Source organism: Manis pentadactyla, chromosome 12 (genome assembly GCF_030020395.1).
Source record: "Manis pentadactyla isolate mManPen7 chromosome 12, mManPen7.hap1, whole genome shotgun sequence".
Lineage (NCBI taxonomy): Eukaryota > Metazoa > Chordata > Mammalia > Pholidota > Manidae > Manis > Manis pentadactyla.
This window is the reverse complement of record NC_080030.1, coordinates 15,880,592-16,024,770: the sequence shown is the minus strand read 5'-3', so window position 1 is coordinate 16,024,770 and position 144,179 is coordinate 15,880,592. Positions and strand designations below refer to the sequence as shown.

General features: G+C 40.8%; 2 protein-coding genes and 9 pseudogenes across 2 annotated transcripts; 7 read left to right on the top strand and 4 right to left on the bottom strand.

Moving 5' to 3' along the window:
- Window positions 1-14,708: 14,708 nt before the first annotated feature.
- On the top strand, window positions 14,709-15,636 carry LOC118920801 (olfactory receptor 7E24-like; annotated as a pseudogene).
- A 7,604-nt stretch (window positions 15,637-23,240) lies between these two features.
- Window positions 23,241-33,002, top strand: LOC118921048 (zinc finger protein 699-like; annotated as a pseudogene).
- Window positions 33,003-39,311: 6,309 nt separating this feature from the next.
- Window positions 39,312-40,253, top strand: LOC130679744 (olfactory receptor 7E24-like). The gene has a single exon (XM_057489181.1). It carries the CDS (start codon window positions 39,321-39,323, stop codon window positions 40,251-40,253), a length of 933 nt encoding a protein of 310 aa, XP_057345164.1. The 5' UTR covers window positions 39,312-39,320.
- A 10,244-nt stretch (window positions 40,254-50,497) lies between these two features.
- Window positions 50,498-53,592, top strand: LOC130679915 (olfactory receptor 18-like; annotated as a pseudogene).
- A 20,097-nt stretch (window positions 53,593-73,689) lies between these two features.
- On the top strand, window positions 73,690-81,560 carry LOC130679743 (olfactory receptor 18-like; annotated as a pseudogene).
- Window positions 81,561-88,119: 6,559 nt separating this feature from the next.
- On the top strand, window positions 88,120-89,045 carry LOC130679917 (olfactory receptor 18-like; annotated as a pseudogene).
- A 7,287-nt stretch (window positions 89,046-96,332) lies between these two features.
- Window positions 96,333-97,130, bottom strand: LOC118921080 (olfactory receptor 7D4-like; annotated as a pseudogene).
- Window positions 97,131-112,174: 15,044 nt separating this feature from the next.
- On the bottom strand, window positions 112,175-116,423 carry LOC118920995 (olfactory receptor 7E24-like; annotated as a pseudogene).
- Window positions 116,424-117,097: 674 nt separating this feature from the next.
- Window positions 117,098-118,105, top strand: LOC118921002 (olfactory receptor 7D2-like). The gene has a single exon (XM_036902581.2). The coding sequence runs from the start codon at window positions 117,098-117,100 to the stop codon at window positions 118,103-118,105; it is 1,008 nt and encodes a 335-aa protein (XP_036758476.2).
- A 7,100-nt stretch (window positions 118,106-125,205) lies between these two features.
- LOC118921136 (olfactory receptor 7D4-like) lies at window positions 125,206-131,893 on the bottom strand (annotated as a pseudogene).
- A 1,859-nt stretch (window positions 131,894-133,752) lies between these two features.
- On the bottom strand, window positions 133,753-134,738 carry LOC118921843 (olfactory receptor 7E24-like; annotated as a pseudogene).
- Window positions 134,739-144,179: the final 9,441 nt, after the last annotated feature.

Genomic DNA, 144,179 nt, shown 5'->3' with positions numbered 1-144,179 from the left:
AACCTGAGAAGGAGACAGATCTAACCAGTCTTCCTGAAAAAGAATTCAAAATAAAAATCATAAACATGCTGACGGACATGCAGAGAAATATACAAGAGCTCAGTAATGAAGTCTACAGGGAGATTACAGATGTCCGGAGGTAGATTACAGAAGTGAAACAAACTCTGGAAGGATTTATAAGCAGAATGGATAAGATGCAAGAGGCCATTGATGGAATAGAAACCAGAGAACAGGAACGCATAGAAGCTGACACAGAGAGAGATAAAAGAATATCCAGGAATGAGACAATATTAAGAGAAATGTGTGACCAATCCAAAAGAAACAATATCCACACTATAGGGGTACCAGAAGAAGAAGAGAGATAAAAAGGGATGGGAAGTGTCTTTGAAGAAATAATTACTGAAAACTTCCCCAAACTGGGGCAGGAAATAATCGATCAGACCATGGAAGTACACAGAACTCCGAACAGAAAGGACCCAAGGAGGACAACACCAAGACACATAATAATTGAAATGACAAAGATCAAGGACAAGGAAAGAATTTTAAGGGCAGCTAGAGAGAAGAAAAAGGTCACCTATAAAGGAAAACCCATCAAGCTGTCATTAGACTTCTCAACAGAAACCTTACAGGCTAGAAGAGAATGGCATGATATATTTAATGCAATGAAACAGAAGGGCCTTGAACCAAGAATACTATATCCAGCACGATCATTATTTAAATATGAAGGAGAGATTTAACAATTCCCAGGCAAGCAAAAGTTGAGGGAATTTGCCTCCCACAAACCACCTATACATGGTATTCTAGAGGGTCTATTCTAGACAGGAGCACTCCTAAGACTAAACAGATGTCACCAGAGAAAATAAAACCACAGCAAAGAAAAGAGACCAACCAAATACTAACTAAAAGTAAAAAATAAAATCAACTATGCACTAAAAGCAGTTAAAGGAAACACAAAAGAGCACAGAATAAAACAACCAACATATAAAGAATGGAGGAGGAAGAATAAGAAGGGAGAGAAGAAAAGAATCTCCAGACAGTGTATATAATAGCTCAATAAGCGAACTAAGTTAGGTAGTAAGATACTAAAGAGGCTAACCTTGAACTTTTGGTAACCACGAATCTAAAGCCTGCAATTACAATAAGTACATATTTTTCAATAGTCACCCTAAATGTAAATGTACTGAATGCACCAATCAAAAGACAGAGAGTAACATAATGGATAAAAAAGCAAGACCCATCTAAATGCTGCTTACAAGAAACTCACCTCAAACCCAAAGACATGCACAGAATAATAGTCAAGGGGTGGAAAAACATATTTCATGCAAACACAATAGAGAAGAAAGCAGGGGTTAAAGTACTAGAATCAGACAAAATAGACTTCAAAACAAAGAAAGTAACAAGAGATAAAGAAGAACATTACATAATGATAAAGGGCGCAGTCTAACAAGAGGATATAACCATTATAAATATATATGCGCCAAACACAGGAACACCAACATATCTGAAACAAATACTAACAGAACTAAAGGGGGAAATAGAATACAATACATTCATTTTAGGAGACTTCAACACACCACTCACCCCAAAGGATAGATCCACTGGACAGAAAATAAGTAAGGAAACAGAGGCACTGAACAACACACTAGAACAGATGGACCTAATAGACATCTATAGAACTCTACATCCAAAAGCAACAGGATACACATTCTTCTCAAGTGCGCATGGAACATTCCCAAGAATAGACCACACACTAGGCCACAAAAAGAGCCTCAGTAAATTCCAAAAGATTTACATTCTACCAACCAACTTTTCAGACGACAAAGGTATAAAACTAGAAATAAATTCTACAAAGAAAACAAAAAAGCTCACAGACACATGGAGGCTTAACAACATGCTCCTAAATAATCAATGGATCAACGAAAAAATTAAAATAGAGATCAAGGAATATATGAAAACAAATTACAACAACACAAAGCCCCAACTTCTGTGGGACGCAGCAGAAGCAGTCTTAAGAGGAAAGAATATAGCAATCCAGGCACACTTAAAGAAGGAAGAACAATCCAAAATGAATAGTCTAACATCACAAGAATCGAAACTGGAAAAAGAAGAAAAAATGAGGCCTAAAGTCAGCAGAATGAGGGACATAATAAAGATCAGAGAGGAAATAAACAAAATTGAGAAGAATAAAACAATGGAAAAAATCAATGAAACCAAGCGCTGGTTCTTTGAGAAAATAAACAAAATAGATAAGCCCCTAGCCAGACTTATTAAGAGAAAAAGAGAATCAACACACATCAACAGAATCAGAAATGAGAAAGGAAAAATCACGACAGACTCCACAGAAATACAAAGAATTATTAAAGACTACTATGAAAACCTAAAAGCTAACAAGCTGGAAAACCTAGAAGAAATGGGAAACGTCCTAGAAAAATACAATCTTACAAGACTGACCGAGGAAGAAACACAAAAGTTAAACCAATTACGAGCAAAGAAATTGAAGCAGTAATCAAAAAACTACCCAAGAACAAAACACCTGGGCCAGACGGATTTACCTCAGAATTTTATCAGACATACAGAGAAGATATAATACCTATTTTCCTTAAAGTTTTCCAAAAAATAGAAGAGGAGGGAATACTCCCAAACTCATTCTATGAAGCCAACATCACCCTAATAACAAAACCAGGCAAAGACCCCAACAAAAAAGAAAATTACAGACCAATATCCCTGATGAATGTAGATGCAAAAATACTCAATGAAAAACTAGCAAACCGAATTCAAAAATATATCAAAAGGATCATACACTATGACCAAGTGGGATTCATCCCAGGGATGCAAGGATGGCACAATATTCGAAAGTCCATCAACATCATCCACCACATCAACAAAAAGAAGGACAAAAACCACAGGATCATCTCCATAGATGCTGAAAAAGCATTTGACAAAATTCAACATCCATTCATGATAAAAACTCTCAGCAAAATGGGTATAGAGTGCAAGTACCTCAACATAATAAAGGCCATATATAATAAACCCACAGCTAAAATCATACTGAACAGCGAAAAGCTGAAAGATTTTCCTCTGAGATCGGGAACAAGACAGGGATGCCCACTCTCCCCACTGTTATTCAACATAGTACTGGAGGTCCTACCAATGGCAACTAGACAAAACAAAGAAATATAAGGAATCCAGATTGGTAAAGAAGAAGTTAAACTGTTACTATTTGCCGAAGACATGATATTGTACATAATAAAACCCTAAAGAATGCACTCTAAAACTACTAGAAATGATATCGGAATACAGCAAAGTTGCAGGATACAAAATTAACACACAGAAATCTGTGGCTTTCCTATACACTAACAAAGAACTAATAGAAAGAGAAATCAGGAATACAATTCCATTTCCAATAGTATCATAAAGAATAAAATACCTAGGTATAAACCTAATCAAAGAAGTGAAAGACCTATACCCTGAAAAGTACAAGACACTCTTAAGAGAAATTAAGGAGGACTCTAACAAATGGAAACTTATCCCATGCTCTTGGCTAGGAAGAATTAATATAGTCAAAATGGCCTTCCTGCCCAAAGCAATATACATATTTGATGCAATCCCTATCAAATTACCAGCAACATTCTTCAACAAACTGGAACAAATAGTTCAAAAATTCATATGGAAACACCATAGACCCTGAATAGCCAAAGCAGTCCTGAGAAAGAAGAATAAAGTGGGGGGGGGGGATCTCATTCCCCAACTTCAAGCTCTACTACAAAGCCATAGTAATCAAGATGATTTCGTATTGGCACAAGAACAGAGCCACAGACCAGTGAAACAGATTAGAGACTCCAGACATTAACCCAAACATGTATGGTCAATTCATATTCAGTAAAGGAGCCAAGGATATACAATGGGGAAATGACTGTCTCTTCAACAGATGGTGCTGGCCAAACTGGACAGCTACATGTAAGAGAATGAAACTGGATCACTATCTAACCCCATATGCAAAAGTAAATTCTAAATGGATCAAAGACTTGAATCTAAGTCATGAAACCATAAAACTCTTAGAAAAAAACGTAGGCAAAAATCTCTTTTACATAAGCATTAGCGACTTCTTCATGAACATATTTCCCCGTTCAAGGGATACAAAAGCAAGAATAAAGGAAAAACTGAAGGAACAAAACAGCAGCAGAATCACAGAACCCAAGAAGGCACTAACAGTTACCAAAGGAAAGAGACTGGGGAGAATGGGAGGGTAGGGTGGGGTAAGGGCAGGGAAGAAGAAAGGAGGTATTATGATTAGCATGTATAATGTGGGAGGTGGGGGAAAGGGGAGGGCTTTGCAACACAGAGAAGACAAGTAGTGATTCTACAACATTTTGCTATGCTGATGGACCGTGACTGTAATGGGGTTTGTGGGGGGGACTTGGTGCAGGGGAGAGCCTAATAAACATAATATTCTTCATGTAATTGTAGATTAACGATAACAAAAACAAAACAGGGGGATTACTCCCTGATAGGATAAAATTAACTGCAAATCAATGATTAATGCATGCTTTACATATCCTTAATTTTGAACTTTTAAAGGGTGTCAGATGATCAGCTATGGAAGTACATTTTTCTGATAATATTTCATTCTCTTTTAAAAAAAAAACAGTTCCAGTGTGGTGGTCTCTAATAGGTTCTTCACAATGGTATAAAGCTCATATCAAAGTGTGGGCAAAGGGTTTGTTTGTGTTTATAAAGAGGATCAAAGCCTAATTTGGCTACACAGAAAACGAATTAAGATACGATATGAAGAAGAACTTCCAACATCAACATCCTCTGGAAGAGTCATTCCAGAAGATGAACATCAAAAAACTTCAACAAAGATCCTGGCAATGCTGCAGTTGTAGCTGAAGTCATCCCACCGGTTCCTGGACTTGCCATTGGAATGAAGAAGGAGATATCTAAGCTGGCCTGTGCATACAGTGAAACTAGAAATTTGACTGGATCTATACATTCAGAACACAACCAAGAATTAGGAGGAGTGCAAGTTTCAGTGCTCTAAAATCGTGCAACTATAGACTATCTACTGTTAAAAGAACACAAGGGATGTGAACAGTTCCTAGGAATGTGTTCTTTTAATTTGTCTGATTTTTCTCAAACTATTCAAATTCAGTTAGACAATATCCATCATATCATTGATAAGTTTTCACAAATGTCTAGGGTACTTAAATGGTTTTCTTGGTTTCACTGGATATGGCTGGTAATTGTAGGTCTGCTTTGGTTATGTATCTGTATTCTTATTCTGTTAATATGTGTACACAATTTAATCAGTTGTTTGTTAAAACATATACATGCTTATGTTACTCTACAAGAAGTTATGTCAAAGAAATAATCAATCTTCCCATGTTTTCTTCCGTCTGCTACTTCTATAGCTTTTCTTCTTCCTTCCTAATTACAACCCTTTAGTAGAATTCGTACCTCAAATTGAAAATTACCAAGTATCATAATTCTTCCAAGTGGTAAAGATACCTCAAGACAAATTCCGGGCATGGAAGCCACAGGGCATATATCTGCAAAGAAGTAAAAAGCTAACCTTTCCAAAGAATATTGCTTCTCTCTCACTTACCAACTTTACATTTCCCTGTATGGCCCCGGAAGATGACTGGTTAACCAGAGACGGGTAAGATCCCTCAAGGGAGGAACAACCTAAGACAGGCACAGTCGCAGTGGGGCCATCAGGAGAGAAATTGGGGACCAACAGAGGGGAGGCTTAGAACCTCACCCTCCCTGTTTTGAGAGAAATCTTCTGCATCGGTGGATGTTTTGTTGCCCTTGTCTAGCTTGAATTAATACTTAGTCTATAGGCACAGACCTGATCATCTACATTTGCCCTCTTACAGCACTAAATTATGTTTTCTACCTTTATCTTGCATCTACATAACACTTCAGCATTTTATTAATTAACAATAATAATAATAAGGGAGAAATGAGGAATTCACATATAAATCAAGTATAAAAATCAAATGAATATTCGTATCCAACTTGATTGTTTATAGTTCATGATGCGTGATCAAAACCAAAAGTTTCTATGATATGACATCCCTTGCACTGTTCACCATGTAAGAACTTGTTCACCATGTAAGAACTTGCTCATTATGCATCAGAAGATTGGAGACTTGAGAATCAGGATTGGGGTTGATTAATGATTGTGCATTGAGTCCCCCTTACAGAATTTTATTGTTGTTAACAACCATTTGATCAATAAATATGAGAGATTCCCTCTCAAAAACAAAAGGGATCATAATGATATGTTTTGGTCAAGGGTATAGCACAGACATTTAGAGGACTGGTGCATATTTCCAATGGCATTGTAGTTCTAATTATGTCTGGACTGTTGTCATCCATGTCATTATGATTAGGTTAAACTCTGTCTTCATTTTTGTTAGTCAAGGATAGCAACAGACCACGTCCTCAGCAAAGGGAGCATCTTTCCTGTCATTGTCACTGCCTCGTTAGGATTCCAGTTTGTACCTGCTTCCTTTTCTGCTATTGTGGTCAGTCAATCTTCGGGCTCCTTCTGTCTTTTGCTACATACCCAGGCACCCATGTCCATATCAACCTTTCCTTTAAAGATGCTGCACATAGTTTCTGAGGTAGCAATCTAGGCCTTCTGAAAAGATGTCACATGATTGGTACTTCATGATTGGTACTTTCATAGTACTTTGATTTTACTATGAAATTCAATTGTCTACAATTGCCCTAACTATGAATTTAGTATCTGATTGTCTCCTCTCATTAAAAAATGACTTCAGTTTAATATAACAATTTAATGTTAGATTTTTTCTGCCTACCTATGCATTGTAGAATGTCTCAACACTCACACCTCTTTCTCTAATTCTTTTGTGTTATCCTGATGTGCGGTCATTTGAGCTCCCTAAAATTTCTTTTGCCAGTTGGCATACTTTCTCCAATATGCAAGTGTATTGGGTAAATATTCAAGTTTTCTTCCTATCAGCTGAAAATAAATCCATTGCTGAGCTCCCCAAACAGAGATATCTGAGCCGGGAGAACTTCAAAGAAAAGGTAAGATAGATAAGAGAAACCATGATACCCACATATCACTTTTATATCACTAGATGAAACAAAATCACACTTTAAAAAAGATCTTGAGAGTTGAAATACAATGGTCCTAAAGCAAATATATTTGGAGAGATATGAGCCCTCACTCATTGAGAAGAAATCAGAAGCCTCTAGAAATGCTTATGGAATTGGTCCTGAAATGGCTCTGGCTTCTCCTGGCAAAGATGGAAGGACCATGTTTGTGTAAGAAATACCAGGGAGACTTCCTATGGCAGGGCCAGGAGCCCCACAGCAGGGGCTGCAGAAATACCAACAGAGTAAGTTCTTCTCTAGGAGAGTTTGTTGAGAAGATGGTGACATGAATGGTGGGGACTATGTTAGAAGGAGAGAGACATTCTGGAGTCTTGTGCTTAGAGCTGAAATTCCTGATAGTGGGTCAGGACTTGTTGGTGCAGAGCATCTCAGATACACCCCATGAGTGCTAGTATCCATCTTCAAGCCCATGTGGGCACCCAGTGATTGGACTGTTGGCCAGAGCTACTGACTTGCATCCAATGAATAATATTTAGGAAAATACTGGGGTGTCACTCCAACCTTAATGAGTGAAGATACTCAGATGTTCAACTTGCCAGCCTCTTCTACCCAGTCATCAACTCCCTCTGATGGGAGACAGCCACCATATTCTCAGCTGCCTAGTGAAGAAGCCTTTGTCACAAAAAAATTGAGCGAATCTTATGGCCAACTGCCCTTGAAAGCAGAATCCTGCCATTGTCACATGGGCAGGCTTGGGACTGGGTATTCTTCTAGTCGAGACTTGAGGTGACTACAGCCCAAGCCTACATTTTGACTGTAGACATCTGTGAGACCCCCTTAAGAACTTAACATGCCAAATTCCTGAGACGTACGTCAACATGATACTTGTCTAATATACCAAAATTCATCAATTTGCAAGAAAAGTGAAAACTGGGCTGTTCTCCAATATGCACAGTTTCAGCCAAGAGGCCAAAATATTCAAAATAGAGAAAAGAAAATCCATCTCCGATGCTAACATATACACTGGAACCCAGGGCTATGCAGAGAAAGATAAGAGAAGTTCCCCTTGGAGGCATAAATCTCAGCTGCAGAAATGGAAATATATTATATTCTTAGTATAAGAGACCAAATGCTCTCTAAATCTCATGATTAATTCAATGGAGTTGTACATTCAGGTCACATATGGTTTACTTTAATTGGGAAAAAAAGCATGATATTTATAAGAACGCTTTGGCTTGGAAGTCAGAAGAGCAGAGGACAGGTGAGCTTTCTCCTGGGAGAAGGGTCCAGACTCTCCCAAGCACACTCACTTTTCTCCATTTCTCTTCCATTAATACCTGCAAGTCCTTGGAGACCGAGAGAACAGGGACCCATCGGGGTGGTTATGAGCTCTGTGCACTGAGCCCCCGAGGTCACAAAATGGTAGATGATAACCCTTGTCTTCCTGCACCTCGGGTTGCTGGTCCCAGTCCAGTGGGCCTCACAGCCGTGTTTTCTCCGCCCAGAATCGTTTTCTACTTGAGTGGGTCCGCGCCTGGGTTGTTCTCCCTGACTGTCCTGAGGGCAAAGCCTGCGTTTCCATTGCCTTCCAGGCAGGAGAGGGATTGTTGTCTCATCAGCCCTTGGTCATGCCCAAGCAGAGACACAGAGCAGCCCAGTGAGTACTTGGGGGCGCTGGATGGAGGAGTGGCTAGAGGAGCTTCTTTTTCTTTATCAGGACAAGCATTTGGAACAGCCTTAAGGAAGGGCACCAATATGCTACATTTCAGCTCACAAGCCAGTGAGCTTCAAATCCCTGGTTCTGTTGGGGGTACAAGAACTCATGCATGCTTTTGCTTTTCTCACACACTGGTTATAGCTCTGGCAGACTTCGCCACAACCCAGAGCAGGAAATATATCTTCCTATACTGTCCCCTAAGCATGAAAATGCTTGTGAAAGTAGGAATCATGTTGGTGGAAATGATGATATTGACCACACTCTTCTGTATCTTTTACCAGGTGTTCCAAGTGTTACGCTCTGAGCTTGGTTTTTGAAATGTAGCTTGTTAAATATAATCTGCATAACCACCTCCAAAGAGACAGACATCGTATTATTATCATTTTACAGTGAAGGACAGCAATGTAACTGTGTGTCTTGGCTAGAAAGGGTTGAAGTCAGGTTAGAATCCAAAAGTCAGACTCCATTCACAGAACATTTGGATAATGTTCCGCTATCAGCTTGACACGGCATTTTTCTTTTCAGTCTCTGTAGGCTGAGATCCACCCCTTGTTGTGCACTTTCCTCCGAGGTCACTGTTAGACCCCATCAGAGAGCTGTGTGTGGTACCTGATGTTATCAACCAAGGAAGGTTACCCGAGACCATTGGCGGAGTTCACAGGAAGAGTTGGAACATGATAACTCGGGTAAGCTCTTTATCACCCCTGTTCCCTGATTTTGCTTCAGCTGTCTGCTTCCTACTGTATTCTTGTAGTTTAACACCTTTCAATCTCTATGTGAGACATAAAGCCAGAGTGATGGATTATATTCTTAGCAAACAGTGAAAAGGCAAACCGGGAAATTTAGCGCTCTGGGCCTCTGCTTAAACTCTGATGTACAGGGAGACACAGAGTGATCAAGGTCTGTACATGGGCCTCAGAGATCCATGTAATTTTAATTCTGTCTGATCTATTCAGTACTTATTGTGACACGGGGAAAGTTTTTAGTGTCTCTGAGCCTCAACGTAGTCTTCTGAATTGATCTTCTGGAACACACCTGCACTGATTGACAATTAAGTAATAGGGAATAGTGAGGGTGTAAGTATGTGGTGCTTGCGTGCAGTAAAGGCAAAGTATATTTTACACATTATTATTATTCTTACTAAGTCCCATATAATCAAGTAAAATATGCTGCCATATGCAGGTATGCTTTTCTCCGGATCCCTGAGGAAACATTTTCGTTTTGTGAGCCTTACACAGGTGTATTCTGAGTACTGGAGGGAAACAACTGAATGTCATTCATTACTGCTTCTGTGGATTCTACACATGCTTGGCATAGCGCACGCTACGAGAAAAGCAATCTCTATTAAATATTTAGTGGATGCATCCCTGGTTTGCAGGAACAAAGCCTCAATGCAGCTTCTACACACTGTGTGTCTTCCTTCCCTCCAGTGATGGTCCCACAGCAATAGACAAAGGATAACACCCTGCTGCGTGTATCTCTGTCACAGATGTCCTAGGAGCCCTGTCACTTTCCATTAATAGAATCAACAGTATTCCATTTAAAAATGTGGCTATTTTCTTAAAAATGAAAGTGTCAAAAAAGAGTGAGAGAGCAAGGAAATAAACCTTATTGCTGGGCTTAGATACATTTTAGGACTTCTGGTCAATCCATGAATGAATTCCCTGGACTGTAATAGACTTCTACTTCTGTGCCTTAAACTTTGAATAAAAGGCCATTAAACCTTTCTTGGGATTGTGTTTTGTGATAAGCCTACTTCTCCAATAACGATTCAAATTGTGATTTGAAAACCATGACTGAATTTTTGCCAAGTGCTAACCTCTGCTAGGTGCTGCCAATGTCCCAGAGCTGGGAGTCAGCCTCCAGGTGTCCGGGTAAGGGACACCAGCACAGGGAGCTGGAGAGAGTTACCCACACTCCGCATTTAGTATGTGAAAGATGTGGGACTCCGGGAAAGGCCTCCTGATTCCCACCTGAGGGCTCTGTGCCCCTCACCAAAGCAGAGTGATTATGTTCTTTTCAAACCTGCCTTACTTGTAAATGAGCAAATGCAATCAGAACCATTCATTCCTTCCCTTGGGATTTGGTGAGCTCATCTGTAGGGGAATGGGCTGAGGGTTCATGGGGACCTTTATTGCACAACTGCTGTAGATCACAGAATTTCTATGCACAGCCATGCATCTTGTAAACCATTTTTGAAAATCTGTGGTGCAGGAATATTATTCACTGTACAATATGTGCATTTTCATGAAGACCTGTCATGGAAAGATTGATTCATTGCTGGACAGATCTTTCTGTTTCTATACATTGACAGCAACAGCATATGGTGGAATTTGTCTGACTTTTCTATTGGAAAAACACATGTAGGGAACTCATGGTGAAGTTGCATATTACCAGTTTTTACAAATCCTTTCTCCTTCATGCATGTATCTTGCGGAAGTTCTCACTGTGTGAGACAGAAGGAGGCACAAGAATTTTATTAGGTGTGTCATAATAAGGAATTCACAAATGAAATTTATTTTTCAAGTAATTTTAGGTATCACTCAAAGTGTTTGAAATACATATATGTACTTCACAGAGTCTCAAAATACAATATTGTGGCAAATCAGAGCTCAGGAAAACTCTGTACAATGAAAATATTTAGGTAGTTCAAGACAACTGTTGATGGACACATAAGTGAATGTTACTGTCTAGCAGTATTGACAAGGAAATATATCCACCAAATGCATGAAAAGTGTTTGTTTTTTGAGCAATTGAAAGGCAGAGAAGTGGAACCATTTAGGGATGGATATTGTGTGTGTTTACATATATATGCAATGGAATATTATTCAGCATTTCATTTTATACATGATCTTGGAGGATATTATGCTAAGTGAAATTAGCCAGACATGGAAAGACAACACTGCTTCGTTTTACTTATATATAGAATCTGAACAATTTGAACTCATAAAAGGAGAGATCAAATGATGGTTACCAGGTGGTTGGATGTTGGGGAAATGAGGAGATATTGGACAAAGAACACCAAGTTTAAGTTATGCAGAATGAATAAACTCTGGAGCTAAAATTTACTGTTTGGTGACTATATTTATACAGAATAGTGTGTTACATACTTTAAATTTGCTCAGACAGTTGGGCTTCAGGGCTCTCAACACACATGCACACACACACACACACACACACACACACACACACAATAACATCCATGTGCGGTGATGGTTATTTAATCTTCTTGATCATGCTAATCATTTTACAGTGTATACATATATCAAAACATCACATTGTACACCTTAAGTATGTTTAATTTTTACTTGTCAATTATACCTCAGTTGAGCTGGAAAAATGAATTCTTAAGGAAGTATTACATATTTATATTTTCGGTATTGTTAGAGGGTAGTAATGGCAATGATAATAATAGGTAATGTTATTGGAGGATTTGCTACTGTGTGGTAGTGGTTCTCTACCTAGGCCTTATATATGTGTATATACACCCAAAGGAGTTAAGTGTAGATTTTACTGGTTCTGGGTGTGATCAGTGGAGCAGAACTTTTCAAAGGTCAGTAAGCAATGATAATGATCCACTAAAACCTTGTCTAAGCACTTTATAGTTATCACTTAATTTCTTACAGCAACCCTGTAAGGTCATTTGAATTAATATACTTTTAACAGATGAGCAAGCAACACACGTGTTTGTAAAGTATTTTTTATTCCATTTCTTTTCCTTTTTTTTTCATTTCCCTCAAATGAAATCGTACTTTCTTTCCCTCAAATGAAATTGTATTTTGACCTGCCAGGAGAAATGAACACTTTTGAGTAGCCTTCAGTGAGCTGAATTGCAATTCCGCATAAGAGAGGGTAGACTTAAAAACGCCCAAGCTGGCATAAGAAGTCAAATATAATGTTTCAGTCTTGGCCTTAGTCTTAAATTTCTTAACTGTGCATTAGAGGATTGGAAAAGAGAGATGAACCCTTCACAAATGTGTACAACTAAAGATGTATTTAAGGAGTTTTAACCAGGCACTGCAAATAAAAACAGCAAAAAGTAATCAACCTCAGAGCTTTCCCTGAGATGCTATAACATTGATAGAAAATAACCTGTCTAAAAGCATTACATAATGTATATGATTGTCCAGTCACTATTATACATCTAGAAGCAATTCTGTATTGTATATCAACTATGTTGCAATAAAAACAAACATCCATCAAACAGCAACAAAAAAGATACAGCACATTCACAGAAAGTTGTTGTTTAACCATTTAATCACTAATACCATCTTCAGGATTAGGGATGCCAAATGCTTCTGTGCACATAACAAAAACATATTTGTCCAAATATGAACTCTACCATGACCAAATATTTATATATTTGAGTTATATTTGAGAAGCCTCTGACCAGAAGACCCACCCATGTGAGTAAGCTCTCAGCTCCATGAGAAAATGGGTGTCATAGCAAATTACCATAAAAGTTCATGAAAAAATTGGCATATAAAAATACTTTCAGTTTATGCATATTCAATTATAATTTAGAAACCTTAACTTCCATAACGTTATATTCCAAATCAGGACAGTTTCTTCTGTTTCCTTTGGATAAGATAAAGTACATGTGAGGGCTTGTTAATGTACTTTAATTGGAGTCAGTTTTTTTGTTAAAGAGAGAGACATTTATTACTCTATATTTTTTTTTTAGAATCAGGGGCTGATATTTTACTGTGTTAATTTCAGAAACAGATAAACAACACAGATATCAAGAAGCAATGAGTTTTAAAAAGAGCTTGCAAATGATAAATATTGCTGAAGGTACCTGGGTGTGTTGTCCTCAAGTGTGAATATTTTACTTGTGAATTTCTTGAATCTAATATATACACACTGATGATTAGTGATGTTGAGCATGCTTTCACATGCCTGCTTGCCAGTTGCATATCCACTTTGGAAAAATGTCTCTTCAGGTCCTCTGACCATTTTTCAATCAGATATTTTTTGGTATTGAGGTGTGTGAGTTCTTTATATATTTTGGACATTAACCCCTTATCAGATGTGTCATTTGCAAGTATATTCTCCATTGAGTAGATTGCTTTTTTGTTTTGTTGATGTTTTCCGTTGTTGGAAAACATCTTTTTAGTCTGATGGAATACTGTTTGTTTATTCTTGTATTTTTCCCCCATATCCAGACAAAAAATTGGTAATGCTAATATTCCCGTTTACTGCCTATATATACACAATGAGATATTATTCAGCCATAGAAAGAGTGAAAACTTGCCTTTTGCAACAGCATGGATTGACCTAGAGTGTTGTGCTACGTGAAATAAGTGATTGTGCTATGTGAAATGATACCACTTAAATGTAGAATGTAAAATGTAAGCAGAACAGAAATAGAGTCATAAAAACAGAGAACAAACTAGTGGGGCTGAAGAGGGGAGACAGGCGAAAGAGGTGTGGGAGAAAATGAGGGACAAACTTCCAATTATAAACTAAATTAGTCACAAGGATAAATGTACTGCATACAGTATATAGGCGATAATATCATAATATCTTTGTATGTTGACAGATGGTGATCACGCTTACGATGGTATGCATCTAGTATAGAATTGTCTAATCACTATGTTGTCCACCTGAAACCAATATAGTATTTTGTATCAACTATCTTTCAATTAAAAAAAGAAAATTCAAAAAACTAAATTCCTTTCACCAATTAAAAATATTTATTACACATTTTTTCACATAATACACAATGTATGTTAATATTAATATCTATTACAATATATATTTATAAATATATATTGCAAACTTTAAGTAATATATATATTTTATACAAAATATAAACAATATAAAATTAGCTCGGTGCATGTATTCCTGTTTTGTTTATTCAAACTATATTTTCTTTTTCAACAGGTGCCCCACCTACATGGAACCTCAGAATCTAACAGGTGTCTCAGAATTCCTCCTCCTGGGCCTCTCAGAGGATCCAGAGCTGCAGCCCCTCCTCTTCGGGCTGTTCCTGTCCCTGTACCATTTCACCGTCCTGGGGAACCTGCTCATCATCCTGGCTGTCAGCTCTGACCCCCACCTCCACACACCCATGTACTTCTTCTTCTCTAGTCTGTCCCTGGCTGACACTGGTTTCAGCACTGCCACCATCCCCAAGATGCTGGTGAACATCCAGACCCACAGCGAGTCCATCTCCTATGAAGGCTGCCTCACTCAGGTGTCCTTTTTTTTTCTTTTTGCGTGTATGGACAACCTACTCCTGGCTGTGATGGCTTACGACCAGTTCGTGGCCATCTGCCACCCCCTGCACTACCCGGGCATCATGAGGCTCTGCCTCTGTGGCCTGCTGATCATGGTGTCATTTGTCATCAGCCTTTCAGACTCCCTGAATCATGGCTTGATGGTGTCCCAACTTACCTTCTGCACACATGTGGAAATCCCTCATTTCTTCTGTATGCTCCTCAGCTTATCTGCCTCGCCTGCTCTGACACACCCAGTGGTAACATATTAAACTATTCTGTTAGTGCTGTCTTTGGTGGCATCCCAGTCTCGGGGATCCTTTACTCTTATACTCGAATTGTCTCCTCCATTCTGAGAGTCCCCTCGGCAGGGGGAAGTCCAAATCCCTCTCCACCTGCGGCTCTCAACTGGCCATGGTTTGCCTGTTTTATGGCACAGGCCTTGGGGTCTACCTCAGCTCATCTGTGTCCCCCTCCCCCAGGAAGGGTGTGGCAGCCTCGGTCATGTACACGGTGGTCACCCACATGCTGAACCCCTTCATCTACAGCCTGAGGAACAGGGACATCAAGAGGGTGCTGCAGAGGATTATGAGCAGAGCAGCCTGATCTCAATATGTTTTATCCTTTTAGGTTCATAGGACTGGAAAATGCAGCAAAATCCAACATACACAACAAGAAATTCTGAGTCTCCAGGCACATAGTCTATATGTAGTCATCTAGGTATCTGCCTTTTGTTCAAAAAATTATTCCTCTTAGTGTAACCGATGGAATTGGGAGATGGTTCCGGATTTACCACTGAAATCACAGCCACTCCAGGATGACGTGCAGTCGTCCATCAGTCCACCCTTCTCACTGTCCTCATGCATCACCCAGGTGTCTGGGCAGGAGCTGTTTCCCTTCTATCATTGCAAAATAAACAGAGCTCCCTCTTTCTTGGTACATATTGCTTCTTTATTCTTCTATTAAATTTTTTCTGTTTGTTCAATCTCAATCCTTGTTTGAGATGAGGATATATTTGAAATTTTGCCCCTTAATGTTCTTGAGAACATCATGATAAGATAGGGAGAATATTTACATTCCTGTTGAAACTGGGCTATTTTGAAACTGAAAGGTATGTGCACTGGAGCCTTTCAGCAGATGGTAAAGTTAATTCAGAACCTATGTTGTGGAGATGGAAAAGCCAATAGGATCCTTTTACATTAATTTTTGTACAAACCTTTTAGTGAAGTTTGGAGATCTGATTGGGTCAAATGTGGACTTCTGCTGCAGCTTCTTGTTTCCTCTGCTACAGCCTGGTTTCTTTTCCCCTTTCATTCCAACTTCTCTCCCTCCTTTTCCTTGGTTTCTCCCTCACTGTGTCTCTCTTCCTTCTCTCTATTCCACTGGATATACTTCAAGGCAGGTCTTCTCTATCCTGTCCATATTTATTAATTTCTTCCCCCAGTCAGTGTCTTCACAGTCAGGGGCCTCCTCCTTGCTGGCAGTAGCATTATCCAGTTTATGGGCCCAGGCTTAAGACAGATTCACCTTAATGCCTTCAGAGGTACTGTATCTGTCCATGGATATTTGTTGTGAAAGAGCAACAGCAGAGGTAAACAGGGGTCTGGGCAGCCGCCCATTCTTATAGACGCAGACCTCAAGATGGCGCACAATGGCTGATTCCTCTTCTCACCAAAGTTCTCTAACCCACCCTTTCCCCTATAACTCTTAGCTTTCGTTGTGATCACTATTTCCTGGAGCTGGGTCTTTATTGTGTCTGTGTGTGGTTTAAATTTTGGCTCTGTGTGAATTTCCTCTTTTGTATCACTGAGATATAATTGACACAGAACATTCATTTCTGGTGTACAGCAACATGATTCTATACTTGTGTATATCACAAAATGATCATGATGATGCCTGTTATTTGCCTATGGTGTACAACATAGTGATTCATTATTTGTGTATTTCAAGAAATGATCACCACAGCCTCTAGTGGATTTCCAAAGTAATTGATTATATATTCAAGTTTTCCTCATGATCAGTAAATAAGAAATCAATCTCTGAGTTCCTCATCACAAGAACTCTGGCACAGTCAGGCTGCAGAGCTGAGATTAAGAAAGATGCACCAGGTCCTCAATCCCATACATCCCACTCTAGTCTACTGTTGAAGCCCAAAGCACATTTCATTCAAGTGTTCCAGAACAGTGGTTCTAAAGACAATGCATTTGGAGAGAGATGTGCCCTTTCTAGTTGAGCAGAAATCAGAAGCCTCTAAGCATATTTGCTGAATGACCTTCAACATGGAACGACTGCAGTTCACCTTTACATCAGTGGAAGGCTCCTGCTGGTGTAGGAGAAGCCAGAGAGACTTCTGACCACATGGCCAAGAGAAACAGGGTGGGATCTTCAGAAACAATCAAAACAGTGTAAGTTCTTCCATGTGCCAGTTCTTCCACAGCAAAGTTTTGCTGAGAAGATGCTGATATAAAGAGTTGGAGACTATGGTAGCCAGAGAGACATCTCCAGTCTTGGGCATAGAGCCCGAATCCTGGATAGGGGGAGATTTTGAGAGTGGGCAGCTTTCAAACTGCTCCTGACATCCCCTGCCTTCTGTATTCATGACTTGTGCATACCATCTCTCAATGAGCTGGATCTTGTGATTTGCACGCTATGAGTAAAATGCCAAAAATATCTGGGTCATGCTCCAACATTAATGTGTACATGGACTCAAACTCCCAACTTGCCAGCCTCTTCTCCTCTGCCACCTGCTCACTCTGCTAGAAGACAGCCACCACATTTTCAGCGACCAGTGGGGAAGCCCACATGGCAGGGAACTAAAAGATGCTCAAAGCCAACTACCCAAGTAGCACTGAATCCTGGCCTTGCCAGAGGACTGAGTTTGGCATCAGATCCCCTGTTAGTCATGCCCTGAAAGGACAGCAGCCTCCATTGAGACTTCAGACATCTGTGGAACCCACTATAATATTTAAGCAAATATTTCATTTGGAAATACAATGAAGTAGACTATTATTTCATGTAAAACATGCATGCAGAAAGATTAAAACTTTGGTTTTCATTCAAGATAGCAAAAAACATACCATCCATAACCCAAAAGCAGGACTACAGAGAGAAAAATGGGAGGTTCTCCTTAGAGACATAAATCTTAACAGGGAAAGTGGAAACTGTATGAGATTCTTGGTATAAGAGACATAATTCTCCCCAGATAGCATGATCAATTCAATGAATTTGCAGACATATAAGTCGGCCATTGCTTCTTCTAACTGACAAAGAAAAGTTGTATAAATTAAAAATGTCTGTGAGGTGGACGCCAGTAGTAGCACAGGGGAGCTTGCTTCTGAAAACAGGAGAGTCCGCACTTCCGAATACATTCCCTTTTCCTCCTCCTCTAATAATACCAAGTCATCAGAGACGGGGGAACATGGACCCGTCTGGCTAACTAGGAGCTCTGTGCACTGAATTCCCGATTCTGTATAAGAGTAAGTAATCTGCCTGTGCCTCCAGCCCTTTCCCGTTTTAGCCCAGGTTCAGGGGCTTTGCAGCTCTGTCCTCTCCCAGAACCGCTGTCGGCATCAGGAGGCCCACGGCTGACTCTGCCTTCCTGCCGGTCCCGAGGACAGAGCCTGAACCATCAGCCCGTGCCAGGCAGGACAGGGGCAGGGGATGGTCATTCCTTGGTGACACCCCTGCAAAGACACAGGACAGTCCGGTGGGTCCCATGGAGACAGTGGAGGGAGGAGGGAACGTCAGGAGTATTGGTTTTACACCAAGAAGATAAGCAGGATATTCAGGACAAATAGATGGGAGGCACCCATATGCAGAGCTCAGCTCACGTTCTTGGCTAACATTCTAGTTCATGTTCTTGGTTCTGGGGGACCCGAAAGCTATTATTCACAGCTTTGCCACTCGCCCTTCTGGTCCTGCCATCACAGGAATTCCCCAGTCCCACCCGTCATAGCAGGAAGGAGACCATCCATTCACAGGGCGCCTAGACACGTCTCTCCTCCCAGCCCATGCTGGCACTTCTCTCCATGGCATTCCAGTCAGAGACCCACTGGTCACTGCGCTCTATCCGTTGGCTCCTGACGAACCACAGTGCAGAGTAGGGAGTTGCCTCTGCCGAGCCAGCGGCAGCAGTTACAGCTGAGGGTACAGGCAGAATCCCAGAGTGCTGCCCTAAGAATGCAGGCCAGACCTCTCTCCTGTCCCTGCTCTTTGATTTTGCTGCCAAGGCCACTCCTGCCTGCATTCTGTGCCTTATCCCCTGTCGCTCTGAGGGAGACCTAAAGGCCGAGGGTTTGGCCCCCTTCCCACCAGGACACGGCTCCCCAGTAACCTCAGGGAGCTCACAGACTCTGGGTGTCTGCTTAGACTCTCATTGCTAAATAGTGAACAGTTTCAGTGTATGGGTCAGAGACCCAGTGTTTAATTCTGAATCTATCCTGTCCTATTTGTTACCTGTGTGACGCCGGGGAAGATTTTAGTATCTCTGACCCTCAGTGTTCTCATTTGCTGTCTAGTGGACACAACTCCTTGGAATAAGATTTCAACATAATGGATCCTGGGTCTGGGATAATATACATGATGGATGAGTAGAGTAAGAGAAAATTAAATTAGACACTTTTATTATTATCAAGGCTATGCACCGGATACCCAGCTCAGTTATCCTGTCATCTCTAGACCTGGTTTCTCTTGATTCTGAGAGTACATTTTTTTTTTTAAATAATTATTTTTTATTGAAGGGTAGTTGACGCACAGTATTACATTACATTAGTTTCAAGTGTACAACACAGTGGTAGAACATTTATATACATAATTCTAGGTTCCAGCTATCACCCTACCAAGCTGTTACAATATCTTGACTATATTCCTTATGCTATACATTACATCCCGCTTACTTATTTATTTTACCATTGGAAGTCTGTCCTTTTTTTTTTTTTTTTTTTTGTGAGGGCATCTCTCATATTTATTGATCAAATGGTTGTTAACGACAATAAAATTCTGTATAGGGGAGTCAATGCTCAATGCACAATCATTAATCCACCCCAAGCCTAATTTTTGTCAGTCTCCAATCTTCTGAGGCATAACAAACAAGTTCTTACATGTAGAACAAATTCTTACATAATGAATAAGTTACATAGTGAACAGTACAAGGGCAGTCATCACAGAAACTTTCGGTTTTGCTCATGCATTATGAACTCTAAACAGTCAGTTCAAATATGAATACTCATTTGGTTTTTATACTTGATTTATATGTGGATACCACATTTCTCTCTTTATTATTATTATTTTTAATAAAATGCTGAAGTGGTAGGTAGATACTAGATAAAGGTAGAAAACATAGTTTAGTGTTGTAAGAGAGCAAATGTAGATGATCAGGTGTGTGCCTGTAGATTATGTGTTAATCCCAGCTAGACCAGGGCAATAAAACATCCACGTATGCAGAAGATTTCCTGAGAGTACATTTTATTTTTGTCCTTATGCAAGTCGATTCTGAGCACCTGGTGGGAAACAAGTGAATCTCATTCATTCCTGACTCCTCAGAGCCTGCACTTTGCTTGGCACAATGTAGGCTCTGAGAACAACAATTTCTGTTAAATATTCAATAGATTATTCCATGGTTCTCAGAAACAGAGCACATGCCCTATGTTTTCTGCACACTGGATACCTTCTGCATTTAATCTCCTTCCTTCCAGTGTCGTTCTGCAGTGCAAGATAAACGACAAAACAGTGTTTGTATCCAGGCCCCAAATTTTCCAAGGGCCCATTGTTTTCCATTTAGTAGAGTCTTAACTGTAAAAAACTGTGGAGAAAAATCTCCATGAAATTGAATAAAAGACAAAGGAAAGATAAAGACAAATAAATATTTTTGTATAGGTTGAGGTACATTTTATGATTTCTGCTAATACCAGGAAGAAATTCCCCGGGACATGATAGACTTGTAATTCTCTAGCACATAACAGAATAAAAGGCCATGAAACCTTTCTTGGGATTGCACGTCATCCACTAAGTCCACTGTCCTAACGATGATCCAAATTATGATTTAAAAATGATGAGTGAATATTGATCAAGTGCTAACCTCAGTTGTGTGTTGCCCATGTCCTAGAGCTGGGACTTAGCTTCCCTGATTCTCAGGAAAGGACACCAATCAGATCAGGGAGGCTGAGAGTTAAACACACTTCGTATTTAGTATATGAAAGATCAAGGACTCTGCCAAACGTCTCCTGATTCCCATCTGGGGGATCTGTGCCCTCCACCAAAGCTGAATTACGTTCTTTTGAAACCTGCTTTACTCCTAGATGAGCAGATGGAGGTAAAACCATTCATTCCTTCTCAGGATTTGGGGAGTTCATATGTGAATTAAAGGAATGGGCCACATGGCTCACAGAGGTCTTTATCACCTGAATGTTGTGAGCCATATGGTTTCCTATGAATACTAATGTACTTTGTAGACCGTTTTGTAAATCTGAGCTATTGAAATAATATTCCCTGTAAAAGATGGGAATTTTCAAGTGGTTCTATCGTGGGAAGTCCATAGCTAGACAGACTTCAGGGATTTTTCTGGTGTATATCTTGACATTAAAATAATTATTTGATTATTTCTGTTTTTTCCTTTGAGAAAAAAATGTAGGCAATTAGTAGTAAAATTTAATGTAACTGGTTTTTCAACTGAAACATCTATCCTGAATGTATCTTATAGAAATTCTTACTTGTGTTACCGAGATAGGCACAAACATTGTATTAAGAGAGTTGTTAGAGATGGAAAATGAAAATGAGGTCCAGCCCTCAGGTAAGAGCAGGCATCATTTACAATGTTTGAAGTATGTGTGCTTGGCAGAGACAATATCAAACCACGATACTGTGGTAAATAGGACCATCTCAGGAAACCACATGTGTAGTATGATAATATTTTGGTAAACTTTCAGGAAAACCATGGGTCCATGAGTTAATATTTGGAACTTCATGGAATATGTTGTGTAATAATATATGTGTATATATAATGGAATACATATATACATATATGGAATACATTATAGAATATTTGGAATATCTAGTAATATTATGGAATGCCAAATGGAAATCAAATCCATCAAATTCATGATAGTGTCTGCTTTTTGGCCATTGAAGTACAGAGAAATAGGATCATGAAGGTATAGCAAGAAAAACTCAGGTTTTATTGGTAAAAAAATATGAGATCTGAAGCTAGTGTTATTAAACATGAATTTAGTATGACATGGTTATAATGATCATAATTATAATAGGTAATATTAATGGAGCATTTATTAAGTTCCTAGAGATATTCAGGGCAATGGTTTTCTATTCTGACCTTGTTAAATGATAGAATATGATGTGTGGAGATTCTGATTTGATTGGTTCTAGATTGTGGCCAACACATCTGTAAACTGTTAAAGACCAACAGCTAATTATAATGATCCACCAGCATTGAGAACTACTGTCCAACCCCTTCATATTTGTTATTTAATTTGATTTCGTACAGCAACTTCATAACACAATGCATGGGAGGAAAATAGCTATTTCCTTTACCCATCTTAGTTTCTCTGGCTGGGGCTCTGAAAACTTCATACACAAAAGAAGTCACAAGAAAAAGCAAACAGAACTTTATTAGTTTGTTCATGGCTATTGGTTGTTATTTATTCCCACACTTTTTTTCTTTTCCTAAAGGTATTTCAGCTACATGGAACTCCTGTATCTATTATCAGAACAATCCTGTAAGTCAAAAACTCAAGATAACATTGGATATTGTACAGACTTCTTTGAGAGCTTTGATTTTATATCTTGACAGGGCAGACAATGTATGTAATCAGTGAAAATGGTAAAAATTTATTACTCATAATATGCTTTTCATTTTTAAAACAAGTCATGAGGAGGAGAACATCTATGAATGTAATGAAGAAAATCAATGTGGACAAACCTTCAGCCAAATTTCACATCTTAATATACTGAAGAGAACCATTGATGTAAAATCCTATGAATTCTGTGAATGTAAAAAGGCTTTCACAGATTGTCTATCCCTTTAAGAATCACATCAAGTCTCACACAGGAACAAAACCTATCAGTGAAAGGAATGCGGGAAAGCATTCCACTTTCTCGCTTATTTTAAGAAGCATGTGAAAACTGCCACTGAAGAGAAACCGTATGAATGTAAGGAACATACAAAAGTCTTCAGTTGTTCTTCATTCTTTAGGGCGCATATGAAGATTCACTCTGGAAAGACAAAATATGAAAGTAAGGAATGTGGGACAACCTTCAGCTATTCTTCGTCCCTCACAGAACACAAAATAATTCATAGTGGAGATAAGCCTTATGAATGTAAGGAGTGTGGGAAGGGCTTCAGTTGTTCCTCTTCACTCTCAAAACACAGAAGAATTCATATTGGAGATAATCCATATGAATGTACGGAGTGTGGGAAAGCCTTCAGTTCTTCCTCTAAACTTATAATACATATACGAAGTCATAATAGAGAGAAGCCTTACAAATGCAAAGAGTGTGGGAAGGCCTTCAGTGAGTCCTCAAAACTCACCATCCATGTCAGAACACATACGGGAGAGAAACCCTATAAATGTAAGGAATGTGGGAAAGCCTACAACTGTCCCTCCTCCTTAAGTATACATATGAGGAAACATACTGGAGAGAAGCCATATGAATGTCTGGAATGTGGAAAAGCCTTCTATCTTCCCACCCCTTTAATTCGCATGTGAAAAATCAAAGTAGGGAGAAACCCTATGAATGTAAAGAATGCAGAAAAGCCTTCAGTTGTCCTTTGTCCTTCAGTGTACACATGAGAGATCACACTGGAAAGATACAGTATGAATGTAAGGAATGCGGGAAGGCCTTCAGTTTCTCCTCCTCCCTCACTGAACACCTAAGAACTCAGAGTGGAGAGAAGCCTTATGAATGTAAGGAATGTGGCAAAGCCTTTATTAGTTCCTCCCACCTTAGTGTACATGTAAGTCCACCCTTAAAGTGGGCTGCTGGCTCATTGATTTTCAGTGCTTTTTTTCTAATATATTTAAGGTGATATATTTCTCTCTAATACCTTTTCAGCTCTAGCCATATATGGTTAATTATGAGGTACTTATTTTGGTTCAGATATAAGTGTAGTTCCCAGAACAGTGGACACTTTTGGACCTCTGGTTGATTTGAAGTACAGTTTTTCATATGTAGGCAGGAGTAGTCTTTTTGTTTCTATTTAACTCATTGTTTAATAGGTGTGTAGTATTTGTAGTGCAGACATTTTGCTATTTGTTATTTCTCTAGTAGTTGGTGATTTCATTTCATTTGGTAGTTGGTAATTTCATCTGCCAGATAGCAGATACTGCAAATTGCCTAATATTTTCCCCCCTTTTATTACTCAGAGGACCTCCCTGGGGTCATCAGTTTTTTGTTCTTTGTCCTTTCTCATGGCTAGTAAGTGGGCTGGATGTTTCCCTGAGTTTAAAAGAGGCCTTGTGATGGGAAAGGTAGAAGTAAAGTTGGTTGGCCTCTTTTGTGTGTTAATTTGAACGTGGGACACTGCATTTCCCAGGATCGTTTCCTTATCCAATTCCAGATTAGCCTTGTCTGAAACAATAGTTTGCAGAGGGATTGGAAGGCAGAGGAAAGGAAGCCATTCTTAGTTTAGTGGGGTCATGAGACAGGGAGAAAGATGCTTAGGGGCCTGTGGACTCCAGTCTCCAGCTTGTTTTCCTGATTATTAGACCCACCAGTCAATACTGACTGAAAAGAGCACATTAAGTGCTTGACTTCAGTTCCCCCAGAGGCAGCAACTACACAGGCATAGCCTTGAGTTTCTCCATCACAGCCATACACAGCTTCTTAGAATTTCTGGCAAGTTCTAACACTGTCGTTTGGTATTAACATGTCTTTGTCAAATCAAGTGACTCTGTAGAGTTGACCCCAGTTTGGGCCAGGATTGTTGTCATCGACATAGTACAGTCTCATCATGTCACTCTGCTCAAGGGGAAAGATATCTGGGCAAGTGTACTGTGATCTCAAAAGGAGGAGGAGCTGTGAACAGTGAGAGAAATTAGGTATCATTGAAGTAAGCATCAGACAGGTGTCATCCTGTTTCAGTGGGGAAATATTTATATTTGACACCTTCAAACAAGTTTTGACTACTTTTCATGTAAGATGAAAGTTAGTTGGTTTGTGCTGCTTCAGGTATACTTAGCTGGACTTTGTTTTTTCTGTTATATTTTCTCTTTTTGTCTAAAAATACACTTGTACCACTTTCCCTTAATCACTTTTTAAAGTTTTATTAAGGCTTACATACACTATGCATGTGTACAGTATGCATGCAACATGCATGAAGTTCACTTATTGTTATAGTGTGCAACTCGATGGAATGTCACATATGTACACACCCTGATAAGTACTTTTCCAGGACTCCAGGAAGTTCATTCATCTGCTTTCTCAAGAACTGTGGCACAGAAGCAACCACAACTTTGGCTTTTGTTACAATATTGTTTGATTATTTTTTATTTTCATACAGATATCAAAATATAGTCTGTACAGTTAATCTGTTTCCTTTCTTTTCTCACCATACATAATGTCTATTTTGCCTTTTAATTCCTCTTTCAACAGATGTAACACTTAATTCTCTTGGCATCTGTTTTGTATGTAGGAAGGAGATGACTGAATCATAGGGGAGACTCTGTTTAGTTTGGTAAGTATTCCAGTTTTTCAAACAAGTTAATTCCACCTATAATCCCAAAAGCAATGTATGAAATTTCCAGTTGTTCCACATACCTGGCAAACACCTAATTTTAGCCATTGAACAGAGGATATGCTAATATCTTATTTTGGGTTTTAGTCTGCATTTATCTGATACATAATGATGTTAATACTTTTTTATGTGCCTGTTGGATCCTTGGATATTTACTTATAAGAGGGCTCCTATTGAAGCATTTCACACATTTTTGGTTCTTTTTTATTTGAAGTGCTTCCTTCTGTTATGTGTCCTTTATTGTATGCATGTAGTAGTTACATATGTATACATATAGATATAAAATGTTATATGTTTTATATATATACATAAAATACTATGTATATTATATATACATATATTGCAGATAACCTTTCCTAGTCTTTGGCTCGTCTTTTTATTCTTCAGTTGTAATCTAAAATGAATTTGCTGGTTTGAGTATTAAAAAGTCCTTGGATCTCATTAGCTTCAGGGATGGCCGGGTCCTGAGGCTGAAATGTATCTGCATGTCTTGGCTGAGCCTCTTGCTGCATTAGCTCTTTTTCCTGGCAGGATATTTCTCCTTACAGTGGACCCCAGATCCAGGCTGCTCTCTTTCATGTTGAAGTCTCAGGGGGAAGAGAGCAGTGGTCTGTTTGAACAATTCCAATATTATTATAGTTGAATGTGACTGGCTTAGTTGTCAACCAGAATCCAATCCCTGTGGCCAGAGGAATGTTTAGGCCTGGCTGCCATGCTCACCCAGAAACCAGAGTCTGCACCAGTGGGAACATAGAGTCCTGGCCATTGTGATGTGTAGAGAGGTGAGGGGCAGCAGTAGGCATGTGGGATATAGAAATAGAGGTAATAATACTGTCACTTGTGCTTACTTAGCAATGGGAGGGAACTATGAAGTCTGCGAATTCACCCAAAGCTAAACAGTTCTAGAAATCTTTTCAGAAAGGTCAGAAAGGTTAGATGCTGTTAACATTTCTTGAGTTCTCAAGGTGGCTGCTCAGGCGTGATTTTGATCTGTAGGGTTTTGGAGATCTGATAGTGGAGACTTCCAACTTTTTAATCCAAGATTGCCTTACCGTCTTTATCTCCAATTTGTTTCTGAAATGCTGATTTTAGAATCTCATATCAATTTTCACAAATAAATCTCAGACTATGCTTGGAAATGCATTAACTTTATAGACAAGCCTGAATAAAATTGACTTGTTTGTGCTGTTGAGTCTTCCATGTTATAATAATGCAGCTGTCCATTTACCTGGGCCATCTTTAAATTCTCTTAACAGTGTTTTGTAATCTTAATCATAGAGATTGAATACATTTATTTATTTCTGGGTGTGTTGTGTGTTTTGCTTTCTAAATTTCTTTTTATTTTTAGTTTAGCACATATAATTGCAATTCTCTTTGTACATTGTACATCTTTTAACCAGGGACATTTGTAAATCCAATTATTTATTCAATGGAATTATTTTGGATTTTCTGTGTATACAGTCCTGTCAATACAAATAAAGTCTTGCTTGGTTTCTACACTGTTACTTTTCTTGCCTCATTGCTTTACTGTGATGAATATAAATGAAGTGAATGAGCGTCTTTGCCCTCTTCCTTATTTAGAGGAAAGAGTTCTGTATTCTACCATTAAGTATAATAATAGCTGTAAGTTTTTCATAAATAATCTGTATTAAGTGAAAGGAATTACATTCAATTCCAGGTTGCCAATTTTTTTTATCACGTAGAGAGATTGAATTTATCCAATGCCTTTTCTGCATGTATCAGGACCTTATTTATTTATTTATTTATTTGTTTGTTTGTTTGTTTGTTTTGGTATCGTTAATGTACAACTACATGAACAGCATTATGGTTACTAGACTCCCCCTACTATCAAGTCTCCCCCACATACCCCATTACAGTCACTGTCCACCAGTGTAGTCAGATGCTATATAATCATTACTTGTCGTCTCTGTGTTATGCATGTATCAGGATCTTAAAAGAAAAAAAATCCTTTAGTCTGTTAATGTGGTTAGTTACTACAATCCTCGATTTTAAATTGGTAAAGAATCCTGTGTTCCTGGAATGAACCACCCTTGGACATGATATGTATGAGTTTATTTGCCTTTGCCTCTTGCTAGTTTCATTATGCTAACATAAAAAAATTATTTCCATGTCTGTGTTCATGAGAAGTTTGTCTTTTATTGTACTTGTTTGTTGTTTTTTAAATTAGGTTTATGCTGTCTCTTAGGAGGAGTTGGAAATACTTCTGAAAGACTTTGTATAAAAATTGAACTATCTATTTCTGTTATGTTTGGAATAATTCACCAGTGAATTTTTCTTTGGGTTTTCTTTACAGGAAGCTTTTGTAAGACAGATTCACAGGTGAATTATAGCAGACATATAAGTAGACAAAACTCTATTCAAATTTTCTATTTGTGCTTCTGTTAGTTTGCTAAGTTGTATGTGTTTGTTCCGTAACTTTTCAAATTTGTTGCCATAAAGTTCATGATATCTTACAATTTCTTTTTAATATTTGAAAACCAACTACATACCCTTTTTATTCCTGATATTGGTAATTTATGTGTTCTCTTCCTTCTTTGTAAGGGATGTTAGATATATTAATTTACTTGAACAACCAACTTTCAGTTTATTCTGCTTTCTAATTTTAAATTAGTAGATTAAAAGAATTTTTTCTCTTGTATTTGGGTTTATTTTCTCCTATTTTTCTAGGTATTTGAGTCAGATGCTTATATAATTGCCTGTCTTTTACTATGTCCAGTTGGCCTATAAACCCATCCAATCAGAACTTGCTACTATTAACATTATCAGTAGCAGTGCATTTGAGATATGTGCGGAAAAACTTTTTATGTGACTGTTAAAGTCACAAGGGTTTCCTTGGTGGAATGAAGAGAAGACTGGGAATCAAGACACCTGATTTCCAGTCTTCATTTTTTGACTTGTTATCTCTCTGACCTTAGAAAAGCCACTAAACTTTCTGGACCTTTTGGTGTTTCTGTGTTTAAACATTTTATTGTGGAATAATTATAGATTCACAATAGGCTGTAGAAAAAATATGCACAAGGAAGAACATGCAATCCATTACCTGGTTTCCACCTGTGTAAATCTACAAATTTTACTCAGATTTCACCAGCTTTACATGAGTGTGCACATGTGTGTGTCTGCAGTTTTAGCGCATGTGTAGATTAATGGAACCACTGCCATGTGGTACAGAACTGCTCGATAACCACAAAATAGCTCTTGTAGGCTACTCATTTGAATTCAGACACACATCTCTACACCACCAACCGCAGCAGCCATTAGTCTGTCCTCCTCTTTAATTTTGTTATCACAAGAATGTGATGTAAATGGTATCATGCAGTGTGTAATCTGAGGTAGACTTTCACATGTATCATAATCCCCTTGAGATCCATCCAAGCTGTGTGAGAAGCTGTGCTCTTTTTTATATTTCTCATTTAAAAAAAATCATGAACAGGTAGGTATTGGTTTTTATTTTGATATTCCAAGAATTTTCTGTCATTCAAAAAAGATACAAATCAATAAGTAGAGATGTGAGTGTCGAGCACAAAGGGAAAGATCCAACCCAACTGCCTCCTGTATCCAGGCGTTCCAGGTGCTGAGGACAGAGGCATGAAGAAGCCAGACAACACTCACTGTGCACATGGGATTCAAATTCAAGGGAAAACAGTAGTCAGTAAAATAACAAGTGCTCTAAGAAAAATACACTGGGGGGTGGATGGAGAAGACCTGAGAGAGAATAATTTTAAATCGGGTGCCTCAGAAATGGAGAAAAGATTTAAACTAAAGCCTGATGATTATTAGAAAGGGAAAGAAGGTGAATATTGGGCAAGTGCAGCACTGGCAGAGCAGCAGCAGGGGAAATGCCTCAAGGCACAGATGCCCCTGGGTGTTCCAGGAATTTCAACATTGGGGTATTTTGTGAAAATTACATGTGCTAAACTTTAAGAACCCAAAACCACCTGTGACACTTCCCAACCCTTTGGGTCCAGTATTTGTTCCTCTAAATTTCGCACACAAAGCCTGAGTAAAACAATAGCGGTTCTGAGTCACTGGCACTTGGAGAATCAGAAGGTCCATACATGCACAATGCAGGCACACATAATTGTACCTATATTCTGTGAAGTTTCTCAAAGTTCCTGTAACTTCATACATGGAATGCAATGTAGGAATATGGTATTCTACTCCCAATATTAATGTGGAGTTGAGTATAGCAACACTTGTCTTCTGCTCTGGACAAGATAAAAGGCTCTTTAAGACAGTGTGCACAGCAGTGGTTTTTAACCAGGAGGAATTTTACCCACTAGGTGACATTGGCAATGTCTGGAGACATTTTTGAATGTCACAGTTGGGGTTAGGGGGCCTGATGGTATCTATTGGAAGGAGACCAGGAATTCTGGGAATGCACCAGACAGCGCCCACAACAAGGAGCTCTGTGGCCCAGATGCCAGTGGTGCTAAACTTGAGAGAGCATGGTGTACAGCTAGCCCATTTCCATGGCAGCCTCCATCTCTACTGAGATCCAAGGGAAACCCTGAGCCATAATAAGCTGGAATGTCTTCATTTTCACCACCTAGGGAACAGCAAAATTTCTCAGTGTCCGGTGAGCAAAGTCTCTAGACATATATGACCCTGCAATTTTGGAATGCTCAAATGGGATCCCTGTGTTAATTGTTGCTTTCGTCTCTATAATGGTCTCATGTCATGGTCTGAGGACCATAGCCTTCATTCACATATTTTAGATTAATTTTACCATTTTTTCACCCGTGTGTTCTTGCTTTATGTCGAGTGACTTGTTTGGGCCAGTCGAATGTCAGGTAGTCAAATGCAAGCAGAGACTCAAAACTCATTGGTGCAGTTAGGCATCATAACTAGCACCCTGGCATTACCCCAGACACATAAGGGAGTTAAAAACAGACAAGGAGTCAGAAAATTTTTGTTTTCATTTAAGGCAGTTATATTATCCCTGGCCATAAATCAAATCAAAGCCATCCAGTACCATCAAAGATTCATAAAGAAAGCGCTACAGGTGTGGCTGCTTGGGGCAGGACCACATCGTTTCTGTGCAATCATAAATTCCTCCTTCACTCTCCCAGTTTTTTAGACTGAGAAGTGTTTAAAGGACCAAAATTAGTTTCAGAGATGCTCTAAGGGAAGGGTTTGCTTGGTTTTATGACAAAAGAGAAGAGACAGAAGGAAACACTATTTAATATTTAATGAGCTTTCTTTCTCTGTCATTCATTGTTTTAAGTCGTAACTTCCATATATTCACTTACTTGATCATAAAAACTTTATGAGGCAAACGCTTATTAACATCATAGACATGCGGAAACAGAGGCACAAGGGAGCTCAGCTGATGAGGGTTACATCGTTAGCACACGGTGGGGATCACCTAATGTGATAAAACTTCGGTCACATGCTAAGTTCACACCAAATGTGGTCACCATCATTATAACTTCTACATACATAGTTTTATTTAAAATAAGAACTCCAACAATTCAAAACTGAACTTCCATTTCTATCTTTGTAATCCTGGACAAGTTCAAGCTGTGGATCTGGGTACCTAACTTATAAATTTATTCCAACCTATGATCTGTAAGACAAAAGTAGACTGTTAACTGTTTGCATAAATAAAATTTTATTGGAACACAGACTTGCTCATTCATGTACCTGTTATCTGGGGCTACTTTTGTGCTATCACGATGGAACTGAGTAGTTATAACAAAGGATGTGTGGTGGCCTATACAGCCTAAATTATTTGCTATCTGGCTCTTTGTAGGAAAATTTTGCTCACCTCTGTCCAATATTATTGAGATCATAATTATATTCCTTTATGGGGTTACTGTCATGAGGAGACTAAATATATGTAAAATGCTTGGGACAGTGTTCAGCACACAGTAAAGCATCAATAAGTAAAGGTTGTGGTCATAATAATAGGGGAAAGCAAAATATTCATTTCTGGAGATGTTAAAATGGCATTTTGGTAAATTAAAACCGACCCAGATTGAAAATCTTAGTAGAACAGTAATATAAACAACAAAATACATATACTAACAACCAGTATCAGGTTAAATGGTAGAACCTTTGAATCATTTTCATCATAGCGTGTGAAGACACTCAGATGGCCATTCTATCACTGTTACATAATGCATAATGTTCAGGGGGAGTTAGCCTGTGCTTTTGGACAGAAATAGCAATAAGGAAAAAGACCACAATGATAAATTTCAGATAATATAACTGTACTCAAAAAAACACCTAGAAATACTCTTAGAAAAAAAAGTGTTAGAAAATAGCAATATACAATTTGTTTTCTAATATGTCAATATAAATCAGCAACAAATGAAACCAATGATAGGGAAAAACAAGAGAGAATGTTTCATATCTTGATCTGGATGATAGTTACGTGAGTGTATACACACGTTAAAATCCATTGAGCTGTACACTTAAGATTTGTGCACTTTATTGTATGTATCCCAAAGAAAAACATGAAAAAAAAATTAAAGTAGGAAGCTCTCCTTGCAGACATAAAAATGTTTAAATACAGGAATATTTACAGGTTCTGGTTTGCAAATGTTAACAGTAAAGTTGGCAATATTCCTGATATTTCATCAGTGTCATTTCAGTAAATCAAGAGTGCCATAGAATTTGCAAGTTAAAATAATCTAAGCTTTCCAGGAACAGCTTCTGTTTCGGACGTGTGACTGGAGTGGGCCAAGTACACTTGCCTCTGGGAAAGGGTAGGACTCAGAAGTAATTGAGCTGGACCAAATACATTGATTTTCCTCCCACAGTTCCTCAAAACTGCAAAGCCTTAAGGGAATAGAGCTCATGGACCAATTTAGCTAATTATGAGTCCTGCACATGGGGCTCCCAAGGCCATGCATTAATAATCGGCCTGTATCTCCAAACTTTCAGGTTGACAGTCCCCAAGTATCCTCCTCCCAGTGTAGTAATCTCCCTCAGGAGGCAAGCCTGAGTCTGTCTTCCTGCTAGTCCTCAGGACACAGCCACAGATGTCACTGCGCACAGGGCAGGAGAGGGACAGCAGACTGGCCTTCCCTGGTCATGCAGCGGCAGAGTCACAGCGCAGCCCAGTGAGTGCCCTGAGAGACTGGGTGGAGGGGGCACTGGGGGAACATTGTTTCCTTATTGCCAGGAGAAGCAGGACATCTGGGATGGGGATGGACCGCTGGTGGAGCAGCAGTGTGCAAAGTTTCGCCTCTGTGTGCTGTGAAGTTAATGTTCCTGGTTCTGGAGGGAGTCCAAGGACTCCTAGTACAGTTCTGCTTTCCTCCGACCCTGATTCTAGACCCCATAGGCATTACTACAACTATAACAGGAAACAGGGCTGTCTGAACTGTCCCCTAAGAACTCAAAGGTCATAAAGTGGAGGTGATGATAAATTCAGAAAGCATGGCACAACGAGTCTTCCCTAAGAACATCCTGAGATGCCAGGAGCTAGCCATTATCTAGAGCTTGTTTCATTTTACCTGCATAATCACACCCCACAAAAGAGGAATGCACATTATTGTCATTTTACAGATGAACAAGGGAGCACAGCATTTAAATATATCTTGCCATGGGGTGAAATGCATGAATTAGAGTTTGAATCTGGCCACCCAAAATCCAGACACAGGGCACCAGCCACACTATTCTCTCCTGCCAACATAACATGTCGTTCAACCTGCCGGACCACTCCGGGCAGTGACCGCCCCGGTCACCGTGCTCTTCCCTTTGGAGGTTCCCAGTGGGTCTCTCAGAGATGACTGCATCCCCTTGCTTCATCAGCCACAGGAAGGACAGCGGAGATGAATGCCAGGGTCAGAGAAGGATCAGCAGATAATTATTTAAGGCAGATCTCTTTCTCGCCACTGCTGCCATCATCCTTAAAGTGTCTTCTTCCTTCAGCTTGTACTGTAGCCCTTCTCAGTCAGGGTGCTGGGTTCCATTCTCAGGAGTCCAAACTCAGATAAATGATTTACCTTAACTAAGTTTTGTTAAGACCCTTGGACGTCTGTGTTAAGCCTTGTGAAGGGCAGGGAAACAGTGTGAAGAGGAGCTTAGCATATGGGCATAAGACACTCACAAATTACATTCATTCTGTCTGCTCTATTTCTTATCTCTTGTGTGATATGGGGCCAGTTCTTAGCATCTCTGTGTACATAGAAAGTTCAGAGAAAATTTCAGATATTATTATTATTATTAATAGTCTAGCTTCATACTGTTTGATTAAAATATCCTGTGATCTGAAGTTATGGATTTGTCTGACAGGACATTTAATTTTGCCCTTATACAAGTATATCCTTTCCAGAATATCCCATAAGACAAGGCACAGCAGGACTGGTGTGTCTCTACAGCATGAACTTTCTATGAGCCTATTATTTTTCTTTTATAAAGTATATGTCACTATATACTCAAATATCAATTAAATATATTCTAGTGTCAAAAACTTGTGGAGATTTTAAACAATGAAAATTTTAAAGGAGGGAGAAATAGAAAGGGAAGACAAATTGCCATCATAGACTGAGACATGTACAGGATTCCACATTTATGATATCAAGTCATGCCATGCTCTACTTCCCTGGTATGAGAAATGCTTTGATCTCTATATCATGTAACTAAATAAAAGCCATTATGTATTTCTTGAGGTTAAATTTATCAGTAATCTACTGCTGCAATAATAATTTTATTCTGATTAAAATTCCATAACAATACTAAAGGCCAAACTTCAGGGATATTATTCTTCCCATTTCTAGGTAAGAAATGCCATCAGAAACTGGTTGAGATATTTACACAGTCTCCAAATTTAGTGAAAGATGTCAGACTCAGACTACCTTTGTCCCAGATGGTTTCTCTTCTCGGGACCCACTGAAGTCACCTGCGAATCTGGGAATGGAAAAAGTGGTTCACTGGGATCTGTCTGGTGCGCCTATTGTGGTTCATAGGGTTTCCAAGAAGAGTAATATCTTTTGCATCTTACTTTGAAAATATGAGATATACAAATATTATTTCCTCCACAAGCTTAGAGTTTTAGGTGAGCCATCATGGAATAGCGATTACTAGGCAGACTTCAGGGATATACCTGATTCTATATTTCACCAGTAAGAATAGGTAGTTGATTGTATCTGATTTTTTACATGGGAAAATTATGCAGGCAATGAATAGCAGAATTAAATGTGCTCTGATTTGAACAATCAAAAAACTATACTTCATATTTATATCATACACATTCTCACTTGTGTTATGTGGAGAGGTAAATGAATTTGCATAAGATTGTCAGAATAAGGAAATAAGCTAGGTTTTCAGGAAGACCATTGAGACCTTCCCTAGTTGTAAATCCTCAACTGTAAATAAGGGTATTCATTTGATGAGGAAACAGTACTTCACAAATTATAGAATTAGAAATGCATTTTAATATTTTTATCAATCCTAACACCACAGAAACATTGGCAAGAGAATATACCTGTAAAATTCTAGACACTGGTTTCCTTTGAGGGACACATATATATAGGGGAAAGAGATCATGAAGGGGGTGCATGAAAGCTGAAATTTTATTGGTAATATTTCAAATCTCTATAGAATAAGCTATGAAGCACATATTACTGAATGCTCACATTTTTAATGCTTGTTATGATGAGTGGGTTTTACTGATACTTTTAACAAATAGCATTAATGGAGGATTTACTAAGTGGTGGTATTCAAAGGCAGTGGTTCTCAGCTCTCACTGTACATTCGATTTATGAACATTTTCACATACAGAGATTCTACTTTAACTGGTTTTAGGCAGCAGCCAGCACCTCATTATATTTTAAAAGATCCACAGTTAATTATAATGGTCGATTGGGAGTGACCATCAGTGGTCTAAGCACTTTATATTTATTATTTCCTTTCATTTCTCAAAATGATGCTATAAACTGGGTTCCATTCTTACCTCCATTTACAATTCAGGCTTTTGTTATATTATTCTCTGAATTACACTTTTTTTGCATTTTTTTCAAATTAAATCAGGTTGTTACCTGCCAGGTAGAACTATGACCAAGTTGCCTACAATTGAGAATTGTAGGCCCCACGATCAGGAAGGACTGACATTGAAGTTCTCAATCTAGTTTAAGAAGGCTGGGATTCAGTCAGCTTTGGGACATGCCTTGGTTGTAAAATCTCACCTGTAAATAAGTGCTGATTTCATGAGGAAACAATGTTCCACAAATTTTAGAATTAGAAATGTATTGAAACATTTTTTAAGGTTATCATTGACATATAATCTAATGAAGGTTCCTCATGAGCAACATTCTGGTTTCAATGTTCCCCATGTTATCAAGTCCCTGCCACCGCACTGTAATCAGTGTTCATCAATGTAGTAAGATGCTATAGAGTCATTACTGTCTTCTCCGTGCTGTACTGCCTTCCCCATGACCCACCTATATAGTGAGTGCTAATTATACTGGCCCTCAATCCCTTTCTCCTTCCTTCCCTACCTAATCTCCCCAACCCCTTCCATTTGGTAACAGCTAGTCCCTTCTTGGAGTCTGTGAGTTGGCTGCTGTTTTGTTTTTCTTCCTTCAGTTTTTCTTCCTTCAGTTTTTCTTGTTACCCTCCACAAATGAGTAGTCTTTTGGTACTTGACTTTCTCCATATGGCTTATTCACTAAGCATAATACCCTCTATCTCCATGCACATTGTTGCAAATGATAGATTTGTTTTCTTCTTATGGCTTAATAGTTTTCTGTTGTGTATATGTACCATATCTTTATCCATTAATCTACTGAAGGACACTTAGGTGCCTTTCATATCTTGGCCATTGTAAATAGGGCTGTGGTAAACATAGGGGTGCATAAGGCTTTTTGAATCTGGGATCTTGTTTTCTTTGGGTAAATTCCTAAGAGTGTAATTACTGGGTCAAATTGTATTTCTACTTTCAGATTTTTGAGAAACCTCCATATTGCTTTCCACAATGGTTGAACTAATTTACATTCTCACCAGCAGTGTAGGAAGGTTCCCCTTTCTCCACATCCTCACCAGCATTTGTTGTTTCTTGTCCTTTGGATGTTGGGCATCCTAACTGGTGTGAGGTGATATCTCATTGCATTTAAAATTTGCATTTCCTGATAATTAGTGATGTGGAGCATCTTTTCATGAATCTGTTAGTCATCTGAATTTTGTCTATGGGAAGTGTCTGTTCAGATTCTCTGCCCAGGTTTTAATCGGGTCATTTTTTTTTGGGTGTTGAGGCATGTGCTCTCTTTATATATTTTGGATGTTAACCCCTTATCAGATAAGTCATTTACTAATATATTCTCCCTTAATGCAGGATGCCTTTTTGTTCTGCTGATGGTGTCCTTTGCTGTATAGAAGCTTTTTAGCTTGATGTAGTCCCACTTGTTCATTCTTGCTTTTGTTTCCCTTTCCCAAGAAGATGTGTTCAGGAAAATGTTGCTCATGTTTATATTCAACAGGTTTTTACCCATGTTTTCTTCTTAGTGTTTTATGGTTTCATGACTTACATTTAGGTCTTTGATCCATTTTGAGTTTACTTTTCTGTATGGGGTTAGACAATAGTCCAGTTTAATTCTCTTGCATGTAGCTGTCCTGTTTTGCTACAGTTGTTGAAGTGGCTGCTGTTTCCTCATTGTATATCCATGGCTCCTTTATTGTATATTAATTGGCCATGTATATGTAGGTTTATATCTGGGCTCTCTATTCTGTTCCATTGATCTATGGATCTGTTCCTGTGCCAGTACCAAATTGTTTTCATACTATGGCTTTGTAGTACAGCTCAATGTTTCGAAGCATAATCCTGCCAGCTTTATTCTTCCTTCTCAAGATTGCTTTGGCTATTTAGGGTCTTTTGTGGTTACAAATGAATTTTAAAACTATTTGCTCTAGTTTGTTGAAGAATGCTGTTGGTATTTTGATTGGGACTGCACTGAATTTGTAGATTGCTTTAGGCAGGATTGCCATTTTGAGTACATTAGTTCTTCTATGCGTGAGCATGGGATGTATTTGCATTTATTGGTGTCTTCTTTAATTTCTCTCATGAGTATTTTGTAGTTTTCAGGGTATAGGTCTTTCATGTCCTTGGGTAGGTTTATTCCTAGGTAATTTATTTCTTGTGATGCAACTGTAAAGGGAGTTGTTTTCCTGATTTCTCTTTCTGCTGGTTCATTGTTAGTGTACAGTAATGCAACAGATTTCTGTGTATTAATTTTGAATCCTGCAACCTTGCTGAATATAGTTATTAGTTCAAGTAGTTTTTGGGTGGATTGTTAAGGGCTTTTTATGCATAATATCATGCCATCTGCAAACAGTGCCTGTCTTTCTTTGCTCTGGAGCAGCAGGTTGTGGGTGCCTGTTATGTACAAGCAACTGGAATCTCAGTCTCTCCATGTATTCTGCCTGCCTTTGCTTTCCAACCACAGTAATCTCTGGAGCACCATTTAATGTGGGTTGGTGCTCCAGGAGCAGATATTCAGGGATGGGTGTTCAGCAGTCCAGGGCTTCTACACCCTCCCCACCCCATTTCATTTTCTCCTGCCTGTGAGCTGGGGTGGGGGAAAGAGGGCTTGCGTCCTACAAGATCATGGCATTATTACTTTACCTTTTTCCATGAGCTCTTCTCTTTTCCCCAGATGTAGACAGTCTGTTCTGCATTCTTTGGGTAGCTTTTTCAGCAGTAGTTGTATTTGTTGTACTTTTGTGTTATATATGGTTTTGTGAAGAGGTTTCTGACTCATTTCTCATGCCACCATCTTTTCCCCCTGCCTCTCATGTTTAAATATTTCTATCAATGCTATATATAGTGGAGATTTAAATGCAGAAAGCAGCCTCACGCACAAAGACTGTCCTTGACATGCTGTAGAGTTGATACAAACAGTTCTGTATACAAAACTTCATATTAGGATTTATGTTTACAAAAACTCTTAAACACAACTCACATACGTGGGTGAGCTCTTAATTCCACTGAGGACAGATGTCAGAAAACCAAATAATAATGAAAATCCATCTAGATAACTGTCATATCAAAATTCTAACTGATTAAACACAACTTGACTTTCATTTAGAATTCAGGTAACATTACAGAGTGTTTATAAATGCTCCAGATTAAGGGAATGTCTTGTAATGCAGTTGGGTAAGTTAAAGTATATTTGATTGCTTCCTAAAGTCTTTTAAATGGAGTGAATTTTTTTAATCGGAGAATGATATTTTTATCCCATCTATTTTCCTCAAAGGAGGGGACAGATATGTAAGTGCAGTCATGAATGTATCAGCTCTAAATCTTTTGCTCCTCTGTCTCACTTTAGCTGATTGTCTCTGAAGAGGGGGAATTTAGAAACAGGTAAATAGACAAGAAATCAATGAGGCAAGAGATCTAAAAGAAATGAGTTGGCCACCAGTGACAAATATTGCTCAAGGTCCTGCCGTGTATGATCTTCAGGAGTTGAAGTCTCTACTTTGATATGATTGAATTCAAAATGTAGATGGAGTGCTTGCTTCCTGTGTTCTTGTTTCATTCATTTCCAGCCTTTTTTTCCTTTCTAGGAGGTGTCCCAGCTACATGGGAACAAAGAATCTATCACATGTCACAGAATTCCTCCTCCTGGTCCTATCAGATGATCCGGAACTGCAGCTCCTCCTCTTCGGGCTGTTCCTGTCCATGGACCTGGTCACCGTCCTGGGGAACCTGCTCATCATCCTGGCCGTTGTCTCTGACCCCCACCTCCACACCCCCATGTACTTCTTCCTCTCTATCCTGTCCTTGGATGACATTGGTTTGACCTCCACCACGGTCCCCAAGATGATAGTGGACAATCAAACTCTTAGCAGAGTCATCTCCTATTCAGGCTGCCTGACTCAGATGTCAGTTTTTATTGTTTTTGGAAGTATGGACAGCATACTCCTGACTGCCATGGCCTATGACCGATTTGTGGCCATCTGTCACCCCCTGCACTACCCAGTGATTATGAATCCCCGTTTCTGCGCCCTGCTAGTTTTGGCGTCAATTTTCATTAGCCTTTTGGACTCCAAATTGCACAGTCTAATGCTGGTACAACTCACCTTCCTCATAGATGTGGAAATACCTAATTTCTTCTGTGGCCTTTCTCCACTAATCAACATCGCTTGCTTTAAAATCCCCACCAACGCCATATTAATGTATTTTACTGGTGCCATTTTTGGTGGTGTTCCGGTGTTAGGGATCCTTTTCTCTTACTACAAAATCGTTTCCTCCATTCTGAGAGTCCCCTCGGCAGTCCCCAAAGCCTTCTCCACCTGTGGCTCTCACTTGTTAATTGTTTGCTTGTTTTATGGCACATGCCTTGGGGTGTTCTTCAGTTCGGCTGCCTCAGGGGCTCGAAGGAAGTGTGCAGTGGCCTCGCTGATGTACACAGTGGTCACCCCCATGCTGAACCCCTTCATCTACAGCCTGAGGAACAGGGACATGATGGGCGCCCTGCAAAGGCTAATCAGGGAAGCCTCCAAATCTCAGTGACTGTGCCACCTTTCTCAGCGTGCGGGTTGAAAAATTCAGTAAAACCAAATAGCTTTAGCATGAAATTGTGCCCATTTCGTTCCATGATTTTTTTGGTTCTTGTGCCTTTCAATACCCTCAGTGTTTCCTATCTGAGTATTGATTATTTGATCCATTATCAGCGGGATTGAGGAAGCTTTGTGGGAACCTATCCTCACACAATCAGTGTATTATTAAATCCTTTTATAGGAGTGGAGCATTTTAATTTCTCATCTGTGTCCCCGGCATTCTGGAGCAATGTACAACTTAGGTTTATTTATAATTACAATCCTGAACCTTTCCAAAATTCACAGCTATTCACATCCAAACAACTTTTGGATGCATGTTATGAGAAACATTGCCCGTAACTGGCTCTCATCTCTGGCTTTCTGTGACAATCTTTGGGGAGCTTTAAATGTATGGATGATTCCTCTTCACCATAGACCATGATTTCATTTGACTTAAGTGTAGCCTTAGCATGAGGATTTAAAATTGATCCCCATTGGCTGTCATGTATAATCAAGGCTGGAACTACTGATATAAGTACATGTTTGTTCAGTGACATCTAGTGTGTTTGAATAGTTTCCTGCTCATGAGTAGGTGCTGATGTTCTCAAAGTGATCTGAGCTCAGACGAGGGAAGACAGCAAGGTCCCCCTGGCTATGGGCAATGTGACTTTCTCCAACATCCTTGATATTTCTCTACCGACCTTTTCCTTGTGAACCTTGCAACTGCATATCTGTGTTGATAATAAGATGCTGTCCCCCTGTGTACTTTACTTCAGCAATGGTAGCCAGTTCCCTTCAGTAGTAACACTACAGGGCTCAACTGGAAGATGCTCCTCCCTATTTCTTATCCTGAGAAATCAGCCTGTGCCTCTGATGTGTGTCCACTACGTGGGTGCCCATCTTTCCTTTAGAGATGCTGCACATAGTTTGTTCAGTGATCTGGGGCTCTCTGAAAACATGTCTAATAGCTAGTTTAATTTATTTGACCTTTGGCCAGTTACTAAAATGTCTATCAACTTCACGATGAGGATCTTTCATACTGGAGAAGGGAACACCCTTTAAAGAGGATAAAGCCATGCAGACCTAATAAGAAGAACTATCCGCAATCAAAAATGACCAAACTAGGGTTTTGATTCCTTTGTTTTACATGAGGTGATATAAAAAGCTTTGGGTATGATCTACTCTGGAAAAAAATGTATAGGGCATGCCTACATTTCTGAAAGCCAAATAAATGGACAAAAGTTTTGGAATTTGCCAAGGTAATTGTGATGGCTCATTTAATGTTTCCGTTTGGCCCGACATTGGTGCTCGGATATTTGGCCAATTATTCTGGATGTTTCTGTGAAAGTGTTTTATGGCTGAGATTAGCAATTAGATCAATGGAGTTTGAGTAAAGCTGAGAACCCGCTATAATAGGGGTGGGTCTTAGCCAGTCAGTTAAAGGCCTTCATAGAAAAAAACTGATATGGTAGAGGAAGAAACCCTGCCAGCAGACTGCCTCTTGACTGAATTAGAATGCCTCACTGTTTCCAGCCTGCTGGTCTACCCTGTAAAAATTGGGGCTGGCTAACTCTCCACAACCATGTGTACTAATTTCTTAAATTTCTCTTCTATTATATATATATATATATCTGTTTCTCTGGAGAACCTAATTCAGCAAGGTTTCCTTTGACATATCATTTTCTATTCTCCCCAGAGGTAAAACTCTCTTTTTTCATTCTTCGACCTTTTAAATTCAGAATGAATGCTACTAATACAAACACAATGCATGGGGAAAAGCCTAGATGGAAATATGCCAAACAAGTCCACAGTAGCTATCTAGAATGTTGCTATTAACTTTGTTCTAAGGGAGGCATCACAGATAACAGGAAGAGTATGGGATTTAAAGACACACTCCATCTAGATCTCAGCAAAACTTTGGTACCTGTGGCACCTCAGTGCACTTCAGATTCCTCATTAGTGAACAGGCACTCTCTGGGATGGAGAACACATCTGCAAACTATAAGTCTGCTAATTGGTTAATCTCCAAAATATATAAGGAACTCCGATGAATCAGTAGTAAAAAAACCTAATAACCTGGTTAATGATCATGCTAAGGATGGAAGCACACATTACTCTAAAGAATGTATACACATGCCTAACAAGTACTCATTATCACGATTTATCTGGGAAATGCAAATTAAAACCACCCTGAGATGTCACTTCACAGCTGTCAGGATGGTTATTAAAAAAAAGAAAGGCCACAATTGTTGGCAAGGATGTGGAGAAATCGGAACCCTTGTACAATGTAAGTGCAAATTATTTATTTATTATTTATTATTTATTTTAGTATCATTAATATACAATTACATGAGCAACATTGTAGTTACTAGATTCCCCTCATTATCAAGTCCCCACCACATACTGCAGTACAGTCACAGACCATCAGTGTAGTAAGATGCTATAGAAACACTACTTGTCTTTTCTGTGCTCCATTGCCTTCCCCATGTCCCCCCACTACATTATGTGTGTTAATCATAATGCCCTTTATTCCCCTTCTCCCTCCCTTCCCAACCCCTTTGCCCCCAGTCCCTTTCCCTTTTGTAACTGTTATTCCATTCTTGGGTTCTGTGAGTCTGCTGCTGTTTTGTTCATTCAGTTTTTGCTTTGTTCTTATGCTCCACAGATGAGTGAGATCATTTAGTACATGTCTTTCTCCACCTGGTTTATTTCACTGAGCATAATACTCTCTAGCTACATCCATGTTGCCAATGGTAGGATTTGTTTTCTTCTCACAGCTGAGTAATATTCCATTGTGTATATGTACCACATCTTCTTTATCCAGTCATCTACTGATGGACACTTAGGTTGATTCCATTTCTTGGCTATTATAAATAGTGCTGTGATAAACATAGTTGTACATATGTCTTTTTGAGACTGGCTCCTGCATTCTTAGGGAAAATTCCTAAGAGTGGAATTCCTGGGTCAAATGGTATTTGTATTTTAAGCATTTTAAGGAACCTCCTATAGTTTTCCACAATGGTTGAACTAATTTACATTCCCACCAGCAGTGCAGGAGGGTTCCCCTTTCTCCACATCCTCACCAACATTTGTTGTTCCTGTTCTTTTCTATGTTGGCCATCTCATTGCGGTTTTAATTTGCAGTTCCCTGATAATTAGTGATGTGGAGCATCTTTTTATGTGCTTGTCACCCATATTAATTTCTTCTTTGAAGAATTGTTCGTATCTTCTGCCACATCATATGTGTGGAATCAATGTTTAGCCTTGTTTTAATAGGTTTATTTGCTTTTTGGGTGTAGAGGCATATGAGTTCTTTATATATTTTGGATGTTAACCCCTTATCAGATAAGTCATTTGCAAATATATTCTCCAATACTCTAGGATGGCTTTTTGTTCTGCTGATGGTGTCCTTGGCTGTACAGGAGCTTTTCAGCATGATGTAGCCCCAGTTGTTCATTTTTTATTTTGTTCCCCTTGCCTGAAGAGGTGCATTTAGGAAAAATTTGCCCATGTTTATATTAAAGAGATTTTTGCCTATATTTTCTTCTAAGAGTTTTATCATTTCATGACTTACATTCAGGTCTTTGTAAGTGTAAATTTTTTAAAATGTGGTAGTCACTATGCAAAACAGTATGAAGCTTCCTTAGAAAATTAAAAATAGAGCTCCACAGAATCCAGCATCCCACTTCTTGGTATATACACAAGAGAATCAATATCAGGATATCTAAGTGATAGTTGCATTCCTGTGTTCATTGCAGTAATAGCCAGAATAGCAAAGAACTGGGAACTGCCTATACTCTACATGTCCATTGACAGACGAATAAATCAACTGTGATTACATATTATAATTTGTCCTGATTCAAAAAAGGTTATTCTGCATTTGCAACAACATGGGTAAACCCTGAAGACATTGTGCTCAATGAAATAAGCCAATCCCAGAGAGACTAATACTGCATGATTCCACATATATGATGTACCTAAAATAGTCAAATTCATAGAATCGTAGGGTGGAATGGTGGCTGCCATGGGCTGGCAGAAGAGGAGTTGGAGAGTTACCAATCAAATAGTATAAAGTTTCAGTCAAGGGAGGTGAATAAACTCTAGAGATCAGAAGTACAGCATTATGCCTACACTCAATGATAATTTATTACCAAGTCTTGTTAAAATAGTATATCTTATGTTAATCATTATTTCCATGGTAAAAAGTTGTCCTTAGATACAAAACTATGAAGCAGAAAAGGGAAATACTATTTGATTCTTTTTTTTTTTTGGCTTCTACTTCATTATTTATTTATTTATTTATTTTGGCATCATTAATCTACAATTACATGAAGAACATTATGTTTACTAGGCTCCCCCCTTCACCAAGTCCCCCGACATACCCCTTTGAAGAACAGAAAGTTCTTCAAAGAAGAAAGTCTCTATTCTGTTTCACTGGACTGTGGCTTTTTTCTTGTGCCAGTACCAAATTATCTTGATTACTGTGGCTTTGTAGTAGAGCGTGAAGTTGGGGAGCGAGATTCCCCCCCTCACTTTATTCTTCCTTCTCAGGATTGCTTTGGCTATTCTGGGTCTTTGGCGGTTCCATATGAATTTTTGAACTATTTGTTCCAGTTCATTGAAGAGTGCTGTTGGTAATTTGATAGGGATTGCATCGAATCTGTATATTGCTTTGGGCAGGATTGCCATTTCGATGATATTAATGCTTCCTACCCAAGAGCATGGGATGAGTTCCCATTTGTTAGTGACTGCTTCAATTTCTCTTAAGAGTGTCTTGTAGTTTTCATGGTATAGGTCTTTCCATTCCTTGGTTAGGTTTATTCCTAGGTATTTTATTCTTTTTGATGCTATTGTGAATGCAATTGTTTTCCTGATTTCTCTTTCTATTGGTTCATTGTTATTGTATAGGAAAGCCACAGATTTCTGAGTGTTAATTTTGTATCCTGCAATTTTGCTGAATTCTGATATTAGTTCTAGTAGTTTTGAAGTGGAGTCTTTAGGGTTTTTTATGTACAATATCATGTCATCTCCAAATAGTGACAGTTTGACTTCTTCTTTACCAATCTGGAAGCCATGGCTTCACCTCCAGTACTACATTGTATAACAGTGGGGAGAGTGGGCATCCCTGTCTTGTTCCCGATCTCAGAGGAAAAGCTTTCAGCCTCTTGCTGTTCAGTATGACGTTAGCTGTGGGTTTATCATATATGGCCTTTATTATGTTGAGGAAGTTGCCCTCTATTCCCATTTTGTTGAGAGTTTTTATCATGAATGGATGTTGAATTTTGTTGAATGCTTTTTCAGCATCTATGGAGAAGATCATGTGGTTTTTGTCCTTCTTTTTATTGATGTGGTTGATGATGTTGATGGATTTTCTAATGCTGTACCATCCTTGCATCCCAGGGATGAATCCCACTTGGTCATGGTGTATGATCCTCTTGATGTAGTATTGAATTCGGTTTGCTAGTATTTTATTGGGTATTTTTGCATTTACGTTCATCAGGGATATTGGTTTGTAGTTTTCTTTTCTGGTGGGGTCTTAGCATGGTTTTGGTATTAAGGTGATGTTGGCTTCATAGAATGAGTTTGGGAGTATTCCCTCCTCTTCTATTTTTTGGAAAACTTTAAGGAGAATGGGTGTTATGTCTTCTCTGTGTGTTTGATAAATTTCTGAGGTTAATCTATCTGGCCTGGGGGTTTTGTTCTATGGTAGTTTTTTGATTACCGATTCAATTTCATTGCTGGTAATTGGTCTGTTTAGATTTTCTGTTTCTCTCTGGGTCAGTCTTGGTAGGTTGTACTTTTCTAGGAAGTTGTCCATTTCTCCGAGGTTTCCCAGCTTGTTAGCATATAGGTTTTCATAGTATTCTCTAATAATTCTTTGTATTTCTGTGGGTTCTGTCGTGATTTTTCCTTTCTCGTTTCTGATTCTGTTGATGTGTGTTGACTCTCTTTTTCTCTTAATAAGTCTGGCTAGAGGCTTATCTGTTTTGTTTATTTTCTTGAAGAATCAGCTCTTGGTTTCATTGATTTTTTCCTACTGTTTTATTCTTCTAAATTTTATTTACTTCTTCTCTGATCTTTATTATGCTCCTCTGTCTGCTGACCTTAGGCCTCATTTGTTCTTCTTTTTCCAATTTCTATAATTGTGACAGTAGACTATTCATTTGGCATTTTTCTACCTTCTTTAAATATGCCTGGATTGCTATATACTTTCCTCTTAAGACTGTTTTTGCTGCATCCCACAGAAATTGGGACTTTGTGTTGTTGTTGTCACTTGTTTCCATATATTGCTGGATCTCCATTTTAATTTGTTCGTTGATCCATGGTTTGAGGTGAGTCTCTTGTAAGCAGCATATGGATGGGTCTTGCTTTTTTATCCTTTCCATTACTCTGTGACTTTTGATTGGTGCATTCACTTCATTTACATTTAGTGTGATTATTGAAAGATATGTACTTACTGCCATTGCAGGCTTTAGATTTGTGGTTACTAAATTTTCAAGTTTAGCTTATTTACTACCTTACTGTCTGACTTAACTCACTTATTGAGCTGTTATAAACACAGTCTGATGATTATTTTTTTCCCTTCCTTTTACTTCTCCTCCCTTCTCCATATTTTGGTTGTTTTTTTCTGTGCTCTTTTTCGGAGTGCTTCCATCTAGAGCAGCCCTTATAAGATACCCTGTAGAGGTGGTTTGTGGGAGGCAAATTCCCTCAACTTTTTCTTGTCTGGGAATTGTTTAATCCCTTCTTCATATTTAAATGATAATCGTGCCGGATACAGTGTTCTTGGTTCAAGACCCTTCTGTTTCATTGCATTAAATATATCATGCCATTCTCTTCTGTCCTGTAAGGTTTCTGTTGAGAAGTTTGATGATAGCCTGATGGGTTTTCCTTTGTAGGTGACCTTTTTCCTCTCTCTGGGTGCCTTTAAAATTCTGTCCTTGTCCTTGATCTTTGCCATTTTACTTATTATGTGTCTTAGTGTTGTCCTCTTTGGTCCCGTCTCTCAGGAGTTCTGTGTGCCTCTGTAGTGTGAGCAACTATTTCCTCCCCAGTTTGGGGAGGTTATCAGCAATTATTTCTTCAAAGACACTTTCTACCCTTTTTTGCTCTCTTCTTTCCCTGGTACCCCTATAATGCAGATATTGTTCCTTTTGGATTGGTCCCATAGTTCTCTTAATATTGTTTCATTCCTGGAGATCCTTTTATCTCTCTATATCAGCTTCTATGTGTTTCTGTTCTCTAGTTTCTATTCCATCAATGGCCTCTTGCATCTGATCCTTTCTGCTTATAAATCCTTATAGAGTTTGTTTCACTTCTGTAATATTCCTCTGGACGTCTGTAATCTCCCTCCAGACTTCATCTGTTAGCTCTTGCATATATCTCTGTAGCTCTGTCAGCATCTTTATGATTTTATTTTGAATTCTTTTTTAGGGAGACAGGTTAGGTCTGCCTCTGTACATCTTTTCTCAGGTGTTGTTTGAACTATCTTGGACTATACTAAATTTTTTGCCTTTTCATGGTGATAGCAGTGGCTGTAGGCAGGTTGCAGGTGTGTCAGCTGGGAGAAGATAGTCCTTTCCTGCTTGCTGGATGCCTTTCCCTTCTCCGCTGCCTGTGACAGTAACCCACATTCCTGCAGCGGCCACCAGGTTAGTCCACTAAGCTGCTTTGTGCATGGTCTCCATAAGAGCAGCACGGAGCCCTGCGGGGAGTGACAGGCATGCCAGGTGCGCTCCTCCATGCTAGAAGCACCCCTGCCAGGAAGCTGTGTAACAGCAGCGGCCATTGGGTCTGTCCCAGGTGGCTGTGCGTTGGGCTGGGATTTCGTTCGGCTGCTGTGTGTGTGCCTGCTCCCTCTGGCTCCACTGCAGGGGCACGCGGGGCTCTTCCACACAGGCCTCTACTGGGCTCCTATGGCTTCACTGCCACCAGTGCATGCGAGCTGTGCCTGGGCTGTTCGCTCGTGCTGCTGCGGGCTCACACAAGCCTCTCCTGGTCCTGTCTGGCGCTGTTGGTGCATAGATCTGCTCCGGTCCCTTACGGTTACTCCACCCCGGGCGTGCGCTGCCACTATTCCGCTACTAGGCTGGTGTTTCAGGCTCCGTGCCAGTTGGAGGAATGACTAGCAGGCTGCTTAGTGCCATGAGGTGCTTCAGAGTTGTACTGCCTCCCCGGGGTTTAGGGTGCCTATGTTTCCACATTATTACCAGCTGCTGGCTAAGTGTGCTGGGACAACTTCATCCAGTTATGGGGTCCCAGTCTGTTTAAGACTTGCAGAAAGCACTTGCTTTTCTTTTGTCTCAGGGTCGCTGGTTGCAGGGACCTGCCCACAGGTTTTGTTTTTCCGTTTCTCTAATATTCAGCACTCTGTGCACCTTGTGTCTGCGTTCAGGGTGCGGAATCCTAGAACTGGTTGTTTAGCAGTCCTGGGCTTTCCCCATTCAGACTCCTTTCTTCCCATCGGGTATTAGGGTGGGGGAGCGTTCGGGTCCCACCTGGCCGCAGCTTGTATCTTACCCCCTTCATGTGATGTTGAGTTCTCACAGATGTAGATGTATCCTGGCAGTTGCACTGCATCCACTGGTGTCTCTTTTAGGAATAGTTCTTCTTATTGTATTTTCATAAATATATATGTTTTGGGGAGGAGATTTCCTCTGAAATACTCATGCTTCCATCTTCCCGTGATCACTACTATTAGATTCTTGATACTCTACATTAAGACCAAATTCCCCTTAAATTACTTGTTCCTTTGAATGCATTTGATGATGATAAACTCAGATGTTAATGTATGTTAACTAATAGGTCTTAAGTTTTTATTAAGACGTATGAAACTTAAAAGTCAGTGTAGGGGAAATTAAAGTTCCTATGGCCAGTCCTCACTTGAACCTAAACTACTTGTGATATACTTGACCTACTGCTTGGCTACTGCTTCCACATCTGTAGGCAATAAGTCATACTGACTGAGTCACCATAGAAAGAGGTCTGCCCAGTGCCCTGGGAAGATACAGAGGTGGAGAAGCATTGCAGACCTGCACACTGTTGGATGAAGATTATCAATCTATTGCCAGGAGGATAAAGCTGAATAATAAATGCCTTTATGCCAGGAATGTTCCACTGCCATTTCTCGGTCTTGCTGAGTTCCTAGGGAACATGAACATGGCTGAATCCCCAGGCAACACAACCAGAAAGAGGAGTACATAACTTGGTTCAGCCACTATGAAAGAGTTTGGATATTTCTCAAAAAACTAAAAATAGAAATACCATATGCCCCAGTCAATTCTACTTCTGGGAGTTTATAAAAAAAAAACAAAAATCACCAATTCAAAAAGGTACATGCATTTTTATGTTTGTCACAGCATCACTTACAATAGGTAAAATATGGGAGCAACATATGTGTCCAATGATAGATGAAAGGCTAAAGAAGATGTAGTACTACATGTGCACAATAGAATATTACTCAACCATGAGAATGAATGAAATCTTGCAATTTGCAATAACACAGGTAAACCTAGAGCGTATTATGCTTCATGAAATAATTCAGACACTGAAAGACAAATGCCATGATTTCACTTATCTGTGGAATCTAAAAACTAGAACAAATGAACAAATAAAACAGAAATGGATTCTATAAATACAGAGAACAATCTGGTGATTTTCATGGGGGCAGTTGGTGTGAGGACAGTCAAAACAGGTTAAGGGGATAAAAAAGTATAAACTTTCAGTTATAAAATAAAAAAGTCATGGGATAAAAAGTACAGCATAGGGAATACAGTCAACAATATTGTTATATCTTTGTATGTTTACAGACGGTAGCTACACTGCTCATGGTGACCACTTAGTAATGCATATAATTGTCAATGTGCTGCTGTCCACCTGAACCAAATGTGATACATTGTATATCAAGAATATTTTAATAAAGAAAAGGAGTACACCTACTTTTCCTATGGCTCTGTTCCATTAATACTAACAAATCCTCAGATATGGGGAACACATGGACTCATTTGGCTAATTGTGTGTTCCAAGCATTGAGCCTGAAAACCCACACAGCTGTAAATAACCTTTCATGTTGCTGGTCCCAGGATAGGTCTGCGTGTGTGACTTCTCTCCTCAGAGTCACTGTCTGAATCAAGGGGTCCCTGCCAGTCCTGAGAACAGAGCGCCAGCTTCCAGCAACCCCCAGGCACCAGAAGGGAACTGGTTCATCTCTCCTTTCTCATGTCCCAGCACAGAGGCAGTTCTGTCCAGTGAGTGCCCCTGGGGGTACTGGCTACAAGGGGTGTGGGGACGCATGTACGTGTCATCAGGAGAAGCAGGCAGCTGGAGTGGCCAGATGGGAGGGTGCCAGTATGCAGCCTCAGTGCAGACAGTCATGACGTGTATGTCCTCGGTTCTGCTCCTGGGCATCATCTTGCATTCGGTGTCCTGCCTCACTCCTACACTGTTCCCAGCCCTTACCTTACAGGCATCTCTCTCACCACACTGAGAAATCAGTCCCTCTCAGCTCTCTCCTAAGGATCCCAGTGTGATCATGAGGTTGATGACAAAGGAGAACAAGGCCAGGTGAGCGTGGATGTGACACTGTGGCTCTTGAGTAGATTCCCAAGGGCCAGGCTGTGAATGGAGTGCTCTGTGTTATCTGTGTAGTCACCCCTAAGGTATGTGTGCCCTGTTATTATTCTTCCAGAGAGGATGAAGGGACGACAGACTGTCAGTGTAACTGTTCCTGATCATGAGAGAAAATGGGATGAAACCGGGCTGGAGTCAAAGAGTTGGGCTGGAGATGCAGGGCGCACAGCCAGTGGCCATAGCTTGCCAATGAAACCCGCCATTTCACTTCTCTGCTTACTCCACACAGACGTCCTCTGCCCACCATGCTCTTGTCTTTGGAGGTCACTGGCAGGCCTCTGTGGGTGGAGAAGGTGGCACTTGCTGCATATAGTATAGGATAGATCACTGAGATGGCCTGGCGGGATCACAGTAAGAGCTGTCTCATGAATTTAGGGCATATCTCTCTCATGCACCTGCTCCTGGATTTCGCCTAGGCTGTCCACTTCCTCCTCTGTTCTGTCAGTTAGCCCTCCACCATGTCAAAGGGAAACAGAAGGTCATTGTGTCCAGGTCCCTCCACACTCAGGAAACCAGAACCTATGGGAAGATGCCCATACGTGGGTTACTGGTTAACAGCTCTGAACCTCTGGTTTAATCTTTCTAAATTTAGCACAGTAAAGAAGTTAACTGCATGCATCTCTGTTATGTAATTTTAAGTCCCATCTGCCATGCTTATTAACTACTTACACGAAGCAAGTTCTTATTATCACTAAGTCTCCGCACTGTCTTCTCAGTTGATTCCTAGTTAATACAATTGAGGAAGGACTAAATAGATGATTAATAGTACCTATGTGATTAAATATGTGATGGATGCTTACAACAGGCAAAAAATATAGGGATTGTTATTCTTAATAGTGAATACACTTATCTTTATTGCATTCATCCAAAGTATATGGTGCTTGGATGGATGGCTTCATTTTCAATGGACATCTGACAAAACATTTTCTTTTTTTCCCTGGTCAACTGGATACTGAGTACTTGGAGGGAAATGACTGAGTCACATTCCTTTCTGATTCCCCAGAGCTTACATCATCTTTGGAACAGCACTGGCAACAACAATCACAAAAAGTTAAATATTGAATAAATCCTTCTTGGTTCACAGAAACAGAACATAGTACTTACGGGTTGCATACACTGCTTCTCTCCTGCTTTTCTCTTTATTTCAGGGGTTCCCCTCAGGACAAGAGGCACAGTGAAATGGTACTGGTTTATGTCTATGCCAGGAAACTAAGACTGATGACAACTCGTGAGGGTAACTGGTACAGCGAATAAACACCTTCTGATTATAAACATGTTACTTTAATTGAGAATGCAGATAATATAGTTCCACTGTATTTGAATGACAGAAGGCTGCTCCTTTCATTAAAACATCCTTTAACTGGAATGATTCTTTTTCCTTAAGGGGGAAGAACTGTTCTTATTCTATGTGTTTCCCTTAAAAAGCAGGCTTGTACTTTTATGGTATTCTCATGGATTGCTCATTTATCCCTAAATGTCCTCTTTTCTTCTGATATTCTATATCTCAGTTTCTCTAACGTAAATGTGTATAAAAGGGGTGAATAAGCTCAGAAACCAGTAAGGAAACAGGGCTAGAAAAATTGTATTTCAGACACTGAGCAATAGTGCTGAAGGGACCAGAGAATGTGACCCCTCCTGTGGACAATTCACTTGTGAACTGCTGGCACCCGAACCATGGACACAGGCCCAGGTACCCACTTACCTGCTTCTGTTTTTCCAACACTCTTTTCTTTTTCAAAAGGTGTCCAAGCTCCACAGAACCACAAAACCTAACACGTGTCTCAGAATTCCTCCTCCTGAGCCTGTCAGATGATCGGGAATGGCAGCCTGTCCTCTTCGGGCTGCTCCTGCCCATGTACCTGGTCACCGTGCTTGGGAACCTGATCATCATCCTGGCCATTGGCTCCGACCCCCACCTCCACACCCCCATGTACTTCTACGTCTGCAAACTGTCCTTCACTGACCTCGGTTTCACCTCCACCACAATCACCAAAATGATAGTGGACATTGGCACTCACAGCGGAGTGATCTCCTATAGAGGCTGCCAGACGCAGATGTCTTTTTTTATGTTTTTTGGGTGTTTGGACAGTCTTCTCTTGGCCGTGATGGCCTATGACCGGCTGGTGGCCATCTGTCACCCCCTGCACTACATGGCCATCATGAACCCCCGCCTCTGTGGCTTGTTGGTGTTGGCATCATTTTTCACCAGCCTTCTGGTCTCTCAGATGCACAATTCGATCATCTCCTAGCTCACCTATTTCAAGGATGTGGAAATTGCTAATTTCTTCTGTGACCCTTCTCAACTCCTCAAACTCGCCTGTGCTCACACCTCCACCAATAACATAGTCATGTATCTTGTTGGTGCCATCTTTGGGTATCTCCCTATCTCCGGGATCCTGTTCTCTTACTACAAAATTGTCTCCTCCGTTCTGAGAGTCCCCTCAGCAGGTGGGAAGCACAAAGCCTTCTCCACCTGTGGCTCTCAACTGTCAGTCGTGTGCTAATTTTATGGCACTGGTCTTGGGGTGTACCTCAGTTCGGCTCTCTAACTTTCTCCCAGGAATGATGCGGTGGCCTCGGTGGTGTACACTGTGGTCACCCCGATGCTGAATCTCTTCATCTACAGCCTGAGGAATATGGATATCAAAGCAGCTATGCGGAATCTCTTCAGCAAAAGAGTCTAATCTCAGCCCTCATGCCATTAATTTGGAACATGCATTGGAAAATGCAGAAAGCCAAAACCTACACCTGCCAGTTATTTCTCACTCATCACATCATTCTGGCAGAACATGTGGTTTCCACCTCATCTTGCTTACAATCTGAACATTGCTTCCATTGATACATCTTAAATGGGACTGGGGTTGTTTCAAAATTCCTGCGTGATGGAATCCCATTATTTCTGTGGGTACTTTGATGGATTTTCACTGGTGATCCAAGCATCTCGGGAAAATGAACGACTGTCTTTTCATATGTTTAAAGTCTGCACCTGCCCAGCAGCTCTTGTATATTTTCCATACATATTGCTCCTTCATAAATCTCGGTATGTAGGTTACGTGTGAAGATGCATTTGCTTGTTTCAGCCTTGGTTCTTACTGGAATCATCTGGGAAACTTCTTGATACTGGTGGCTGAGTCTCACCACCAGAGGTTCCTGATTTCGTTGGACTGGAGTGTGGCCTGAGCATGAGGAGTTTTAAAAGCATCCAGATGATTCCAGTGTGGAACTGACATTGAGACCTACTGACTGATGTAAGTCTGATCATTTCTACAATGGTGGCTTGGATGCCTTAGGATACCAAGCAGTGTCCCGACAGCCCAGGGACAAACACTGAAGAACTGAACAAGATCAGAGCTCTCAGAGGGAAGACTTGAAGGGACTAAGCAACAATGCGTTTTTACCATTATTCCTGATAATGATTTTCAACTATCTCCTATTTAATCCATACAGCTGGAAATAGGTTCTGGTTATGAATCTACAGTCTCTGCAAGGAGGCGGAGCCAAGATGGCAGTGTGAGTAGAGCAGCGGAAATCTCCTCCCAAAACCACATATATCTATGAAAATATAACAAAGACAACTCTTCCTAGAATAAAGACCAGAGGACACAGGACAACATCCAGACCACATCCACACCTGAGAGAACCCAGTGCCTTGTGAAGAGGATAAGATACAAGCTCTGGCCCGGAGGGACCTGCGCGCCTCTCCCGTCAGCTCCTGGCAGGAGAAGAGTAGGCAGAGCGGGACGGAGACGGAGCCCAGGACTGCTGAACACCCAGACCCAGCCATCTGGCCAGAGCGCAGACACAGTGTGTGCACAGGGACCTGGATACTAGTGAAACAGGGCAGCAAGAATGGTGAGCAGGTACCAGAGGCCTGGTGCCAGAGGACATAAGAAAAGAGAGTGGCCATTTTATTTTTCTTGTTGTTGTTGTTGTTGTTTTGTTGAGGTGAGTGCTTTTTGGAAGACGTAAAGGGACAGGGAACGCAATTCTAGGGAAACAGGGCAGCAAGACCGGCGAGCGGGTATAGGAGGCCGGTGCCAGAGAACAAAAGAAAAGTGAGCCGCCAATGTTTTTTTTTGGTGTTGTTGTTTTGTTTTGGCGAGCGCTTTTTGGAAGTCTTAAAGGGATAGGGACCCCAATACTAGGAAAACAGGCCAGCAAGACCGGTGAGCAGATGCCTGAGGCTTGCGCCAGAGAATAAAGAAAAACGAGCGGCCATTTTTTATTAATTTATTTATTTTTATTTTTTAATTTTTATTTACATATATTTTTTGTGTGGTCATAGTTTTGTTTTGGCGGGTGCTTTCTGGAAGTCTTAAAGGGGCAGGGCGGGTCACTTAATCCAGAGGTAGGGAATCCGGGGATCTCTGGGCACCCTAACCCCTGGACTGCAGGGAGCAGGCAGGCCCCTTACGGAGATAAATAGCCTCCCAGCAGCTCCTGCTCCAACGCGACTCCACCATTTTGGAGTAGCTGCCCGAGCCAGGCCACGCCCACAGCAACAGCGGAGATTAACTCCATAGCAGCCGGGCAGAAAGCAGAAGCCCTGTCTGCGCCAGCTACCCAACACAATTTTCTTAGAGGACACTGTTTGCCCAGGAGAGGAGGGCCACAAACCAACAAGAAAGGAAGTTCTTAAAGCCGTCACTCGTCCCAGCTCTGCAAACTATTCCTATCACCATGAAAAGGCAAAGCTACAGGCAGACAAAGATCACAGAGATAACACCAGAGAAGGAGACAGACCTAACCAGTCTTCCTGAAAAAGAATTCAAAATAAAAATCATAAACATGCTGACAGAGATGCAGAGAAATATGCAAGAGAAATGGGATGAAGTCTGGAGGGAGATCACAGATGCCAGAAAGGAGATCACAGAAATGAAACAAACTCTGGAAGGGTTTATAAGCAGAATGGATAGGATGCAAGAGGCCATTGATGGAATTGAAATCAGAGAACAGGAACGCATAGAAGCTCACATAGAGAGAGATAAAAGGAACTCTAGGAAAGAAACAATATTAAGAGAAATGTGAGACCAATCCAAAAGGAACAATATCTGTATTATAGGGGTACCAGAAGAAGAGAGAGGAAAAGGGAGGGAAAGTATCTTGGAAGAAATAAATGCTGAAAACTTCCCCAAACTGGGGGAGGAAATAATTGAAAAGAACACGGAAATACACAGAACCCACAACAGAAAGGATCCAATGATGACAACACCAAGACACATAATAATTAAAATGGCAAAGATCAAGGACAAGGAAAGAGTATTAAAGGCAGCTATAGAGAAAAAGTTCACCTATAATGGAATACAAATCAGGCTAACAACAGACTTCACAACAGAAACCCTACAGGCCAAAAGAGAATGGCACGATATATTTAATGCAATGAAACAGAAGGGCCTTGAACCTAGGATATTGAATCCAGCATGACTATCATTTAAATATGATGGCGGGATTAAGCAATTCCCAGACAAGCAAAAGCTGAGGGAATTTGCTTTCCACAAACCACCTCTACAGGACATCTTACAGGGACTGATCTAGATGGGAGCACTCCTAGAAAGAGTACAGAACAAAACACCCAACATATGAAGAATGGAGGAGGAGGAATAAGAAGGGAGAGAAGAAAAGAATCTCCAGACAGTGTATATAACAGCTCAATAAGCGAGCTAAGTTAGGCAGTAAGACACTAAAGAGGCTAACTTTGAACCTTTGGTAACCACGAATTTAAAGCCTGCAATGGCAATAAGTACATATCTTTCAATAGTCACCCTAAATGTGAATGGACTGAATGCACCAATCAAAAGACTAAGAGTAATAGAATGGATAAAAAAGCAAGAACCATCTATATGCTGCTTACAAGAAACTCACCTCAAACACAAAGACATGTACACACTAAAAGTCAAGAGATGGAAAACATATTTCAGGCAAACAACAGCGAGAAGAAAGCAGGGGTTGCAATACTAATATCAGATAAAATAGACTTCAAAACAAAGAAAGTAACAAGAGATAAAGAAGGACCCTACATAATGATAAAGGGCTCAGTCCAACAAGAGGATATAACCATTCTAAATATATATGCACCCAACACAGGAGCACCAGCATATGTGAAACAAATACTAACAGAACTAAAGGGGGAAATAGACTGCAATGCATTCATTCTAGGAGACTTCAACACACCACTCACTCTAAAGGATAGATCCACCGGGCAGAAAATAAGTAAGGACACAGAAGCACTGGTCAACACAGTAGAGCAGATGGACTAATAGACATCTATAGAACCCTACATCCCAAATCAACAGGATATACATTCTGCTCAAGTGCACATGGAACATTCTCTGGAATGGACCACATACTAGGACACAAAAGGAGCCTCAGCAAAATCCAAAATATTGAAATTCTACCAACCAACTTTTCCTAACACAAAGGTAAAAAACTAGAAATAAATTCTACAAAGAAAACAAAAAGGCTCACAAACACATGGAGGCTTAACAACATGCTCATAAATAATCAATGGATCAACGAACAAATTAAAATTGAGATCAAGGAATATATAGAAACAAATTAAAACAATAACACACTGCCCCAACTTCTGTGGGACGCAGCGAAAGCAGTCTTAATAGGAAAGTATATAGCCATCCAGGCACACTTGAAGAAGGAAGAATAATCCCAAATGAATAGTCTAACATCACAATTATTGAAATTGAGAAAAGAAGAACAAATGAGGCCTAAAGACATCAGAAGGAGGGACATAATAAAGATCAGAGAAGAAATAAACAAAATTGAAAAGAATAAAACAAAAGCAAAAATCAATGAAACCAATAGCTGGTTCTTTGAGAAAATAAACCAAATAGATAAGCCCCTAGCCAAACTTATTAAGAGAAAAAGAGAATCAACACAAATCAACAAAATCACAAATGAGAACGGAAAAATCATGACAGACTCCACAGAAATACAAAGAATTATTAAAGACTACTATGAAAACCTATATGCCAACAAGCTGGAAAACCTAGAAGAAATGGACAACTTCCTAGGAAAATACAACCTTCCAAGACTGACAATGGAAGAAGCACAAAACTTAAACAAACCAATTACAAACAAAGAAATTGAAACGGTAATCAAAAAACTACCCAAGAAAAAAACACCCTGACCATACAGATTTACCTCAGAATTTTATCAGACACACAGAGAAGACACAATACCCATTCTCCTTAAAGTTTACCATAAAATAGAAGAGGAGGAAATACTCCTGAACACATTCTATGAAGCCAAAATCACCCTAGTACTAAAAATAGGCAAAGACCCCGCCAAAAAAGAAAATTACAGACCAATTTCCCTGTTGAATGTAGATACAAAAATACTTAATAAAATATTAGCAAACTGAATACAAAAGTGTATCAAAAGGATCATACACCATGAGCAAGTGGGATTCATCCCAGGGATGCAAGGTTGGTACAACTTTCGAAAATCCATCAACATCATCCACCACATCAACAAAAAGAAAGACAAAAACCACATGATCATCTACATAGATGATGAAAAAGCATATGACAAAATTCAACATCCATTCATGATAAAAACTCTCAGCAAAATGGGAATAGAGGGCAAGTATCTCAACATAATAAAAGCCATATATGATAAATCTACAGCTAACATTATCCTGAACAGCGAGAAACTGAAAGCTTTTCCTCTGAGATCGGGTACTAGAAAGGGATGCCCACTCTCCCCACTGCTATTTAACATAGTACTGGAAGTCCTAGCCATGGCAATCACAGAAAACAAAGAAATACAAGGAATCCAGATTGGTAAAGAAGAAGTTAAACTGTCAATATTTGCAGATGACATGATACTGTACATAAAAAGCCCTAAAGACTCCACCCCAAAACTACTAGAACTGATATCAGAATACAGCAAGGTTGAAGGATACAAACTTAACACACAGAAATCTGCAGCTTTCCTATACAATAACAATGAACCAATAGAAAGAGAAATCAGGAAAACAATTCCATTCACAATTGCATCAAAAAGAATAAAATACCTAGGAATAAATCAAACCAAAGAAGTGAATGACCTATACTATGAAAACTACAAGTCACTCTTAAGAGAAATTAAAGGGAACACTAACAAATGGAAACTCATCCCATGCTCGTGGCTAGGAAGAATTAATATAATCAAAATGGTCATCCTGCCCAAAGCAATATACAGATTTGATGCAATCCCTATGAAACTACCAGCAACATTCTTCAATGAAGTGGAACAAATAATTCAAAAATTCATATGGAAACACCAAAGACCCCGAATAGCCAAAGCAATCCTGAGAAAGAAGAACAAAGTAGAGGGGATCTCACTCCCCAATTTCAAGCTCTACTGTAAAGCCATAGTAATCAAGACAATTTGGTACTGGCACAAGAACAGACCCTCAGACCAGTGGAACAGACACGAGACACCAGACATTAACCCAAACATATATGGTAATTAATATTTGATAAAGGATCCATGGACATACAGTGGCAAAATGACAGTCTCTTCAACAGATGGTGCTGGCAAAACTGGACAGCTACATGTAGGAGAATGAAACTGGACCATTGTCTAACCCCATATACAAAAGTAAATTCAAAATGGATCAAAGAGCTGAATGTAAGCCAAGAAACCATCAAACTCGTGGAAAAAAAAAACATAGGCAAAAACCTCCTAGACATAAACATGAGTGACCTCTTCGTGAACATATGTCCCTGGGCAAGGAAATCTACAGCAAAAATAAACAAGTGGGACTATGTTAAGCTGAAAAGCTTCTGTACAGCAAAAGACACCATCAATAGATCAGAAAAGTATCCTACAGTATGGGAGAATATATTTGTAAATGACAGATCCGATAAAGGCTTGACGTCCAAACTATATAAAGAGGTCACACGCTTCAACAAACAAAAATCCAATAACCCAATTAAAAAATGAGCAGAAGAACTGAACAGACAGTTCTCCAAAAAAGAAATACAGATGGCCAACAGACACATGAAAAGATGCTCCACATCACTAATTATCAGAGAAATGCAAATTAAAACTACAATGAGGTATCACCTCACACCAGTAAGAATGGCTGCCATTTAAAAGACAAACAACAACAAATGTTGGTGAGGCTGTGGAGAAAGGGGAACCCTCCTACACTGCTGGTGGGAATGTAAGTTAGTTCAACCATTGTGGAAAGCAGTATGGAGGTTCATCAAAATGCTCAAAACAGACTTACCATTTGACCCAGGAATTCCACCCGTAGGAGTTTACTCTAAGAATTCAGCAATCAAGTATGAGAAAGACCAATGCACCCCTATGTTTATCGCAGCACTATTTACAATAGCCAAGAATTGGAAGCTACTTAAATGTCCATCGATAGATGAATGGATAAAGAAGATGTGGTACATGTACACAATGGAATACTACTCAGCCATAAGAAAATGGCAAATCAAACCATTTGAAGCAACATGGATGGAGCTGGAGGTTATTATGCTCAGTGAAATAAGCCAAGTGGAGAAAGGGAAATGCCAAATGATTTCACTCATCTGTGGAATATAAGAACAAAGGAAAAACTGAAGGAACAAAACAGCAGCGGAATCACAGAACCCAAGAATGGACTAACAGGTACCAAAGGGAAAGGGACTGGGGTGGATGGGTGGGTAGGGAGGAATAAGGAGGGAGATAAATAAGGGGAGTATTAATATAGACATGCATAGGGGGGGTGGGAGAAAGGGGAGTTCTGTACAACACGGAGAAGAAAAGTAGTGATTCTACAACATTTAGTGATGCTGATGGACAGTGACTGTTAAGGGGTTTATAGCGAGGACCTGGTATAGGGGAGAGCCTAGTAAACATAATATTCATCATGTAAGTGTAGATTAAAAATAACAAAAAAAAAGAAAGAAAGAAAAGGGGGATTAATCCATGATAGGATAAAACTAACTGTAAATCAATGATTAATGCATGCTTTAAATATTCTTAACTTTGATCACTTAAATGGTGTCAGATGATCAGCTATGGAAGTACAATTTTCTGATAATATACCTTTCTCTTAAAAAAAAAAGGAAAAGAAAAGCAGTTCCTGTGTGGTGACCTACAATGAGTTCTACACAATGGTTTAAAGGGCAGATCAAAGTGTGGGCAATGGGTCCGTTTGTATTTATACAGACGATCAAAGCCTAATTTGGCTATCCAGAAAAAGAACTAAGATATGGTATGAAGAAGAACTTCCAACATCAACACTCTCTGGAAGAGTGATACCAGAAGATGATCATCAAAAAACCTCAACAAAGATCCAGGCGATGATGCAGTTGTAGCTGCATTCATCAAACCAGTTCCTGGACTTGCCATTGGAATGAAGAAGGAGATATCTAAGCTGGCCTGTGTATACAGTAAATCAACAAATTTGACTGGGTCTACACTGTTGGATCTCAACCAAGTATTAGGAGAAGTGCAAGTTCTAGCACTCCAAAATCTTACAACTACAGACCATCTACTGTTAAAAGAACATATGGGATGTGAACAGTTCCCAGGAATGGGCTGTTTTAACTTGTCTGATTTCTCTCAGACAGTTCAAGTACAGTTGGACAATATGCACCATATCATAGACAAATTTTCACAAATGCCTAAGGTGCCTAACTGGTTTCCTTGGCCTCACTGGAGATGGCTGGTATTTTTGATCTGCTTTGGTTATATAACTGTATTCCTATGATGTTAATGTGTGTGTGCGATTTAATTAGTAGTTTAAAACCTATACATGCTTAAATTACTCTACAAGAAGATATGTCAAAGAAATAATCAATCTTCCCATGTTTTCTTCCATCTGCTACCTCTAAAGCTTTTCTTTTTCCTTCCTAATTACAACCCTTAAATAGAATTTGTGCCTCATATCGAATTTACCGAGTATCATAATTCCTCCAAGTGGTAAAGATACCTCAAGACAAATGCTGGGCATAGAAGCCACAGGGCGTAAATCTGCAAAGAAGTAAAAAGCTAACCTTTTCAAACAATATGACTTCTCTCTCACTTACCAACTTTACATCTCCCTGTATGGCCCCAGAAGATGACTGGTTACCCAGAGACAGGTAATATTCCTCAAGGGAGGAACAACCTAAGACAGGCACAGTTTCAGGGGGGCCATCAGGTGAGAAATTGGGGATCAACAGAGGTGAGGCTTAGAACCTCTCCCCCCTGTTTTGAGAGAAATCTTCTGCATCCGTGGATGTTTTACTGCCCTTGTATAGCTTGGATTAACACATAGTCTACAGGCACACACCTGATCATCTACATTTGCTCTCTTACAACACTAAACTAAGTTTTCTACCTTTATCTTACATCTACCTACCACTTCAGCATTTTATTAAAAATAATAATAATAATAAAGGGAGAAATGTGGGATCCACATATAATTCAAGTATAAAAATCAAATGAATATTCATATTTAACCTGATTGTTTATAGTTCATAATGCGTGATCAAAACCGAAAGTTTCTGTGATGGCTGCCCTTGCACTGTTCACCAAGTAAGAATTATTCACTATGTAAGAATTTGTTCACCATGTAAGAACTTGTTCATTATACTTTAGAAGATTGGGGACTGTTGAGAATTAGGCTTGGGGTTGATTAAAGATTGCGCATTAAGTACCATATACAGAATTTTATTGTTGTTAACAACCATTTCATCATTAAATGTAAGATATGCCCTCTCAAAAAAAAAATCACATTCTGTACTTTGATTTCTGGTGCTTGGGTCAGGCTCTTGAAATCACTGCTGTATTTTCCATCTTGATTCATCTTAGGTACTTTCAAAAGTGGTCAGTAAAATCGCGATGCCTTAAGAGAATAGAGTCTATGGTTCTGTAATATGTTTCTATGTTGATGGAGAGTAATTACACTAGTGGGTGAATTTTTAGTAATATAGGTAACTATCATATCACTATGTTGTATGTTTGAAACCAACATAATAGTATATTAAGTATACTTTAATGAAAAATATACTTAAAAACTCACTATGTCCTAGAAGCTCAAGTTATTCCTTAACATAATTTAAGCTCTTGGCATGGCATAATGCTTAAAGACATCTTGGATTTAACAGATCATATGTGTACATGGTAAGAAAACTGTAAATATCAATACAATTTTTTTTGTAGGTAATTATTTTTTATTGAAGGGTAGTTGACACACAGTATTACATTACATTAGTTTCAGGTGTACAACACAGTGATTCAACATTTATATACATGATAATTCTAGGTACCAGCTATCACCATACCAAGTTGTTACAATATTTTGACTATAATCCTTATGCTATACATTACATCCCGATTACTAATTTGTTTTACAATTGGAAGTGTGTACTTTTTTTTCTTTGTGAGGGCATCTCTAATATTTATTGATCAAATGGTTGTTACCAACAATAAAATTCTGTATAGGGGAGTCAATGCTCAATGCACAATCATTAATCCACCCCAAGCCTAATTTTCATCAGTCTCCAATCTTCTGAAGCATAACAAACAAGTTCGTACATGGAGAACAAATTCTTACATAGTGAATAAGTTACATGGTGAACAGTACAAGGGCAGTCATCACAGAAACTTTTGGTTTTGCTCATGCATTATGAACTATAAACAGACAATTCAAAAATGAATACTCATTTGATTTTTATACTAGATTTATATGTGGAAAGCACATTTCTCTCTTTATTATTATTATTTTTAATAAAATGCTGAAGTGGTAGGTAGATACAAGATAAAGGTAGAAAACATAGTTTAGCGTTGTAAGAGAGCAAATATAGATGATCAGGTGTGTGCCTGTAGACTATGTGTTAATCCAAGTTAGACCAGGGCAATAAAACATCCACGTATGCAGAAGATTTCTCTCAGAACGGGGGGGGTGAGGTTCTAAGCCTCACCTCTGTTGATCCCCAATTTCTCACCTGATGACCCCCCTGCGACTGTACCTGTCTTAGGTTGTTCCTCGCTTGAGGAATCTTACCCGTCTCTGGCTAACCAGTCATCTTCCGGGGCCATACAGGGAAATGTAAAGTTGGTAAGTGAGAGAGAAGCCTTATTGTTTGAAATGGTTAGCTTTTTACTTCTTTGCATATTTATGCCTTGTAGCTTCTATGCCCAGCATTTGTCTTAAGGTATCTTTACGACTTGGAAGAATTATGATACTGGGTAAATTTGATATGAGGCACAAATTCTATTTAAGGGTTGTAATTAGGTAGGAAGAAGAAAAGCTATAGAAGTAGCAGGCGGAAGAAAACAATGGAAGATTGATTATTTCTTTGACATATCTTCTTGTAGAGTAACTTCAGCATGTATAGGTTTTAAACTACTACTTAAATTGCTCACACACATTAACATAATAGGAGTATAGTTACATAACCAAAGCATACCTGTAATTACCAGCCATCTCCAGTGAAACCAAGAAAACCAGTTAGGCACCTTAGGCATTTGTAAAAACTCATCTATGATATGGTGGATATTGTGCAACTGAACTTGAACAGTCTGAGAGAAGTCACACAAATTAAAACAACCCATTCCTGGGGACTGTTCACATCCCATATGATCTTTTTACGGTAAATAGTCTGTAGTTGTAAGATTTTGGAGCACTACAATTTGCACTTCTTCTAATTCTTGGTTAAGTTCCAACAGTATAGATCCAGTCAAATTTGTTGTTTTACTGTATTTACAGGCCAGCTTAGATATCTCCTTCCTCATTCCCATGGCAAGTCCAGGAGCTGGTGGGATGAGTGCATCTACAGCTGTAGCAGTGCGTGGATCTTTGTTGGGGTTTTTTCATGATCATCTTCTGGCGTGCGTCTTCCAGAGAGTGCTGATGTTGGAAGTTCTTTTTCATATCGTATCTTGTTCATTTTCGGGGTAGCCCAATTAGGCTTTGATCCTCTGTATAAACGCAAACAGACCCTTGGCCTACACTTTTATATGCCCTTTATACCCTTGTGTAGAACTCATTGGAGGTTACCACACAGGAACTGCCTTTTTTTTTTCTTCTTTTTTTGGTATCACTAATCTACACTTACATGACGAATATTATGTTTACTAGGCTCTCCCCTATACCAGGTCCCCCATATAAACCCCTTTACAGTCACTGTCCATCAGCATAGCAAAATGTTGTAGAATCACTACTTCCCTTCTCTGTGTTGTACTGCCCTCTCTTTTCTCCCACCCTCCATGCATGCTAATCTTAATACCCCCCCACTTCTCCCCACCTCCTATCCCTCCCTACCCACCCGTCCTACCCAGTCCCTTTCCCTTTGTTACCTGTTAGTCCATTCTTGAGTTCTGTGATTCTGCTGCTGTTTTGTTCCTTCAGTTTTTCCTTTGTTCTTATATTCCACAGATAAGTGAAATCATTTGGTATTTCTCTTTCTCCGCTTGGCTTGTTTCACTGAGCATAATACCCTCCAGCTCCATCCATGTTGCTGCAAATGGTTGGATTTGCCCTTTTCTTATGGTTGAGTAGTATTCCATTGTGTATATGTACCACATCTTCTTTATCCATTCATCTATCGATGGACATTTAGGTTGCTTCCAATCCTTGGCTATTGTAAATAGTGCTGTGATAAACATAGGGGTGCACTGATCTTTCTCATACTTGATTGCTGCATTCTTAGGGTAAATTCCTAGGAGTGCAATTCCTGGGTCAAATGGTAGGTCTGTTTTGAGCATTTTGATGTACCTCCATACTGCTTTCCACAATGGTTGAACTAACTTACATTCCCACCAGCAGTGTCGGAGGGTTCCCCTTTCCCCACAGAGTCGCCAACATTTGTTGTTGTTTGTCTTTTGGATGGCAGCGATTCTTACTGGTGAGAGGTGATACCTCATTGTAGTTTTAATTTGTATTTCTCTGATAATTAGTGATGTGGAGCATCTTTTCATGTGTCTGTTGGCCATCTGTATTTCTTTTTGGTAAAACTGTCAGTTCATTTCCAATGCCCATTTTTTAATTGGGTTATTGATTTTTTGTTTGTTGAGGCGTGTGAGCTCTTTATATATTCTGACGTCAAGCCTTTATTGGATGTGTCATTTTCAAATATATTCTCCCATATTGTAGGGTTACTTTTTGTTCTATTGATGGTTTCGTTTGCTGTACAGAAGCTTTTCAGCTTAATATAGTCCCACTTGTTCATTTTTGCTGTTGTTTTCCTTGCCCGAGGAGGTATGTTCAAGAAGATGTCACTCATGTTTATGTCTAGGAGGTTTTTCCTATGTTTTCTTACAAGAGTTTAATGGTTTCATGACTTACATTTAGGTCTTCGATCCATTTAGAGTTTACTTTTTTATATGGGGTCAGACAATGGTCCAGTTTCATTCTCCTACATGTAGCTGTCCAGTTTGCCAGCACCACCTGTTGAAGAGACTGTCATTTCGCCATTGTATGTCCATGGCTCCTTTATCAAATATTAATTGACCATATATGTCTGGGTTAATGTCTGAATTCTCTAGTCTGTTCCATTGGTCTGTGGATCTGTTCTTGTGCCAGTACCAAATTGTCTTGATTACTATGGCTTTATAGTAGAGCTTGATGTTGGGGAGTGAGATCCCCTCTACTTTATTCTTCTTTCTCAGGATTTCTTTGCCTAATCGTGGTCTTTGGTGTTTCCATATGAATTTTGAATTATTTATTCCAGTTCATTGAAGAATGTTGCTGGTAGTTTCATAGGGATTGCATCAAATCTGTATATTGCTTTGGGCAGGATGGCCATTTTGATGATATTAATTCTTCCTAGCCATGAGCATGTGATGAGTTTCCATCTGTTAGTGTCCCCTTTAATTTCTCTTAAGAGTGACTTGTAGTTTTCACAGTATAAGTCTTTCACTTCATTGGTTAGGTTTATTCCTAGGTATTTTATTTTTTCTGATGCAGTTGTGAATGGAGTTGTTTTCCTGGTTTGTCTTTCTGTTGGTTCATTGTTAGTGTATAGGAAAGCCACCGATTGCTGTGTATTGATTTTGTATCCTGTAACATTTCTGTATTCCAATATCAGTTCTAGTAGTTTTGGGGTGGAGTTTTTCTGGTTTTTTATGTAGAATATCATGTCATCTGCAAATAGTGACAGTTTAACTTCTTCTTTACCAATCTGGATTCCTTGTATTTTTTTGTTTTGTCTGATTCCCGTGGCTAGGACCTCCAGTATTATGTTAAATAACAGTGGGGAGAGTGGGCATCCCTGTCTTGTTCGTGATCTCAGAGGAAATACTTTCAGCTTCTGACTGTTCAATATAATGTTGGTTGTGGGTTTGTCATAGATGGCCTTTGTTATGTTGAGGTACTTGCCCTCTATTCTCATTTTGCTGAGAGTTTTTATCATGAATGGATGTTGAACTTTGTCAATGCTTTTTCAGCAACTATGGAGATGATCATGTGGTTTTTGTCTTTCTTTTTGTTGATGTGGTGGATGATATTGACGGACTTTCGAATGTTGTACCATCCTTACATCCCTGGGATGAATCCCCCTTTGTCATGGTGTATGATCCTTTTGATGTATTTTTGAATTCGGTTCGCTAATATTTTGTTGAGTATTTGCATCTGCGTTCATCAGCGTTATTGGTCTGTAGTTTTCTTTTTTGGTGGGGTCTTTGCCTGGTTTTGGTATTAGTGTGATGTTAGCTTCAAAGAATGAGTTTGGGAATACCCCCTCCTCCTCTATTTTTTGGAAAACTTTAAGGAAAATGAGTATTATGTCTTCCCTGTTTGTCTGATAAAATTCCGAAGTAAATACATATGGCCCGGGGGTTTTGTTCTTTGGTAGTTTTTTCATTACCGCTTCAATTTCATTGCTCGTAAATGGTCTGTTTAGATTTTCTGTTTCTTTCTGGGTCAGTCTTGCTAGGTTGTATTTTTCTAGGAAGTTGTCCATTTCTCCTAGGTTTCCCTGCTTGTTTCCCTGCATATAGGTTTTCATAGTATTCTCTTATAATTCTTCGTATTTCTGTGGGGTCCGTCGTGATTTTTCCTTTCTCGTTTCTGATACTGTTGATTTGTGTTGACTCCATTTTCTTCTTAATAAGTCTGGCTAGAGGCTTATCTATTTTGTTTATTTTCTCGAAGAAGCAGCTCTTGATTTCATTCATTTTTGCTATTGTTTTATTCTTCTCAATTTTATTTATTTCTTCTCTGATCTTTATTATGTCCCTCCTTCTGCTGACCTTAGGACTCATTTGTTCTTCTTTTTCCTATTTTGATTATTGTGACATTAGACCATTCATTTGGGTTTGTTCTTCCTTTTTAAAATATGCTTGGATTGCTATATACTTTCCACTTTAGACTGCTTTTGCTGTATCCCACAGAAGTTGGGGCTTAGTGTTGTTGTTGTCATTTGTTTCCATATTGCTGGATCTCCATTTTGATTTGGTCATTGATCCATTGATTATTAAGGAGCGTGTTGTTAAGCCTCCATGTGTTTGTGAGCCTCTTTGCTTTCTTTGTAGAGTTTATTTCTAGTTTTATGCCTTTGTGGTCTGAAAAGTTGGTTGGTAGGATTTCAATCTTTTGGAATTTCTGAGGCTCTTTTTGTGGCCTAGTATGTGGTCTATTCTGTAGAATGTTCCATGTGCACTTCAGAAGAATGTATATCCTGTTGCTTTTGGATGTAGAGTTCTATAGATGTCCATTAGGTCCATCTGCTCTACTGTGTTGTTCAGTGCTTCCATGCCTTACTTATTTTCTGCCCGGTGGATCTATGCTTTGGGGTGAATGGTGTGTTGAAATCTCTTAGAATGAATGCATTGCAGTCTATTTCCCCCTTTAGTTCTGTTAGTATTTGTTTCACATATGCTGTTGCTCCTGTGTTGGGTGCATATATATTTAGAATGGTGATATCCTCTTGTTGGACTGAGCCCTTTATCATTATGTAGTGTCCTTCTTTATCTCTTGTTACTTTCTTTGTTTTGAAGTCTATTTTGTCTGATATTAGTATTGCAACCCCTGCTTTCTTCTCGCTGTTGTTTGCCTGAAATATGTTTTCCATCTCTTGACTTTTAGTGTGTACATGTCTTTGTGTTTGAGTTGAGTTTCTTGTAAGTGGCATATAGATGGTTCTTGTTTTTTCATCCATTCTTTTAATGTTTGTCTTTTGATTGGTTTATTCAGTCCATTCACATTTAGGGTGACTATTGAAAGATATGTACTTATTGCCATTGCAGGCTTTACATTCATGGTTAACAAAGGTCCAAGGTTAGCCTCTTTAGTATCTTACTGCCTAACTTAGCTCGCTTATTGAGCTGTTATATATACTGTCTGGAGATTCTTTTCTTCTCTCCCTTCTTATTCCTCCTCCTCGATTCTTCACATGTTGGGTGTTTTGTGCTTTTCTCTTTCTAGGAGTGCTCCCATCTAGAGCAGTCCCTGTAAGATGTTCTGTAGAGGTGGTTTGTGGGAAGCCAATTCCCTCAGCTTTTGTTTGTCTGGGAATTGTTTAATCCCACCATCATATCTGAATGATAGTCGTGCTGGATACAGTATCCTTGGTTCAAGGCCCTTCTGTTTCATTGTATTAAATATATCATGCCATTCTTTTCTGGCCTGTAGGGTTTCTGTTGAGAAATCTGACGTTAGCCTGATGGGTTTCCCTTTATAGGTGACCTTTTTCTCTCTAGCTGCCTTTAACACTCTTTCCTTGTCCTTGATCTTTGCCATTTTAATTATTATGTGTCTTGGTGTTGCCCTTCTTGGATCCTTTCTGTTGGGGGTTCTGTGTATTTCCGTGGTCTGTTTGATTACTTCCTCCCCCAGTGTGGGGAAGTTTTCAGCAATTATTTCTTCTAAGATACTTTCCATCTCTTTGCCTCTCTCTTCTTCTTCTGGGACCCCTATAATACGGATATTGCTCCTTTTAGATTGGTCACACCAAATTATTTTTTTTCGTTTCTGGAGATCCTTTTATGTCTTTCTATGTCAGCTTCTATGCGTTCCTGTTCTCTGGTTTCAATTCCATCAATGGCCTCTTGCATCCTATCCATTCTGCTTGTAAACCCTTCCAGAGTTTGTTTCATTTCTGTGATCTCCTTTCTGGCATCTGTGATCTCCCTCCAGACTTCATCCCATTTCTCTTGCGTATTTCTCTGCATCTCTGTCAGCATGTTTATGATTTTTATTTTGAATTCTTTGTCAGGAAGACTGGTTGAGTCTGTCTCCTTCTCAGGTGTCTCTGTGATCTTTGTCTGCCTGTACTTTTGCCTTTTCAAGGTGATAGGAATAGTTTGCAGAGCTGGGACTAGTGACGGCTGGTAGAACTTCCCTTCTTGTTGGTTTGTGGCCCTCCTCTCCTGGGAGAACAGCGACCTCTAGTGGCTTGTGCTGTGCAGCTGTGTGCAGACAGGGCTTCTGCTTCCTGCCCAACTGCTATGGATTTTATTTCCGCCATTGCTGTGGGCATGGCCTGTCTCGCGGTGCTCCAAAGTGGTGGAGTCGCGTTTGATTGGGAGTGGCTGGGAGTCTATTTATCTCCATAAGGGGCCTTCCTGCCCCCTGCACCCCAGGGGTTATGGTGCGAAGAGATCCCCAGATTCCCTACCTCTGGATTAAGTGTCCCGCCCTGCCCCTTTAAGACTTCCAAAAAGCACCCGCCAAAACAAAACAACCACCACAAAAAAAAAAATTAAAGTAAAAAAAAAAGAAAATGTGGCCACTCGTTTTTCTTTATTCTCCGTCACCAGCCTCAGTCATCTGCTCACCAGTCTTGCTGCCCTGTTTCCCTAGTAATGAGGTCCCTATCCCTTTAAGACTTCCAAAAAGCGCTCGCCAAAACAAAACAGAAAAAAAAAAAATAATGGTCGCTCACTTTTCTTCTGTCCTCCGGCGCCAGGCCTCCGGTGCCCGCTCTCTGTTCTTGCTGCCCTGCTTCCCTAGTATCCAGGGCCCCCCACGCACGCACTGTGTCTGCACTCTTTCCCGATGGCTGGGGCTGGGTGTTCGGCAGTCCTGGGCTCCGTCTCCCTCCCGCTCTGCCTGCTCTTCTCCCGCCAGGAGCTGGGGGGAGGGGCGCTCGGGTCCCACTGGGCCGGGGCTTGTATCTTACCCCCTTTACGAGGCACTGGGTTCTCGCAGGTGTGGATGTGGTCTGGATGTTGTCCTGTGTCCTCTGGTTTTTATTCTAGGAAGAGTTGTCTTTGTTATATTTTCATAGATATATGTGGTTTTGGGAGGAGATTTCTGCTGCTCTATTCACGCCGCCATCTTGGCTCACCCTCTCAATACAGTTCTTATCATCTATTCTGAGTCTGACATACTTTAAATAAATTATTTGAACACCATGAATACTTTATCTTGAATGCCTGCCTGGTCATTACATTTTATGTGTACACAATGAAGCCCTGGCCAGGTCAAGGGCAGGGACTGACTATCATTTATTCATATATTAAAAATAGCACAGTAAGGGGTAGAGATTATGCACATTGCTACTCTCTACAACACTGAATAAATCATTCCCTTTATCATAAGAGAAAGTGGAAACAGTTTGACCTCTTTTCATATTTTTTTTTCTATTTCTCCAAATCCCTTGTCTTCATTGACCTTTCTAAGAAATGCCTGGTTTGTCTGTGTTTATTACCAGGACCCTCAAATTGGATCTGTTTTTCCTTAATAGAAACAGCAAGATGAAGCCTCAGAATAAAAGCTGGGCTTTGAAAACTTCCACGTACAATAAAGGGATATAAAAGTGAGGACAGTAATTTCTGAATTATACACCACACGCCAAATGTGAGAATATTCCTGTTTCCTTCAAAGATACTCATTGCTTAATGAGGAACTGGGAAAAGCAAAAGTAATTTATGAATTTTACTACATGAGCATAAGTATCTTTATTATTTGTACACTATGTCCTGTATGCTCATCTTTGGTGATGAGTCTAATATCTGAGCCCCTCTTCCCAGTGTGTGATGACTTCAGTTTCATATTATTTTTATTATTGCCCAAATATTTTAAAAGGCTCCAACCTTCACCTTCTTCCCTTCCCAGCCCACTTCTGCTCACTTGCCATTTGGCCAAGGACACTCACGTTGGCAGGGGAATTGGAAATTGGGACAAGAACAAAGAGAATATGTCACATTTTACTGCACAAGCATAACTAACTTTGGTTTTCATAGTCCATGTCCTGCGAATTCCAGTTTGTCTCTGTCATCTACTACAAAATAAGTTCAGTTTAATAATACATTTTCTTGGACTAATCATTCTAACCATCTCCCACGCAGTCTCTCCTCATGCCCACCTCTGCATACCTGCCATGTGCTAACCCATAAAGATACCCTCTGTCATTTATCCGCACAAAGGAAAAATAGCATCCTTCCCTCCATGTCCAATATGATGATTGTATATAATCTGGCTATTGTACATAATGTATATAATGGGTACACATTAACATTTTCATTCCATCATTTAATGACAAACAAATCTCCACGTTCCTCAGCAGAGAAGTGTCTGGGTCAGGAAGGCTGCACGGAATGGATTTAGAAAGTTACAAGAGCCCGCTATCCACATAACATCCCACTTTCATACAATAGGGAAAAAAAACAGATAAACCAAAAACCGCATTTTATTAACATTCTCATTAGCTGAAAACACGAAGAAACCTGAAGACAACACATTCTCGAGTGTTTTGATTCCTCTCTGGTTAGCAGAAATCAGAGCCCCTGGGACATTTGTTAAATGTGGCCATGCAATCACTGCAGATTGGCCTGATGATGGAGGGCCCTCCTGCTGTAACAGAAACCAGGGAGTTAACTTGAGCCAGCATGACCAGAAGCAGTGTAGTGGGGTATGCAGAAGTACCCAATGCAGAAGAAATTCTACCCATTTGGCAGGTTGTCTCCAAGGAAATTTTGTTGTGCACTGAATTTGAGACACGACCTGAGTCTCTCTAGACGATGGGGTCTGTGTGGTGTGCCGTATCCGAGATGCTCCAAATGACCCCTAACTCCTGTCTTCATGCCTGCCCATTAAATGTGAGAAAATGGAAATGCTTATAAATATTCTAAATGCAGGGAATATCTAGCATTGTATTTGAATAAAATAAGTTATATATAACCACTTCTTAAGTTCTTTAAATTTAAATAATTTTTTTTCTTAATCGGTGAAGAATAATTCTTACTGTATATTTTTTCTTAAAGAAGTAGGATGTGTTTTTACTGTGATCATGGTTTGGTTATCTCAGTGTTTTACTTCCTCTGATCCTCTTCAGTTGAGTATTCTCTAAATTTCATGTGTGTAGAAAGGTAAATAACAGAAGCCAACGAGGGAAGAGTTCTAGGCAGGTAGGATTCATCTCACTGATAAATATTGCAAGTCACTGGGGTGTATGGCTCCAGTCTTGTATACTGGTTGGCAGTTGCTTGACCCCAACATATAGACACAGTAATAGGTGAATTTTACTATATTTTTTCCTTTTATTGAACACACCCCACTGTATTTCAAAAGCATCAAAGCTACACCAGACCACAAAACTCAACACATGTCTCAGAATTCCGCCTTCTACATCTCTTGGATGACCTAGAACTGCAGCCCATCCTCTTAGGGCTGTTCCTGTTCATGTACCTGGTCACCAAGCTTGGGAGCATGCTTATTTCCTGGCTGTCAACTCTGACCCCCACCTGCACACTCCCATGCATTTCTTCTTTTCCAACTTATACTTGGCTGACATGATAGCCAAGATCATAGTGGACATCAAAACTCACAGCATAGTCATCTCCTAGGTGGGATGCCTGACTTAGATGTCTATATTGTCATTCTTGGATGTATGGATGGTATGCTCCTGACCGTGATGGCGTATGATCTGTGAACAGTCATCTGCCACCCTGTGAACTACCTGCACATATGAACACAAGCCTCTGTGGCTTAGCTGAAGTGTTTTATTCATGAGCCTCTGTTCTCCCAGCTGCATACTTTGAGGATGTGAAAACCCACCTGCTTCAAGGATGTAGATAAACCTCATTTCTTCTGTGCCCCTTCTCAATTCCTCAACCTCACCTGTTCTGACACCTGCACCAATAACATACTCATGTATTTCTTTGGTGAAGTCTCTGGGTGTCTCCCTATTTCATGGATCCTGTTCTCTTACTGTAAATTTTCCCACTCCATTCAGAGCATCCCCTCAGCAGGTGGGAAATAAAAAGCCTTCTCCACCTGTTGCTCTCCACTATCAATTGTTTATTTTCTTTGTGGAACAGCTGTTGGGGTGTCTTGGATCAGTGTTGTCACCCTTTCCCAGGAAGGGTGTGGTTGCCTTGTGAATATATCCGTGGCCTTCTTCATGGTGAAACCCTTCACCTGGGCGTGAGGAACAGGGACACCCAGAGCTCCATGTGGAGGTTCCTCAGCAAAACAGGCTCATCTCGGTAGGTATAGTCCTTTCTGGAGCATAAGTTGAAAAAATCAGCAAAGCCTAACATGTATACCAGTGATTTCTCTTCCTGGGTCGTGTATTTTCCATTGTCATGGCTTTCACTCCAGTCCAGGTTTCACAGATAAGTGTTAGTTCTTTTAATTTGTCTTTAATTCTATTGGGTAATATTTTGGGATCCCTGGTCATCAGAAGGAATGCACGAGAGACTCTTCTCAAAAACCTGCTATCCAGGTGAAATAACCTCTTTTCATATGCTTGAAATTTACATCCTTTCCCACAGTTGCTCATGTATTTTCCATACAAATTTTTCATCTGTGAAATGTATTCATTTATGTATTGTCTGAGGATGCAGTTAACTGGTCCTCAACCATGGATTTTATTGGCTTTCCCTAGGGGTCTTGTAAATCCTGATGGCTGGGTCTCATTCCCAGAGATTATTTTATAAATTTATTTTTTGTTTAAGTATCATTGATACACCATCTTATATTCGTTGCAACTACACAACACAGTAGTTCAACAGTTACCCATATAATTATATCCTCATGCCCACTAGTGCAGTTATTATCAGCCAGCATTGGGAGGTGTTGCAGAATCACTGACTATATTCTCCACACTGCACTACTATCCCTGTGACGAGATTATATTGTGATTGAGAATTTTTGTGCTCCTTTTGATTCAGTTGGACTAGTGTGGGACTAAGAATGAGGATAATTTTAAAAGCACCCAAGATCATTAAATTGTGAGTTCCTGAAGAGATCAACCTTAAAGGGCTAAATTATGAAGGAGCTTATTGTAGCTCCAGGTAATGTCATTTTCTTCCAATATTATCCTCAAATACATTGTCCATCAGCACTGTGATTTTTCATTTGTGTTGGTTATTAAATTATTGTCTTTCTGTTCCAAACTCACCCTTCTGTCCTTATCTTGTGATGTTAGGATGAGTCTCTTGAAATCACTGCTGTATTTTCCTTCTGGCTATCTTCTTGCATACTTCCAATAGTGATAAGTAATTTCACTACACTCTAAAGTTAAGTCCACTACTCGCTGTACACCCCTAAGCCCTTGGTATTTCTCGGCTTCCATCTGTGACCACGTCGCGCCATTTTTGTCTTTGTCCTTTGGTAGCCATTTGACCAGCACCTTAGACTCAGTTACTTCTATTAAAATAATTGGCTTTTGTTTCTTTTCCTATGGCCAGACTCCTGAATGGTAAATCATTACATGAGGAGAAAGATATGAGTTGAGTGCAATTGGAATATTGCAAAATAAGCTCATAAAATGAAGGTGGTTTTAAATATACGTCTCTGTGAAGACTGCACAACTGCTACTCAAGTTCTGATGTCATATTCACAGTTTACATGTGGTTTTGATAATTAAGGATGTGTCGAGCATAATTAAATCGCAAATTTCATCATGAAGAAGTTGTACTTTGTCTTCCTTTCCTTTATCGTGCACAGCAAAGGTCCATGTTGTCGGCAAAGGGGGACTCCTTTCTTCCACTAGTAACAACCTGTTTGTTATTTACTTGGTTGCCATGGTTCCCTGTCTTCGGTCATGACAAATCTGTCTGTGGGCAACATTTTTATTCTTCAAAATATGTATCCTCCTATCCTCAGAGGTGTCACACATGGCTTTTTGGTAGTGGTCTTGGTTCTCTGAAAACCCATCCAAACACTAATTTTGTTTACCGTGACTTTTCCCTCTAGATTATGTCACCTACCAACTACATTGATAAGGAACTTTGATATGAATGAAAGGAATGCTCCTGACCAGTGATGAGGCCGCAGCCGTCAGTGGGAAGACACCCAGTAAAAATGACTGTGTTACAAGATTTCTATATTTGCGCATCCATTTATGCAAACCTGAATGATACACAAAGAACCCTGGTATGAGGGAAAGTAATGCTGCCATTTTAACCTGGGATGATACAGACAAATGAAGCTGTTCTTGCTTCCTTTTGTGTCACTATTCTGGTTATTCCCAGGTGTTTTGTCCTGATGTGTTGCTGGAATTTCCTAAGTGACTCCTGAGCTGTCCCAGAGCTGTTGTGCTCATGGATAGTTGTCTAATTGCTAATGTTTTTTGGTGGGATAAGGCTGGGTTCTCCTACTTCACCATCAAGGTTTTGTCAAATTTTCTTTGTATCAGTTAATGACAAATGAATCCCCAGATTCCTCACCCAGAGCCCTATGGGGCAGGAGGGCTGCAGGGGTGGGACGTGACAGCTTGCAAAGGACAATCACTACCAAAAAACACACTTTTTCAACTCGAGAAAAACCAAACGGGCAGAAGAACATTCATTTAAAATTTAGAGTCTGTCCACCCAAAGAAATTTAAGGAAAATATATTCTGGAGTGAATGAACTCTTCTGAATGGACAGAAATTGGAAGCTATTAGAGACATTTGCTGAATTTGAGCCAGAACAGCTGCAATTAGATGCTATGTCAGTGGAGGGGCCCTGTTGGCAGTAGGGAAACCACACTGGCTTCTTCTGGTTGCGTGTCCACAAAGAACTTGGAATCTGCAGAAATACCAAGTCAGAGGCGATTTCTACCCAGCTGCCAGTTACTCTGCAGGAAATTTCGCTGAGAGCACCAAGGTGTGATGGGTTTGGGTTATCACGGGAAGAAGGGAGACAGCCCCAGCATCTTCTGGTGCCTAGAGCCCAGCGCTCTGAGGGTGGGTGAGGTGGATTCCACTGTGATTCCTGTGCCCCCACCCCTTGCAATCGCACCTTTGTGGAGACCCATTTCCTCAGGTGTGTCCTGGGCCTGGTGACTGGCTTCCAACAAGCACAACATGGCAGAACTGATGGGATGTCATTTCCCAGATTAGGGCACAAAACAGAGGGGTTTCATCTTCCAGGCCCCTCTTTCTATCAGCACTCTGCGTGCTCTGACAGAAACCAGCTGCCGTGTGGGAGCTTCCCTATGACAGACCCATGGGTCCGACACTGAGGAAGGTCTCAGGACAGCGGTGCACAGCACCTGCGTCCTACCAGCACCCACGTGGGGGGCCCAGAAACCGGTCCTCACCCAGGCAGACCTGGAGGCGTCTCCACCCTAGCGGCCCTCCTAACGGCAGTCCTGTTCAACACTCTGGGCTATTCAAGAGGATTAGGGAGTTATGAGTCAATGTTTAAAAATCAGTAGTTTTCTAATATGCCAATTTCTAATATACATCAGTGAAAGGGAAAAATTAGAACTTGGACAGTCCTTTAAATAAAAGGACAACAAACATAAGAAAGGGAAATAGTTTCTCTTAGAGACAGATCTTAAGTCAGGAGACAGAAAGTTTTGATTTTGTTATGGAAGACCCAATTCCCCCTAGTTTACATGATTAATACAATGGACTTGCAAATATCAAGCTCAGGATGTCATCAATTAAACTCAAAAAAGGTATGCATTATGTGAAGGTCCTTAAAACTGGGAATCAGAAGGGAAATGTACATGAGTCTTCTCCTGAGAAGAGGTAGGGCCCAGAACCTCCTAAACACATTCAATTTATCCTTTTCTTCTGTTAAGATCAGGATGTCCTCAGAGTTTTGGAGAACAGGGACCAATTTCACTTAATGATGAGCTCTGTGCACTGAGCTCCCAGGGCCAAGGAGGAGAAAACAATTAGCCAGTGTCTCCAGCCTTATCTGGGTGCCAGTCTCGGTCACGCTTCATCCGTGTCTCATCATCTGCATCCCGGGATTCATGCCTGAGTCTGTCTTCCTTTCAGTTCTGAGGACATAGCCTCAGCCCCATCACTGACCATGCAGGAGAAGGCACTGGATCCGGGCTCCTAAGTCATGACCCAACTGAGGTACAGCACAGACCAGGGAGTGCCCCAGAAGGTGGTGGGTGAGGCAGGGGTTTCGGGAGCTGTTCCCTCATCAAGAAGACAAGCAGAGGCAGGTTGAGGTGGCCAGATGGGAGCGCTCCCATGTGCAGTGTTTCAGCTTAGAAGCTGATGAGGTTCCTGCACTTGCCTTTTTTGTTGGGGATTTCAGAACGTCATTCAGAATCCCGCTCTCCTCCACTAGCACATCTCTCTCCCATGAGCATCGCCCAGGACAGAGGAGGAAATGGACCTGTGCAAACCAGTTCTGAGCACTCCCAAATGAGCACGATTAGGATCAAGATAGAGTACCCCTACTATCACCAAACATTATTTAGGGTTTCTTGTGCCAGTCTCCGAGATTTGTGCCATGGGGCTTCAATTTCCATCTGCCTGATCATTTCTAAGATGCAGGTGCACACATAGCTGTAGAGCTGACAAAATGAGCACAACACACTTTTTTAATCAGTACCAGGATCCAGAGTAAAAATGGGAGAAGTCAGGTTTGGATCTGAGTGGCCAGGCTTTAGTCACAGAACATAAGGCATGTTAATGTCTTCACACAATTTAGTTTGCAGTTGCTATTGAGCCCTTGAAATGTGGCTAGTCCAAACAGATTTGTGCTGTTAGCATAAATTTTGTGTCTTGCTGAAATCATCATATTCGTTTTATAGTGGCTTCAATGAAATGTTGAAACTACAAACCAACCAACTTATTAAAAACTTTCCTTCCTCCTTCCAGGTGTACTCCAAGAAGAAAAACCCCACAGGGAAACTACTGGGTTTCATTCATTTCTTATTCCGCAGCATGTACAGAGTGGCCGGCACTGAGTAGTCCCTGAAAAAAAATGGATATATATGGGTTACCCTTCTCCTTCACAGGAACGCAATGCAGTCCATACAGCTTGCACACACTGGGGGCTTAGGAAAGCCCTGTGCTTTTCTTTTTCTCTTGTTATTATTTGTCTTTTAATAACTGGGTTTATTTCAAAGGAGGGCTTCTTAATCCTGCTCATATTTAGAAATATCTTACTCCAAGAAGCCTCCAATCAGTATGTTTAGGACTAGCAACATTCTCCAAGATAATGGTTGTTCTATGGGGATTCTATACCCTGTGCTTAAATCAGGTTTGAATGATCCCCTGCACTGTGCTACCAGGGTGTCTTGTGTGTTTCTCCTTTTAACTCCGAGGACCCTGCTCTTTGCTCTGACAGAGCAATGGGTAACAATAGCTGCAGAGATATTTAAAGATCCTGCTCCACTGATCGACATTTTTAATCTCTAAATATCCTTGTGTCTCTAATTTCTTTGGCCCTATCTTTCCAAAGTGGACACACTTAGAAACAGGGGATTGGAACAAATACCAGTGAGAAAGGAGTTCTAAGAAGAATGTGTTTGCTACAAATGAGAGATTTTGTTAACGGGGTGTGGTCCTTATATGTGAAAACTTAATTTGTGAATCATTTGAATTCAAAATATAGACAGAAGGTTGGGTACCTGGAAACTAGTTCCATTAATATCAGCTTCCATCTTTATTTCATAAGGTGTCTCTGCTATGCGGAACCACAAAATCTAAAAGGTGTCGTGGAATTCCTCCTCCTGGGATTGACAGAGGATCCAGAGCTGCAGCCCATCCTCTTCGGGCTGTTCCTGTCCATGTACCTGGTCACTGTACTCTGGAACCTGCTCCTCACCCTGGCCGTCATCTCTGACCCCCACCTCCACACCCCCATGTACTTCTTTCTCTCCATTCTGTCCATGGCAGACCTCGGTTTTACTTCTACCACAGTCCCAGAGATGATTTTTGACATTCAAACTCACAGCAGAATCATCTCTTCGGTGGGCTGCCTGATTCAGTTGTCTTTTTAAAATATTTTTGGACGTTTGGACAGTGTAGTCCTGACTGTCATGTCCTATGACCGGTTTGTGGCTATCTGTCACCCCCTGCACCATGTGATCATCATGAACCCCACCTCTGTAGCCTGCTGGTCCTGCTGTACCTTTCAATCAGACTTTTGGACTCCCAGCTGCACTGCCTGATGGTGTCACAACTTACCTTCTGCACCAAAGTGGAAATTCCTCAATTCTTCTGTGACCCTCCACAACACCTCATGCAGAGCTGTGATGATATCTCCACCAATAATATATTCATCTATCTTATTGGTTCCATTTTTGGGGGTGTTCCAATCTCAGGGATCCTTTACTCTTACTACAAAATTGTTTCCTCCATTCTGAAAGTCCCATCAACAAGTGGGAAGTATAAAGTCTTCTCCGCCTGTGGCTCTCACCTGTCAGTGATTTGCTTTTTTTATGGCACAGGCCTTGGGGTGTACTTTATCTCAACGCTCTCACATGCTCCCAGGAAGGGTGTAGGGGCCTCAGTGGTGTACACTATGGTCACACCCATGCTGAACCCCTTCATCTACAGCCTGAGGAACAGGGACTTCAAGGGGGCCATGCAGAAGCTCCTCAACAGAATAGCCCCCATCTTAAACTTCGACCATTTTTTCTTTGGTCTGGAGGTTAGAAAAGACAGTAAAATCAAACATCTGGAATTGGCAAACATGCCTGCTTGGTCACACGGTTTTTGTAGCTCATGTTCTTCATTCCTTTGGTTTTTCATATCTGAAAATTGTATATTTGACACATATTTGATGGGATTAAGGTAGTATTCTGGGATCCTGTGTATGCCCAAATCACTACCTATTACACGTATGGAATCTTTTGCTTTTGTCAACAATGACCCAGGCACCCTGCAGAAGTTCACGACTCTCTTTTTAAATATATATCCAATTTATCTCAACCACTTTCACTCTACGTCTATTTTCCATAAAACTTTGGCTTCAGTCAAATCTATTAATGCAGGTTGCATGGGTGAGACTATATGTTAGAAGCGACTGATGAACTTTAAAACATTTTCCTGACTCCCACCACCAAGGATTAAGATTTAATTAGACTGGAGAATGGATAAAGTGTGGACGTTTTTAACAGCAACCCCGTTGGGTCAAAGGTATAGCCAAGGTGCAGGACTCTTGGATTTTCTCAGACGTTTCATTCAAACATGATGTCTGTTTGGGTTCTTTACTGGTCACAGTCTCATCCTAAAGACCATCATGTGGTAAGAGCTCATAAAGGAGAATATATAAAAGCATTTGCCTTAACAACAGCCAGGTGATTTTTCTCAACAGTCCTGGTGTCATGTTTTCACATCTTCCTCCAAGCTCTGCAGCAGATCATGTCTACTTACGGGTTTATAAAGCTATTGTGATTGTGCTCCAAACTTACTTTTCAATACTTAAAGTTTGATGCTGTGGTGGGACTTGAAGCCTTCAGACTACTGCTCTGATTTTCCTGGCTTCTTTTCAGGTTCTTTCAATAATGGTCAATAAAGGACACCACGCCCTAATGCCCAACCACTTCCCTATACCCCTTAGCCGATGGGGCTGTCACTACATCCTTCAGTGATGACTCTGTGTGACCACATTTTTTCTTATGTGCCTTTCGTATTCCAGTAACTATTTAGCCATACTTATATTAAATTACCTTTATTAAAATAACCAGTGTGGCTCTTCTTTTTCTTGATTGAACCCTGACTAATAAATCAGAACATTAGGGAATAAAACTACATTGTGAGATGCAATTAGAAAGTCACAAATTGTGCTCGGGATAAAAAAATGAGTTAATGATATGTCTTGGTCAAGGGTATACAACTGAGGTCATAGTAGTAGTGTACGTTTCCAGTGGCTGTGTGGCTCTAACTGTGGCTGTAGACTGTTGTCATCCAAGCCATTATGAAAAAATTACACTCTATCTTCATTTTTGTTACTCAAGGATAGCAAAGGACCATGACCTCAGCAAAGGGAACATCTTCCCTGTCGTTGTCACTGTCTCATTAGGATTCCAGTTCGTACTTGTTTCTTTTTCTTCTATGAAGATCAATCTGTCTTTGAGCTCCTTCTGTTTTCTGCTGCACACTCAGGTACCCACATACACATCAACCTTTCCTTTAGAGATGCTGCACACAGTTTCTGAGGTAGCAATCTGACTTTCTGAGAAGCTGTCACATAACTGGTTGAATGAACTTTGCCTTTTACCATGAAACTAAATTGCCTACAACTTCACTAACTATGAACTTAGTATCTAATTGGCTCCTCCCATTATGAAATTACTTCAGTTAAATATCGTGAAAATTTAATATTAGATTTTTCTTCCTATCTGTGAATTGTAGAATGTCTTGACACTCACACCTCTTTCTCAAATTGTTTTCTATTCTCCTGACACTGGGTCCTGTAAACTTCCTAAAGTTTCTTTTGTCATTTACACACACAGAGGGAGCACACTTTTGACCATTTGCAAGATAATTGGGTAAATATTCAAGTTTTCTTCCTATCAGCTAATGAGAAATCAATCTCTGAGCTCCTCAAACAGAGAAATCTGAGCAGAAGGACTGCAAAGGTAGGTAATAGATAAGATAAATCATACATCACCTTTATTTCACTAGATGAGCCAAAATCATATATTGTAAAAGACCTTGAGAGTTGAAATACAAAGCTTCTTAAGAAAGTATATTTGGAGACAGATGAGCCTAATCAGAATCCTCTAGAGACGCTTATGGAACTGGTCCTGAACTAGCGGTGGCTTCTCCTGGCAAAGGTGAAAGCACCTGTTTGTATAAGAGAAACCAGGGGTACTCCCTATGGCAGGTCCACAAGCACCGTGGCAGGGCTTGCAGAAATACTGAAAGAGTAAGTTCTTCCGTGTGCCAGTTCTTCCTTAGGAAATTTTGTTGAGAAGATGGTGACATGAAGGTTAGTGTCTGTTAGAAAGAGAGAATCTCTGGGGTCTTGTGCTCAGAGTTGAAATTCCTGATAGCAGGTCAGGGCTTGTTGGTGAAGAGCATCTCCGATGCTCCCTATTACTGCTACCATCCATATTCAAGGCCATGTGTGCACCCAGTGATTGGAGTGTTCGCTAGATCTAGAGACTTGCATCCAATGAATAATACTTGGGAAAATATTGCAGTGTCACTCCAACCGTAATGAGTAAAAAGGCTCAGATTTTCAACTTGCCAGCCTCTATTACTCTGTCACAACTCTTTAGATGGGAGGCAGCTGCCATACTATCAGCTGTCCAGTGGAGAAGCCCTTGTGACAAAAAGTCGAGGGATGTCTAGCGCCCACTGCCCAAGAGCAACAGAATCCTACCATTGTCAGGTGAGCAAGCTCGGAATCAGAACCTCTTATACTCAAGCCATGAGTTGACTACTGCCCTAGCCTACATTTTGACTGCTGACATCTGTGACTTCCACTTGAGTACATAGATAGTTGTCTAATATAACCATGCATCAATTTGCAAGAAAAAATGAAAACTTGGGCTTTTCTCCAATATGCATTGCTTCACCCCAAAGGCCAAAATATTCAAAACAGAAAAAATATTTAAAAAATTTTTAAAATCCATCTCCAATTCTAACAGGTACCCCACAAACCAGGACTGCACAAAAGAAAATAGAAGGTATTATTTGAGGAATATATCTCAGGAGACAAACAGGAAATATAGTACATTCCTAGGATAAGAGATCAAAGCCTCTCTAAATTTCATGATTAATTCAATGGAGTTGCAGATTCATGTGACATATTTTTCCCTTTTTATTGAAAAAGTATGATTGTTATAAGACCCCTGTAACTTGGAAGTCAAAAAAGCAGAGGACAGGTGAGCTTTGTCCTGGGAGAAGGGTCCAGACTCTCCAAGGATACTCACATTTCTCCTTTCCTCTTCCATTATACCTGCAATTCCTCAGAGATTGAGAGAACAGGGACCCATTGGAGGTGTTTATGAGCTCTGTGTACTGAGCCCCCGAGGTCACACAATGGTAGAGAATAACCCTTGTCTTCCTGCACATCAGGTTGCTGGTTCCAGTCGTGTGGGCCGCACAGCCGTGTCTTCTCCTCCCAGAATTTTTGTCTGCATGAGCGGGTCAATGCCTGGGTCCGTCTCCCTGCTGGTCCTGAGGACAGAGCGTGCGTTTCCATTGCCTTCCAGGCAGGAGAGGAATTGTTGTCTCATCAGTCCTTGGTCATGCCCATCAGAGATGCAGAGCAGCCCAGTGAGTACTTAGGGAGCACTGGATGGAGAGCGCCTAGAAGAGCATCTTTTTCTTTATCAGGACAAGCATTTGGAACAGCCATAAGGAAGGGCACCAATATGCCACCTTCCAGTTCAGAGGCCAGGGAGATTGAAATCCCTTGTTCTGTTGGGGGTACAAGAACTCATGCATGCTTTTGCTTTCCTTGCACACTGGTTGTAGCTAAGGCAGACATCTCTCCCCCTGCCCCACCCCAGATCAGGAACTACTGCCCACTAAGCACTGAAATGATTGTGAAGGTGGGGATCATGATGGTGGAAATGATGATATTAAGCACACTATGCTGAATCTTTTACCAGGGTTTCCAAGTGTCAAGCTCTGAGCTGGTTTTTAAAATGTAGCTTCTTACCTTTAACCTGCATAACCATGTCCAAAAAAGACTGGCACTGGAGTATTATCATGTTACAGTGAAGGAAAGGAACACAGTTGTGTGTCTTGGGTAGAAAGGAGTGAAGTCAGGTTTGAATCCAAATGTCAGACTCCATTCACAGGACATGTGTTAATATTCTTGGCTATTCACTCAGCCTGGCATTTCTCTTTTTGGTCTTTTATAGGCAGAGACCCACTCATCACTGTTATCTTCCTTTTGGTGGCATTCCCTGTTAGACCCCATCAGAGAGCAGTGTGTCGTCCCTGATGTATCAGCCAAGGTAGGTCACCTGAGGTCATACGTGGAGGCCTCAGAAAGTGCTGGAACATGATAATTTGGGAAAACCCCCTTTTGCTCTGCTTCTTCGGTTTGATTAAATTGTCTCCCTACTGCATTCTTGTAATTTAACTGCTGCCAATCTCTAAGGGAGACATGAACCTAGAGTGCCAGGTTATATTCTTAGGAAACAATGAAAAGGCAAACCTCAGGGAATTTAGAGCTCTGGACCTCTGCTTAAACCTTCTGATATACATATGGGCACAAAGTGATCAAACTCAGTACATGGGCCTCAGAGATCCATGTAATTTTAAGTCTGTCTGATATGTTTATTACTCACTGTGACACAGGGCACGTTTTTCTTGAGATATCAAGTATCGCTGAGAATCAGCATTGTCACTGAATTGATCTTCAGTTGATACACCAGCACTTTTCAGGAATTAAGCATAGTGACTACAGAATATGTGAGCAAATGCGTGGTGCGTCCATGCAGTAAGGGTAAGTTATGTTTTAGACATTATTATTATTATCACTACATGCCATATAATCAAGTAAAATATGCTGTATCTTGAAGGTTTGCTTTTCTTCAGATCCCCAAGAAAACATTTTAGTTTTGTGAGCTTTATGCAAGTGCATTCTGAGCACCTGGATTGAAACAACTGAATCTCATTCATTTCTGATTCCTCAGAGCATACACCTTGTCTGGCACTGTGTAGGCTGCAAGGACAATAATCTCTATTAAATTTTTAGTAGATGCATCCCTGGTTCTTTGGAACAGAGCCTCAATACGGCCTCTACTCACTGTGTGTTTTTGTTCCTTCCAGTGATGGTCCCACAGCACTAGACAAAAGATAACACCCTGCTGCATGTATCTCTGTCACAGATGTCCTAGGAGCCCTGTCACTTTCCATTTAATAGAACCAACAGTATTCCATTAAAATATGTGGCTATTTACTTAAAAATGATAGTGTCAAAAAGAGTGAGAGAGAGAGGTAATAAATCTTATTGCAGGGCTGCGATACATTTTAGGACTTCTGGTCAATCCATGAATGAATTTCCTGGGACAGAATAGACTTTTACTTCTCTGCCATGTAATTTCAATAAAAGGCCATTAAACCGTTCTTGGGATTGTGTTTTAGCAATAAGCCTACTTCTCCAGTAACGATTCAAATTATGATTTGAAAACCATAACTGAATTTTTACCAAGTGCTAACCTCTGCTAGGTGCTGCCGATGTCCCAGTGCTGGGAGTCAGCCTCCGGGTGTCAGGGTAAGGGACACCAGCACAGGGAGCTGGAGAGAGTTACCAACACACCATATTTAGTATGTGAAGGATGTAGGACTCTGAGAAAGGCGTCCTGATTCCCATCTGAGGACTCTGTGCCCCTCACCAAAGCAGAATGATTATGTTCTTTTCAAACGTGCCTTACTTGTAAATGAGCAAATGCAATCAGAACCATTCATTTCTTCTTTTGAGACCTGTAGGGGAATGGGCCAAGGGTTCATGGGGACCTTTATTGCCTGACTGCTGTAGATCACAGAGTTTCTATGCACAGCCATGCATCTTGTAAACAATTTTTGGAAATCTGAAGTGTGGAAATGTTATTCTCTGTACAATATGTGAATTTTCATGAAGACCTGCCATGGAAAGATTGATTCATTGCTAGACAGATCTTTCTCTTTCTATGCCTTCACAACAAGAACATATAGTTGAATTTGTCTGACTTTTCTATTGGAAAAACACATGTTGGTAATTCATCATGAAGCTGCACATTGCCAGTTTTTGAAAATCAATTCTCTTTCATGCATATATCTTACAGAAGTTGTCACTGTGTGCTAAAGAAGGAGGCACAATAATTTTCTTACATGTATCATGGTAATTAATTGATGAATTAAATTTAGTTTTCAAATAATATTATGTATCATTCAAAGTGTTTGAAATACATATATGTACTTCACAGAGAGTCTTAAAAAACTTTTGCTGCAAATCAGAACTCAGGAACAATATATGTACAATGATAATATTTAGGTAAGTTTGAAGACAACAGTTGATGGGCACATAAAACAACTATGCATTCTAGCAGTATTGAAAAGAACATACATCCAACAATTTCATGAAAAGTGTTTGCTTTTGGGCAACTGGAGTGAATAAAAGTGGAATCATATAGGGATGGATATTGTGTGTGTGCGTGTATATATATATATATATATATATAATATGGCATTCAATGGAATATTATTCAGCCTTTCATGTGATACATGAATGAACTTGGATACTATGCTAAATGAAATTAGCCAGACATGGAAAGACAAACACTGCATGATTTTACTTATATGTAGAATCTAAACAAGTTGAACTCATAAAAGGAGAGATCAAATGATGGTTACCAGGGGCTTGGGTGTGGGGGAAATGAGGAGATATTGGACAAAGAACACAAAGTTTCAGTTATGTATTTTTCCTCCTACCTGAGAAGACATATCAAGGCAAAAAATTGCTAATGCTATTATTCCAGTTTACTGCCTATATATACACAATGCAATATTATTCAGCCATGCAAAAGAATGAAAACTTGCCATTCGCAATAGCATGGATGGACCTAGAGGGTACTATGCTAAGTGAAATAAGTCAGGCAGAGAAAGACAAATACCATATGATACCACTTACATGCAGAATGTAAACTATAAACAGAACAGAAAGAAAGTCATAAAAAAAGAGAATGAACTGGTGGTTACCATAGGGGCTGAAGAGGGGAGATGGGAAAATGGTGAAGGGATAAGGAGGGACAAACTTCCAATTACAAAGTAAATTAGCATAGGGATGAAAGTACTCTGTACAAAATATAGTCAGTAATATCGTAATGTCTTTGTATGTTGACAGATGGTGATTACACATACGATGGTGTGCATCTAGTATAGAATTATCTAATCACTGTGTTGTCCACCTGAAACCAATATAACATTTTGTATCAACTATATTTCAACTTAAAAAAGAAAATTCAAAAAAATAAAGTGTTTTCATGCATTTAAAATATTCATTACACCTAGTATTTCACACAATATAAAACATATGTTAATATCAATATATTTTACACTGTATTTACAAAATATATATTGTATACTTTAAATGGCATATATGTATTTATAAAAAATATAAAAGATACACAATTAGCTCAGTACCTGTATTCTTGTTTTGTTTATTCTAACTATATCTTTTTTTTCAACAGGTGGCACACCTACATGGAACCTCAGAATCTTACAGGCATCTCAGAATTCCTCCTCCTGGGTCTCTCAGAGGATCCAGAGCTGCAGCCCCTCCACTTCAGGCAGTTCCTGTCCGTGTACCTGGTCACCGTCCTGGGGAACCTGCTCATCATCCTGGCCGTCGGCTCTGACCCCCACTTCCACACACCCCTGTACTCCCTCTCCAGCCTGTCCCTGGCTGACACTGGTTTCAGCACCACCACCATCCCCAAGATGCTGGTGAACATCCAGACCCAAAGCAAGTCCATCTCCTATGCAGGCTGCCTCACTCAGTTGTCCTTGTTCTTCCTTTTTGGGTGTTTGGACAGCCTACTCCTGGCCATGATGGCCTATGACCTTTTCATGGCCATCTGCCACCCCCTGCACTACCCGGCCATCATGAGGCCCCACCTCTGTGGCTTGCTAGTCCTGCTGTCCTTTCTCATCAGCCTTTTGGACTCCCAGACTCACTGCTTGATGGTGTCCAAACTTGGCTTCTGCACAGATGTGAAATCCTTCATTTCTTCTGTGTCATCCCTCAGCTTATCCGCCTCACCTGCTCTGACACCTCCACCAGTATCATAGCCATATTTCTCATTGGAACCATCTCCGGGTTTCTCCCCGTCTCAGGAATCATTTTCTCCTACTATAGAATTGTTTCCTCCATTCTGAGAGTCCCCTCTTCAGGGGGAATGTCCAAAGCCTTCTCCACGGGTGGCTCTCACCTGGCTGTGGTTTGCTTGTTTTATGGCACAGGCCTAGGTGTGTACCTCACTTCGGCTGGCTCGTCTTCCTGGAGGAGGAATGCAGTGGCCTCTGTGGTGTATGCCGTGGTCACCCAGATGCTGAACCCCTTCATCTACAGCCTGAGGAACAGGGACCTCAAGGGGCCTCTGTGGAGTATTGTCCCCACTGCAGCCTGATGGTGAGACCCGTGCTGCCCTTTCTGCCCAGCAGAGTGGAAAATGCAGCTAAACCCAAGTATGCCAACCAAACGCCTGAATCTGCAGTCCAGTGGTTTATGTGCACGCCCGCATTCCACTCTCACAGGTGCTCCCCTCAGCATGCCTCTGAGAAAATGGGACATCACTTTGCCCCCCCACACCCAGGACCTGGCCCTCTGGGTTTGTCTCTCGTCACTCAGAGCACCCCTCTCACCCCTCAGCCCCAGGGCTCTGGGTCAGGAGCAGTCTCACTGTGTCCCTGAGAAACCAGCCCCCCGTAGCCCTCTCCTGCTTGTCACTCACCACTTCTTCACTGTTCCCCTTCTTTGTTTAGACTTGTTAGGAGGGTATAGATGCCACCTTCAAATCAAGACATTACTTATTTCTTGCCCCTTAATGTTCTTGAGTACATTGTGAGCAGATGAGTATTTAATTTCCTGTCCAAAGAGGTTTTTTTTTAATTGAAAGGGACACTATTAATACTTAGTTTGAACAAACAGGTGTCAGCTGGGAAATATCTAGGTAAAGTGGAATATATATTCCCAAGGAAAGATGAAGAGGACCTTTCAGAGCACAAATATTTTCCCAAGTTTTTATGAAAATGATCCTTCCCTTTTCATGCATTTTTCCCCAGTCATACTACATACATGATTAAAGTTCATATACACATTTTAGCATATGTATATTAGCACACACATGTATTGCTAATATGGTTTAGTAATACATATATGTATTAGTATATATTTGACACAATATGCATATTTTTATACATATATATATATAACAATTTAATATATTGAGAGAGAACTACACGTTATAATGTTACTTTTCCTAAGAAAAATAATGGTCTGGAAGCAATAGGCTGAGTTTCCAATCTAAGTCTGAAAAATAACATCATAGTAAATCTAAGCTAGTTGAAGAAAATAATGAAGTTAAAGATAAACACCGATTCAATGAAAAAGACTACTGTAGAGAGTGTCAATAAAGCTAAAATATGTTTTCTTGACATCATTAATAAAACCTGTAAATGTCTTTCAAGACTGAGAAAATAAGAAAAGATACAAATATCATTATTGACTAAAACTGGGAAATGAATATAGAGATGTAAATCAGTAACTGGATGTTATAAAAATATGAATATTATACCAACATAAAAGAAGAGGTCAATTCCAGGAATTGATGACCAATTATAACTGGCTCAGGAAGTTAATTTAACCACGAAGAGCTAAACATATATTCCTTTATTAATAAAGACATTTAATCAGTATATTCAAATTCCCTACCTAAGAATAAAAATATATTTGTAATTTTACCAAAGGACAGATGAATCCAACCTTATGGAAATGTTTACAAGGAACAGAGAAAAGCGGAAATGCTCACTCAAGAAGACTAAATGGAACCTCATAGTAAAACCAGCAAGATGCCAACTCATTAGTAAAAATAAAAAAATTAAAAATTAAAAGTGGAGTAATGATACTATCCAGCATTCCATCCCTGTTCATACATGCAAAATACCGGAAAGCAGAGAGTCCAACAGATAATTGTAGAATGGTGCTCACAGCGGCATTATTCACAGTCACCAAAGGTTGGAAGCACCCCACGTGTCCATTGATTGATGAATGGATAAACACACTGTGGTCTATACAGACAATGGAATAGTGCAAGGACCGTGAAAGGGAAAGGCATTCCGGCACGTGCTACTAAATGGGTGAACATTGAAGTCATTCTTCAAAGTGAAATGAGTCATTCACAAGAGGACACATGCTTTTGAATCCACTTTTATGAAGCACCTGGAAGATTCAAATTCATAGAGAAAGTAGAGTGGTGGTTGATAGGTCCGCATGGAGGGAAGAATGTGAATTTATTGATTAATGGGGACACAGTTTCAGTTTGGGGTGATGAAAAAATTCTGGAAATGTAGGGTGGGAATGGTTGTACAACAAGGTGTAGATATCTAATACCACAGAAATGTACAATTAAAATGTCAATTGTTATATACATTTTACAATAGTAAATTAATGAAATAAGAAAGCCCAGAGATGTGTCTTAAGCAAAAGGAAGTGAGGAGTACAGGGAGGAAAGGGAGCCCCGGGCTCTTCACCGGACATGCATTCCTTTTCTCACTCTTCAAGCTTTATCAGGAAATCCTTTGGGGCTGAGGTTACATGGACCTATCTGGGTAATTATGAGCTCTGTGTATTGAGTGCTGGAGGCTACACAATTGTAAATAATCATGGATTTAGTATCTCTAATATTTTTGTTCTTCTAACATTCTTCACCCAAGTACCCTTGAATAGGTGTGTATAGAGAGCTGAATAATACAGTAGAGCTGTAATGAAAAAGTTCTAAGACGATTGAGTTGAAACAGCTTGAGAAATATTGTAGAGGACACTGGGTGTATGGTCTTCAAGTGTGAATACTTTACTAATAAAAAACTGAAATCCAAGATATAAATACAGTCATAGTTGCCGCCATCTGACAGCGCTCAGCCATCATCCTAGAAAACTGTGCTCTGCTAAAGGAAGCATCCCCACCCAAGGCCACAGCACCCAGACTTGATGCTTTGGGAGAACCACTGACAGACAGCCCCCTGTATCACCAGGGTGTGGGCACTGAGGTCATTCCTGGGCTGCTCCCTGCCACTGGCTGAGCACAGGCTACCAGTGCATGCCCATGGCATTGGACAATTGTTAGAATTACCCAATGCGATCTCCAAAGATTCTTCAAAAGAAGAACGTCACAGAAAGTTGGTCGTAGGGTTTGGTTTTTTCAGAAATCAAACTTTCCTTAAGGGACTCCTTGTCATGTCCTTACACCTGGAACAATAATTCCTTAAACCTGAAGGAGGATCTGGATAACAAAACGTGGGATTCACTATAGTCCACCCCCTGGGACGTTTGGATCACCTCTTTAAAAAAGTTGACATTAAACTAGTATATACCATCATAGCAGTTTCAGGTGTGCAACATAAATATTTGACAGTTATATGTATTGTGGAATGTTCTCTACAATATGTCTAGTTAACATCCATCATCACCACATATAGTTATAATTATTTTTTCTTGTGATGAGTACTTTTAAGATTTGCTCTTTTAGCAACTTTCATGTATACAACACAGTATTACTATGTATAGTCACCATGCTGTCCATTATATCTCTAGGACTTATTTATTTCATAACTGAAAATTTGTAGCTTTTTTTCTCATCGTCCTCCCCACCTCAGGCTGCCACCAATCTGTTCTCTGTATATATGAATTTGATTTTGTTTTTTTATTACACATATAAGTGAGATCATATGCAATCTACCTTTCTCTGAGTTATTTCACTTAGCTTAATGCCCTGAAGGACCACCCATGTTGTCACTAATGGTCACAAATAGTAGTATATGAAATTTTCTCATGACTGAATAATATCCCAGTGTGTGTGTATGTTTATCACATTTTGTTTATTGATTCATCCACTGAAGGAGACCTGCGTTGGTTTCATGTCTTGGCTATTGTAAATACTGCTGCAGCAAAAAAGGGGATACAGATGTCTTTTAAAGATAGAGTTTCCATTTCCTTTAGATAAATATGCAGAAGTGGAATTGCTGGTTCATGTGGTCTTTCAATTTTTAATATTTTGAGAAAGACCCACACTGTTTCTTCCTTGTTGGCTGTCCATAAAGTTCCATGTTCAGTCGGCTTTCTTACAGCTGTCCTTAAGATTTCTAACTTTATATTGAAAACACCTATAATGCTTCATGGTTGACTGCTTCCAAGATCTGCTTCCACAATATCTGTATCAAGTAAAGAGTGGCCATGAGGAATAATGTACCAGCTCTTAAATTGTTTTAACCTGGAAGGGATGCATCACTTATATTTTCTTGAACAAATCAAAACATATTATTACCACTTTAACATCAAGGGATAAAGGAAATGCAATTCTCTTGGCTGTTAAATAAGATTGGATGATCTGAAATATTGTCAATCAGCAGTAAAATCCACCATAGAAATATACACATCAAAATTCATATGAGAAGCTTTTCACCTGCTAGGTAAGATTATCTGCTCATGGTTAGACTTCTGGGTTTGAATCCTGCTTTTGCCACTTCGTCCCTCTGTAACTTGGAAAAAGTTGTTCTTCTAGCTCTTAGACTCTCAATTTCCTAATCTCCAAAATGAGGACAGTAATCATTCCTCTTGAGAAAGATTACATTAAATAGTAGAAAGCAGTTAGCATAGGCTTAGTATACAATTCCCACTAAAACACCAATTACATATTAATATGTATTTTAATCCTATTTTAGTCAGTAAAAAACCACACATAACACGGTTGGTGATTGTGGGTAAAATTGCAATATTTCCGGACCCTCTCATCTGGCCTTAGTGCATATCAATAAGTGTTTCCAAGGGGTGGAGAGAAGTAGTCCATCTCCACACCAATAGGTAATGACAAGGGACAGTGAGGGCATATCTGGGCTGGAGAGCTTGAGTGGGGTCCCTTCTTCTGCAGTAGGGTCATGATAAACAGGGGAAAGCAGAAGTGGGTGACTGCCTGTAGGCAATAAATGAGTTTCTCCCACTTTATTTCTTCCCTTGACTGATTTTGGTTTCAAAGGTATTTTGCCCCGGGACTTTCCCCGCTTAGTTACACGTGGCAGTAGTTGGCTGGGCCTCTGAACTCGAAATTTTTTTACATAGGTGTGAACCTTGGGTGGGCTGCCCCTAGAGATGGTGGGGAGATGCCCATACCCTTCCTGTGGGTGGTGGTGAGGGCCCAGTGGCTGCAGTGGTGGAGGGTGCACATTCCCCAGAAGCTCCCTATCTGTGGGGCTTCCAGTTGGTTAGCCCTAGTGGGAAATTGTCCTAGGGTAAAGCACCTTCTGCAGTGGTGGGGCCTTCCCAGAACTAGAGATGGGTGGAGACCCCAGAAACTGTGGAATTAGCCCTCGGTGAGATAGAAGACTGCTTAGAGGGCCTGGGAGGCCATGTAGCAGCTGGGATTGTGGGATGTCTTTCTCTGAGGTAGTGGAAAGGGTTATTGAGGAGAGAGAGACACTTCAGCATTGCTTGGAGGAGCTGAGCGATGACCTATGGGAAGCCCTTAAGAAAAAGGGACAGTTATTGAGAAGATGTGCAGGATGAATATATGAATCAAGTATAGAAATCAAATGTATGATCATATAAGACTTTATTATTTTTCCTCTAGTTTCTGAGGCGTTATCAGGAATAGAACAATCAAGGCCAAAACAGTTTCTGTCACGTGTCTGCACTCACATGGTTTTAATACTCTTGAGAACGTCGCACCTCAGGAGACTGGAGACAGCCGAGAATTGAGTTTAGAGTTAGTTAATGATTGTGTATCAAGCCCCCCCACACAGAATTCTTTTGTTAACATTTATTTGCTCAATAAATATGAGGGGTGCCATCTCAGCACCACCCTTGTGCTGTTAAGCTTCGGGTCCACTGGCTGATCCTTTCACATCTTCGACATATCATAGTGTCTCCTCCCTTATCTGCTGGTCAGAGGCAGAGAGGGACCGACAGGACCCTGCGCACCTGTAAGATTCCTTTGCAGCAGCGAGGGAGGAGGCAGCTGGAGCATCTTCACTGCAGGAGGCCATGGGGGAGGCAGAGGAAAGTGGTTACTTCAGCTCCAGAGATGGTAGAGGGGATGTCAGGAGAGGATGAGGGGCTGCAGCCAAGGAACAATCCGTTGCTGAGGCCGCTGCCCAAGGCACCAGCTTCTCTTGTACTAAAGACCCACCTGGTTGTAAGTAAGAGAATAAAAACACAACAGCTGTGGGCTCCTGAGGGAGAGGAGCTGCCCCACCCCACGTTGTGGATCCCTCCATGCTCTGCCCCTACAGCCAGGATGATCTGGTGGACGTCAGCATCCAGTACCAGCATATGGCACTGGAACTTCTTCCTACATGGCTTTTGCGTCCCTGGGATATGGGGGTGAAAAACATCGTTATGTCAGGTTCTGAAATGAGTAGACTGGCCTCCCCGATGACTCTTCCTTCCATCAGGCTGCAGTTGCAAAGTGCCCCTCACACCTCAGAGAATCTGGCTCTTCTGCATTGGCTTACAGCAGCCATCAGGGCTCTTTGGCCTAATCAGGGTGAACGTGTGGTACACTAGACCAGGACAAGACCCCATTCCTGCCACTGTCCTATCACAGGAACCCTCTCTTGCATGCATCCTACCTGAAGGACAAGATTTGCCTATGCTGGTGTCATTAAAACGTGTATCTTATAGCGCTTAAGTTTATTTTCTTCTACGTCCCCTGTGGCCTGGACCCGCCCCCTGGCTGCAGGGTCAGCATGATGATTGCTCTGAATGGAACTCCCTCCCTGTTCAGTCACTGCCTGCCTGTGGAATGGGCGGGCCATGGACTTAATTCGCAGAGGACTTTGAACCTAGTAGGGTCCTCCGGCTTGAGGATCATTGTGATTTTACTGCTGCTGCTATTCTATGCTATTAGTCTGGTTACAAAGCTCCAGTTTTCTCTGGCAAGGCCCATTCCAGAAGATGGGGAACAAGCAGATGATGAGGTGAGATTTCTGGAAGGGTGGGCTGTGGGCAAAATTGCAATACTTCCAGAACCTCTTGCCTGTCCTTAGTGCATCTGCATGTCAATAGGTATTTCCAAGTGGTGGAGAGAAGGAGTCCATCTCCTTACCAAAGGGTAATTACAAGGATGGCCAAGGGCACAACTGGACTGGAGAGCTTGGGTGGGGTCCCTTTTCCTGCAGTTGAGTTTTGAGACACGTGGGAGAGTGGAAGTGGATGACTGCTTGTAGGAAATAAACATGTTTCTTCCACTTTATTTCTCCCGTTGCCTGATTTCAGTTTCAAAGGTATTTTGTGCTAGGTTTCCCACCCAGAGTTACAGCAATACACACACATAAACAACACACTTCTACCATGAAACACATAGAACTGAATTAACATGAGACATCAACAGTTTAAGCCCTCGATGCCAACCTTTGAGAAAACAAAAGTATAGTAAATGCTTCAGATTGAACTTTAGAACTCACCAGCATGGAAGTAATAAAGATCCAGGACATAATTTTTGGACAATAGTTAGAATAGAAATATCATCAAAGAAGTTCATGGGATTTTAGTTGTTTTCAAAATAGTAAAAGTAAGACACGACATTCATACATACCTCAGGCCTGGATGAAAGGACAAGGTGGTTTGAGAGATTCAAGAGAAATAATGACAGAATCAGAGTTTTTGTCCGGGTTGCCCACAGGACTCCTCAGCCCAGGTGGATCCATCACAGACATGAGGTTGCTCGGTTGAGGAGCCTTTCCAGGGCCCACTTCACGTCCTTGTTCCACAGGCTGTAGATGAAGGGGTTCAGCATGGGGGTGACCACCGTGTACACCACTGAGCCAATCATGCCCTTCTGGGAACATGCATCAGAACTGAGATACACACCAAGCCCTGCCACATAGAACAGAGGAACAACAGACAGGTGAGATGCACAGGTAGAAAAGGCCTTACGTTTTCCATTAGCTGATGGTATTTTCAATATTGAAGATGCAATCCGGGTATAGGAGAAAAGGATCCCCGGGAAGGGGACAATGCCCAGAAGAGAAGACACCACGTGCAGCAGGATGTGACTGATGAGTGTACCTGAGCAGGTAAGCATGAGGGCCTGAGCGAGTGCACAGTAGAAGTGTGGAATCACTCGCCTGGAGCAGAAGGATGGCCGTAGCATCAACAGACTCTGCATCAGGGAGTATGACAAGCTGATGAGCCAGGATATGAGCATCAGGGAGTATGACAAGCTGATGAGCCAGGATATGAGTACCAGGAGGCCACAGAGATGGACACTCATGATGCCCATGTAGTGCAGAGGGTGAAAGATGGTCACCAACTGGCCATAGGCCATCACGGTGAGTAGAAAAGTGTTCATTCCTCAAAAAAACCTGAAAAAGCACATCTGGGTGAGGCAGTCTGAGTAGCTGATGGACTTGCTGTGGGTCTGGATGTTCACCAGCATCTTGGGGACTGTGGTGGAGGTGAAACCAATGTCAGCCAGGGACAGGCTGGTGAGGAGGAAGTACATGGCGTGTGGAGGTGGGGGTCAGAGCCGACAGCCAGGTTGATGAACAGGTTCCCCAGCACAGTGACCAGGTACATGGACAGGAACAGCCCAAAGAGGAGGTGTTGATGGTCTGAGTTTTGAGAAAATCCCAGAAGAAAAAATTCTGAAACACTTGAGTGATTTCCTGGTTACATGGGACTGGCCCATCATCTGGATGATTGAGGAAAAAAAACAGCATAAAATATAGACTGAACATGAAATCAGTCAGGCCGAGAAAGACAGATACCAACTGATTTCCCTCATTTGTGGAGTATAACAATGAAGCAAAACTGAAGGAACAAATATCAGCAGACTCAGAGACTCCATAAAGGGACTAGCAGTTACCAAAGGGAAGGCGTGGGGGGGTGTGGGGGGATAGAGGAAGAAGGGGATTGAGGGGTGTTATCATAAGTACACATGGTGTGGGGGAATCATGGGGATCACAGTGTAGCACAGAGAAGACAAGTAGTGACTCGGTGGCATCTTACTACACTGAGGGACAGTGACTGCAATGGGGCATGGGGGGAGGACTTGATAATATGGGTGAATGCAGTGACCACATTGTTTCCTTGTGAAACCTTCGTAAGAGTGTATATCAATAATACCTTAATAAAAGAAATAGATTCTGAACAGACTACAGTCTCTCTACTTTTTTATTTCTTGAAGTGAAATGTTGGGCATAAAAGCCTTCACACTACAAAACTTAGGAATCCTACATTCTGTTAGTTGTTAAACGCATCACTTCATAATATTGATCAATCCCTGTGCATTGGTGTCTTGGGTACTCACTCATCCTCTTTATTTAGAATCATCTAATATAAAAAGTGAAGAGCAACTTTGGACCTTAAAATAAAATGGTCCATCATCACTCTAACACAAATGTGGAACATGAGGTCTGCTGAACTTCAGAAACTGGATCTGGAATATCTCTCTTGACTGGGACTTTGAAAAGGGTCTGATAACTATGTCTCTGAGGTGAGAAGATTTGAGAGGCTTGATCAACTATCTGGAAAGAATATTGCAAGATTGGTGGAATTTATGTATACTTCTCAAGGGAAAAAAAAGCAAGAGAGAAAAAGAAAATGTTCTCACTAAATCATAAACCCAGATGAACAAATGCTTACTGATCAGCACACTGTGGACCCATCAGCATCCTGCAGGACACATCCAGGGGCTTCTTGGATATTCGTCACTTGACAAACACTCTTCATCTGTGAAGTTACAGGATCGGTGAAAATGCCCACAGAAAGCCTGGAGACCAAGGTTTAAACAATTGCAGTGCCATAAAATGCTACAAAGATCACACCCAGAATTTTAAGGTATCCTCTATTGTGCTCATGAAATAATTGGGGGATTGAGAAATTGTCCCAGGAGGTAAGCCTGAAAGATGAGTCTGACGAGGTACTCACATTAAGATGATAGAATCAGGCTGAGAATATGCAGCCAGACATCTGGACCCCACTTACCCCCCACTCTCTGCTCCAGGTCCCAAGGGTCCAGTACCCAGACACAGGAGAATGGGACACAGTATCAGGGACAAGGATAGCATGAGGCCATAAAACTTCAGTGTCCACTTTTGCCTTGTTAGAAGTATTTTTGCACACTCACTTTTCTATAATGCCCCTAACTGTGAAGGAAAAAGGTCATCTTTGGCTACCATTACTTGTCAGTCTTCTTAGGTATAAAAAAACAAAGTAGGAAGGTAGGGGCAGCTAAAATGCATGAAGGGATCAAAATGCACAAACGTCGAGTCATAAAATAGGTCATGAGGATATCACGCACGGTATGGTGACTCTAGTGACAGTACTGTACTGCATATTTGAAAGTTACTAAGAGAGTACATGGTAGATGTTTTCATTAGCAGAGACAATTTTGTAACTATGTGGTGATGGGTGTTAACTAGACTTATTGTGGTGATCATTTTGCAATATATGAAAGAATCAAATCATTATCACATACACCTGAAAGTCCGATAATTTTATATGCTATTTATATCTCAATAATGAAAAGTATCCAAAGCAGATAGTTTCTCTGGAATGATAACGATGGCCACATTGTGACGAAATTAGCTATGGATGAACATTTTACTCTGACCCTTAGGGGATGGGCAGTTTATACTGATCTCTGGCAGCTTCTGATGACTTGAGTGATATTCTTAGCAAATTGTCATGATTCATCTTTAAAGTAGGATAGTTTTGTCAAAGATTCCTGTCACTTTCAACTAATGAGGTCCTTTCTCTTGCATTCTCATTTGTTTTAAGAATAGAAGAGAATGTGTGGGAAAAGCCCTACCATGAGCTGTGATGTCCACTGCACTAGGAAAGTGGAAAGCCATCTCATTTCCTGCTAGATCTAACCTACTAGGTCAAGGCACAAAGCCACCTCACCTAAACTTCCAAAGGGAAATCTAAACTTACCGTTCCCTTCCCTAAAATCTTTAGAGCACCTTCCTGCCATGTCACAAAAACACCCAAACTCCTTTTTAAATCTTGGCTCCACTCTGGCCTTCCGGCTTCATGCCTCAGCCTTTCTCAACTCTTACCTGGAATTCTGGTCACCCTGAAGAGATTCCCTTTGCCTGGATGAACTGTCCTCTCCTACACCTGTGCAGTCCTTGAAGAGCTGCTCCTGCTTCCCAAAGCACTCTCCTCTTGCTTCTCTTAATTCCTACCTATGATTCTATACTTGGCATATAATATAAACCAATGACAGCCTGGGACAGGTTGGAGAGGAAGATGTACGTGGGTGTGTGGAGTTGGGGGTCAGAGCTGATGGCCAGGATGATGAGCAGGTTCCCAAGCACAGTACAGACCAGGAAGATAACATAGTACTGAGTAACGCCTGTCTGGATATGCTGCGTGGGGGAGCCCTACAGACACCATGTTCTTGTCCACTTTTCACAACTAATGAGAATCAGTCTCAGAAGGATGGCTCCCAGGAGTTTTTAAATAAGGGAAACAGCCTAATCCAATTGTTCTCCACTTCCCAGCATGGCTCCTCAAAACATCCACTGATGCTAGCCACTAGTAACTGAACGGGACAGTCAGTGACAGGCAGACACTGTGTAAATGTCTCCTGTCACCCTTCCTAGTGCCGGTCTAGGCATCACTGCATGTCTGACCATCAACATTTGGACTCATATGCAAACAGCCTGGTGCAATTTCTGTCTCCTTAAAGTATTTCATGAGCACCAGAAACGAGATTCCTCAAAAACCCTTCCATGACCTTTGCTGATTTGAGCAGTGGTTCAGAAGGGGCAGCACCTGAAGCTAAATATGTTCTCAGTCACACATCGTGCTCCTAAAGAATGTGATATACAGTCCGTGCAAGCCTTCCAGGTTTAGAAAGTAAATTATTTTGGTGAGAGTAAGTACATAGTTGTTTGACCATAGATGGTTTTATTCCTGGGATACACAAAAGTTGCTTCCTCCAGCCGAACACATAGACTGAGACAATGAAAAAATTCTCAGAGAAAAGACAATGGGCATGAAGGAGAGAAGCTAATGAGACCCAACCTTGTTCTGACTGGCCAAGCAGGGGGTCTGGCTGCTGCAGGTTATGTTCCTAGACTAACAGAATTCAAATGCACTGCAGTGACAACTTCTTTCATGAAGTTCCACCTGCAGTTGCAGAAGCAGCTGACTTAGGATTCAAACGTGTTTTGAAATGATGAATAATGAGTTTAACACACATTTTACCTTACGCCCATTTAACTTTCACCATAGGAGCAGAGGTTAGACATTAGAAATGGGGTATACAGCCATTTGTCATTGACTGTCCCGTTCAGTTTCTAGTGCCTAGCAGTAGCGGGCAATTTTGTGGAGCCATCCCGGGAAGTAGAGAAGAATCGAATTAATCTGTTACAGTCATTGAAAAGTCCTGAGGCCGTCCTTCCAAGAAGGGCTTCCCTGGGATGGGCTGAGCATTATCTGCTGGGAATATTAAGATAAATGGTGAGGTCTTTGTCCTCAGGGAGCCTGGCTTCCAGAGGCTGAGGTGGATCCAGAAACCTGCTGTTGGAAGATGGTGAATTAAAAGAGCTGAAGGCAGTCTGAAGGGCAGAATACAGGGAGAGAGGTGCCTCGCAGGGATGGAGTCAGGGAAGACTTCCTGAAGGAAGCGATCCCCGGATAAGAAGCTATGCAGGGGGACATTGAGTGGGAGCTTTCCTGGCAGAGAAGAGAACAGGGGACATCAGCCAGAGCAGCGTGGGCCCGAGCACTGTCAGCGCCCTGCAGAAGCACGAAGTAGGTGATGGGGTCAGCAACAGGGGAGTGTGGAGAGGTGGCCAGGGAACACACCTTTGGGGGATTTTGTGGGGTTTGTGGGCAAAGAGCTGGGGCTGTGGAGAGACCTCCACCACGTGAATGACAGGATCTGTACCACAGTTTTTCCTGGTGCCCAGCGTGAAAGATGGATCTTGGGCAGGGCCAACAGAGGACAGAGTGATGGCATGGGGAATGAACATTATTACAGGGGATGGGACCTACTGTTTAGGGAAGAGGAACAAGGGCTAGAAGAAGTGAAGAAATGGCTCCAGCATCTTGTGAGAAGCCCCTGTGTCTGCTTGAGGATGAGCCCTGATCCCCATATGGCTCAAGGGGAACTGTGTTGAAGGAACATGGGCGTTTCAATGCCTTCTTGGATTTTTTTGTAGTAAAAGGGGAGGATGTTCATGGGGGATGTTTGTTAGGTCTTTCTGTGCACTTAAATTTCCATGTTACCCAACCACCCCCAGTCTTTATACCCTGAAGCCTTTTATACCAAGGCACACAGACCCTTCACTCTTGGGAGATTCTAATAAGATCCATGGATAATGGTGAAGTGGGAGGAGTAAGAGCAGGTCCTGTAGAGAAATGGGACGTTCCCACAAGCAAATGGGAGTGACAAACGATTGCCTCAGAAAGGGTTTGTCTAGAATGAGCCAATATGAGGGTCTCAAGGTTTGGAGCCAGGGAATAGGAAAAAGAGTAAATGGAGATCAAGATTTCACAGTAAAGCGTCTAAAGCTCTTTATGAACCTGGGGGCATTAATTTGTAAACTATGATGTCAAAGGGAGGACTGTGGATGTCACCTCTTCCTCTACCTCACCACTGAATCCATCAACCTTATGGCAAAAGTCAAATTTCTCTAACCAATGAGGACTTCAAACAAGTGGTCTATACCTTCACCCTCCAAAGCAATTAGCCCCTAAAGTGACTTCTCCAAAGAGGTCACAGGGTGTTCCCTACCACACACTTCACAGTAGTAATGCCCTTTCCATTTGGCCACATCTATTTCCTATTTCCCGCAACACTTACTGTTCCCTGCAGGCTTCACAATGTGAGCCCACCACAGAGGTCAACTTCCCTGAATCTCATTTTCTCATGGAGATAATGTAGTGAAGAAGGAAGATCTTTCCCCAAAAAAGCAACACTTCTTGCAGAGAAGGCATGAGTGTCTTCGGTGTGTATGTGAGGGCCTTGGTGACTATTAGTGAATGTGTTACAGGGTTTGTTTTTCCAGGGGGCTGAATCCTCTTTGAAGCTTGTTAGACAAATTAGTCAGTGAATCTTCCATTCTTGACCCAGTCAGACTCCTCAAGGGCAGGGACAGCACAGGCAGGGGACTCTGACCTGCCAATTCCTTAACCCTGGGAGACACACAGTGCAGCAAGCTGTAATTCCTCTCCCCTGGGTGCCTTTCCTCTGGGAAAAATCACTCTAGCCTTTTTGGGGGACAAATGCCAGCATTTTCTAACTTGTAGCCATCAGGGAGGTGGCTTAACATCGAAGGGACCCAGGATTCCCTAGGGTAGTGGCACTCAATCATTAGCTGCAGCAGATGACTGGGAGGACCTGTTAAAACATTCTGTGTTCCACCCCAAGTTTATGTCTCTGTAGGTCAGGGTTTGGATCAGATAATTTGGATTTTTTCCATCTTCCAAATTTTGCTGGTCCCTAGGACACTGTTTGAGAAACATTGAGAAAAAGGGAAATGTTTCAGAATTTAACTTTATCAAAAGTATTACCTAGGTGCTTTTGTTAATGTATAACTTATCACCTTAACCCAGTCTTATCTAGTCAGTCTCTAGGGGAACTCTGGGAATCTACTTTGAAAAGAAAATTACAAAAATTTTACTGTATTTTACTTTTTATTTATGTTTTTATGGTGGTAATACATGTATAAATGAAAATTTCCCATATTAACCATTTTTTCAATATTCAGTCCAATGGCATTATGCATATTAACATGCTGTGCACCCATCCCCACTATTCATCTCCAGAACTTTCCATCTTTGATGTCACACTCTGTCCCAGTGAAACACTAACTCCCTCTTCCCTCCCCCAGCCCCTGGCCTCTGCCAGCTACTTATGTCTCTATGGATGTGACTCACTAGGGACCCCCAAGGAATGATCATACCTGATTTGTCCCTTTGTCACATAAGCAGATATCATTGGAGGGAAGGCAGATGGAATGGAAATGAGAATAATCAAGGAGTTTGGAAATACCTTTGCTCTGATAAGTGCTTTTGAATATACCCCTTGGGAATCTAGCATCCCAGTTTTCATTAGAAAATCTCAGTCGATAACTATCCATCGAAACTCAATTTTAATCGTGTCTCATTTCTATTTTAAAAGACTCTGCTTTGGACAGGAATTTACCGAGTCACCCTACTTGATCAATAATCTGACCAAGAAGTTTAAGAAGCAAAAGTATATTAGATGTTTGACTCCTTAAGGTAGAGGTTATATCCTCCAAACAAATAGGAAAAAAGACCAAATTAAAACTATGCACAAAGGGGGTCGTAGCCAAGCTGGCTTCATGAGTAGAGGAGCGGAAATCTCCTCCGAAAACCACATATATTTTTGAAAATACAACAAGGAAAACTCTTCCTAAAAGAGAGACCAGAAGACAAACGACAACAGCCAGACCACATCCACACCTGCAAGAACCCAGCGCCTCGCGATGTGGGTAAGATACAAGCCCCAGCCTGGCAGGACCCGAGTGCCACACACTCCAGCTCCCGGCAGGAGGAGAGGAGGCACAGCAGGGAGGGAGAGGGAGCGCAGTACTGCTAAACACCCAGCCCCAGCCATCTGCACCATAGCGCAGACACAGTGCATGGGTGAGGTGCTGGAAACTAGGGGAACAGGATAGTAATACCTGTGAGCGGGTCCTGGGAGATGTTGCACCTGGGACAAAGAAAAGTGAGTGCTTTTGGGAAGTCTTAAAGGGACAGGGACCTCACGGCCCGGCGGAAGCATCCTGAGACACTTAGTCCAGCAGCAGGGAATCTGGGTTTCTCTGGGCACTCTAACCCCCTGGGCAGCAAGGAGCACGGAGGACTCTCATGGAGATAAAATCCCTTCCGGCAGTTCCCCCTCAAACACGGCTTCACCATATTGGAGCGCCAGCCCGAGCCAGGCCACACCCACAGCAACAGCGGAGATAAACTCCATAGCAGCCAAGCAAAAATCAGAAGCCCTTTCTGTGCACAGCTGCAAAGCACAAGCCACAAGAGCTCGCTGTTCTCCCAGGAGAGGAGGGCCACAAACCAACAAGAAGGGAAGTTCTTCCAGCCGTCACTCATCTCAGCTCTGCAAACTATTCCTATCACTATGAAAAGGCAAAACTGCAGGCAGACAAAGATCACAGAGACAACACCAGAGAAGGAGACAGATCTAACCAGTCTTCCTGACAAAGAAATCAAAATAAAAATCATAAAAATACTGATGGATATGTAGAAATATGCAAGAGCTAAGGGATGAAGTCTGGAGGGAGATTACAGATGCCAGGAAGGAGATTACAGAAGTGAAACAAACTCTGGAAGATTTATAAGCAGAAAGGATAAGATGCAAGAGGCCATTGAAGGAATAGAAACCAGAGAACAGGAACGCATAGAAGCTGACACAGAGAGAGAAGAAAGGATCTCCAGGAATGAAACAATATTAGGAGAACTGTGTGACCAATCCAAAAGGAACAATGTCTGTATTGTAGGGGTACCAGAAGAAGAAGAGAGAGAAAAGGGATAGAAAGTGTCTTTGAAGAAATAATTGGTGAAAACGTCCCCAATAATGGGGGAGGAAATAATGGAACAGACCACAGAAATACACAGAACTCCCAACTGAAAGGACCCAAGGAGGAAAACACCAAGATAAATAATAATTAAAATGGCAAAGATCAAGGACAAAGAAAGAGTTTTAAAGGCAGCTAGAGAGAAAAAGGTCACCTATAAAGGAAAACCCATCTGACTTCTCAACAGAAACCTTACAGGCCAAAAGAGAATGTCATGATATATTTAATGCAATGAAACAGAAGGGCCTTGAACCAAGGATACTGTATCCAGCACGATTACAATTTAAATATGAAGGAGGGATTAAACAATTCCCAGACAAGCAAAACTTGAGGGAATTTGCGTCCCACAAGCCACCTCTACAGGGTATTTTAGAGGGACTATTCTAGATGGGAACACTCCTAAGACTAAACAGATGTCACCAGAGAAAATAAAATCACAGCAATGAAAGCAGACCAAACAAATACTAACTAAAGGCAAAAAAAAAATCAACTACCCATTGAAAGCAGTTAAAGGAAATATGAAAGAGCACAGAATAAAACAATCAACATATAAAGAATGGAGGAGGAGGAATAAGACGGGAGAGAAGAAAAGAATCTCCAGACAGTGTATATAACAGCTCAATAAGTGAGTTAAGATAGGCAGTAATATACTAAAGAAGCTAACCTTTAACCTTTGGTAACCACGAAACTAAAAGCTACAATGGCAATAAGTACACATCTTTCAATAGTCACCCTAAATTTAAGTTTGCTGAATGCACCAATCAAAAGACACAGAGTAACAGAATGGATAAAAAAGCAAGACCTATCTATATGCTGCTTACAAGAAACTCAACTCAAACCCAAAGACATGCACAGAATAAAAGTCAAGGGATGGAGAAACATATTTCATGCAGACAACAGAGAGAAGAAAGCAGGTGTTTCAGTACTAGTATCAGACAAAATAGACGTCAAAACAAAGAAAGTAACAAGAGATAAAGAAGGACATTACATAATGATAGAGGGCTCAGTCCAACAAGAGGATATAACCATTCTAAATATATATGCACCCAACACAGGAGCACCAGCATGTGTGAAGCAAATACTAACAGAACAAATAGAGGAAATAGAATGTAATCCATTCATTTTAGGAGATTTCAACATGACACTCACCCCGAAGAATCGATCCACTGGGCAGAAAATAAGTAAGGACACGGAGGCACTGAACATCACACTAGAACAGATGGACCTAATAGATATTTTTGAACTCTACATCCAAAAGAAACAGGATAAACATTCTTCTCAATGCACATGGAACATAATCCAGAAGAGACCCTATACTAGGACACACAAAGAGCCTCAGTAAACTCCAAAAGATTGAAATCCTACCAACCAATATTTCAGACCACAAAGGTATAAAACTAGAAATAAATTCTACAAAGAAAGGAAAAAGGCTCACAAACACATGGAGGCTTTACAACAGGCTCCTAAATAATCAATAGATCAACGAACAAATTAAAATAGAGATTAAGGAATATATGGAAACAAATGACAACAAAAACACAAAGCCCCAAATTCTGTGTGATGCAGCGAAAGCAGTCATAAGAGGAAAGTATACAGCAATCCAGGCACACTTAAAAAGGAAGAACAATCCCAAATGAATAGTCTAACATCACAATTATCAAAACTGGAAAAAGAAGAATAAATGAGGCATAAAGTCAGCAGAAGGAGGGACATAATTAAGATTAGAGGAGAAATAAACAAAATTGAGAACAATAAAACAATAGAAAAAATCAATGAAAGCAAGAGCTGGTTCTTTGAGAAAATAAACAAAATAGATAAGCCTCTAGCCAAACTTATTAAGAGAAAAAGAGAATCAACACACATCAACAGAATCAGAATTGAGAATGGAAAAATCATGACAGACTCCACAGAAGTACAAAAAATTATTGAAGACTACTATGAATACCAATATGCTACCAAGCTGGAAAACACATAAGAAATGGACATCTTCTTAGAAAAATACAACCTTCCAAGACTGACCAAGGAAGAAACACAAAAGTTAAACAAACCAATTACGAGCAAAGAAATTGAAAGAGTAATCAAAAACTACCCAAGAACAAAATCCCTGGGCCAGACGGATTTACCTTGGAATTTTATCAGACATAGAGAGAAGACATAATGTATATTCTCCTTAAAGTTTTCCAAAAAATAGAAGAGGAGGGAATACTCCCAAACTCAATCTATGAAGCCAACATCACCCTAATATCAAAACCAGGCAAAGACACAACCAAAAAAGAAAATTACAGAACAATATAACTGATGAGTGTAGATGAAAAAATACTCAATAAAATATTAGCAAACCGAATTCAAAAATATATCAAAAGGATCATACACCATGACCAAGTGGGATTCATCCCAGGGATGCAAGGATGGTACAACATTCGAAAATCCATCAACATTATCCACCACATCATAAGAAGTACAAAAAACACATGACCATCTCCATAGATGCTGAAAAAGCATTCGACAAAATTCAACATCCATTCATGATAAAAACTCTCGGCAAAATGGGTATAGAGGGCAAGTACCTCAACATAATAAAGGTCATATATGATAAAAACACAGCCAACATCATACTGAATGGCGAGAAGCTGAAAGCTTTTCCTCTGAGATCGGGAACAAGACAGGGATGCCCACTCTCCCCACTGTTATTTAACATAATAATGGAGGTCCTAGCCATGGCAATTAGACAAAACAAAGAAATACAAGGCATCCAGATTGGTAAAGAAGAACTTAAACTGTTATTTTTTGCAGATGACATGACATTGTACATAAAAAACCCTAAGGATTCCACTCCAAACCTACTAGAACTGATTTTGGAATACAGCAAAGTTGCAGGACCGAAAACCAACACACAGAAATCTGTGGCTTTCCTATACACTAACAATGAACCAAAGAAAGAGAAATCAGGGAAACAACTCCATTCATAATTGCATCAAAAAGAATAAAATACCTAGGAATAAACCCAACCAAGGAAGTGAAAGACCTATACCCTGAAAACTACCAGACACTCATAAGAGAAAATAAAGGTGACACTAACAAATGGAAACTCATGCCATGCTCTTGGTTAGGAAGAATTAATATTGTCAAAATGGCCATCCTGCCCAAAGCAAAATACTTATTTGATGCAATCCCTATCAAATTACGAGCAGCATTCTTCAAAGAACTGGAAGAAATAGTTCAAAAATTCATATGGAAACACCAAAGACCCCGAATAGCCAAAGCAATACTGAGAAGGAAGAATAAAGTGGGGGAGTTCTCACTGCCCAACTTCAAGCTCTACTACAAAGCCATAGTAACAAAGGTGATTTGGTATTGGCACAAGAACATAGCCACATACCAGTGGAACAGATTAGAGACTCCAGTCATTAACCCAAACATATATGCTCAATTAATATTTGATAAAGGAGCCATGGACATACAGTGGGGAAATGACAGTCTATTCAACAGATCGTGCTGGCAAAACTGGACAGATACATGTAAGAGAATGAAACTGGATCACTGTCTAACCCCATGCACAAAAGTAAATTTGAAATGGATCAAAGACCTGAATGTAAGTCATGAAACCATAAAACTCTTAGAAGAAAATATAGGCAAAAATCTCTAAGAAATAAACATGAGTGACCTCTTCTAGAAGAGATCTCCCTGGGCAAGGAAAACAAAAGCAAAAATGAACAAATGGGACTATATTAAGCTGAAAAGCTTCTGTACAGCAAAAGACACCAACAACAGAATAAAAAGGTACCCTACAGTATGCTAGAATATATTTGTAAATGACAGATCCGATAAAGGTTTGACATCCAAAATATATAAAGAGCTCACCCACCTCAACAAACAAAAAACAAATAATCCAATTAAAAATGGGCAGAGGAACTGAACAGACTGTTCTCCAAAAAAGAAATTCAGATGGACAACAGACACATGAAAATATACTCCACATCGCTAATTATCAGAGAAATGCAAATTAAAACCACAATGATATATCACCTCACATCAGTAAGGATGGCTACCATCAAAAAGACAAACAACGACAAAAGTTAGCGAGATTGTGGAGAAAGGGGAACTCTCCTTCACTGCTGGTGGTAATGTAAATTAGTTCAACCATTGTTGAAAGCAGTATGGAGGTTCCTCAAAATGCTCAAAATAGACTTACCATTTGACCCAGTAATTCCACTTCTAGGAATTTACCATAAGGATGCAGCACTTCAGTTTGAAAAAGACAGATGCACCCCTATGTGTATCGCAGCACTATTTACAATAGCCAAGAAATGGAAGCAACCTAAGTGTCCAAAAGTAGATTAATGGTAAAGAAGATGTGGTACATATACACAATGGAATATTATTCAGCCATAAGAAGAAAACAAATCCTACCATTTGCAACAACATGGATGGAGCTAGAGGGTATTATGCTCAGTGAAATAAGCCAAGCAGAGAAGGAGAAATACCAAATGATTTCACTCATCTGTGGAGTATAAGAACAAAGGAAAAACTGAAGGAACAAAACAGCAGCAGAATCACAGAACCCAGGAATGGACTAACAGGTACCAAAGGGAAAAGGACTGGGGAGGATGGGTGGGTAGGGAGGGATAAGGGGGGGAGGAGAAAGGGGGTATTTTGATTAGCATGCATAATGTGGGGGGGTGGGAGAAAGTGGAGGGCTGTGCAACACCGAGAAGATGAGTAGTGATTCTACCACATTATGCTATACTGATGGACAGTGACTGTAATGGGGTTTGTTGGGGAGACTAGGTATAGGGGAGAGCCTAGTAAACATAATATTTTTCATGTAATTTTAGATTAATGATAAAAAAAAGAGAGAAAGAAAAGGGGGATTACTCCTTGATAGATAAAACTAACTGCAAATCAGCGATTAATGCATGCTTTCCTTATCCTTAGTTTTGATATTTTAAAGGGTGACTGATGATCAGCTATGGAAGTACATTTTTCTGATAATATTCCTTTCTCTTAAAAAAAAAGCAGTTCCTGTGTCGTGATTTCCAATAGGTTCTTCACAATGGTATAAAGTCTTATTAAAGTGTGGGCAAAGGGTTTGTTTGTGTTTATACAGAGGATCAAAGCCTAATTTGGGTACACAGAAAACGAATTAAGATACAATATGAAGAGGAACTTCTAACATCAACATCCTCTGGAAGAGTCATTCCAGAAGATGATCATCAAAAAAGTTCAACAAAGATCCTGGTGCTGCTGCAGTTGTAGCTGCAGTCATCCCACCCGTTCCTGGACGTGCCATTGGAATGAAGAAGGAGATATCTGAGCTGGCCTGTGCATACAGTAAAACAACTAATTTGTCTGGATCTATACTCTCGGAACTCAAGCAAGAATTAGAAGTGCAAGTTGCAGTGCTCCAAACTCGTGTGACTATAGACTATCTACTGTTAAAAGAACACATGGGATGTGAACAGTTCTCAGGAATGATTTGTTTTAATTTGTCTGATTTTTCTCAAACTATTCAAATTCAGTTAGACAATATCCATCATATCATTGATAAGTTTTCACAAATACCTAGGGTACCTAACTGGTTTTCTTGGTTTCACTGGATATGGCTAGTAATTTTAGGTCAGCTTTTGTTATGTAGCTGTATTCCTATTATGTTAATGTGTGTGCGCAATCTAATTAGTAGTTTAAAACCTATAAATGCTTCTGTTACTCTTCAAAAAGATATTTCAAAGAAATAATCAATCTTTCCAAGTTTTCTTCACCTGCTACTTCTATAGCTTTTCTTCTTCCTTACTAAGTACAACCCTTTAGTAGAATTCGTGCCTCATATAGAAAATTACCGAGTATCACAATTCTTCCAAGTGGTAAAGATACCTCAAGACAAATTCTGGGCATAGAAGCCACAGGGCATAAATCTGAAAAGAAGTAAAAAGCTAACCTTTTCAAAGAGTATTGCTTCTCTCTCACTTACCAACTTTACATTTCCCTGTATGGCCCCGGAAGATGACTGGTTAGCCAGAGACAGGTAAGATTCCTCAAGGGAGGAACATCCTAAGACAGTCACAGTCGCAGGGGGGCCATCAGGTGAGAAATTGGGTATCAACAGAGGTGAAGCTTAGAACCTCACCCGCCCCCCTCTTTTGAGAGAAATTTTCTGCATCTGTGGATGTTCTGTTGCCCTTGTCTAGCTTGTATTAATGCTTAGTATATAGGCACAAACCTGATCATCTACATTTGCCCTCTTACAGCACTAAATTATGTTTTCTACCTTTATCTTGTATCTACCTACCACTTCAGCATTTTATTAAAAAAATAATAATAATAATAAGGGATAAATGTGGGACTCACATATACATCAAGTATAAAAATCAAACGAATAATCATATATGACTTGATTGTTTATAGTTCATGATGCGTGATCAAAACCGAAAGTTTCTGTGATATGACTGCCTTTGCACTGTTCACCATGTAAGAACTTATTCACTATGTAAGACCTTGTTCACCATGTAAGAACTTGTTTGTTATGCTTCAGAAGATTGGAGACTGTTGAGAATTAGGCTTGGGCTTGATTAATGACTGTATATTGAGCCCCTGTACAGTATTTTATTGTTGTTAGCAACCATTTGATCAACAAATATGAGAGATGCCCTCTCAAAAAGAAAGTATGCACAAAAAATGACAAGAAAGCGGCAGCTGCGATTGCTTTGGAGTGATTGAAACAAACAATACTGCTCATGATCAAGGGTCCTGGGTAATGCATAAGGAAACCGGGAAGGGCATACTGATGGACCATGCATAAGCCCGGAGGGACTACAACCTAGCTGGGAGTCCAAATTCTCCCAATCCCGTTAGAGCTATGCTAGGAGGAAATAATGTGTAAGTAGAAAGAAAAAAGACATGTAGGTACATACACACTATGTGGCTGCAGAGCCGAGATTTCTCCTTGTGCATATTGGATTTTGCTGCTTTTTCAAGTCCTGTGAACCAAAAAGACAGCGCAGGTGCTGAGATTAGAATGTTCTACTGCCAACCTGCACAGCGCCCCCTTGAGGTCCCTGTTCCTCAGGCTGTAGATGAAGGGGTTCAGCATGGGGGTGACTGCGGTGTACATCACTGAGGCCGCTGCATCTTCTCTCGGGGAAGACGAGGCAGCCGAACTGAGGTACACCCCAAGGCCTGCACCATAAAATAGGCAAACCACTGACAACTGAGAGCCACAGGTGGAGAAGGCTTTAGGTACTCCACGAATTGATGGGATTTTCAGAATTGAGGAAATAGTTTGAGTATAAGAGCAAAAAATCCCTGAGATGGGAATTTCACCAAGGAGTGCACGGATAAAATCTATCAACATGGAAGTGCTGGGGGAGTCTGAGCAGGCGAGGCTGAGAAGCTGAGAAGCATCACAGAAGAAATGAGGAATTTCAACATTTCTTCAGAAGTCAAGTTGGGACACCATGAAGCAGTGAGTCTGGACGACCAAAAGGCTGATGAGAAAGGACAGCAGGACTAACAAGCCACAGAGGCGGGGCTTCATGATGGCCAGGTAATGCAGGGGGTGACAGATGGTCGCGAACTGGTCATAGGACATCACGGCCAGGAGTAATCTGTCCAAACACCCAAAAAGGAAGAAGAAGGACACCTGAGTGAGGCAGCCTGCATGGAGATGGACTTGCTGTGGGTCTGGATGTTCACCAGCATCTTGGGGACGGTGGTGGTGCTGAAACAAGTGTCAGCCAGGGCCAGAATGCAGAGGAAGAAGTACATCAGGGTGTGGAGGTGGGGGTCAGAGCCAACGGCCAGGATGATGAGCAAGTTTCCCAGGATGGTGACCAGGTACATGGACAGGAACAGCCCGAAGAGGAGTGGCTGCAGCTCTGGGTCCTCTGAGAGGCCCAGGAGGAGGAATTCTGAGATGCCTGTTAGATTTTGTCGTTCTGTGTAATTTAGGCACCTTTTGATAAAAAAAAAAAACAGGAAAAATCGGTTGAATAAATAGAAGCGAGAATAACAACTGCCACTGTATTTTTGTTTTGGATTTCAGTTTTCCTTTTGTACCACATTCACCCTCCAAGACTGCACAGTGCCATCAGCAATAATTTTCAATCACAATACACTCAATCTTCTTAGAACTCTTTCTTTATTGACACACCTACGCAGAGGTAATTGAGTAAACAATGCTCAAAGAAGGACATTAGAGGCAGCGAATCCGTGATCACAATAAAATAGACCGACTCTTCCAAAGCAAGACATAGATAAGAAATATCGTCTCTTCTTTCAGAAAATAAATGATACTAATTAAAGGAAAGAAGCAGTCAGATATATCTTATTCAGAAGCAATACTAGGAATTCCCTTGATTGAGAATATTTATGAGGATTTTCTGAAATTCATTCACTTAAAAACAGATGGAATTATGCCAATTTTTATGGTAATTAGGAGTATCGGTTTAGTTCCCTACAAACAAATGGAACATTTCCTCTTCCATTTAAATGTTTTCTCATGTCTGAAATGAGAAACTACATCTTATGCTACAACCCTCTCTATTTTCTCCTCACAACCAAAGTTCTTGGCAGAGTGTCCTAAACTCATGAAGTCCATCTCCCCATGGCCACATCACTCCCAAGCCCACTACAGACCTTTCCCCATCACTTCACTAACATTTCTTTATATTGTTTTCCATGTCTTTAAACCTGAGGGATATTGTTCAGCCTTTCTTACTTGACCTGGTGTCATCATTTCACATAGTTAACTCTCCCTCTAGTGAAACAGGACTTGTCTACACAGCATGATCAACACTACTTTGTCTATACAGTCCCAAGGGATTCAGGAAGACACAAGCTTCTCTGTTTTCTTATGTGTTATTTTGAGACCTTAAGTACTGTGTCTACAGGAGATGGGTCTTTGCAAAAGAGACACACACATACTTGTTTGATAACTCTTTTCCTCAAAGGTAAATCTATAGTGAAGAAGGAGAGCTCTTCCCAGAAGGAAGAAGCCCATGGGGCCAGAAATGCATCTGGTTCCAAAACTCCCTTTTGGAAAACAAAATTAGCATATGCATTAGTATTGCCATTTTCAATTTCCTCCAAGGAGCTGAACAACTGCAAGTGTGGAATATCAGAGGAACAATTTTTCAAATGAGGCACCATGGGAAATCATGCCGCAATCCTACTGCCCCTGGGCTTGAGAGACCATAAATACTTCCCCAGCATCCCTCACACATACTTCAGTGATGCCTGGGGACTTCTCACAGACCTGACTTTGTGACAGGTTCCTTCTCCCTTGGTAGAACGGGACTTCAGCCTCCAGCAGCAAGAGGAGAAAGGCGGTGTCCACACATCTCTAAATAATTCAGCCAAGGGATCCGCACTGTCCCAGTGAGTACCCTGTACAAGAAGAGGGATTGAGAAATGGTAGATGGCATATAATTACTGAGTCACTGTGTCATACAACGGAAACCAATGTGGTGTTGCACATCAACATTATTACAAAAAAACAAAGTGGTAGGGGAAGGAGGCGACTCAGTAGATAATGACCTAATTTCCTTTTTTAGTATCTGGAATTTATTTCCCTGGTCATTTATAACTTTTTTTGATTCCATTGCAGCTGCTTTCTGCCACAACCAGCTCTTATGGAAACCAGGACCTCCTTCTGGAGGCTAGTGGCTTTCTCAGCATCAGTAGCAATGGCAATCTCTCAAGTACACCCTTGTCTTGAGCATTTCCAGTCTACCTGATAACACCTTGTTCTCTAGTAGTTCTCAAGAGTGGAGTTCGTGCCACGGCAGCATGGGTGCTTGTAAGAAATGCAGATTCTCAGGCTCTGCCCAAGACTTGCTGATAGATACTCTGGGGGTGGAACCGAGAAATCTATTTTAACAAGTGCTCCAGACAATTCTGAGGCATTTGTATTGGAGAACATGCTCTGGCAAAGTATCTACTTCTCCAGCCTGCCCCCTAAACTTGGTTTCTATGTCATATATACACTCCTTGATTCACCAGATAAGTTATAAATGTCATGTGATATGTATATAATGGTCATTGCCATTGTGAATGGACCTTTTATTTTATCTTCGCTAGTGATTGTTTGCAGACACATAACCAAGCTATTGACACTGATTAGATGCAGTGGTGTTAATTTGACTTTCTTTGATGTTCTAAGCAGGTGATCATATCATCAGCTGCGTGATCAGTTTTGGTATTGATTTCCTAATACTATATCTCATTTGCTTTTCTTGTCTTATGGTATTTCTTTTGAATTATTAGAAACCATGTTAAATAGTTATAGTAACAGCAGACATAATTTCCCATTTCTGTGTTTTGTTTACTTGTTTCTGTTTTAGAGTTTAATGATGTGCCATGGATTTACATTTGGGTTAACATTGTTATTCTTGATCAAGTGCATATATCCATGCTTCATCTTTTTCAGTTTGTTGCATCTATTATCATTGTGAGATGAACTGTAAGATTTCTGATTTCTGTTATATATGATCATTTTTTGTGTTTCCACCTTCATTTGACTTTCTGTGCTATTCAAGTACAATGCACTGGTGATACAGAATAAGTGTAATATTTATATTATATTAACTTATTTATGAGTAAGTTGTAAAACATGTAATCTGAAATCATGTGGCATATGAGTCAGTAGTGAGAGGGTCAGGTATTAATTTAATAATGCCATAGTATATACAAAAGTACAACTATGATTTGTGCAATGCAGAAAAATACCAGGGGATTGAAAGCAGATGACAGCTCCTTCCATAGCAGAATTGGATTTGCTCCTGCTGGGCACCTAGAGAACAATCTATCCAGCACAGGTTAGACTAAATTTCTCCAGCTTGGGGTTTCTGGGTGAGTGTGGACTTCGGCTTGAAATCTGGGAGCAGTCCTGCTAGCTGCACATCTCCTGGAAGTCTGACTTCTCTGATAACTTCTCATGTATGGGGTTTCTTCCTATTTTCCTCCTGGATGATTGGCATTGTGTGAAAGTGCCACTTCTTAAATTTAATTTTGACCTCAGTTTAGATATACAGGAAAGTTGAAAGAACAATGTAGGTAATTCCTATGTATATCCTTTACCAAATCTGCCAATGTCTGCATTTTTTTCACATTTACTTTCTTCTCTCTCCACGTTTCTCTTCCTTCATTTCCTTTGTGTGTGTGTTTTCAGAGTCCTTTGAGAGTAAATCACCTCTTTACCTACCAGTAAGATACCTCTTCATCTCTAAGCCTTCAGTAATCTGTAAAAACAAGGACATTTTCCTCATATAACCAGAATACAATGATCAAAATCAGGAAGTTAACATTAATATTACACTATTATAAAATTTGCAGAACTTTTTCTCATTGTGACGACCCTAATAACATATCCTTTAGCAAAAGAAGATTCAAGGCCCTTTATTACATGCAGTTGACAAGTTTCTTTCTAGCCTCCTTCCATCTGTAACAGCTCTGACTTTATATCTCATGACATTGATATTTCTGGGGGCGCAGCTCCGACGCTGTGCAGAATGTCCTTCCATGTGGGTCTGTCCGGTGCTCTGTAGCCTATAGCTTGGATTCCTACGTCTTTGGCGGGAGTCCTACAGAAATGGTGTGTCCTCTTCTGTGCTGGGAGGCACGTGATGTGGGTTCATCCCATTTTGAAGCCCTTTGACCCTCCAATGGGACTGTTACAAAATAAGTGTTTCAGACAGGTGGTTGGGGATTCTTGACTCTGTTTCATAGGATTCCATTTTGGTTTGGTTGTCATAAAATGATACTTTATGCAGGTGCTTTGTGATGAGAGGCTCCATTCTGTACGATTCCACTTAGGAGTAAAAGGAGATATGACTTAGACAAAGGGACTGACTTCATAAAAACCTTGAATGAAAGCTGTGGTCAGCATTTCCATCAGATGGAGGGCAGCAGTTTTTTGGTAATTCATATTGCTTTTACCTTCTCCTTCTTAGATACATTAGCTACATGGAAAACAGGAAACAAAACACGAATTTTAGAATTCCTCCTCCTCAGGTTCTCTGAGGATCCGGAACTGCAGCCCTTCATATTTGGGCTCTTCCTGTCCATGTACCTGGTCACCGTCCTGGGGAACCTGCTTATCATCCTGGCCATCACCTCCGACCCCCACCTCCACTCCCCCATGTACTTCTTCCTCTCTGTCCTGTCCTTGGTGGACATCTGCTTCAGCACCATCATCGTCCCCATGATGCTGGTGAACATCCGGACAGAGAGCAAAGCCATCTCCTATATGGACTGCCTCACACAGGTGTATTTTTCCATGTTGTTTCCTGTCCTGGACACTCTACTCCTGACTGTGATGGCCTACGACAGGTTTGTGGCCATCTGTCATCCTCTGCACTACACGGCCGTCATGAAACCCCACCTCTGTGGCCTCCTGGTGTTTGTTACCTGGTTCACTGGATTCCTGACATCCCTCCTTCACATCACCTTGATGATGCATCTGAGCTTCTGCAGAGAACTCGAAATTCCCCATTTCTTCTGTGAGCTGACGCACATTCTCAGCTTGGCCTGCTCGGACACTTTCCTCAACGGCACATTGATATATGTCATGACCGTTGTGCTGGGGGTTTTTCCCCTCATTGGGATACTTTTCTCCTACTCACGAATCGCTTCACCCATAAGGAGAATGTCGTCATCTGGGGGGAAGCAGAAAGCATTTTCCACCTGTGGGTCTCACTTAACTGTGGTTTCTTTATTTTATGGGACTGCAATTGGAGTCTACTTCACTTCTGCTGGGATTGAGCCCTCCCAGAAAGTCTCAGTGGCCTCGGTGATGTACACGGTGGTCACCCCCATGCTGAACCCCTTCATCCACAGCCTGCGAAACAAGGACATCAAGGGGGCCCTGGGAAGGCTCCTCGGCCGCGCATCATCATGTCTGTGATGGACCCACCGGGGCTGAGGAGTCCTGTGGGCCCCCAGGGCAGGAGCTGATTCTGAAGTTCTTCCTCTTGAGTCTCTCAAACTCTCTTACTTTCCACCAGTCCTGAAGGACCTGTGAATTCCTTCTCTCTTAGCTTTTACATACTTTTAAAACAACTAAAACCCCAGGAATATCTTTGATGATCTAAAAATTTTGTCCTGGGTCTTCTTTCTTACTTCCACACTAGTGAGCTCTCAACTTTGATCTGAAGTATTTAGTAGAATGCTGGTGTCTCAGGTGGTGGCCTAGAAGCATAAACTGTTGATCGCTCTCCTTAATTTCTCTGTATTCGATTACAGATCTGTGTTGTTTTTGTGTGTGTATCTCCAACAGTGTTATGTTTCTGTAGTTTTTTGGTTTACTGGCTAAAATAGGATTAAAATACCTATTAAAATATACTTCATGTTTTAGTGGGAATTACATGGTAAGCCTGTGCTAACTGCTATTATGTTATGTAATGTTCCCCAAAAGGAATGATTACTTTCCTCATTTTAGCAGCGGGAAAATCGAAACTCTGAGTGCTGAAAAGACAAACAACCAAACAAAAAAACTTTTCCAAAGTTACAGGCGGACCAAGTTATAGAATCAGGATTCAAACCCAGAACTCAATCCACGAGCAGATATTCTTACCTAGAAGGCTGCACAACTTCTCAGATAGATTTTGATGTGTGTATTTCTATTGTGTATTTCACTGCTGATTGACATTATTTCTGGTCATCCGATCTTACTGAACACCCAAGAGAACTGCATTTCTTTAATCCATTGAAATCAAAAGTGGTAATATATGTTTTAATTTGTTCAAGAAAATATGAGTGAAGCATCCTTTGTAGGTTAAAAAATTAAAGAGCTGGTCAATTATTCCTCATGGTCACTGTTCCCTTGATGCAGATATTGTGGAATGAAGGCATCATAGATCTAAATACTCTGGAATGTGGGCAATGATGGTGGCATTATAGGTGTTTTCACTCCAAAGTTAGAAATCTTAAGAACGGCTGTGAGAAAGCCGACTGAACATATAACTTTATTGACAGCACACAGGGAAGAAACAGTGTGGAGGTTTCTCAAAAACTAACAAATTGAAAGACCATATGATCCAGATCCAGCAGTTCCACCTCTGGGTATTTATCTGAAGGAAATGGAAACATTTAAAGGCACCCGCACCCCCTTGTGCACTGCAGCCTTATTTACAATAGCCAAGCCACGGAAGCAGACCAGGTATCCGTCAGTGGGTAAATCAATAAAGAACATGTGATATATATACAAACAGAATGGAATATTATTCAGCCTTGAGAAAGTTGCAGATCCTGCCATTTGTGACCATTTGGGACAACATGGATGGTCCTTGAGGGCATTATGATAAGTGAGATAACTCAGACAATGAAAGACAAATTTGTGTATGATCTCACTTACATGTGAAATAAAAGAAAAACAAAATTAAATTCATACAGAGACCAGATTGGTGGTTGCCAGAAGCAGGGAGGGGGTTGATCAAAAAGGGTGAGGAAGGTAAAAAGGTACTAAGCTTCAGTTATAAAATAAATAAGTCCTGGGGATATAATGGACAGCATGGTGACTATAGATAATAATACTGCATTGTACATATGAAAGTTGTTAAGAGAGTAATTCATAAAAGTTCTTATAAGAAAAAACATTATAACTGTGTGGTGATGATGGATGTTAAATAGACGTAATGTGATGATCCTTTCACAATATATATAAATACCAAATATTTTCTGTTGCACACCTGAAACTGCTATGGTGGTGTATGTCAGTTCTATCTCAATTTCTTAAAAAGGTGATCCAAGCATCCCGGGTTGAGGGAATGCAGTGAATCCAACGCTTTGCTGCCTGGATCCTCCCTCAGTATTAAGGGATCACTGTCCCAGGTGCAGGGGGGTCCCAGGTGAAAGCCCTCAGCCTTCATCCTCCTAGAGAATTGCTCTCTGCTAAAGGAAACTGCCCCACCCAAGGCCACACCACTCAGACTTCATGCTGCGGGAGCCTAACTGACGGACATCCCCCTGTATCCACCAGGATGCTGGCACCGAGGTCCCTCCCCGGCCACTCCCAGCCACAGGCTGGGCACAGCAGGATACCAGGGCAAGCCCACTGCACAGTGACACTGATGACCGGGACCAATTACCCTGCCAGGCGGTGACTCCTCTTCTTGGCAGGAGGAACATGAAGTGGCAGGTAGAAGCACAGCCTGAAGGTTATTGGGGCTTTTGCCATGTCTCTGGATGTGTTACCCATTAAGAATCAAGACATCTAGACATGCAGAGGCCGGAGGGGTGAATCCTGAGGCAGAAACTGCCCAGCGGCTCACTGGGGGTGATGTCAGGCAGGGCCACATCTGCTTCCAGCCCTGGATTTCAGGACGCTTGGGCTCTATAACGTGGTGACACACACATTATGAGTGTCATTGATTTGGAGTGTATACTGTGTCCTGTGAGTTAAGTGACACAATGCACTGTGTATTCAAATGCGTACACTAAGTATAATCATCCTCTGTGGAGTTAAACCTGTTCGCATATTTTCCATCAATTTTGTTAGCTAATCATATGCCATACTCCCTTTAGACTAGGTTTCACCTCTGACATCCCCTACCTGAAATACTTCATAGATGATCGGTATTTGTCACCAATGTTTCCTCAATACTCTTCAAGCCACTCTAACTGGGGTGTTCTGCCCCTACCTCTCTATTTATAGCAATGCATGGAACCTTCCTTAATATCAATAAATGCCTCCATGTCACCAGGAGATGTCAAGAAATGTTTCTCAGTCTCATTTGGTTAGTTGTTTCAACAGGGGCAAAAGCTATTAAGCCCCTTGCTTTCTTCAGAAAGGACCTCTTGGGCTCCAGCACACTGTGGGCAACCAAGGGATCCTTGAAACCTCCAAAGATTCTTCAAGAGAAGAAAATCACAGAAAGTCGGCCCCAGGATTTTTTCCTACAGAAATCACACATCCCTTAGGGGACTACTGGTCATTTGAATTCAAACCAAAGAAAGAGGAATTTCTCCTTGGAAAAAACAACTTCTTCATCCCCCACTCTTGCCGACACAGACAAACATTGACTGGAAACTGTCCATTCTCTCATCTTTGTACCCAGATGGAGCTGAAATGTTGGGAGAGAGGAAAGCCAATAGAACATTTCACTTAATGAGAAGCTCTGAGAACTCAGCTCTTGAATTGATCATACAATGCCCATTGGCTTTCTTCCTACAATTCTCTGATCCCAGCCTAGATGCAAAGGCAATGGGCTTCTGCAGGACAGACTGCAGAGACCAGAAAGCAACAGTGATAATGAACGAGAGGGTCGCTGTGACCCGGTGAGGGCTGGTGGGGTAAAAGGAAAAGAGAGTGCGTGGGTACTGGGCTTTGCCTCCAGAAAAATGAGACGGGGACCGTCCCATGTTCGTTTAGTCTACAGAGATGCAGCCCTGTGGCTGCAGGTGCTTTGGTTTCTATTTAAAGCCATCTTCTCCAGCTCCTGCTGCGTGTCCTGCTCTGTCTTTCTGGACTCTAGTCCCGCTCTCCATCAAGACTTATTTCCTGGAGTCCCCACGCCTTCTCCACTCTTTGACATTAATTGAAGGTTACTATTTGATCTGTTATGCATGAAGTGTTGTCTATTTTATTTCTCATGTGATTGGGTTTTTCTATTGTATTCCCTATTTCTGTGGCAGACTCAACTTACTGATAACACTTAATAATTCTGGGTTGATTTTTGTTTCAGTCAGGCATCCTCAAGATCACCTGCAAATAATATAACTATTTCTAACATTTGGTACGCAGGCTAATTTCCTTTTCTCATTTTACCAGTCTCTTCAATGTTCCTGAGAATATCAAGGATACCAAGTGGTGGCAGTTTTAATAGACTGCCTAGGCTTCTTCGGGAATCTAACCAGAGAGTTTACTTTTTTAATATAGAATATCCTGTTGTTCTCAGTTTTATGACAACCATTCCTCATTGGGTTAACAAATTGTCCTTAGTTTCCTCATTTAGCCAGATGCTCAGTCCTGGCTGCTAAGCACAGGAATGAATGTTTCATTTTCTGTCATGATTAGGGTTATGATTTCCCTTCATTGCCCTATTTTTGTGTTGAATTATCTTAATAAACATCCTAGTATTAAGAAGCTTCCCTATCCTAGAATAGGCGTTACTTGTTCATGACATACTATTCTTTTAAAACAGATATGGGTCCATCTTAATTACCCTTAATTCTCTGTTTTGTGCTTACACTCAGGCATACGATGAGCCTGAAGATATCGTTCTTGTGCTTTAGCCGGTGCTTTTGGGATCAGCCTTTATTATACATCTAACCTTTATGTGTGTTGAGTTCTTACTGTGTGCCAGGCATCATCTACATCCCTGGAAAGACAGTCGTGAGCAAAGTGGTCCCAACCTCTGTTGAACAAAAGCAAATAGGACTGTTTGTACCTGTGACTAGGCATTATGGGATTATTCTGAATAAAGGTGGTGAGAGTGGGCACACTTTCTTGTTCTTACTTTAGAGGAGAAGCTTCTAGCTTTCTGCCACTGAATATGATGTGAGCTGTGGGTTTGTCCGGCATGATCCCCAATAGCATTTTCTGACCTCACAATGAGAATGATAACAGTCACCAATTATTTTATATGAGCATCTCTTTGTTTTATTAGCTATTGCCAAAATGGCCTCCAAAGAGTTATGCAAATTATCCTGTACCAAAACTATATGAGTGCTTATGACCCCACCTGTCCTTAAGCTTCAGATCTCACATTCAAGCCTTTTATCTACCTGGGTTTACTCTGATACAAGTTATCTTTCAACTCTTCACATGTCCCCTGCACCCAAATATATTAGATAGTAAATTCAAATTTATTTATGAGTAAATTCACCCATTCCCCACTGGTTTAAAATGCTCCTTTTATCTTTTTTTTATTAAGGTCTCATTGATATACACATATGAGGGTTTCACATGAAAAAACAATGTGGTTACTACATTCACCCATATTATCAAGTCCCCACCCACACACACACACCCATTGCAGTCACTGTCCATCAGTGTAGTAAGACACCACAAAGTCACTACTTGTCTTCTCTGTGCTACACTGTCTTCCCCATGACAACATGTAGGGGCCAGCCTACAGCCGAGGCTGAGTCCCACTATGGCTGAACACCGCCCTTCCACTGTAGCTGACCAATGCCCTAAGATGGTGCCCACTTCCTGGGCGCCACCCTGCCTGGTTTGGTGGCATTAGCATAAGGAAGTTGCTCCTATAGGCTTGCCCCATGCTTCCGCGCTCGTGCTCAACTCATGCAGAAGGCATGCTAACAATCAGCTTAAAGGTCACGCATGATCTTGATCACCATAGGCCAGCTTCCTTTATATAAGGCGTAAGCAGGAAAGAGAAGCACTCTCACTCTCTCTCTCTCTCACTCTCTCTGTCTCTCTCTCTCTCCTCTCACTTGCTCCCTCCGGCTGTTGCTTCTTCTCACTCACCTTCTCCCGACCTTCCGAGCAACAATAAAGAACTGAAGTGAACCAGGTCTGTGTACGTATCGCTGTCGTCACCGCCACAAGGGGCGAACGCGGTAACAACACACACCATGTGAACTAATCATAATTCCCCTCAATTCCCTTCTCCCTCCCCACTTGCCCTCCCACACCCCTCCCCTTTGGTAACCACTAGTCCCTTCATGGAGTCTCTGAATCTGCTGCTGCTTTGTTCCTTCAGTTTTGCTTTGTTATTAAACTTCACAAATGAGGGACATCATTTGGTACTTGTCTTTCTCCACCTGTCTTATTTCACTGAGCATAATACCCTCTAGCTTTATGAGGGCCTGTTTTTAAGGACATCCATAAGATGGGAGAAGAGCAGTAAAATAATGCTTGGGTTTATGAGATATTAATCAAAATCACAGATCTTCTCTCAGTTTAGATGCCAGTCTTCAGACTCAAAGCCTGAAAGAGTCAGGAGGGGAGATGGGTCCCCCTTTGGAAGCCCACAGTATGGTTTTCTCAGTGGTAACATCCCTCTAGGACTGCGCGCGGGGGCACGTTGATGCTGTCAGCCTCCTTCCGTCCTGGAGTGGGCAGTAATTCGCTTTTACCAAGAAGAATATTTATGTATTGATGTCTGTCTTTTCTTCCTGCTGTGCCCTGGCGAACACCACCATCTAAACACTTAACACATCATCCAATTTCTTTTATGATGAGGCAGACAGGACAATAGACATTCATCAGTGATCCACCGATCTTGACATACTCTGCTTCCCCTGAGCTGCTCAGCATCACATACCGAGGGGGTGGCAAGCCTGTGATTCGATTCTGACTCTCCTGAGCTGTAATCAAGGGCTCTGTCCTGATAACGCACTTGAAGGTACGGACAATTTCACCCACATTTCATCACTGTCTGGACTCCTGTGTTTGGGCCTTGGCAAATTCGCCTGTGGAAGAAGGCAACGGGACCCAACAGTGGATTTGATGCTGGTTGGTTCTGATACTCCGGAACCTGTGGTTTTGTATTTCTGCTGATACACTCTCCACATTTTGGAAATGTGGAAAAACAAACATATGGAGAAAAGTTAGACCTCATAAATAACCAAATAAGTAATTTATCCTTCAGTGTATTTTCTGTTTGGACATATAAATCCAGGATTTAAGCTCTAAGAGGGCAAAGATTTTCGTCTTTCATTTTTTCCACTGACTGCTGTGCTCCTGACACCCATAAGAGCCTCGCACACCACAGGTACTCTGTAAATACTGCCAAATGAATGAATTTGATAAGAACGACCAAAGAATATTAATAAAAGCCCATAAAATCACGCTCTATTGCAAGACTGTCATTCAGCTTCCTAGTTGGCACTGACCTGCAGTACTAGAAGTCTATGTGGAGGTGCAGTGACGGGTAAGTAAAAGGAGGGCATGTGGAGAGCAGAATTGAGATAACAGAGCACCCACCGGAAGGCTTAAGACCAAGTACTTGCCAGCAATTCCCATGAACGTCACTTACAGAGGATGGGTGAGAAGCAAAACTCAATATTTCTCAGCGAGTCACTGCTACCACCGTCAAATCAAAACCCCACAACCAGCCTTCTCTTCACTGAACATAGAGTTTTCTCCCAAAGCTTTTTGCAGGCACCCTTCATGTCTTTGTTCCACAGGCTGTAGATAAAGGGGTTCAGCATGGGGGTGACCACCGTGTACACCACCGAGCCAATCATGCCCTTCTGGGAACATGCATCGGAACTGAGATACAGACCAAGCCCTGCCCCATAGAATAAAGAAACCACAGACAGGTGAGATGCACAGGTAGAAAAGGCCTTACATTTACCACTAGCTGATGGGATTTTCAATATTGAAGATACAATCCTGGTATAGGAGAAAAGGGTCCCCGAGAAGGTGACAATGCTCAGAAAGGCAGTCACCATGTGCAGCACGTTGTGACTGATGAGTGTGTCTGAGCAGGCAAGCGTGAGGGCCTGAGCGAGTGCAGTGTAGAAGTGTGGAATCACCCGTCTGGAGCAGAAGGACAGGAATGACACCAACAGACTCTGCATCTGGGAGTATGACAAGCTGATGAGCCAGGACACGTGCACCAGGAGGCCACAGAGATGGGCACTCATGATGCCCGTGTAGTGCAGAGGGTGACAGATGACCACACGGTGAGGAGAAAAGTGTCCATTCGTCCAAAAACCATGACAAAACACATCTGGGTGAGGCAGCCTGAATAGTTGATGGACTTGCTGTGGGTCTGGATGTTCACCAGCATCTTGGGGACTGTGGTGGAGGTGAAACCAATGTCAGCCAGGGACAGGCTGGAGAGAAAGAAATACATGGGGGTGTGGAGGTGGGGGTCAGAGCCAACGGCCAGGATGATGAGCAGGTTCCCCAGGACAGTAATCAGGTACATGGACAGGAACAGCCCGAAGAGGAGGGGCTGCACCTCTGGGACTTCTGAGAGGCCCAGGAGGAGGAATTCTGAGACGCCTGTTAGATTTTGTGATTCTGTGTAGCTTTGACACCTTTGAGTTTTAAATAAAGAAATAAAGAGAAAGTGGGTTGAATAAAAGGAAGAACAATGACAACTATCACTGTATTTATATTTTGGATTTCAGTTTTCTACTAGTGAAGTATCCACATTGAAGCCCATACACCCCAGTGCAATGAGCAATTATTTCTTGACTGTGCTCCAATCAGCCTTCTTAATGCACACCCAGTCAGAGGTGCTAGAGTGAAGAATGTTAGAATAACAAGAACAGTAGAGATAATACATCCATGATTGCAGTAATAAAGAGCCAACACTCTCAAGGCAAAAGCATAGATAAGAAACATCCTTACCCCTTTAAGAAATGGAAACAATTGTAGTGAAAGGAAGTCAAGAAGCAGTCAAATATATTTTAATCATATGATGTGCTACGAATTCCCTTGATTTAGAATATTTATAAGGATTCTCTTAAGTGCTAGAGCTTGTTGAATGGATTTGGTTTAAAGTCCAATGCACATAAGCTGAGGATATTTTTATGTGTCACTTGTCTTCATAGGTGTGCCTCATTCTTTGATTTCTGATTTCCCTCCTTCATGGAAATAAGTGCTCACTTAAATATGTGGTTGGGCTTTTAAAAGTGATTTCATATATAATTCGTATCCTTGACTTTCAAGGGCATCAAATTTTAATATAAACAGTTTACTTAAATGCATAAATCACTCAGCATTGCTGATCACAAAGACATTGTACAATGAACCTGTGAATGATTAACAGTGAGGAAATTTTAAGGAAACATTTTGGATTTTTAATTTTATACAGTTATTGAAATTGACTCCATATAAGCTGGCATGTGAGATCCCTCTTTACCATTTCTTTTTACTCTTTGTGCAGTAGCTTGGTAATACTCTCATGTTTTTCTGATGAAAAGAATTTGTTACCTAGCCTTCTTAAAATAATATCACTAATTTGAAAAGCTATCTGAAGCCATAAGTTTACTGCAATATTACTTAAAATAGCCAATACATGGAACCAATCTGTGGCCATCAATTGATGAATGGATAGTAATGTGGTACATAGACACAATGGAATATTACTTGGCCATAAAAATAATGTAATATTGTCATTTTCAACAATATGGATGGACCTAGAGGGTATTAAGTCAGATACCAAAGAATGAAGCAAACCAATGATATAAGTCAGAAAGAGAAAGACAAATACCATATGATTTCAGTTACACGTGGTATCTAAAACACAAAACAAAACAAAAAACAAGGAAATAGACCTAAGGGAAATTTGGAACTTAATAAATATTTGGTCACTATTTTTAACAAGAATTTCAGTCACTATTGGAACAATGTACTTAATGAACTATCTTACCCAAAACTCATGGATTATGTGGTAAGGACATTAAAAGCTTTCACATCTCAGGGCACTGAGGCATGGAATGACTTCAAATCAAAAAATGCATCTAAGCCCATGCAATAAGATATACCTCTTCTTTCTGCTTCTGCTTTCAATTTTTAACATTTATAAAAATCTCCACCATGAGTTTCTAATAGTTGAATGCTGCAGAAGAAATTACATGGAAAATAATACATCCCAAAGAAAGTCCATGATATAGGTACAAACAAGTGTTATTTTATCTTGTCTCTAGTCCTCTGGGATGTTCCTAAAATAAGGGATTAAACAAAGGCATGAATAGTCCCTGCGTGTGGAAGCTTATTGTCTACGATCTGTTTCTGTGATCAATGGAAGGGTCTCTTCATTATTTAACAGAGTGTTTGTTTCTGGTGATTTCTTTTTGCCAATCAGATAAATGCTCTGGGGAATTAGACATAAAGGATACTAGTCATTTTTCTCCACACACCAAGTACCTATATGTACAAGGTAAAAAAAAAAAACTTTCAGGGAATGTAGGGAAACTGTAACTTCAGATCACCAGACATTTATGTCAAATGACATGAAGATCACACTTATAATTAATACTACTAATAATAAATTTTATTTTATGCATCCATCATGTAGGGATCCTATAAGGTGCATGCATTATCTGTTGAAATGTTACTCATGGCATTGCACCAATTAGGAATCAACTCATATGACAATTGTAAGTCTCAGAGACGTTAAGATCTGCACCATGTCACACAGATAATAAATGGAGCTGACGGGATTCAAAAGTAAATGGTCAGTGTGACTCCTCTGCATTCAACTTTGTTTCCTGGGCTTCAAAATGTTTTGAGCAGAGGTCCAGAGATCTTAACCACAGGTACATCTGAAATATAAATTTAAAATATTTTCCAATTTCCAATTAGCAATTGAAGCCAGGCCCCTGACTTCCTGTCTCCTTTGGGATGGAGGGGGCAGTTTATACAAACACGGGAGAAACAGACAGCTGCAGAAAGCATGTAGGGGGACCCTGAGAGAGTTCTGTGCTGAGTTTCCTGGACTGACCTTTCTGGGATCCCTACGATGTGGTCTAGGCTAATCTTCCAATCGCTGGTGCAGCAGGGAATGTGACCCACCACGATCCCCAAGTGGAGAGCACTGTGAGCTGGTGGGGTGCAGGGGGAGGATATCTGCCTGGAATAACAAGGATGGGATGGCCGGGGGCCCTGAGTCTGGAGTCAGACTGTCCAGATTCAAACCCAGCTTCATCCCTTTCCAACTCATAACAGGTGCAAATTCCCTTAAAAATGCCATGTTCCTTTCCTTCTCTATAAAATAGTAATGTGTGCATGTACACCTTGGGGAAGATTGTGCAGAAGGAAGCCGCATACAGTACCCAGCTCAGAGCCTGGCACTTAGGACACCTCAAAAACGGTTCTAGATGTTGTACGTACTGTCCACCTCCACCTCTGGGATCCCTTTTGCATATTAGGGGACAAATAAGCACGACCCGTTTCCTGCTACCACTTGGGAGACGCCTGTAAGACCCAGACCCGGTGTGGGGGGAAGCAGAACAGAGCAAGTGTTCTTGGAGCTGCAGCCTAAACGAGAGGTAGACTCCCCAGGGCACGGAGCTGGAGCTGCACGTCGGTGCCCTCCCGCCTGTCACGGCTGTGCTGTTTGCCCTGATGAGGAGGAAACGATACTGTCAGGAGGCCCTCCTCTATTCGTCGGCACCCTCAACACTTACGAGGCCACTCTGTGACTCTGCAGGGATATAACCACAAAGGGCAAATCTCCTCTTCCCCTGCCTGGCAGATGACAAAAGCTCAGGGTCTGTCCTCAGGACCTGCTGAAAGACACACTCAGACATCAGCGTCCTGATGCAAAAGACCGTGACGGAGGGGCCACAGGCGCGGGACCCACACCATCAGCACTTTCACTCTGAAGGGCTGGAGACTCAGGCTGATTATTCACAGTTGTGGAGCCTCGGGGCCTCAAAGCACAGAGCTCATAATTAGGCAGATTGGTCTATGTTGTCTCAGTCCCTAAGGATTTCCAGATACAACTAAATAGGGGAAAGAGAAAATGCACGTTCATCGAAGAGCCTGAGGCTTCATTTCCTTCCTGTAATCCTCACTTCATTTTGATTAAGAGACATTGGTAGGGTTTTTTATTTCATTCATTTACTATGGTACAATGTATAGAACAGCAATTGGCCATATTAACCCTTTTAAACTGTACAGTGCTGGGGTATTAGACACACTCACACTGTTGAACAACCATCCCCCCTATCTATACCCAGAACATTTGCATCTTCCCAGACTGAAATTCTGTCCCCATTAATCAATAAAAATTCACATTCTTCCCTCAGTGCAGGTCTACCAACCACCATTTTACTTTCTGTCTCTATGAATTTGACTATTCTAGGTACTTCATAAAAGTGGATTAAAAAGCCTTTTTTCCCTTTGTGACTGCCTTATTTCACATTGAATAATGACTTCAAGGTTCACCCATTTTGTACCATGTGCCAGGATGTCTTTCCCTTTCACGGCCGTATAATATTCCCTTGTATGTGGAGACACTGTGTTTATGTTTAGCCATTCATCAGGCAATGGACCCTTGGGAAGCTTCCCCATTTTGGTGGCTGTGAATAATGCTGCTGTGAGCATCATGGTACACTTACCTGCTGGGCTCTCTGCTTTCAATTATTTTGGGTACATGCCCAGAAGGAGAGTGCTGGATTGTCTGGTCACTCTATTTTAGATTTTTCAGTTATTTTTAGTAATGAGTTGGCATATGTTTGGTTTTGGTATCAGGCTGCAGTTATTCTTATTAAGTGAATGTTTCCAATTTCTCTCTTCCTTGTAAACATTTATATCAATTTGGATTGAGCTGTTCTTTCACTGGTGGAATTATGAAAATATTTTTATTCTTGTGTATGAAATTTTAAAACATGATTAAATGCCTTTATTATAAAAGAAATATATGTTTAGCTATTCAGGTTTATATTAGCTTCCTGAGTCAATTATGTTGGTGGGGGCAGGAGCTCTGCATACAGTTGCCTCCCATCTATTTGTCCTGAATATCCTGCTTATCTTCATGGTAAAAAAAGAAATACTACTGATGGTCCCTCCTCCCTCCACCATCTCCATGGGACCCACCGGGCTGTCCCACGACCTTGCTGAGGTGTCTCCAAGGAATGAGCATCCGCTGCCCCTGTCCTGCCCCGCATAGGCTGAAGGTTCAGGCTCTGTCCTCGGGACCGGCAGGAAGTCAAAGCCAACCTTTGGTCTCCTGATGCCGACAGCGGTTCTGGGAGAGGACAGAGATGCAAAGCCCTTGAATTGGGACTAAAACGGGAAAGGGCTGGAGGAACAGGCAGATTACTTACTCTTCTATGTCCTCGGGGACTCAGTGCACAGAGCTCCTAATTAGCCAAACGGGTCCATGTTCCACTGTCTCTGAAGACTTGGTATTATTAGAGGAGGAGGAAAAGGGAATGTATTCGGAAGTGCGGACTCTCTTGTTTTCAGAAGCAAGCTCCCCTGCGCTACTAGTAGCGTCCACCTCACAGAACTTTTAAATTTAGAAAACTTTTCTTTGTCAGTTAGAAGAAGCAATGGCTGACATGTATGTCTACAAATTCATTGAATTGACCATGCTATCTGGGGAGAATTATGTCTCTTATACCAAGAATCTCATACAGTTTCCATTTTCTCTGTTAAGATTTATGTCTCTAAGGAGAACTTCCCATTTTTCACTCTGTAGTCCTGCTTTTGGGTTTTGGATGGTATGTTTTTGCTATCTTGAATGAAAGCCAAAGTTTTAATCATTCTGCATGCATGTTTTACATGAAATAATAGTCTACTTCATTGTATTTCCAAATGAAAAATTTGTTTAAATATTATAGTGGGTTCCACAGATGCCTGAAGTCTCAATGGAGGCTGTGGTCCTTTCAAGGCATGACTAACAGGGGATCTTATGCCAAGCTCAGCCCTGTGGCAAGGCCAGGATTCGGTGCTTCCTGGGCAGTGGGCTTTGGGCATCTTTTAGTTCCTGCCATGTGGGCTTCCCCACTGGTCGCTGAAAATGTGGTGGCTGTCTTCTAGCAGAGTGAGCAGGTGGCAGAGGAGAAGAGGCTGGCAGGATGGGAGTTTGAGTCTATGTACACATTAATGTTGGAGCATGACCCAGATATTTTTGACATTTTACTCATGGCATGCAAATCCAAAGATGCAGCTCAATGAGAGATGGTATACACAAGGCACGAATACAGAAGGCAGGGGATGTCAGGAGCAGCTTGAAACCTGGCCACTCTCAATACCTCCCCCCAAAAGAGATTCAGGTTCTATGTCCAAGACTGTAGACGTATCTCTGGCTACCATAGTCTCCAACTCTTCATATCAGCATCTTCTCAGCAAAACTTTGCTGGGGAAGAACTGGCACATGGAAGAAATTACACTATTTTAAGTGTTTCTGCAGACCGCACCCTGTTTCTCTTGGCCATGTGGTCAGAAGTCTCTCATGCTTCTCTTGCACCAGCAGGAGCCCTCCGCTAATGTAAAGGTGAACTGCAGTTGTTCCATGTTGTAGGGCATTCAGCAAAGATGCTTAGAGGCTTCTGATTTCTGCTCAACTGGAAAGGGCTCATCTCTCTCCCAATGCATCGTCTTTAGAATCTCTGTTTTGGAACCCTTGAACAAAATGTGCTTTGTGCTTCTACACAGGGCTAGAGTGCGATGTATGGGAATGAGGATGTGATGCATCTTTCTAAATCTCAGCTCTGCAGCCCACCTGGGCCAGATTTCTTGTGACGAGGAACTCAGAGATTGATTTCTTATTAACTGATCATGTGGAAAACCTGAATATAAAATCAATTACTTTGGAAATCCACTAGAGGCTGTGGTGACCATTTTTTGAAATACACAAATAATGAATCACTATGTTGTATACCTGAGTCTAATAATAGGCATCGTCATGATCATTTTGTGATATACACAAATATTGAATCATGTTGCTGTATACCTGAAATGAATTTTCTGTGGCAATTATATCTCAGTGATAGAAAATAGGAAATTCACACACAGCCAACATTTAAACCACACACAGACACAATGAAGACCTAGCTCCAGGAAGTAGTGATCACACTAAAAGCTAAGATTTATAGGGGAAAGGGTGGGTTACAGCACTTTGGTGAGAAGAGGAATCAGCCATTGTGTGCCACGCTCAGGTCTGTAACTCTAAGAATGGGCTGCTGCCCAGACCACTGCTTATCTCTGCTGCTGCTCTTTCACAACAAAGATCCGTGGATGTATATGGCGCCTCTGAAGGCATTAAGGTAACCTGTCTTAAGCCTGGGTCCATGAACTGGATAATCCTACTGCCAGCATGGAGGAGGCCCCTGACTGTGTAGACAGTGACTGGGGGAATTAATAAATATGAACAGGATAGAGAAGACGTGCCTTGAAGAATATCCAGTGGTATAGAAAGAAGGAAGAGAACACAGTGAAGGAGAAACAAAGAAAAAGGTGGGAGAGAAGGTGTGAAGAAGGGAGAAAAGAAACCAGACTGTAGCAGAGGAAACAAGAAGCTGAAGCAGAAGTCCACAATTGACCCAATCATAGCTCCAAACTTCACTAAAAGGTTTGTACAAAAAAGGGTGCTATTGGCTATTCTATCTCCACAACATAGCTTCTGAATTAACTTTAACATCTGCGCTTAGGCTCCAGCCTGCATACCTTTCCATTTCAAAAGAGTCCAGTTTGGACAGGAAAGTAAATATTCACCCTATCTTCTCAGAATGTTCTCAAGATCATTAAGGGTCAAAATTTCAAATACGTCTTCATCTGAAAGGTAAGATTGAGATTGAACAAACTGAAAACAATTAATCGAAGAATAAAGATGCAATAAGTACCATGAAAGAGGGAGCTCTGTTTATTTTGCAATGATAGAAGAACAACTACTCCAGACCAAGAGACCTGGGTGATGCATGAGGACAGTGAGAAGGGTGGACTTATGGACAACTGCACGTCATCCCAGAGTGGCTGTGATTTCAATGGTAAATCCAGAACCATCTTCCAATTCCATCAGTTACACTAAGAGGAAGAAGTTTGTAAACAAAGGCAGAGAACTAGATAACTACATATACACTATGTGCCTGGAGACACAGAATTTCTTGTTGTGCATGTTAGATTTTGCTGCATTTTCCAGTCCTGTGAACCAAAAAGGATAAAACATATTAAGATCAGGCTGCTCTGCTGATAATCCTCTGCAGCGCCCTCTTGATGTCCCTGTTCCTCAGGCTGTAGATGAAGGGGTTCAGCATGGGGGTGACCACCGTGTACAAGACCGAGGCTGCCACACCCTTCCTGGGGGAGAGGGACACGGATGAGCTGAGGTACTCACCAAGGCCTGTGCCGTAAAACAGGCAAACCATGGCCAGGTGAGAGCCCCAGGTGGAGAAGGTTTTGGACTTCACCCCTGTTGAGGTGACTTTCAGAATCGAGGAGACAATTCGAGTATAAGAGTAAAGGATCCCCGAGGCTGGAATGCCCCCAAAGATGGCACCAACAGAATATATTAATATGGTATTTCTGAGGGTGTCAGAGCAGGCGAAGCGGATAAGCTGAGGGGCTTCACAGAAGAAATGAGGGATTTCCACATGTTTGCAGAAGGTAAGTTGGGACGCCATCAAGCAGTGAGTCAGGGAGTCCAGAAGGCTGACGACAAATGACACCACAAACAGAAGGCTACAGAGGTGGGGCCTCATGATGGCTGGGTAGTGCAGGGGGTGGCAGATGGCCACAAACCGGTCATAGGCTATTACATCCAGGAGTAGGCTGTCCAAACACCCAAAAAGAAAAAAGAAGGACACCTGAGTGAGGCAGCCTGCATAGGAGATGGACTTGTGTGGGTCTGGATGTTCACCAGCATCTTGGGGATGGTGGTGGTGCTGAAACCAGTGTCAGCCAGGGACAGGCTGGAGAGGAAGGTGTACATGGGGGTGTTGAGAAGGGGGTCAGAGCTGATGGCCAGGATGATGAGCAGGTTCCCCAGCACGGTGACCAGGTACAGGGACAAGAACAGCCTGAAGAGGAGGGGCTGCAGCTCTGGATCCTCTGAGAGGCCCAGGAGGAGGAATTCTGAGACACCTGTAAGATTCTGAGGTTCCATGTAGGTGGGACACCTGTTGGAGAAGAAGATATAGTTTGAATAAAAAAACAAGAATACAAGCACTGAGTCAAATTTGTATTGCTTATATTTTGTATGAAAATATATGTATTATTTAAATTGTGCAATATATATTTATAAATATGTATTGTAATTCATATTAGTATTAACATACATTGTATATTGTGTGAAACAATGTGTAATAAATATTTTTAATTTGTTAGAAGTTTATTTTTTTGAATTTTCTTTTTTTAAATGAAATATAGTTGATCTGGTTTCAGGTGGACACCATAGTGTTTAGACAATTCTATACTTTAGTAAATGCAAACCATCATAAGTGTGATCACTATCTGTCAGCATACAAATATATTATGATATTATTGCCTATACTCTCTATGCAGTATGTTTATCCCTGTGACTACTTTATAATTGGAAGTTTGTACCTCATTATACCCCACACCTCTTTTGCCCATCTCCCCTCTTCAGCCCCACTAGTTTGTTCTCTGTTTTTTTGACTCTATTTCTGTTCTGTTTGCATTTTACATTCTACATGTAAGTGGTATCATATGGTATTTGTTCTTCTCTTCCTGACTTATTTCACCTAGCACAATACCCTCTGGGTCCATCCATTCTGTTGCAAATGTCAAGTTTTCACTCTTTTGCATGGCTGAATAATATCTCATTGTGTGTATATAGGCAGTAAACTGGAATATCAGCATTAGCAATTTTTTGTCTGGATATGGGGGAAAAATACAAGAATAAACAAACAGTATTCCATCAGACTAAAAAGATGTTTTCCAACAATGGAAAACATCAATAAAAGCAAAAAGGCAATCTACTGAATGGAGAATATACTTGCAAATGACATATTTTATAAGGGTTAATGTCCAAAATATATAAAGAACTCATACACCTCAATACAAAAGTATATCTGATTGAAAAATTGGCAGAGGACCTGAATAGACATTTTTCCAAAGAGGATATGCAAATGGTAAGCAGACCTGTGAAAACATGCTCAACATCACTAATCATCAGTGTATGTATTCTTGATTCAAGATATTCACAAGTAAAGTATTCACACTTGAGGGCAACACACCCTGTTACCTTCAGCAATATTTCTCATTTGCAAGCTCTTCTTAAAACTCATTACTTCTTGATATCTGTCTTGTTTTTCTGATTCTGAAATGAACACAGTAAAATATCAGCCCATGATTCTCAAGAAAAATATGGAGTAATAAATATCCCACTCTTTAACAAAAAAAAAGACTCCAAAGTTCATTAACAAGCCCTCAAATGTACTTTATCTTATCCAAATGAAACACAAGAAATTGCACTGATTTGGGATACAGCCTCAACCTTAGGGAGGTTAAGGTTTTGAAATTAAAATTGAATGTGCATAACCTGATAGCATTTTTATATGCCAATTTTTTCATGAACTTTTATGATAATTTGGTATGAGACCCATTTTCTCATGGAGCTGAGAGCTCACTCACATGGGTGGGTCCTCTGGTCAGAGGCTTCTCAAATATAACTCAAATGCATTACTATTTCATAACGGTGGAGTTCATATTTGGACAAATATATTTTTGTTACGTGCACAGAAGCCTTCAGCATCCCTAATCCTGAAGATGGTATTAGGGATTAAATGGTTAAGTAACTTACAGTGAATATGCTGTATCTTTTTTGTTGTTGTTTGATAGAATAAATTTATTTTTATTGCTATGTAGTTGATATACAATACATCATTGCTTCCAGATGTATAACAGTGATTGGACAATCATATACATTATGTAATGCTTTTTGTCAGGTTATTTTCTATTGGTGTTATACCATCTCAGGGAAAGCTGTGAGGTTGAGTTTACTTTTTGCTCTTTTTATTTGTAGTGCTTGGTTAAAACTCCCTAAATACATCTCTAGTTGTACACATTTCTGAAGGGTTCATCTCCCATCAGTTCCAATCCTCTTATGCACAGTTGAGAAATTTAAGACTAAGGCCCAGAATGAAACCTTATATTTGATTCCTTATGCCAGCTCGGGGGTTTTTTAAGCTACCATCTCTTATGCGGAATTGCAATTCAGCTCACTGAAGGCAACTCAAAAGTGTTCATTTCTCCAGCAAGTCAAAACACGATTTCATTTGAGGGAAATGCAAAAAAAAAAAAAAAAAGACAGAGAGAGAAGAAAAGGGATAGAAAATAGTTTACAAACACCAGTGTTGCTTGCTCATCTCTTACAGTATATTAATTCAAAAGACCTTGTAGGGTTGCTGTAAGAAATTAAATGATAACTACAAAGTGCTTAGAAAAGGTTTTAGTGAATCATTATCATTGCTTGCTGACCTTTGAAAAGTTCTGCTCCACTGATCACACCCAGAACAGGTAAAATCTACACTTAACTCCTTTGGGTATATATACACATATATAAGGCCTAGGTAGAGAACCACTACCACACAGTAGCAAATTCTCCAATAACATTACCTATTATTATTACTGCCATTACTACCCTCTAACAATACTAAAAATATAAATATGTAATAATAATTCCTTAAGAATTCACTTTTCCAGCTTAACTGAAGTATAATTGGCAAGTAAAAATTAAGCATACTTAAGGTGTACAACGTGATGTTTTGATATATGTATACACTGTAAAATGATTAGCATGATCAAGTTGATTAAATAATCATCACCTCACATGGGTATGATTGTGTGTGTGTGTGTGTATGTGAGTGTGCAGGTGTGTTGAGAGCCCCGAACACCAACTGTCTGAGCAAATTTCAAGTATGTAACACAGTATTCTGTATAAATATAGTCACCAAAGAGTAGATTAAAGCTCCAGAGTTTATTCATTCTGTGTAACTGAAACTTGGTGTTCTTTGTCCAATATCTCTTCATTTCCTCCACATCCAAGCCCCCGGAAACCATAATTTGATCTCTCCTTTTATGAGTTCAACTTGTTTAGATTCTATATATAAGTAAAATGAAGCAGTATTTGTGTTTTTATGTCTGGCTAATTTCACTTAGCATAATATCATCCAAGATCATTCATGTATCACTTGAAATGCAAAATAATATTCCATTGTATATATATATTACGTACATATATAATACCCATCCCTACATGATTCCACATATCTGCACTCCAGTTGCCCAAAAAACAAACACTTTTCATGAATTTGGTAGATGTATTTCCTTGTCAATACTGCTAGATAGTAGCATTCATTTATGTGTACATCAACTGTTGTCTTAAACATACCTAAATATTTTCATTGTACACAATTTTCCTGAGTTCTGATTTGCCACAATCTTGTATTTCGAGACTCTGTGAAGTACACATATGTATTTCAAACACTTTGAATGATACCAAATATTACTTGAAAAATAAATTTCATTTGTGAATTCCTTATTATGACACACCAAATAAAATTCTTGTGCATCCTTCTGTCTCACACAGTGAGAACTTCCATATGATACATGCATGAAGGAGAAAGGGTTTGTAAAAATGTAATATGCAATTTCACCATGAGTTCCCTACATGTGTTTTTCCAATAGAAAAGTCAGACAAATTCAACCATATGCTCTTGTTGTCAAGGTATAGAAACAGAAATATCTGTCTAGCAATGAATCTGCCTTTCCATGACAGTTCTTCATGAAAATTCACATATTGTACAGGGAATAATATTTCCACAGCTCTGATTTCCAAAAATGGTTCATGAGATGGACAGCTATGCATAGAAACTCTGTGATCCAAAGTATTCGGGCAATAAAGGCCACCATGAACCCTTGGCCCATTCCCCTACAGATGAGCTCACCAAATCCCAAGGGAAGGAATCAATGGTTCTAATTGCATTTGCTCATTTACAAGTAAGGCAGCTTTGAAAAGAACATAATCATACTGTTCTGGTGAGGGGCACAGAGCCATCAGATGGGAACCAGGAGGCCTTTTGCGGAGTCCTACATCTTTCACATACTAAATGCGGAGTGTGGGTAACTCTCTCCAGCTCCCTGTGCTGGTGTCCCTTACCCGGACACCTGGAGGCTGACTCCCAGCTCTGGGACATTGGCAGCACCTAGCAGAGGTTAGTACTTGGTAAAAATTCAGTCATGGTTTTCAAATCACAATTTGAATCGTTATTGGAGAAGTAGGCTTATTGGTAAAACACAATCCCAAGAACAGTTTAATGACCTTTAAATTCAAATTACATGGCAGAGAAGTAAAAGTCTATTCTGTCCGAGGGAACTCATATAGCAGTGACCAGAAGTCCTAAAATGTATTTAAACCCTGCAATAAGACTTATTCCCTTTCTCTCTCCCTCTTTTTTGACACTTTCATTTTTAAGAAAATAGTCACATTTTTTAAATGGAATACTGTTGATTCTATTAAATGGAAAGTGACAGGGCTCCTAGGACATCTGTTACAGAGATACATGTAGAAGGGTGTTATCTTTTGTCTAGTACTGTGGGACATCACTGGAGGAAAGGAAGACACACAGTGTGTAGAAGCCGCATTGAGGCTCTGTTCCAGGGATCCAGCGACGCATCCACTAAATATTTAATAGAGATTGTTTTTCTCGTAGCCTGCACTGTGCCAAGCAAGGTGTAGACTCCACAGAATCAGTAATGAATGACATTCAGTTGTTTCCCTCCAGTACTCAGAATACACGTGTGTAAGGCTTAAAAAACTAAAATGTTTTCTCAGGGATCCGGGGAAAAGCAAACCTTCATATGGCAGCATTTTCTACTTGATTATATGGGACTTAGAATAATAATAATGTGTTAAATATACTTTGCCTTTACTGCATGCAAGCACCACATACTTACACCCTCACTATTCCCTATACTTAATTCTCAATCAGTGCAGGTGTGTTCCAGAAGATCAATTCAGATGACAACGTTGAGGTTCAGAGACACTAAAAACTTTCCCTGTGTCACAATAAGTACTGAATAGATCAGACAGACTTAAAATTACATGGATGTCTGAGGCCCATGTACTGACCCTGATCACTCTGTGTCTCCCTGTACATCAGATTTTAAGCAGAGGCCCAGAGCTCTAAATTTCCCGTTTTGCCTTTTCACTGTTTGCTAAGAATATAATCCATCACTCTGGTTTTATGTCTCCCATAGAGACTGAAAGGGCTTAAACTACAAGAATACAGTAGGAAGCAGACAGCTGAAGCAAAATCAGGGAACAGGGGTGATAAAGAGCTTGCCTGAATTATCATGTTCCAACCCTTCCTGTGAACTCCACCAATGGTCTCAGGTAACCTTCCTTGGTTGATAACATCAGGTACCACACACAGCTCTCTGATGGGGTCTAACAGGGACCTTGGAGGAAAGTGCACAACAAGGAGTGAGTCTCAGCCAACAGAGACTGAAAAGAGAAATGCCGGGTCAAGCTGACAATGGAACATTATCCAAATGTCGTGTGATTGGGGTCTGAATTTTGGATTCAAACCTGACTTCAACACTCTCTTCCCAAGACACACAGTTACATTGCAGTCCTTCACTGTAAAATGATAATAATACAATGTCTGTCTTTTTGGAGGTGGTTATGCAGATTATATTGAACAAGCTACATTTTAAAATCTCAGAGCGTAAAACTTGGAACACATGGTAAAAGATTCAGGAGAGTGTGGTCAATATCATCATTTCCACAAACATGATTCCTACCTTCACAAGAATTATCATGCTTAGGGGACAGTATAGGAAGATATATTTCCTGCTCTGCGATGCGGGCATGTCTGCCAGAGCTACAACCAGTGTGCGAGGAAAGCAAAAGCATGCATGAGTTCTTGAGCCCCAACAGAACCAGGGATTTGAAGCTCACTGGCCTCTGAGTTGAAATGTAGCATATTGGCACCCTTCCTTATATCTGTTCCAAATGCTTTTCCTGATAAAGAAAAAGAAGGTCCTTTAGCCCCTCCTCCATCCAGTGTCCCCCAGTACTCACTGGTCTGCTCTGTGTCTCTGCTGGGCATGACCAAGTGCTGATGAGACAACAATCCCTCCCTGCCTGGAAGGCAATTGAAACACAGACCTTGCCCTCAGTACCAGCAGGGAGACCAACCCAGGCAGGGACCCGCTCAGGCAGACAACGATTCTGGGAGGAGAAGACATGGCTGTGAGGCCCACTGGACTGGAACCAGCAACCTGAGGTGCAGGAAGACAAGGGTTTTCATCTACCATTGTGTGACCTCGAGGACTCAGTGCACAGAGCTCATAACCACCCTGATGGGTCCCTGTTCTCTCAATCTCTAAGGACTTGCAGGTATTAATAGAAGAGAAATGGAGAAAACTGAGTGTGCTTGGGAGAGTCTGGACCCTTCTCCCAGGAGAAAGTTCACCTGTCCTCTGCTCTTCTGACTTCAAAATTACATGGAACTTGCAACAATCATATATTTTCAATTGAAAATATATGTGACTTAATCTGCAATTCCATTTAATTAGTCATGAGACTTAAGGAGAATTAACTGTCTTATAGTAAGGATCTAATATATTTCCATTTCCTCAGCTGAGATTTATGCCTCCAAGGGGAACTTGTAGTTTTCTTTGTATAGTCCTGGGTTGCAGTGTTCATATTAGCATCGGAGGTTGACTTTCTTTTTTCTCTTTTGAATATTTTGGCCTCTGGGCTGAAACTGTGCATATTGGAGAACAGCCCAGGTTCTCCCTTTTCTTGCAAATTGATGCATGTTGGTATATTAGAGAACTATCTATGCTGATGTACTTCTCAGGAATTTGGCAGGATAAGTACTTAAGAGGGGGTCTCACCGATGTCTAGAGACAAAATGTAGGCTAGGGCTGTAGTCACCTCAAGGCTCAACTAGAAGTCAATCCACTCCTAATTTTGCCAGTGTGACCATGGCAGGATTCTGCTTTCAATGGCAGTTGGCCATAGGACTGTCTTACTTTTTGTCACAAGGGCTTGAGGTGGGCAAGTTCAAAGTCTGAGCCTTTTTATTCATTAAGGTTGTAGTGACACCTCAATATTTTCCTAAATATTATTCATTGGATGCAAGTCAGTAGCTCTGACCAACAGTCCAATCACTGGGTGCACACATGGGCTTGAACACAGATAGTAACACTCATGAGATGCTCTGCACCAACAAGGCCTGATACTAGGGATTTCATCTCTAAGCACAAGACTCCATAATGTCTCTCTCCTTCTAACATAGTCCCCCCATTCACGTCACCAACTTCTCAACAAACTCTCCTAGAGAAGCACTTACTCTGTTGGTATTTCTGCAGCCCCAGCCGTGGGGCTCCTGGCCCTGCCATACGAAGTCCCCCTGGTTTCTCTTACACAAACACGGCCCTTCCATCTTTGCCAGGAGAAGCCAGAGCCATTTCAGAACCAGTTCCATAAGCAACTCTAGGGGCTTCTGATTTCTCCTCCACCATTTAGGGCTCATCTGTCCCCAAATTTATTTTCTTTTGACCTTTGTATATCAATTCTCAAGATATTTTTTAATGTGATTTGGTTCATCTAGTGAGATAAAGGTAATGTATGGAAATCATGATTTTTCTTATCTATTTTAAAATTTATTTGCAGTCCTCCTGCTCAGATTTGTCTGTATGAGGAACTCAGAGATTGATTTCTCATTATCTGATAGGAAGGAAACTTTAATATTCACCCAATACGCTTGCATGTAAGTGAAAGTATGCTAATTATGTGCATGTAAATGGCAAAATAAGTACCACCTGCCCTCCAAGGTGTCACACATGGATTTTGGTATTAGTCTTGGTTCCCTGAAAACCCATCCTGAGACTAATGTGATTTACCCCAACTTTTCCCTCTGGATTATGTCGCCTTCCGACTACACGGATAAGGAACTCCGCTGCCAGAGAAAGGAATGCACCTGACAGGTGATGAGGTCGCAGCCATCAGTGGGAGGATATCACCCAGTGAAAATGACTGCGTTACAAAATTTCTATATTTGCACATCCATTTATGCAAACCTAAATGATAGACAAAGAACCCGGGTATGAGGGAAAGTAATATTGCCTTTTTAAGTAGGGATGTTTCAAGGAAAATCAAGCTGTTCTTCCTCACCTTTAGTGTGTCTATTCCTGTTATTCCCGGGTGTTTTGTCCCGATATGTTGTTGACATTTCCTAAGTGCATCCTGAGCTGCCACAGAGCTGTTGTGCTCATGGACAGTTGTCTAATTGTTGATGTTGGTTGGTGGGATAAGTATGGGGTCTCCTACTTCACCATCAAGGTTTTGTCAAATTTTCTTGGTATCAGTTATTCACAAATGAATCCCCGGATTCTTCAACCAGAGTCCTGTGGGGCAGGAGGGCTGCAGGGGCAGGATGCGGCAGCTTGCCAAGGACCATCACTACCACACAGCCCACATTTTCAACTCGAGAATACTTCAGAGTCTGTTATCCAAAGTAATTTAAAGAAAATATATTCTGGAGCAAATGAACTCTTCTCAATGAGCAGAAAATGAAAACCATTGGGGACATTTGCTGAACTTGGACCAGAACAGCTGCAATTTGGTGCAGTGTCAGTAGAGGGACACTGGTGACAGAAGGGAAACCACAATGGCTTCTTCTGGCTGCGTATCCACAAGGAACTTGATATCTACAGAAATACCAAGTCAGAGGCAATTTCTACCCAGCTTCCAGTTATTCTGCAGGAAATTTCTCTCAGAGCACTGGGGGTGTGACGGGTTTGGGGTTCCCATGGGGAGCAGGGAGACAGCCCCAGCATCTTCTGGTGCATAGAGCATAGTGCTCTGAGGGAGGTTGAGGCAGACTCCACTGTGATTACTATGCTCCAACCCCTTGCATTCGCACCTTGTGGACACCCATCCCCTCAGGTGTGTCCTGGGCCTGCTGATTGGCTTCTAACAAGCAAAACATGGCAGAACTGATGGGATGTCATTTCCCAGATTAGGGCACAAAACAGACTGGCTTTCATCTTCCAGGTCCTTGTATCTGTCACATCTCTGCGTGCTCTGACAGAAACCAGCTGCCGTGTGGGAGCTTCCCTATAACAGAACCACATTTCCGACACTGAGGAAGGTACCGGGACAGTGGTGCACAGCACCTGCATCCTCCTAGAACCCACGTGGAGGGTCCGGAAACCGGTCCTCTCCCAGGCAGACCTGGAGGGGTTTCCACCCTAGTGGCCCTCCTAAAGGCAGTCCTGTTCAACACTCTGGGCTATTCAAGAGAAATAGGGAGTTATGAGTCAAAGAATAAAAATCAGTAGTTTTCTAACATGGCAACATACATCAATGAAAGGGAAAAATTAGAACTTGGGCAGTCCTTTAAATAAAAGGAAAAAAACCCTAAGAAAGGGAAGTAGTTTCTCTTAGAGACATACATGTTAAGTCAGAAGACAGAAAAGTTTCTGATTTTGTTATGGAAGACCTAATTCCCCCTAGTTTATATGATTAATACAATGGACTTGCAAATATCAAGCTCAGGAAGTCATCAATTAAACTGAAAAAAAGTCTGCATTATGTGAATATCCTTGAAACTGGAAATCAGAA

What these genes read in the sequence shown, in the direction of transcription:
- LOC118921002 (XM_036902581.2), top strand. Translation starts at nt 117,098, where the DNA reads ATGGAGGGCAGCAGTTTTTTGGTAATTCATATTGCTTTTACCTTCTCC.
- LOC130679744 (XM_057489181.1), top strand. Translation starts at nt 39,321, where the DNA reads ATGGGAACAAAGAATCTATCACATGTCACAGAATTCCTCCTCCTGGTC.